This window comes from Zootoca vivipara, chromosome 6 (genome assembly GCF_965207765.1).
Source record: "Zootoca vivipara chromosome 6, rZooViv2.hap1.1, whole genome shotgun sequence".
Taxonomy (NCBI): Eukaryota; Metazoa; Chordata; class Lepidosauria; order Squamata; family Lacertidae; genus Zootoca; species Zootoca vivipara.
In genome coordinates, this window is record NC_142589.1 from 23,254,611 (window position 1) to 23,395,004 (window position 140,394).

Consider the following 140,394-nt stretch of genomic DNA (forward strand, 5'->3'; position numbering starts at 1 on the left):
AGTTGAAATTGAAGGTGATCCAATGGTATTCTTCTGCCACTAGCTTTTCAGATCTTCTAAAATCTACGTAGCCACTTAAGTAACTGCAGTCTGAACCATATATTTTTTATTTGTTTAGAGCAGCCGACAAACAATTACCTAGCAAAGGAAGCATAATATATCCAGAGAATACAGAATATCCTTTTACAAACACAGTTTCAAATATATTTTTTGAACAACGTTCAGTTTTAATGCACGGCCTACACTTAAGCTTTACAATGCGTCAACCCCAAAGAACAAGTGGTTTCTATATTATTTATTTAAAAAATTATATCCCACTTTTATTCCAAGGAGCTCAAGGTAGTGCACATGGTTCTTCCCCCTCATTTAATCCAGCAACAACCCTGTGAGGGAGGTAGGTTAGGCTGAGGGACAGTGCCTGGCCCAGGGTCACACCCAGTGAGCTTAATGGCCAACTGAGGATTTGAACCCTGGTCTCTCCCAGGTAGTTGTCTGGCGCACTAAACCACAGCACCAGGAGGAGAATGGACCAGGATGAGGGTAGGAAGGCAGCATACACAGTGCTGGCCAGATCTGCCAATTCCCCACCCCTGTGTTATGTTGTAGGTTGAGGGACAGGCTGGTGGAATAGTTTTTGTCCTCGTCTCTTACTTTGTCATGTATTCTTGTGGTTTTATATTGTAAACTGCCGTGTGATCTTTGGATAGAGTATAGAAATTTATTAAAAATTAAAACGACCCTGAAAGGAAATATTCTTTGGTCTTATCCCCAATGTACCAGTAGGTGGATAATGGAAGATGGAGCAAGATTGTTTTCTCCTGTTTTCTTCTGCTCTGAACAGTAGAATGGTCTCTCTTGGGAGGTGGTGGACTCTCCTTCCTTGGAGGATTTTAAGCAGAGGTTGCAGATGGTCATCTGTCATGAATTATCTAGTTGAGATTCCTGCATTGCAGGGGGTTGGACTAAATCAGGCACGTCCAACAGGTAGATGGTGATCACTTGATGTCTGTGGCTCCCCTAAAAGAAGTTCAAGTGTTGGTCTGCACCCCCCCCCCAAAACAGCGCTTTCCTTAAAAAAAAAAAGCTCAACAACTTTGACCTGAACCCCCCAAAAGGGGGTAGATCACTGCTAGTTTTCACCTCTATGAGGTAGACCACAGTGTCTTGGGAGTTGGCCACCCCTGGACTAAATGAATCCCTTCCAACTCTACAATTCGATGAGATTGTAACATCCCCCCCCCCTCCCGGGCCATGTTCTTCCATGTAGGCCACTCTTAATAATGCAGTAGGCTGGAAGTCGTTAGAGAACTCTTGGATGCCTCTTGGATGAACTCTTGGTTTCTATGGGCTGCCTCAGTGGGTGAGATGGGAATCAGAGCCCATACCACCATGCATGGCTGAAGGGCCAGCTCCATTGGGCTGCTTTTGTTCCTTAAACTGCTTGCATTCTACGCTGGTCTCCCTCTCTCCTTGTGTGTGTATGTGTGTATATGTACCCCACCCCCCAAGGCAGCAGATGACATTTTGAAGTGATACCACATCAGGAGCCCATATTGTATGGCCGTAAAGTCCCAAGTCTAAAATAGCCTAACTGCTCTGCTGATACCAAAATAAAAAAACTTAGTTGGTCTTTAAGGTACTGCTGGAAGGAATTTTTTTTATTTTGCTCGGCTGACTGCGAGTACGGCTATTTCCGCGTTTACCACTGGTTCCAGTGTTCTTTTTTTCCTCCCTCCCTCCTTGAACCTCTTTCCTTTCGTGCCACCTCTTATTTATTAATTAATCATTTCATAAGCATGCTCCTCAACTGTAAGAAAGCACCGCAAAGTAGTACTGCAGTTTACAAGGAGAAAAACAATAGCAATTATAAATTAAAAGAATTAAGCAGTTATTTAAAACATGTTAAAAATTGATTAAAGTCAAGTTAGGTTGTCCGTCCAGCAGTCAAAATCGGCTGCTATCTGAGCTGCTCTGGGAACCTTTTCGGCTTGAATAGCCCGTTAAATAGAAAAAGTGGGTCGGGAAGTACATCTACATGTACATCATCATCATCATTAAAGCGTTATCGAAACCAGAAACTCGCGTTGCGTGCGTTTCTCTTCACCTTTCTTATCTCTATGATCACCCGCCCTACAGAAGCGGGCACGCCCCCCCCGGGCCGCTTTCAATAAATCTCGCGAGGTCTCGCCCCCGTCCCATGCTAAGATGCCGGAGTCTACGCTCCGCCTCCGCGGAGTTGTCTCGCGAGAATTGGCGGGAGAGGCCTCGCGAGAGCGGGGCTTGGCTCCGGCCGCCGGTCCATCATGGCCGGCGCTGAGGGGAAGGCGGGCGTCGGCGGGCGAAGGGGACGCGAGGCACGGACCAGCCTGACGGCCTTCGTGCTAGGAAGCTCCGTGGCGGCTGTGCCGCTGCTGCTGTCGGCGCCTCCGCCGGCGCTGCTCTCCGGGCTGGGCTTCCAAGGCCGCGCTGCGCTGGCCCTTCATGTGGCCGGAGTCAACGCTGCCCTCCTGCTGGCCTGGGGTCGCGCCCCGGGGGGCATGTACCAGGTAAGGGCTGGGAGGAGGGCGTGTCCACGTGAGGCTCCTCCCTTCGGCGGAGGGATTATCCGAACTCGTGGGCGTGGTTAGTGCAGGGTGCGCCCACTTCTGGCCTTGGAAGGGCGTGGCCATACCCCCTCTCTGTTATAACATGGTTAGACACGCCCAGGGGTGTGGCTATCTCCCCTGGGCGTGTCTAACCAAGGGTAGTAAAAGAATTCTAAGCTCTCAAATATAGAATAAATATTCATTGTTGTTGTTGTTTAGTCGTTTAGTCGTGTCCGACTCTTCGTGACCCCATGGACCATAGCATGCCAGGCACTCCTGTCTTGCACTGCCTCCCGCAGTTTGGTCAAACTCATGTTCGTAGCTTCGAGAACACTGTCCAACCATCTCGTCCTCTGTCGTCCCCTTCTCCTAGTGCCCTCAATCTTTCCCAAATATTCATAGATGCATACATATCTAAATATATATAATCCATGTGTCTGAAATAGTGCAGGAGAGCAATCCTGAAGCCATGTTGACTCTCCCAATGACTTCAAATATTCCTCTGCATTAAGGGAAGCAAATGGGGAAAGCCTTCTTGTCTTAAAGGGGGCATATTTGTGTATGAATAGGGTGAACCTGTGACCTGGATTCAGGAGCTAAAGCAGACATCCCCAAGCTGCAGCCCTCCAGATGTTTTGGCCTACAACTCCCATGATCCCTAGCTAACAGGACCAGTGGTCAGGGATGATGGGAATTGTAGTCCAAAACATCTGGAGGGCCGAAGTTTGGGGATGCCTGAGCTAAAGTATTAACCATCACAAAAGAATGGCCAGGCGTGGCAGGTAATGCAATCAGTGACCATTATCAGGTATCCTGGGAGACAGGATTTCTGCTGTAGACTACCTCCTATGATGCATGTATGATGGTTTGGGGGGTGGTCCATTCTTCTCTGACCAATCATGGACTTAGGAGTCCCATGGGGAGTTGGACAACAAAAGCCAAACCCCAACTTTTTCATCAAAGGCCACTCCCTTCTCTGCTTAAGGAGGGGTGTGGCCATCTCCTTAATGAGTTTGCTTTTCTGCTCTTGACCCAGATATGTCAGCTCTGCTGAATGACTTTCTATCTTCTTCTGAAGCCGGTGCTTAGGGCTGAATCATGGGGCAAGTATGTCCCTGCGCAAGCACAGAGTGCTTTAGCCGCTGAACCAGTCCATGCCTGTGAGGAGTCTTGCAGCACTCTCATGACTGGGCTGGTTTACTTGTCTTAGGATGGCACTTGCTTCGTCAAGTACATAAAGCCAAAGCTGCTGAAATCATAATGTCGTTATGCAAATCTATGACGTGGTTCCATATGCAATACTGTGCACAGTTCTGATTGCCCCACCTCAGAAAGGAAATTTCTGGAAAAGGTTTAGAGAAGGGCAACCAGAGGAGAAGTGACTCGCCTATCAGAAAAAGTTGCAGCATTCGGAACTTAGGACCTTTTCATTTAGCAAAAAGGCAAGTAAGAGATAATATGCTAAAAGCCAATAGAATTATGCACAGAATGTAAAAAGTGGATATAGAAGAGCTTTTCTTACTCTCTCACAATAACTTGTGGGCATCCATGAAGCTGAATGTTGGAGTATTCAGGACAGATGAAAGAGAGGACTTCTTCACACAGCGCATAAGTAAACTATGAAACTCCCTCCCATGGTGGAGGCAGTGATGGCCACGAACTTGGATGGCTTTATAAGAGGATTGGGCAAAATCATGCAAGACAAGGCTGTCACTGGCTGCTAGCCAGAATCAGCCTCCATTATTTCTCAGTTGCTGCACACAGTGCTGTTTCACTCATCTTCTGCTTGCGGTTTCTCCACAGGCCTCTGGATGGCCACTGTGAGAACAGGATACTAGACTAGATGGGCCATTGGCTTCATTCTGCAAGGCGCTTACTTACCTGTTGTGGCGTCAGTTGTTTTCGCCTGGCACCTACTTTGTCAAGCCCACAGTCATTTTTGCTGCGGCTGGTCTCTTAAAAGTCTTCAGCGTTAGATCTTAATGTCTTGCCATAGGATAAGTAGGAAAAGTTTGAAGAGGAAAATCTCAAGCCCTTACCCCTATTTGAAATAAGGTTGTGCTAGAAGATTAGGATGCAAAGCCGTCCCCGATAGATCTCCTCATCTATCTTTTTCTCATAAATGATATTTTAGACAAATAAGCTGTAGAGAAGAAGGGGAACCTGCAGCCTTCCATATATTTTTTTGACTTGATCAGTGGTTCGGGAGGATGATGAGAGTTTGAAGCGGTGGTCAGGATAGGCATATATCCACCCAGGGCTTTCCTGCTGTCAATCCTTCCCATGATGTGCTGGATTTGGTTTCAGAACTGGTGACTTGTGGGGAAGGAGTATGTGGGGTTGCCCCCCCCCCCTCTGGCTGATGGGCAGGTGAGTTTCTGACTCTGCCTTTTCTTGCCTTGTAGATTGCCATCCGTGCCTGCTTCTTGGGCTTTGCATTCGGGTGTGGTTTATTGCTCAGCTTCGGACAATCTACGTGGAAGCATTTTGGATGGTAAGAGGGCAGCACTTTAGATTTCTGAAAAGAAAACTCTGGGCTCTTGGGGACAGCTCTTTTGTTCCTGGAGACTCCTGGGACCTGCACTCACCTCTGTTTGGCTGGCCTTGATCCTCTTAGGGACACTAGGAGAGCCTGCCATAGAAGACAAATATTACTTAATGCATTAATTCTGAATCCTTTTTTGGGGACCCCCCCTTTCTCCTCTGCCTTCTATACTTAGGAAATCCTAGCTTCTTGCCAGGGAACAAAAGCTGGAGGTGAATGTCTGAATAACTCAGGCATCCCCAAACTGCGGCCTCCAGATGTTTTGGCCTACAACTCCCATGATCCCTAGCTAACAGGACCAGTGGTCAGGGATGATGGGAATTGTAGTCCAAAACATCTGGAGGGCCGAAGTTTGGGGATGCCTGGAATAACTGATGGTTCTTAGTTTGAGGTGGTTAGCCTCCCCACTCCTAATTTTGAATGTGAGACCTAGGCATCTGTTCTGTAAATTATATATATAGATGTGTGGAAGTTCTTCTCAGTGTTTTAGGACACCTTCATTGAGTGACGTGAATGATGCTATATTTGAGTCTGCATGCTTTCTGGAAAAGGAACCATCCAAAAAATGAGCCCACCCCTGTAATATCCTTTTTAAAACAGCATTGGAGATAAGCAGCTGGTGTGTTGAGCAGCCCAGTTTGCAGCTCTTCAGAAGAGCAAACCTAGAGTTAAAACCCAGGAGGCTGAAACATGAGGGTTTTGCTAAGTCCCTAGTTGCTCTTTCAGGTATATGTGTTCGCTCTCCTTCTTCCATTATTCTGAATACTTGGTGACAGCCGTTAACAACCCTAGAAGTCTGTCCTTGGATTCCTTCTTGATCAACCACAGCTTTGAATACAACCTAGCTGCAATCTCATCCTGGGTTGAGTTCACCGTGGAAAAATTCATTTGCCCAGGTCAGTAACTATGCAGTTCTTATGCAACTGAAAGAGAAAAACTCGATCATTCTAATGGGGGACCCAGGAACATGGACTTGGAGGCAGGTCTGAAAATGAAGCTGTGTCTCTCCCCAACCTGAACTAATTGGGGTGATATTGACCCCTCACCTTAAGAATGGTCTCCCCTTTGAAGGTGTGTTTCACCACAACACTGATACTGTTTTAGTAACAGGTGAAGACACACCTCTTTGCCCAGGCTTTTGGGGAGGGATGAATTATGTATTGGGTACTTGAATCTCCATTGCTGCTAGTGGTTTGTAACTGAAGACTGTATTTTGCTGCATGCTGTTTTTATCTTCTTCTTTTTTAAACTTTTGGTGCTTGGGCCATATATTCTTTCTCTGGGACCTCTGGGTGGGAAGGCGGGTCATAAATATTTATTTAAATAAGAACTTGGTATGCTGAAACAAGGTGTAGGACTTGCCCTTTGAGTGTCAAGGGGCTTTGCATGCATTATCTCAGAAAGCTGCTATCCTACTATTGCAGGTACAGAGTAAGCAGCACTCCTTTTTGTGAAGGCCACCTACTCAGCTTATTACCACCTTGAATCAGAGACTTCACAACTTGCATTATTAGCTGTAACAACAGCCCTTTGGTGGTGGCTGAGAGTGCTCTATTCATTGCACCCTGCTTGCTGTCAGTTATTAATAAACGCCTGAAAATGCTGATAACGGGGTGGACTTTTTGCCCCTGAAGCTTATCCAGAGGCTGCATTGAAAGATGGCCACACACCACTTGTGTGTGGCTTTAGCTCTCTGTCATTAGTTGGACTATTTTCTGACCCTTCTAAAACGCTGACTGTTTTGACTTCATGCTCTGACATTAAGGTCCTTTTTTGTTTTAAATGACGCTGCGAAGGGGAGGAGATCACTGTTATCAACTAGGGTTTTTGGAAGTTTGGCTTTGATCTCTGCATTCTGCTTCTTGTGTACATCGAATTGTGAAGTTTGCAGATGGGTCTCCACAAAAGTTAACTAGCGCACAAACCTTTGTTGTTGCCCACCTGCTGGCACAGACTTCTGTCAGTCATTTTTGGTCCAAAAGAAAACCAAAACCCAGCTCCAGTGCAGCTGTCTGCCCTGGTCCCTTGTGAAGAATGTATTTTTGTGAAGTTAATCCACTTGTTACACGCGCCGAGTGCCTTCTTTCCCCTTCTGACCGGTGCAGCTGCCACTCTACCAGAGTGGCACCATTTTTCAACCTGCGCTTTCTCATTTGCAGAGATGAAGCAGATCACTTGGCTGAGTTCAGCAGGGCTGCTCATGGTGGTTTTCGGGGACTGTCTGAGGAAGGCCGCCATGCTCACAGCTGGCTCCAACTTCAACCACATTGTTCAGAATGAAAAATCGGAGACTCACACTCTCGTGACCAGAGGTGTTTATGGCTGGTTTCGTCACCCATCGTACGTGGGATGGTTTTACTGGAGTATCGGGACCCAGGTACTGTTGTACCGCTTAGTGCATCTTGCAGTATTTTGGGTATTAAGAGGAATGTGTCATAGCGTATAATTCATGCATCCAACCTTCCAGTTTTCAGGGTGGTTTAACAGTCAATCCCTTGTTGCAGGAAACTCTGGGAATTGTCGATCTGGGAGGGGAATAGGGGTCTCCTAACCACTCTTGGCACCTTTAACAAACTTCAGCTCCCAAAATCCTTTGGGGAGAAAAGCCAGGGTAATTTAAAGTGGTATCAGAACGCTTTAAACATATGGTGTGAATGCAACCTACGAGTCTCTTGAGCTTGCCAGTTCTGATTATCCTCGCAGCCATTCTCCTGCATTCCTTGTTTCAGGTATTGCTGTGCAATCCAGTCTGCATGGTGGGCTACACGCTGGCATCCTGGCGCTTCTTCCGGGAGCGGATAGAAGAGGAGGAGATGACGCTGATCCATTTCTTTGGGGAAGAGTACCTGGCCTACAAGAGGAGAGTCCCTACAGGCTTGCCGTTCATCAGAGGCGTGAAAGCAGAGCTATGAAGGCCCCGGGGCTGGCATTGAGCAGAATGTGGGAGCTCCCAGCTCCAGGGGCCGCCTGGCCTGGCCTGTGCAGAAGAACAACGGTGACATTCGTGCCGTGCCGGTACAGTAGCGGTCAGTTTTAATACCTAGTGAGTTTCCTGGAGGTTTGTGAAGGGCTGGGCGGAAGCTCCATACCTTAGGCAAAAATAGATGCCCTCCCTTGACGTAAGCGGGAGAAGGGACTGCCTGGATGATCAGAGCTGCACTGAATCCTCAAGGCCGACTTTGGAAGCAAAACAATTTTCGTCGCTCTGCCTCTTGCAGCTTTGATGGACCAAAGCGCACCAAAGCAGATTTCAATGACAAGCTCGCCCTTTGAGTAACCACTATTGCTCCCTGGAAGGGGTTTGGATAGAAACTCACCTCTCTAGTCGAAAGTTTTTTTTTCTTTTTTAAAGCAAAGGGACCCAGCCCTTCCAGTTCTTCCCCCTCCCCTCAAACGCCGCCCCACCAAAGGGCAAGCACAGCACAGCTTTAACCTGTGGGCCTGATCTCCTAAGCACTCTCCCAAGGCTGGGGTGGCAGGGGGTGGGGTCTGTTTGCAGCAGCCAGGCCCTCTGGTTCTATCTTAAAATGCATGACTGCTGTCAAGATTAACAATGCAGGCAAAGAGATCTCCCTTCCCTTTGCCCTTTTTCCAAACCAAGGCTTGCATTACACCTCACAAACGAATGAAAAAAGAGAAGTCTTTGCACCTAAATGTTATGGTCTCCTGTTTCTTTCACAGCCATCTTGACGGCCCTCTGCCCTGGTTGAGCGGTCCTGTCTCACTCCTGCCGCTCAGCCTCACAACCTTTGTCTTCATTCCACATTTTTTGATAATGACCACCTCTCCCCCAGCCAGAATCCTGCTTGTGAAGCAAAAGTTCTAATTCTGTTTCTACAAAGTGCAAGGGGATGGATGCTTTTGACTTTGCATACTGAACAAGTATTACTTTCGCAATATATATTAAGTAAGCAGGATGCACATGACTGACTGGGAGAGACTTCCCTCGCACCCTCCCCGGCTGCCTTTAAAAAATTTCTCACTGCACACTTTTCCATTTTAATATACCAAAGAGAAGTTTAATGTTTTTCTGTTCTACTGATCTATTTATAATGAAGATGGGAAATAAGATGCTTGAAAACTGTGGCCAAAACTGGCAAAATGGCATTTCTGTCATTTTGAGGGGCCAGTTGCCATCTAGTTATCATTCTGTGTGTACCCAGCAAGAATGATTCTTTAAGCTGTCATCTGTCTCCACTTTCCTTGATTTGTAAATGCAAAATGGCCAAAATCTCAAGCAAGCAGCTTTAATTTCTCTTTTACTCGGTGACATCCTTGCTTACAGAGGGGTGAGCAGCAGGCTTTTGTGCTTCTTTACTTGGGGCACTTTTTTGGGGAGGTGGGGAGGAGGAAGAAAATGAGGCAGGTGCACTTAAGAGAGAGAGAGAAAAAAACATATTGCAAAAATAGGTCCCAAACAATTCTATGCTTAGGAAAAGCTGGATTCTACACCTCTGTATAAATTAAGACAGTCTACATCAGGCACCCCCAAACTGTGGCCCTCCAGATGTTTTGGACTGCAATTCCCATCATCCCTGACCACTGGTCCTGTTAGCTAGGGATCATGGGAGTTGTAGGCCAAAACATCTGGAGGGCCGCAGTTTGGGGGTGCCTGGTCTACATAGTGTCCCCCATTTCCTATTGTACCTGTAGAGTCTGCTTTTAGCATTGGAAATTTCTGGTCAATATTTCCCCTGCTGTCCAGAGTTAGGTAGAAGCTCAGACATTGTTCTTCTAGACGGCATAGCCCAAGAGCTTCTGTTGACCTTAATTCTTTAATCTGGGAGCACGGCTGAGTTAATTTTAGGTGTGTGATGGAGAGACACAACTCATGACTTGGAGCTTCAGGGCGATTTGTTTCCTTGGTGGCTCGTTAAGAATCAAGCAGAATCTGAAAAATTCTGTTCTGTTGCTTGTGAACGGTCAGGTGGCGATTGATAGCCCCTTGGTTGGCTTTGTGCAAATGTCACAGTACAGCTTGGTGGGGGGACCTGTTGCACAGTTGACCTACTGCAACAGAAAGCTGTGAAGCTTCTTTCTTATGTTGAGTCAGTCCATTGACCCATGTTTCCCAATATTTGCTTGCTCGGATGGGGAAGAAGATCTGGGGTGTATATTCGCCATGAGATGGGGTATCGGTTGCAGAAATCAGTGTCCCCAAGAAAATCAGTTGTCGTAAATATAAAGGTTCCTAGTCCTTATGGCTGCAAAATGTGCTTTCATGGTGGAGGAAGGGTGTGTCTGGTTGAATTTCAAAATCTAGGAAGTTGCTAAGGTTTTCAAGGGTCAGATTCGGATCTGTCTTGCACAGAGTGGATCCACTGAAATGAATGGGTATGTCTAAGGTCCCTTCATTTCAATGGATCTGCACTTCGTTGGATGAGGTTTGAATTCCTTGCATAGCATGTGTGTGTTTTGCAAACCCTGCTTTGTACGGAAGGAGCTGCAGCTGAGGTAGTTCTGTTCTTTGCATGCAGGAGGCCCCATATTCAGTCCACGGTTGGAGACTGTCCCCTCCCTGAAACCTTGGATTGCTGCTGCCAGTCAGTGTAGACAGTACTGAGGTAGATGTACCCAAAGATCTGAAGCAGTATCAGGTTGCACCCTATGTTCCTACTTCAGACCTGTAGGCCCTCCCCGGTCAAAATACATGTCCATATCTGTAATATGCAGGGAATATCTGTAATATGCAGAAGCAAACTTGTTTTTTTAAGTATGCACATTTAATCAAATCAGTATAATTTGTATGGATTGTGGAATACAACTTTTATTAGAACAAATTTTTGGATGTATAATCCTAGCATCATTTTTATAGAAATCATGGTATACACACAGGTCTGCCTCCCCCTCTCCCCCACCCCCAGCTGCCCTGGTAACTAGCCAGTTTGTGTTACCAGGAGAATATCCTGAGATTCCCTATGAAAATTAATCATGCTGTTCTTTGCTTTGTTACCTCGGAAGCTGAGAGGCAGTTGTTTACTTTCCAGTCCCCTTTGGAGCAGTCGGCTGGCAACCAGCCAAACAGAGGATCAGTTCTGTTCTCTTGTATTTTTAAAAGAATAATAAAAAAATATTTTTAAGTCTCTATTCTTTGGCAGATGTTGGCAGCGCCCCTTTCTTAGATCATACTTATTTATTGCATCAACATCTCCACCTTTTGTCCAATAAGCTCAAGGTGGTGTATATAGCCCTTAATATGAGCCTCACAACAACCCTGTGAGGTAGGGTAGGTGAGAGCTGATGACTGGCCCAAGGTCACCAAGCGGGGGTTTGCACTCTAGTCTCCCCCTCATAATGCATGGCTGGGAATAACCCCATAATTCCTGGTGGGTAAAGAAGGGGCCCTCTTACTTTAAAACCACTTTGGCAGGTGTTGGGAACCTGCAACCCTCCAGATGTTGGACTCCCAATTCCCATCATGCCAAGAGGCACTGCATCAGGGCCATCTGTCTTTAAACAGAAAACAATAACGCAGGCAATACTTGGTAGAAGCTGGAGGAATTAAGATTTCCACTGCTGCACCCTCCATTGTTTCTTAACAAGCCCACACCTTGCTGAGCTCTGGAAATGCCAACAAGAAAGAAGCCCTGCAGAATAACACAAAATAAATCCTGCAGTTTTGCATGGTTTAGGCATTGCAGAATCGGGATTATCTTAGCGCAGAATATATATGGTTTTCTGAGCACACACCACACTGAAAAGCGGCTGCTATGCCGTACATGAACATTTTTGTACGGCATTTTTGCGAGTGCAGGTTCAGCACAGGAGAAGCTCTGTTTCCTGATCTGCCTCCTTGGTTGTCTTGCGAGGTCCCAGTGGCGGCGGGGGACTCTCGGGTCGGCCTTTCTGCTTGCTCCTGTAATATTCTTTTGTTTTCAGCAGGGGGTCCTCTGCGGCTGGGCTGAGAATCTGGCTTTCTGCTTTGGGCTCCGAGGCTCCTCGTTCCTCAAGGCCGCTGCACAAATCAGGCCTCAGATAGAAGAGAAAAAGAACAGTGGGTGGAAGGAATGCTCTCGGAAATCATAACAAGCCCTGGCTTTTCTATCACTAAATAAATGCCAAGCTGTTTTTAACCAAGTAAACTGCTGGAGGATGGGCCTATTGAAGGCCTAGTAGCTCTGACAGCTTAATGGAACCTCTTTGTTCTTGCACAGTCTACCAGTTTTGGGGAACCAGCTTGTAGAATTTGCAGAAGCATCTGGATGGATGTTACTGGGCATAAGATTCTGGACAAGGCAGCCTTTAGTCTGCCCTGCAAGGCTCTTAAGAACTTTAGAAGAGTTTGCTAGAGTCTAGACCAGGCTTCCTCAAACTCCAGGTGTTTTGAGACTACAATTCCCATCATCCCTGACCACTGGTCCTGCTAGCTAGGGATCATGGGAGTTGTAGGCCAAAAACATCTGGAGGGCTAGGTTTGAGACCAATGGCCCATCTAGTCCAACATTCTGTTCTCAGTCGCCAACCAGGTGCCCTAGTAGGAATCCTGCAAGCAGGATCCGAGTCTAAGAGCCCTCTCCCCTCCTGTGGCTTCTGGCAACTGGTATTCAGAAGCATTGCTGCCTCCAGCTGTGGAGGCAGAGCATGACCATCATGACTAGTAACCCTTGATAGCCCTCTCCTCCATGAATTTGTCTCTTTGACACTGAAGCATGAAACTGCTAGTGCTTCCCTTTTAAACCAGCCTCTTAGATCAAGTATTTTCCCTCCCAAGCAAACACTGATGGCTGACTGACCACGTCACTTAGTTAATCTGCATCCCCTGAGGAGTGGCCACTTGGAAAACAACAGATTCACCTTTTTGCTCCTACGGTATTGTGGCATCAACATAGAACCAAAATTCTATGCTACCTGAAATGGAGCAGATACCTGTGCTGGACGTCAGCAGCCTCTGGGCTCTCATCGTATATTTTCAGCAAGCTCTCTGGCTGGCCATTCCTCTCCTCCTTTGTGTCCTGTAACCTGAAGGGATATTTGGGCTGAGTTGGGGGGCTTTGGCATGGGGGAAGCTGACTCAAGAGATGTACCACAAATACCTACTGATTAAAGCCATACACCTTGATGCGGGGTTGGAGCAAAAGAGATTTCTGGAGGACAGAGGGTCTCTCCTCCCTCACAGAGTCACAATGCTTGATCATCCCTCTGCCAGACTACATATTCTTTCAGCTATGGGTGTTTTATGAAGCACAATGGGGATTTACAATGCAGGGGCCAAGTCATCTATTCCAACCACCCGCAATGCAGGTATCACAGCTCAAGCACCCTAGGCAGATGGCCAGCCAACCTCTGCTTTTAAAACTTCCAATGAAGGAGATTCCACCACCTGCCAAGGTTGTCTCTGTCACTGCTGAATGGCTTCCTAATGTTTAGTCAGAATCTCCTTGTCACTTGAATCTACTGGTTCTGATCCTCCCCTCTGGAGATAAGGCAGTGGAGGTTTTTGAAGGCAAACTTGTGCAGGATCTGGGAGCAGAGCAGTGGACCGGGCTCCCGGCTTCCTCACCTGGGCTCCAGCCGCTCCTTTACTTTGGCGATGGAGCGGACATAAGGGGCGATCTGCTTGGTGATGGTTGTCAGGTAGCTGTTTTCCTGCTTGAGCTGCAGCAGATCATGGAGCTGTGCTGCACGAGAAGGAAGTCTGGCGTTAAGTCAGTCAAGACCAAAGGATTGGCCCTTTCACACAATAAGCATAGGTGCACAGAATTGTAGAGTTGGAAGGAACTCCCAAGGGTGATGTAGCTCAGCCCCCTGCAGTGCAGGAATCTCAGCTAAAGAATCCCTGACAAGTGGCCATCCAACCTCCAATGAAGGAGAGTCCACCACCTTCTGGGGGAGTCCGTTCCATTGTCAAATGGCTCTTACTGTCAGAAAGCCCTTCCTGATGTCTATTGGCATCTCCTTTCTTTTCACTGGACTCCATTGGTTTGGGTCCTGTCCTCTGGGGCAGCAGAAAACAAGCTGGCTCCATCTTCCATGTGACAACCCTTCAGCTACCTGAAGATGGCTATCACATCTCCTCTCGCTCTCCTGGCTAAACATACCCAACTTTGTCAGCTGTTCCTCACAAGGTTTGGTTTCCAGACTTTTGATCGTCTTGGTTGCCCTCCTTTGCCCACCTTGCAGTTTGTCAATATGCTTCTTAAATTGTGAGGCCCAGAATTGGACACAGTATTCCAAGTGTGGGTTGACCAAGGCAGAATAGAGCAGTACTATGACTTCCCTTTATCTAGACCAGGCACCCCCAAACTTCAGCCCTCCAGGTGTTTTGGACTACAATTCCCATCTTCCCCGACCACTGGTCCTGTTAGCTAGGGATCATGGGAGTTGTAGGCCAAAACATCTGGAGGGCCGCAGTTTGGGGATGCCTGATCTAGACACTACTGTCAATGCGGCCTAGAATTGCATTAGCGCTTTTTTTTTTTTTTTTGCAGCTGCATCACACCATTGACTCAAGTTAAGCTAGTGGTTCTCAATACACAAATTCAAAACCTTATGCGACATGGCTACATTTCTAAATAAGAGGCATGGAGCCAATCTTTTCTGAAAAGCGTACTTGGCCTTCTTACATGGAAGTGATTTTCCTGTTCATAGATGTACAGAGAATAATCAATGGTTTGTATTTCAGAGAGGACCACTCTGCATGTGTACAATGGCACACCTTCCTATGTACAAGTCCTGCTGTGCTGAAACAGCAGGGTTAAATACTGCAGCCCTACCAAGTCAAAAAGTTTACCAGCTACCACTGATGGGGGTGGGTTGGGTGGCTTCAAAGAAGTTCATATTGTGCTCACCTTCATAAATCTCTTGCTCGTTTGCCACTCGCTGATAGGTTTCTTCCCAGGTCTGCAAAACACAAAGTCGGAGTTATCAGCACATGCTCCTCAAGCCGGGGGATTTTGTGCATGTGCGCGTACTGTGATTGCCTAGTTGCTGCAGGACTCTGCAGCCTGAAAAAGTCAGTGTACCTCTTCAAACACGCTCCGCATCATCTCCACAGAGGAATACTCTGATGCAATCTGCACGTCCATCTGCAGCGACTTCTGCAGGATCTCACTCATGATCTCCGTCTTGATGAGGGAATGGTGCTTGGTGAGGTCGCGGTGCAGCTCCTGCACCTGATCCTTCAAGTTCTGAATCTCTATTTGAAGGGCCTGCAGCAACACGGGGGGGGGGGGGGAGGAAGCAAGTTTGAAAGGGTCCAGTTGACGAGGCGGAAGGATTAGCAATAGAATGCTGAAAACTTCCTTTTTGCCAAACTAGGGGGGATTTATGACTTACTATTTATTGTTATTATTATTATTATTTGTAAAAAATATTTCTATACCACTATATCAGAAAAGGGATGCAGGTGGTGCTGTGGTCTAAACCACTGAGCCTCTTGGGCTTGCCGATCAGAAGGTCAGCGGTTCGAATCCCCACAACGGGGTGAGCTCCTGTTGTTCGGTCCCTGCTCCTGCCAACCTAGCAGTTCGAAATCACGTCAAAGTGCAAGTAGATAAATAGGTACCGCTACAGCGGGAAGGTAAACAGTGTATCCGTGCGCTGCTCTGGTTTCACCAGAAGTGGCTTAGTCATGCTGGCCACATGTCCCAGAAAAACTGTCTGTGGACAAACGTCGGCTCCCTTGGACAGTAAAGCGAGATGAGCACCTCAACCCCAGAGTTGTTCACAACTGGACTTAACTGTCGGGGGTCCTTTACCTTTTTTTTTATATCAGAAAAACATATATGAGTTGTTTGCAACAATACTGAATCTGAAAGCAAACATTAAAAGCATAGAAAGCTAAATACAAACCAGCAACTGATATTTGTTTTAAGCTTTTTATGCTTTAATGTTAATTTTCATTAATACCAGTGAAGAGCGGTATACAGATTTAATTAATAAGTGCCTGCATAGGCTTGGCAGAACAGAAACATTTTCAGCAGGCATTTAAAAGTTGGCACAGAAGGTTGGATTCTGAATCTAGTGGCAGAATGTTCCACAGGATGGGGTTGATGGCTCTAGAGGCTCAGTTCCTTGTTATGGTCAAAGGAGCCTCGCCAACTTGAGGAATAACCAACAATACTCCTGCAGATGATCTCCGTGATCAAGCTGGGGATAAAAGGGTTCAGGCATTCCCTGAAGCACCCTGGACCTAAGTTGTTCAGGGCTTTGTTAATTAACACAAGGACCTTGAACCTGGCTCAGTAGTAGATGGGCAGGCAAGGCTGGTGCCCAATGTTCTCAGCCAGAAGCTGTGGGATGTGAAACACAAGAGCAGTCAAGTACAACATCCCTAGAGTGGACATAAAAGGGGATGTCTGGACCAGCCAGTCAGAACTTCCTGTTTCTCCTAGGCTGGGATAGACTTCCTAGAGGTGGGCGTGACCTCACCTGCCCAGGTAACAAAAGAACAGGACCGGTCAGCCATCTCTCTCTCTGACCACATTCGTCGAAGAAGCAACATCTGCTTCCAGCCAAGAGAGGACAAAGGGGCTGTCTCCTTACGGGATAGTTTCCAGTTGTATATTACTTTTGTAACTTAAAGTCTGCTTTCTGAGATCCATTTGTGAACAGAATGTGAGTGAGTAAACTCTTTTTTTATACTTTTATAGAAGACTGTGTCGTGTCTATCTTTTTATGAGGGACTAAATGGGGAATTTCCAAAAGGAAAACGTATTTTAGAGGCTTTAGCGAGCGAGCCTCAGCAACCGCAATCGCTGTGCAAGTTTAAAAAGGGAAATGTTACTCTGTTAAATTGTAGAACTAGTTAGCACAAGTTGGAAAGGATAAAATCAAAGAATATATCCTCTCCTGTATCCCTGAACATTCCCACAGAAGCTCCTATTAGCAATCTGGCCGCTGCATTCTGCAGCAGCTGGGAGCTTCCTTAACCAGACCCAAAGGCAGCCCCACATAGAGCACATTGCAGTAATCCAGCCTCAAGGTCACCAAAGCATGACTACAGTGGCCAGGCTATAATGCTCCTGTCTTCTTAGTTTGCATTCATGCGTGCGTGTGTGCACAAACACACATTCATTGGCTGGGCCTGCTGGTTCATCTTGGCCTGCTCTGTTGCAAGGCTGAGCAGCATCCGCAGTAGCGGTGTCTGCTTGCTCCCATGGATGCCCAGGACCACCACCAGGGACAGAGCGAGAGCAGCCTCTCCCTTGCCCAGCCATCCTTACCCGATACATGTTCTCGTAGTTGCGGCAATGCTCGGTGAAGGGTGTCTCTCCGCCTTCAGCCAGGAGCACCTTGGTGCTTATGTACCGGTGCATGGTGGGCTTCCGGACCAGGGAGCCTGCCAGGGACATCTTTTCACAGGTAGAGGGGCAGCCAGACACGAGGAGGGTCTTGGAGCAGGGACCTCCGGACATCCTGGAGGAAGAAGAGGGAGCCAGATGAAGAGAGGAGGAGTCCCTAAGCGAGAGGCTCCAGAAGGTCGGCTTTGGAACTCCGCATCCATGATCAGGTGTGTTGCTTAAGGGGGAACAAAGTGTGTTTGGAGATGTGCCAAGGCTGCTTCTGCAGCAGGTGTGTGTTGTAAGGCCATACGAAGAGCCCTTTTGGACCAGGCCGATGGCCCATCTGGTCCAGCATCCTGTTCTCATAGCGGCCAACCAGCAAGAAACCAGCAAGCAGGACCCAAGCACAAGAGCACTTTCACATCTTGTGGCTTCCAGCAACAGGTATTCAGAAGCATCGCTGCCTCTGACCACGGAAGCAGAGCATAGCCATCATGGCTAGTAGCTATCGATAGCCCTCTGCTCCATGAATTTGTCTAATCCTCTCTTTACAGCCATCCAAGTTGGTGGCCATCACGGCCTCCTGTGGGAGGGAGTTCCACAGTTTAGCTCTGCACTGTGAATTAGGACTTCCTTTTATCTGTCCTGCATCTTCTAACATTCAGCTTCATTGGGGTGTCCACAAGTTCCTAGGGTTATAAGAGAGGGAGGAAAACTTTCCTCCATTCACTTCCTCCAGGCCACGCATTATTTTATAAGCTTTGATTATGTCGCCTCTTGTGGGATGGATGGTCTGCACACATGTCAGTTTTGGGCAGTAGCCACACGATGTCATCGTCAAAATCCCAGCCCAAATCCCACCACCAACACCAATTAATCCAGAGTTATTTTTTCCAAGGAAAATCTGATGGGAGTTAAAAACAAAAGGAAGCTCTTGCCGATGAGCAAGGCTGGTTCCAGGCCGGGGTTTCATATAGCAAACCAGCCAGGCAGATACCACAAGCGGGTCACTGGCAAACAGTAATTTTTCCAAGAAAATGTAAATCTGGGTTAAATGGGAAGAGTCAGTGAGCAATACAAACTGGCTTTTTGATGCCAACAGTGTTTGGACACTTGGGAAAGGGTGCATGCATCCCATAATAGAAGCAACACCCTTTGTGGTATCTCAGCAGCCCCTTTGCAATATCGCAGTATTGGATTTGAAATTGTTTCTATATATGTTACTGTGTTGACCTTTTTTTTCTTAAGACACGCAGTGATTTTAAAGCTGTTTTTAAATATGCAATGTATTTCGTGTACGTTTGTATCGGCTTTGATACAGAGCAATCTATAAATGAAATTAATCATCATCACACACACACACACACACACACACACCTGGAAGCATCACAAGTCAAAAACTGGTCCATCTACACCAGTAAAGGATTATTAATTGTGATGTAACAGACCCTCCACCCACGACCAAATTACAAAGACCCCGGCTGCAGCCTGACAGTCCTTCCCACTGACTCATCCTACAGCCAAGACAGATGCTCAGATCGCCACTTACGGCTCAGAAGGTTCATCCAGACCGGCAGATGGGGACTCCTTGCAGATTCCGCTCGGCCTTTTGCCTCAGCCGGGCACTTGGCACTCCCAGACCAATGCTCTCAGCCTCAGTTTCCCTTTGGAGGGAAAGGGGATCCTGAAGACCCCCGGCCCAACCCATCACTTTGCCCTCAGTGCTTTGGGAGAGGGCCGTCCCTGCCTGCACAGCAATCAGCTGCACCAGAACAGAGGGGCCTGTGATGTCAATGGTCCTAAATATATCCAGTGCCAGGGAAATGTGCTTTGCAGAGTTCTTTGAAATTCTGATAAAAATAGGGACAGGCAAACTGCTAGCCAGGCAGGCTGGGGTGTGTGTGCAAGGATCCACTGGGTTTGCCATCTGCTTCTCAAGTAGGTCAGGGCATGAAGGTGATCAGGCAGACAACGGCAACAGGCGCGCTAGCTGAGCACCAAAAGCAAGACGCATCGGGGTGTTGCTATTTTCTGGGGGTCTTGGCCATTCCACACCCAAGTACTGTAGTTGTAATAGGATGTTTTGATACCTGGGGGAGGCTCCTCAGCTGACCCCACTTACCCCATTCTGGAATCAGTGGTTGGGCACGTTGCAGATAAGAACTTAAAAAAGAGCAACTGCTGGATGAGGACCATGGCCCCATCTAGTCCAGCATCCTGTTCTCACAGTGGCCAATCAGATGCCTATGGGAAACCAGCAAGCAGGATCCGAACACAAGAGCAGCACTCTCCCCTCCTGGGGCTTCCTGCTACTTTTGTTCAGGGCAGAGCCAACCTGGCCATTTTGCCAAATCCTCTTGTAAAGGTACACAAGTTGGTGGCCATCACTGCCTCCAGCTGGGTTTTCCAAAGTTCTTATCACTCAGGTAGACTGTTCCTGCATGGAGGCTGCGGTATGGTGCAAACAAATGGCTGTGGCTGTCACACCAGTCTCCCATTTTCCCCCTTCTCAACTAGGTAAAGGTAAAGAGACCCCTGACCATTATGTCCAGTCGTGACCGACTCTGGGTTTGCACGCTCATCTCACATTATTGGCCGAGGGAGCCGGCATATAGCTTCCAGGTCATGTGGCCAGCATGACAAAGCTGCTTCTGGCGAACCAGAGCAGCACATGGAAACGCCGTTTACCTTCCCGCTGTAGCGGTTCCTATTTATCTACTAGCATTTTGACGTGCTTTCAAACTGCTAGGTTGGCAGGAGCTGGGACCAAGCAACGGGAGCTCACCCCGTCACAGGGATTCGAACCACCGACCTTCTGATCAGCAAGCCCTAGGCTCAGTGGTTTAACCACAGCGCTACCTGGGTCCCAACAAGCAGCCCTCAAATACTTGTTTGCACAGCAAGGATCAGGACTCCAGATGCATGAACACGCCAGGATGGAGGCCACTTATTTGTCTTCACTTATGTTAACTGACCAAAAAGTTTTCTTTCTTTTCTTAAGCTGACACAGGTGTAACTGTTTAAGTCTCTTGCAGCAGAAACAAGGCTGCAGTGAAGCTAACATGCTTATGGACTCTCTTCAGTGAAAGCCACAATAAATGTATTAGCTTATCCCCACCCACCCTCCGCCTAAGAATATTCTTACCAAAATGTTTGATTTTTCGGTGCAGCTGGTTGCAGAAAAGCTACTCCAACATTCAGCAACATTTGGAGATGCAATGTGTGTGTAAGGCAAGCAAAGGAAATCATTTGCCAGAACAGAAAGGATTATTTTCAAGCAAGTATTCACTAGATGGGCAAATACATCCGTTTCAGTTTCTCTTAGTTTTTCATCTTTCCAATCTTTTGGTTTTCTACATTTCCACATCAGTTTACTTAAAAAAAAAAAAGTCCTCAAAAAAAAATCAACAGCACTTTGGTGCAAATTTCTCCTTATATGCGCATGCTTCTCTGCAATGTTTGCAGAGCAGTTTCCCCTAATATAATGCATTTTCGCATGTTATTTTTACAAATATGTGCATTTTAATGCATACTTTTAATGCCTGCTGGAGAATGGCAAAATTCAAAGGAGGGCAAATTTTGAAGGTTGGCCTCTTTCATATATCATTTCACAAAGCGAAAAGTCAGTAGGTAAATTCGCATCTAAATGCAAACAGAATCAAATTTTTGCCCCATCCCTGGAGCCTCTTTGCTACAATTGCTCAGGCTAGCTTCCTTGCTCCACATCTCAAAGAAACAGAAACGGTGTTCTTCGTTTTCCTATGTTCGATCGGGTGCCAGCTGCACTGGGATTCTCTGACGCAACAACACCCCCCCCCAACCAGCCAGCTTGGCTTCCTGGAACTGGCACTGCCAGCCCATCTGGTCTGCTCGCTAATCAGGACAGCTGTTTTTGTCTCCAAGGGCATCTGGTGCCCAGCTCAAAGGCAGGCAAGAGAAGTTTGGGCTTCAAAATGTCTCCAACCAACCCACCTTTGTTTAAAAATACTTTACTGCGTTTCCCTCCTCACAGATCCCCCCCCTTCCCCAACGTGGTGTCCTCCAGGAGTTTTGGACTACAACTCCCATCAGCCATTGCCTGTGTTTGTTGGCAGTGGATGATGGGACTCGTAGTCCAAAACATCTGGGGGAAGGTTGCCACAGATGAAGCAGGACTCGGGAGCAGCTTACATGTTACTGTTGCTCATCCCAGGTCCGATGCCCGCTCCATTCACCACTACGGAGCGACGGGGCGCTAGAAGCAGCAAGGGCTCCAGGCAGTGGGCAAACTCAGCTCTGTATTCCGTGTTGATCTGGAAGGGAAACCAATTAAGACAAGTTGTCACTCTGAAAGCACCCAGAGTTGCAAGCCCTTCTCCTGCACGTGGGGATATACGAGGACTCTCTGGACAGGACTACGTCTCAAGGTAAACACGAGGCCACCATAGTCCATGCTCTGGCAACTTCCAGATTGGATTACTGCAATAGACTCTACTTGGGGCTGCCCTTGAAGGCGACTCGGAAACTTCAAGTGGTCCAAAATGACAGTGGTCGTATTACTGGCCGAGGTTCTGTTTGGATCTCAATATAACCCCCGTTTAAAAAAACAACTGCACCGCTTGGTGGTTGGTTGCCAGGCCCAATTCAAGGTGCTCACGTTGGTATTTAAAGCTAAATGACTCAGAAATATCTCTGATCTCAAATATCCTTCCTTGCAATCCTTCTACAGTCTGCATTTGGCAGAGGGGCCCTTTTGATAGTTATTTTGCCCTCAGAGGCTTGTGGAAAGGGGGTGCAATCCAGGAGAGGGTCTTGTCTGTGAAGACACACCTATGGTGTGTAGGCAGCCTCATCTTTATCTCCCGCAAAACTCTGGGACGCCTCAGGTACAGAACCTGGAGTTAAAGCAAACGGCCAAATTTGACTTTACAGGTGTGCCGCTAGACCTCATGGTGCAGACTAGGTCTGGCTTGCCGGGTGACCTTCTCATGAAGAACTGATAGATGAAACAGGCATGACCCCAGAGGGAAAAGTGGGTGAACATTTCTTCAAATGCTCTCTGGGTGCCTGGAGTTGCTAGGTTGGCTCAGCAGGGAAGAGCAGAAACTTGTACCTTGCTCGTCTGGGAGGGCCTCAGTCGATGGGGCAGCTTGACGATTTTTTGCAGCCTCTCCATCAGTTGCTGAAACCAGAATTGTGGATTATTTGGTCAGTTCTATGAAATGCTGCCCTTTGTTGTGAAAGCAGCCCTCACCCCGTGGCTGTTCCTGGTCAAGAACAAGAACCACCTGGCCATCTGTCAGGGATTCTTTAGCTGTGATTCTTGCATTGCAGGAGGTTGGACTAGATGACACTTGGGTACCCCTTCCAACTCTGCAATTCTATGATCTCCTTAATTATTTCGTTCTTTGCAACCCCTCTCGAATCACCAGAGTCCTTGGCATAACCCCTGAGCCCCCAAACTCTGCTGTTGCTATGTCTACATAGCTGAATTAAATGCACCTTATTCTCCCCCATAGCTGTCACATTCTCCCTTTTTTAAAAAGGGAAATTCCCTTATGCTGAACAGGCTTCCTCGCGAGAAAAGGGAAAACTTGACAGCTACTTTCTCCCCTGATCCCCAAGCTGCCATTTCCTTCCTTGTCTTCCCTGTGTCAAAGTTTAGTTTGAAAACTCCTTGGGGCAGGGCCCTATCCTCTTTTTCTTGATGGAAGTACAAAGATTCATAACCATCAGGTGCTTCTGAGCAGCTGCAGAGTGCTTTTCTTGCCCTGGAAACTCACAAGAAGGGCTTTGCGCCTCATCTGAGTACCCACAGAAGCAGCTGTGATAAGGGTGTGGTATTTGAATTTGGGGTGCTGACTTACATAGCCCAAATCAAGGAATTCAGCCTTGTTTGCAGAGCTGAGGAATGCAGAGCACGTCACCAGGTGGACCTGAAGAGGAGAGGAAAAAAAACATGACATCTGAGCAGATACCAAAACTATGAGTACTTGGAGCAGAGGCACTGAGGGGGCCTCTGAGCATGTGCCAAGGGCATTTCTCTCACCACTGAATAGGCTATATATGCCTCCTCCCCTCTGGGGTGGGGAGACAGGGCTCCCTCACCCTTAGACTGCTCGTCCTCCATAAAGACCTAAACCTCACTCAATTTCGGAGTCAGTCCAACAAAGACCACAACCTGCCATTCTACGTTTTATCTCGTGAGACTTCCAAGTACCCCCAAACTCTGGCAAAACTTGACTTACATAATTTTAGGAAACGAGGTTGAAGGTACCTTACCTGACCTTGAAGCTTAGGGTGCACTCTAAATTTAAACAATGCAATGCAAATATAGAAAGTGGGATTCTCGTCTTCTCCTCTGCCATTCAGATTGGGTGTATTTTTCTTTGTTTGCACCCTCCCCACCTCGAGCTCAAGGAAGCCCCCACCGTTTTATCCTCACAAGCACCCTGTGAGGTAAGCAGGGCTGAGATATGGTGACTGTGCCTGTTGTATTCTTGCCTGCCACATTACTGTTAAGGTGCAGAGAGCCTTCCTTATTTTTTGAGGGGGGGGGAGGAATGGCCACCCTCCCGACTCAGGTGATTTACCTGTAGGGTGGGCAGCAAAGATGCCAGGTGTGCCAGCTGTTCCTTGAAGGCTTTTTCCTTTTCTTCATACTGGCTGGAAATGACAAAATAATAATAATAATAATAATAATAATAATAATAATAATAATAATAATAATAATCCTATTATAAGGCTGCTTATGCACAAAATGAGAGTGCTCCACAGTTAGAGAGGTCGGAATGAACCTGAAATGTGCTAGCCGATGATATTTAAAATGCACCTGAGGCAGGCAGAGAAACTTCAATTCCTCTTAATACTTGCCCATAAAAACAAGGTTAGAGACTAGGGGGGTGGCAGCACTTTCCAGGAAATCTCTTCAGAAGAACGTAAGGTAAGCTTGCTGGATCAGGCCAATGGCCCATCTAATCCAGCATCCTCTTCTCGCAGTGGCCAATTATTGGAAGCCTGCAAGCAGGACCAGAGAACTCCAGTTGTTGCTCCTTATTATCTGGTATTCAGAGGTAGACTGTCCCTGGGCATGGAGGTTCTGCTGTGACAAAAGGTAAAGGTACCAGTCGTGGACAACTCTGGGGTTGCGGTGCTCATCTCGCTCTCTAGGCCGAGGGAGCCGGCGTTTGTCCGCAGACAGCTTCCGGGTCATGTGGCCAGCATGACTAAGCCGGTTCTGGCGAACCAGAGCAGCGCACGGAAACGCCGTTTACCTTCCCACTGTAGTGGTACCTATTTATCTACTTGCACTTTGATGTGCTTTCGAACTGCTAGGTGGGCATGAGACCAAACAACAGGAGCTCACCCCGTCGTGGGGATTTGAACCGCCGACCTTCTGATCAGCAAGCCACAGGTTCTGTGGTTTAGACCACAGTCAAGTCTAGCATCCTGTTCTCATATAGGTGAACCTCCTGTGGGAGGGAGTTCCAAAGTTTAGCTACGTGCTGCATGAAGAAGTCCTTTCTTTTTATCTGTCCTGAAGAAATCCTTCACAACACATGAGCAAGGTCTTCGTGGGTTGTCGTTACACTAAAGTTTTGTTTGGATAAGCCGCGAGACACGCCTGCTTCTTTTCTGCCAACGGGGAAAAAATCAGACAGGACGTGTAGCAAGGAGCATGGGGACACTTTTACCTCTGAACGACTTTCAGAAGCATCTTCTTCCGCTCTGCCAATTTCTCCTGCGGAAGAGAGAGAGAGAGAGAGAGAGAGAGAGAGAGAGAGAGAGAGAGAGAGAGAGAGAGAGAGAGAGAGAGAGAGAGAGAGAGAGAGAGAGATGGACTGTTCCTCCTAGGCAGCCTCCCTCCACTCCACCACAATTGGGCTTCCAGGGGATAGGTTGTTGCCTCAGAGAGCGCCCCCTGCAGGCAGACTCAAGCACCAAGGCTGCAAGCGACCCTTCCCTGCCGCAATTCACCTGCATGCTGCTGAAGAGCGAGTTGATAGAGGTCTCCTCCTCGTCCGCACTGTTGCGGACCTCCTCGATCATGGCTTTGAGGAGCACTATTGCCTCCCTGGTGGATGTCTGGAGCTCTTTCACAGCCTGAGTCGCAGGACAGAAAAGGCGAGTGTTGAAAACCACAGGCGTTATAAACAGGAGAGAGCAGACCCCATGGAAAGGGTAAGAATCATAGAATTTCAGCATTGGAAAAGACTTCAAGGATCATCTAGTCCAACCCCCTACAATGCAGGAATCACAGCTCAAGAATCCCTGACAATAGCCGCTCAACCTCTGCTTAAATATCTCTAGTGAAGGAGAGTCCACCACCTTCTGATGGTCAAATGGCTCTTCCTGTCAGAATGTCTTGTCATTTGAATCCATCGGTTTGGGTCGTACCAGCCGCCGTTGACCCAAGCTAGCACAGAGGGTGGGAGTTGTAGTCCAAAACATCTGGGGGCATCAGTTTGGCAAAGGCTGATTCTACCCCCCTTCCCCCCCCAAACAATTTATATCAAAGGTTCCTAGATGTACATTCTGTTATTCAGAGCTCCTTCACCCAAATCTCATCCTGGAGCCCATTCACAAAACAGATGCCTTAAGTGTCCTGGCCAGGAAAACCATTCACACAACTGTATCCGTTCCCAAAGCCACAGCCCAATGTAGTGCCTTCCAGAAGCGATGGACCACGATTCCCATCAGTCCCAGCCAGCACAGTGGGGTTGATGGGAGTTGTAATCTAAATCATCAGGTGAAGGTTGTCATCGCCAATTGGCTCAAAAATCAGGGAGGTTGGGCCTGCTCCAACATGATCTAGGAATAGCTGTGACCAGATGTTTCTGCCTAGGTTGTGTCAAGATAAAGTGTCTCCCGGCCACAGCCCTGCCCCCCCCAGTGAAACCTCCTGAATTTTTATACCCACCATCACAGCCTGGTCTAGCTTCTCACAGCCCTGCATATATGCAGTCTCAATATCAATGCAGTGCGCTCGACTCTCCCTGGAGGAGGAAAGACCAGAGGAGGAGGTATCAGAGTGGAAGCGCTATTAGTCAGCGGTGGAGTACAGTATCTTATTTTGCATGCAGAAGGCCCCGGGTTCAATCCCCAGCTCCAGGCAGGTCTGGATATGTCCCCAGTCTGTATTCTTGGACAGCTGCTACCAGTCAACCAGTCGACAACACTGAGCTAAATGGACCAAAATTCTGACTTGCTATATAAGGAAGCTTCCGATATTAAGGAATATTAAGTCTTTGTCATCCACAACATGACCGCTTTCTTTCTTTGAAAAAAAGGGTATCCTGTGGCAAGGAGTTCCACTGGCTCATTATGCACGTTATATACATGTAGCAATGCATCCTTTGCAGATGCGTGTGTCAAACCCATCAGGGTTCAGTGGGCAACTCTTAAGCTTCCATCTTTGGATTTTTTTAATAAAAAAATTCATAATATTCATTTATCAATTCCATTATCTGAGTTTGTTTTTTCTGAAATACTCCCCCCCTTTTTTTTTACTTTGCCCAACCCAACAACATTAAGCATGGTTGCAGATGACCTGTTAATTGTGCATTCATCCTGATACAGTATGTTTGCAGGGAGGTTCCATGATCTTGTGTCAAAGGAAGTTCTTATCCCACCCTTCCCATTTTCCTATCGCTTACCGAAAAAAAATCACAGTCTCTTGGGGAAGTGGGTTGGTTACACAAGACCCCTCCTCTTCAGAGAGGGGGGGATTTGCGGACGGGACCTGCTCTACGCAGCAGGCAGGGGGCGGGATCCGCCCCCTGCTCCACCTTTACCTGCCGCGCTCAGGGCTGGCCAATAGGGCTAGCTGAGGGGGCGGAGCTAACAGGTCTTTAAATTAGCGCGGCAGGCTCCAGATCGCCCCTCTTTGCCCCTGCAAAGGGTCCGGGTAGGAGTTTTTTCTCCAATTGGCTAATTGGCACCGGCCTCTTGGTTTTTTCGCCTACCTCGTAGCAATTCGTCACAACTTCTTCTTCGGTATTTGGCGGTAGGCATTGGAATATGGAGTTGTCTGGTGTGTTCGAGGACTGGTTGTGGCCATCATCCAACCCTCCTCATATAGGGGTATCCCCTTAAGGGATCCGGCGGTCGTGGATCCTGTCCGACGCCCTGCGGGTGGCTAGGGCCATGGCACGACCCCGGTGGCACCAGGGGGAGCTTTCAGTTGTATTTGCATCAACAGGCTCCTCCCTTGGGGTGTTAACCTGATATGACCCCCCGCCGAGCGGGGTGGAGTCACGCTTGCTAGGGAGTCCAATGCCTAAGCCAATACCTCTCACTTGCTTTAACCAATAAAGTTGTGGCCTTATTCTACCCATTAACCTTAATACCACGTGTCACTGTGTCTTTATTTCTTGCGGGGGGCGGGTCCTCGAACCGCAAGTGCTCTTAATCAACTGTACCTGAGCAGCCAGAATTTGCAAGTACAGTATGTGAATGAACCATACACCCCAGAAAGTAGCAACAAAAGTCTGGAGGCAGCCTTAAGAAGGTATTTCCTGGATTTCCCATGCTCTCAAGCTATTGCACTGTTTTGCATCCTCTGATGCTTGGAATGCCCTCCTAGATCCTGGATGTGGTGCCGTTTCCCTCTTTTCTCTTCTTCAACCCCCCCCCCCACCCCCGGTCCATGAGGTCTTCAACTTCTCCCCAGATGCACTGAAATTTAAATCTGCTTAAAGCATATTTTGTCATTTACTGTTTTGTCCTTTCTCTGTTCTCTCCCTGCTATCGGTCTTTAGACCAAACTTTGGCAGCCTGGCTTAGCCTGATGGGAATTGCAGTTCAAAATATCTGGAGAACCCCTCTAGATGCTAAGCTCCACCTCAGAGCAGGGACCTCTCTTCCATGCCCATTGATAGCTCGTGATGTAGATATGAAATAACAGCAACTCACACGGGCATGTCCCGAAAGCAGTTGATGCAGAGCATGGACTTTTTCTCTGTTGAGAACATGATGTAGAGTTCCTCGTGAAGTGCTGTAAGAGACACAGGTGTCACTTTTAAGCTTGAAATAAAAAAAAGAAAAGAAATTAGACAAAAAAGAAAAAAAACCTCCAATGAAGAAGAGTCCTCCACCTTCTGAGGGAGCCCATTCTACTATCAAACAGCTCTATAGAAAAGTTCTTAATGTTTATTCAGAATCTCCTTCCCTGTAATTTGAATCAATTTGTTCAGGTCCTTCCCCTCTGAAGAAGCAGCAGAAAACAAGCTTGCTCCATCTTCCAGTCCTCTTAGTCTTCTCTTCTCTTGGCTAAGCAAACCCAACTCCCTCAATCGTTTCTCCTAAGGTTTGGTTTCCAGAGAGTTAAGGAAGGCACTGTCGCCCATATGGGAAAGATACTTACAACATTTCTTGTGGATGTCTTTGATACGCTTCGTCAGTGAGACGATCTCATGGCGGGAGAACATTCTGGCTTTGTGGGTCTCCTCGCGGCACTTGGAGCAGAGAGGCTGGTGGCAGGTATTGCAAAAATACATGGCGTCCAAGTCCTGGAGGGAGGGGGGGGTTAGAGGGCAAAGCTCTGGTTGGCATGCCTGGACCCCCACCACACACTGGCAGAACATTTTATTCAGCGGCAACAGTGGGTGCCCCAGGATGAGCCCCACAGCATAGATTGCAACGCAGAAGCAATTTTTAAAACAGCAGTTGGACAGTTTTTGACTGCTTTTCGTGAAAGGGCTGGAGAAATTCCATTTGAGCCTAACTAACTTTTGGACCAAAACAAGAGATCTCCTTTGAAATTCCCACTTCTCTGAATTTCGCAATGCAGTTCTCCAGCCAAGAAGTGAGTACAGAAATACCTGGACTAGGGGAAAGTGCGCATTAAAACATACCCTCCAAGATGCCACAGAGGAAAATCAGGGTGTGTGTCTTTTGGGGCCACGCTCTCATGGAAGCCAAAATGGGGCATCCCAGGATCCAGTCAGAAGCCAGGATGGCTTCTGTAATTCCAGGGATGTCCTGCTTAGTAGGACAGTTGAGGAGTATGTTAAAAATGCATATATTAAGTGAGGTTAACAGGAAAAAAATGCATTATATTTGGGAGACTGGGTTTGCAAAAAATGTGTATAGTACTGTATGCAGAATTGCTTACAGGCAGGTGTAGCATTAGAAGAAATGCACACTAAAAAGCTGATGAATTTTCATTGCACACTGATAAACAAAGGACTAGACTGGACAAAACTAGAAATGGAAAGAAAATGAAACTGGCAGATTTGAACACTCCTAGTTCTGGCTGAATCCCACACACTGGTTTTGAACTTCAAAAAGCCTTCTTTGCTGCCCTCTGCTTACCTGCTTTGTACTCTGCATGTCACAATTTGCACACTGGACTTCTTCCTCACAATCCCCAGAGCTGTCCACCAGGAACTTCAGGAGTCGGTCTTCTGGAGGGAGGCCGTTCCCCTTGACAATGGACTGGTGGCTGCAGAAGGAAGACACAGGGAGAAAGAGGAAGCCCTGGGAAAGACGATGTCAAAGTAATATAGGAAGACTCATGCAAGGATGTTGAGATATGGTGCTTTATTGTACTGGGCACTTTCCACAGAATCACAGAACTGTATAGTTGGAAGGGATTCCAAGGAATACCAACTCACCGCAATGCAGGAATCACAGCTAAAAAGTTAATGACAGAATATTGCTGCATTTGTGGTGGATTTATTCTGCTCTGCGATGCTTCCCAGTGCTACCGCATTACTGCCACCCAAATAAGCAAAACCCCAGAATATTTGTTGTATTTAACATTATAGGGCTTTAGCAGGAAATTATTGGTTATGCACCGGTTGGAAATGAAGCAGTGTGACTGTCCCAAAGACGGTGCAGGTACTGATCATGTAGGACTGCTTCAAATGCATCCTGAGAGTAACTCGTCACAAATGCACAAGAAGAAGGGACCTTCGGATAAGACCTTCGGAGCTAGGTGGGTGGAAATAATCCCCATGGAACACAATGAAAGTTGCATCTCAGAAAACAGGTACAAGATCAATTTCCTTATGGACAGGAAAACCAGGTGTGTAAATGAATAAGCTTTAACTAATTAAAAAAAACATTTCAGGTAGCAGATTTTATTTATATTTATTTCATAACATGTATATATGGCTTGATTGTTTAAAAACCCCTCGGAGTGTTTTACAAAAAGATGATGGGTGGGTTGCATTTCTCTCCCCCACCTGTTGCTCGCCTTTGCCTGATTTGGCCAAGGCGCTCTCTCTCTCTCTCCTTCCTGCTGCCGAATTGCATTCCACTGGAGCTAAAAGGGGAGACATTCAGCTCAGCAGCTGTTCGCACCTGAAGCTCATTGTGTGGTGGGAGGCTTCATGTTTCAGAGGCGAGAGAGGTGCAGATTTGCACCCTGGTTTCCAGTGGGAGGGGGAAACAGACAAACTGACACTGCTCATCCCAAAGGTGGGGAAACGGGGCTCTTCCTAATGTTGAAGGGGACTCTAATAACCCCCTCCTATTTCCCAGTTTCTGTCCCTGGCGGGTTAATCACAAAGCCTCGGATTCCTTTGGCAGCTACGGTCAAATCTGATATGGGTGTCTTACAACTGGAGACAAAGGCCAGGCATTGGCGTGGTCACGGCTTCCCTTTTTAGGAAGTCGATGCCTCATTCCTCTTCCGCTAATTCCCAAACTCTATTCCTGGCTCACACTAGCGAGAGATTTACTAGGGCCCCTCCACAAGATACGTTTATTCAGCCCATGTTCTGGTTTGCTTGTGCAGAGTTGGCATGGAGGTTAGATGGCATTTATTGAACACCCGTTCTGATTTATTTGCCGGGAGATGACACGGGGAACATTTGTCCAGCATGCATTTGCTTGTGGAGTATTCGTACATTCCCCCACCCCCCAGTTCATCCCACACTTTTCAGTGCATCTCCTGTTGCTTTCCAAACCACAATGAAGTTTGATGCTTTTTTAAAAGGTGATTTGTTGCCCCAGGGTTACAAAACCCTAAAGTTCTAGCATAATAATGGCAGTTTGCATGTGTCGCGGTTTTGCCCTTGTAGAACTCAACAAAGAGGAGGATAGGGACAAAAGGTGCAATGAGCTGGCTCAACTTCTTCCTGTCTTTGGCTATTGCGCCACCTACTGTTGGACTCCTTGCATTCTGCCCTATCAGTCCCAGTGAGCATTCAGCATGACAGTACCAATGTCACTACATAACATAATACCTATGCAACATAAACACCCAGGGAATTGTAGAAATGCAATTGCAATAATAAGAAATGTGTAATAAAGCAGATTTTCACAACAGCATAAAACAAGAGAATTAGCAGCAGGTTTCTAAAATACAGACAACACAGAGCAGAGGTGCAACAGCTGGCTTGCTCACTAGGTCTCTCCTTGGCAAGCAAGGAGGAGGAGAGCAGCTGCTGATGAAAGGGGTGAGGAGGAGGCAGACACACAAATGGGGTGTGTGTGTGCTCCAGAGAGGTCTTCCCAGGGGCTTTACAAAACCTGCAGTCTGTGCCCATCTTGCATGTCTCTCCCAAAGATGCCCATATCCTGCTGCTTGGATGGATTTCTGTAGTATCCGGATGGAAACTGGTTGGAAGGAGGCAAGGCCAGAGCAAGGAATCATGCAGAGATGCAGTGGGCAGCCTCCCCTGTGGATAGAACCTTTGGGCTCACAGCACACCAACCTTTACTTATTTAATGCATTTCTTGCAGCACACAAAGGGCTCCAAACAGCCACCAGGCTAGTGCATAAGTACAATAACCCATCGGTTAAAAGGCCATCGCCCCAACAGCTCTGGATCGTAAGGGAGCAAGATGGTCCTTCCTTACCCACAAAGAGGACACGTCAGGCGGCTCTCGATGGCGCGGCCCCGCAGGCAGCTGGCGCAGAAGTTGTGGTAGCAGTCGAGGAGGCAGGGGTGTTCGTACTGCTCGTGGCAGAGGAAGCACACCAGCGGGTGGCAGTTGGCATTGTCCAGGTCGCAGAGGTTCTCCAAGGGGGAGAAAATCCCACCAGACATCTGGAAGGGTAGTGGCGAGAGAGGAGAAGGTTACTGGAGAGGCTAGAGGAGTAACTGGCCACAGAACAAGAAGCGGCCCTTTTGAATTGCACAGGCAAAAGTCTGTGTGAGCTCAAAGCCTACACATCCCTTTTGCGGATTAACCATTGGCCTGCCAAGGTTATTAAAGAATCTCCCGAACATCTGAATGAATACAGTCTAACCCCCTGCAATGCAGGAATCACAGCTAAAGAAACCTTGACAGATGGCCACACACCTCTGCTTTAAAATTTCCAGCGCAGGGGAGTCCGCCGCCTTCTGAAGTAGTCTGTCCCACGGTTAAACAGCTATTACCAGCAGAAAATCCTTCCTAATGTTTACTTGGGATCTCCTTTCTTGTAAGTTGAATCCATTGGTCCAGGTCTTACCCGCTGGAGCAATCGATAGCCAAAGTGAGTTTTATTTCTGAATGGGATGCCCATTCATAAACCCCTCTGCTTTTAGGGTGCATGAGTTTAACAATTGCATGCCCTCAGAGGAGCCCACCCTCAGTGATTGTGCCGGAATCATTGATTTGGGTATTCACCCAGGTTCAAAAGAAGCAATCCCAGAGCAGTGGCTCATGCAGAGATGCGGCAGGTAGCATCCTGTGCTGCTAGGGTGCTTTGGGCTCAGAGGTGCCTTTAACGATTTCATTTTTTCTCACAGCACATTGTGTGTTCTCTTGCAGCACACCACTGTCTATTGACACTGAACTATTAAAATATTGTATTCTCTAAGACCAGTAGGGACTGTGTGTATTTATAGCAAGTTACGCACAAATATATAAGGATCACAAGTGTGTGTAAAGGCTAAAATCAGTGACTTTCTATTGCTTGCTTCTGGCTAGAGGAAATGAGGTAGCAATTGAGACATATTTCCACTCTAGTAATCAAAGAGTGATTAAAAAAAAAACACTATTTGCGCACATTGCTATCCCGCACCAAACAGAATCCAAAGTCCTTCCAGCTTTCCTATTTTTGATCACCGAAAACTTTAAAAGGTTGAGGAACCAGAAATCATATTTTAATTTCTGAAGAAAATATACTGAAAGGTGTTTGGGGCTTTGGTATACAGTACAGTGGTACCTTGGTTTATGAACACAATTGGTTCTGGAAGTCTGTTCATAAACTGAAGCGTTCATAAATTGAAGTGAACTTTCCCATTGAAAGTAATGGAAAGTGGATTAATCCGTTCCAGACAGTCCGCGGAGTACTTAAACTGAAGCGTTCATAAATTGAAGTGAACTTTCCCATTGAAAGTAATGGAAAGTGGATTAATCCGTTCCAGACGGGGCCGTGGAGTACTTAAACTGAAATGTTCATAAACTGAAGCATGGGTGTAATTGGTTCCGGAAGTCTGTTCATAAACTGAAGCGTTCATAAACTGAAGCAAACTTTCCCATTGAAAGTAATGGAAAATGAATTAATCCGTTCCAGATGGGTCCGCGGCGTTCATAAACTGAAAATTCATAAACCGAGGTGTTCATAAACCGAGGTTCCACTGTACTTTGGAAAGTTCAGCTTTAGGTTGCAACTTGGCTCTACAGTGACCTCTGCTGGCAGAACCCAGAAATACAGTGGAATTGATACCAGCATGCCTGGTTGAAGATGTCATATTCACGCATCTCAAGATTTTCTCCTCCACAGGGACAGAGAACAAAAGTGTGCAAACAATGTTTGGCATTTTTGTTTCTGTCCAGTTGCAAGTACACATGTTTGGGGAGCCAGGGTGTGCTGTGGCTTCCGTGTATAAAGAGAGGCAGTATTGACACTTGTGTGCAGTTTTCACACATTACAGTACAGTACATACGTGTTCATCCCCCCCCCCCCCGCTACCACCCATGTAAGGAAAACACGACCATGATCTGCTTTGTCTTAAGCTTTGCAATTAATGGGCTGCGAAGACCAGTGAAGGACGAATGGACAGCGAAAGGGTAATATTTCAAGAGTGGATGCTAATCCCTTCGTTTCATTCTGAAGCAGCTGTTTTTTGGGAAAGTCTTGAGGGCTTTGTGAATAGTGATTCATCATGTTCTGGATGCATGCTATTAAGCAAATTGAAAATACCAGAGCGCTTCCTTTCCTACTAGGTCAGTTGTTCCCCAACTGCGTGGCAGAATAGCAACTTCACACTGAGGAATACATACAGTCATACCTCGGTTTACAACCGCCTCGGTTTACAACCACCGCGGACCCATCTGGAACGGATTAATTCACTTTCCATTACTTTCAATGGGAAAGTTTGCTTCAGGTTAAGTACGCTTCAGTTTAAGTACAGACTTCCAGAACCAATTACACTCATACTTCGGGTTAAGTACGCTTCAGGTTGAGTACTCCATGGACCCGTCTAGAACGGATTAATCCACTTTCCATTACTTTCAATGGGAAAGTTCGCTTCAGGTTAAGTACGCTTCAGGTTAAGTACAGACTTCCGGAACCAATTGTGGTTGTAAACCGAGGTACCACTGTAGATCTAAAGGAAACCCTATCAGCCATTGAGCCTGTATGAGTCCTTCCTACCTGGAATTTTTGTAAGTTTGGAGAATTCCATCCAGGAATTTAGCCATGCACCAAAATTAATGGACACAAGTTAGTCTGAGGAGCACTAACATTGGCGACGGCCCTATGAATTTAGGCCTGCATCAGTTGAGTGGGTGTCATAATTACAATTATAAATTATCTCACCTCTGCCATGCTGTTCTTTTGGGTGGAGGGCAGAAACGTCTTACCTTTTCCGGATTCCCTTCGGTCTTCTCCACTTTGCCCACTTCTGCAGTGATCGATTTGCTGCCTCCACCTCCCCACTTGCTTCAGTTCAAAATCGCTGTAGCTTTCAGCTGGCCAGTGTATAAGAAAAATTACCACCTGTTTAGAATTGTAGTAACGTCAGAAAAAAACGTGCCCTCCTGGACAAGAATTTCTGCTGAGACAATGGCAAAAAAGTCCTCCTTCTAAAAGACAGCAGGCAAATTTCAGGTGTGCACCCATGGCGTTAAAACAAATACAGACTTCATAAATTCTTCTGCAGAAGCTCAGTAAGTATGGCTACTTTGGAGTAGACGCCGTGTCCAGATCCGAAGAGGCAAAAAGTTCATTGGCTCTTGTATCCCACTTCCTGGGAAGTGCTAGAAAACCGTCTGCTCCCCCAGCTCCCTTGGGATTGTTGCTCTGGGAAGGCAGGATAACTGAGAGGCAAGTGCAAATGTCTATCGACTGACGGTCTGCTTCCCTTCTCCAGCACGTCAAAATCTTTTCTCTCTCATTTGCCGCTGCTGTCAAGGTTCATTCAAGGTCAGATCAAGTGCCCATGTGATGGAAACAAAGCAAACTCCCTCCGTGTTTCAGAGGCCACAAGGATTAGCAAGTTGAATGGCAATTTCAAAGGAGTAAGACAGGTAGACACTATTCACAGTCACTGGTTATGGGTAGATCAGCCTTCTCCAAGCAGGTGCCCTCCAGATGCTGAACTACAGCTCCCATCAGCGGCAACGTCTGGAAGGCACCATGTTGACAAAGGCTTACAATAGATGTTTCTTTTTTCCAGTCTTCAGTCCATGACATCTACACAATTTTTGTATCGATTGCTGCTGAATACGCACGTTTTTTATTGCAAAAAAATCCACCAATATAAGCGTTTTTAAATGCATGCTTACTACGATCCCCTAATATAAGCATCTTTGTACACATTTTGGGGAGCTGGAGAAGCACATTGCAAAATTTGGAAAAGTGTTAAATTCCAAGGAAAGATGCGTTTCAGTTCGTGGATTGTTTCAGGAAGTTAGGTAAATTCCAAGAAGCAAATCCCCCCCCCCAATTTCAAGTCACTGGATCTTGTTTTCTCCTAGTGAGTTCTGCCTAGACAACCATTTATTTATTTATTTATTTATTTATTTATTTATTTATTTATTTATTTATTTATTTCAGTAAACAGTTTAAATGTGGGAGGAATACCTTGGGAAGGATATATATCTGTTATTTTACAGAGAACATCAGTGCATATGCATGACCGGCTCTCATAAAGAAACAGAGAGGCAGCTCTGTTTATGTTATTTGGAGCATTTTTTATTTTTTCTATTACATTAACATTCAGAACATTCTTTTTTACTTGTTTGAAAACTTTATTTAATTAATAACGAGACTAATAAAGTTTATTTCATTTACTTATTTCTTTGAATTAGTGGAATAATTCGTTAGTCTCTTTATACATTTCATAGGGTATTCAAATTTTATGACTTCCCCCCCTCAACCTCGTCTCAATCCCCTCAGGCAGCTCCGAGCAGCGCCTGGAACTACAACTCCCATCAGCCTCCGGGAATAGAGGATGAGGAGAAGGATGGGAAGCGGGCTCAATCCCTCCCCATCATGCTTCTCTTTGCGCCACACCTCCCAGCATGCTCCGCGAACAGAGCCGTTAAGAGGACGGGACGCCGGAGGCGATTCCCCACAACCACCCGCTCGTCGCTGTCTTTTTTCCTTTTCCTCCTGCCCCTCCTATGGGGCGAGTGTGCCAGCGCACGCCGCCTGACGCTAGGGCGGAAGTGGGCGGGAGGACGGCGCCGAAGTAGGCGCATGCGCGCGGCCGCCTTCCTTTTCTCTCTTTCCCCCTCGTTGCTTTAGCCATGGCGCCTGCGGTGAGTCTCCGGCCGAGTCAGGCCTAGAAAGGGAGGCCCAGGGTGGCGGGGTGAGGATCGCGACGTATTAAGGAGGCGGAGGGGGGTTGTTGGCAGTTACGTCATAAGGAGCAGGGAGGGGAGGGAGTCTACCTGGCCGGGGGGTGGGGTTTCCCCTGCCCCTTCCTCCCTGCAAGGTAGGCCTCAGCGTCTCCTCCCACCCCATGAAGCGCATTTCTGACTTCCCTGGACTCCCACCCGTTTTACTTTCCGGGGTGGGCACCCCATGCCCCCCCCGAGCATGTGCAGAGAGCAGCTGAGCTGCAGCCCTCGAGATCTGGCTCCAGAAGGAGAGCGCAGGAAGCGAGGCCTACCCATAAGAGCTGTTGGATCAGGCCAAAGGATCCAGCCCAGCCTCCTGTTCTCACATTAGAACAGTGGCCAACTAGGTGCCCCAAAGGGAACCCCCCACAAGCAGCACGTGAGAGCAACAGCCTCCTCCCACTCCTACTCTCCAGCATTCTAAGGTAGAATGCACTCTCTATGCAGGTTCCATTGACAAATCTTGCGAAACTGGGAAGAGCCCTGCGGCCCCTGGAACGGGCCAAAAGGGACCCATCTAGTCCAGCCCCCTTCTCACAGTGCACATCCTCCTTCTCACAGCCCTGTGCCCTTTATATCAGAGGTCCCTTTTATATCTTCATTTATCTCAGAGGCTTCAAATGGGGTGTCTCAAGAGTTGCCTTTTGAACTCCCAACTCCCATTTCCCATGCTGGCTGTGGCTGATGGGAGCTGAAGGCTGAACATCACCTGAAGGACCGTAGGTTTACTACAAACCATAAATAGTTTACTGCAGGTGTAGCCAACATGAGGCCTTCAGGTGTGACCATAACTTTATTGTGGTCCATAGACCCAAAATACGCAGTACAGAGGCTGCTGAACAACTCTAGCTTTCATCGTCCCTGACCATTGACCATGCCAAGTGGAGCTGATGGGAGTTAAGAGTCCCAACAGTGTCTTTTTTTTGGGGGGGGTTTGGCCTTCCTTGCCATTAATTTACACATAAATATTGGGGGGGAGAGAGAATAGTCTTTCTCTAAAGGGTTGTGGCTTACCTCTTTGAGTACAGTCCACACCTCACCCAGTGTGATTGTCTGTGAAGCCAGGTCACATTATATATAGAACATGTGTTCACACACACATGTTGTGCAGCTCTGATTGTTGGCAGCCCGGGATTCACCAGTGTCCGCTTTCTTTGTGGCTGCGTTGGGTATGGAATTGAAAAATCTGCCTGTGAGATGAGGGCCAACACCAACTTGCAGTGTCCCCACTAACATAGGCCTATATCCAACACTCTGTAAAGTCACAGAATTCAGTGGGCTTAAGCTTGCCTCTGTTGGATTTAGACCAGACACCCCCAAACTCAGCCCTCCAGATGTTTTGAGACTACAACTCCTATCATCCCTGACCACTGGTCCTGTTAGCTAGGGATGATGGGTAGTCCCAAAACATCTGGAGGGCCAAGTTTGGGGATGCCTGATTTAGACCATTAATTCCCCCACCCCACCCCATATGACCAGGTGACACCTATTCACTCATAAAAGAAAAAATGTGTAGGGTAGGCAGAATGCTGAACCTGCTATATAATCCTAGCCACAATATTTAATCTATAGCTTTGTCCTTTCCAATTCTTGGTTGCAGTAAGAGCTATTTTAAACTCTGTCTCTCAGGTTGCTGTGATGATTATTACTATTATTTCTTCTGTACTATTTTTCTATCTGGACAGTCAAAGCAGTCAGTAAGAAAACAACAAAAAAATCACACCAAATCAAAATTTAAAGCTGAAACAGTAAGTCTAATGAAACAATATGAAAAGATAGCATACTTTAATATTTTCACATCAACTCCTTAGGAAATTGACTCACAGGGGGAGTCAGACTAAAGGTACACTATATTTTCGGCCACAAATTATTTATTTATTTCCTAAGGTTTAGACACTTTTCATTGTAGAAAATCTCAAAGTTGTTAATAAGAAGAATAAAACAATAACATTGGTAAAAACAATTAAAAACAATAATTTGAAACATTCAAACCAGCAATAAACTAAAAACAAACTAAAACACACATCAACATTCTAGATATCAGGGTAAGCTTGGCTAAACAAAAATATTTTTGGCAGACACTGAAAAGAGTACAGTGAAGGTGCCTGCCCAGTGTCAGTAGGCAGGGAGTTCCAAAGTGCAGGTGCTGCCAGAGAACAAAATTGATTTCTTACCAATGCAGAACAGGTAATGGGGTAGCTGTAACAGTGCCAGTTTTGCAGATTGAAGTGGTCAAGCATGCACATATGGAGTAAGGAGTTCTTGCAGGTAAACTGGTTCCAAAGTTGTCAAGGGCTTTTCAGTTGTACTTTGATTTCGAACAGCTTAGTTCTTGAGTGTTTTGGCTGCCGAACACCCCAAACCCGGAAGTGACTGTTCCAGTTTGCAAACTATTTTTGGAAGCTGAACGTCCAACGGATGTGCTCTGCTCCATGGGTTCACGAAGAGTTGGACACGACTAAACGACTAACAACAACAACAACGAGAATAGGGATGTCTCCTAATAACTCTCGGCAGCCTTAAGATCCCAGGATTCTTTGGGGGAAGCTATGGTTGTTTATACAGTGGATCTGCATTAGTAATATATCTTAGTTTCAGTGGGTCTGCTATGAGTAGGACTAGCATTGATTACAACCCCAGGTTCGTTTATCTTATTCAGTTATTAGTGGTCTGGTGCTGTGTTTGTGTTTTGACATTCTTTTCTAGCAAAATTTGAAAAAGGTGCCAGCTTTCTACAAAGCTTGATTGCCTGGAATAACTTCTGGCTCTCTGTAGACAACCAGATAAGGGGGCAGTTAGTATCATCTCCTTATGGTCCTGCTAGCTTGCAGCAGATAGTTGGGCCAGCATGGATTAAGGGGAAATAGCCACCCACTGGTGTTTGTCCCCAGTGCTTGATAGTCAACATGCCGCCTCTCACTTCCGTTCTTTGCTGTCATGGCTGAGGGCAAATGACAAACTTCTCCTCCTCCAGAATTTTTCAAGGTGGATTAGCCTGAGCTCCTCTAAGCCCAGTGAGCAACATCACTCCCCTTCTGGACTCTCCTCAGGAGGCTTCCAGTCAGCCAGAGTTAGGAAGAATTAAAACATGGGATAGCAGCAGATAGAGCAATGAAAAGAAACCTACTAGGAGTAAAGAAAAGTTGGCCCTGGGGCAGCTTGACATTCTTGGAGGAAAAGGGGGATTTTAGGAAGGACTTTTTAAAACGTGGTTTTAGGATTCAGAAGCAGAATCGTCATCACGAAGGGCATTGTAGGGGCAGAAGATTTGGGTTGGGGAGAGCAAGAAAGATTGGGAGAAATTTGAGAGGAGGTGCAGCTGGTTGTAGAGCCCTGCGTTTAAGAACGAGGGACTTCTAGATTGGCTGAGAGAAGTGACAAGGAGCCAGCACAAAGATTCAACATGCGTGAGACAAAATCAGAGTGTTGGGTGGGGGGAAAGGGCTTGGGTAAATATGTGATGTTGTGCAATTTCTTCTCTATGTGGGGCTCACCTGATGTTGAGAAGAGGACCTCTCCTTTTGCAGTGAGCATCAGGCACCAATAGGGAAAGAAAACATGTTTACGGTTATCGTCACCTCCTGTAAGGCATCTAAAGCTGTTAACTAGAGGGGTAACCGTGTTATTCTGTAGCTGCAAAAACAACGAAAGAGTCTTACTAAATTTATTAAGGGACAAACTTTTGTGGACAAGAATCTGCTGAAAGACCAATTCTTACCTCTTTACTGCATTCCTCTGTACTTTTAATTTCACCTTTTGGATGGCAGGGACCAGTGTATAGTCAATGTGATCTACCCTGAATTTTTTGGTTAAGTTTAGACTCCAGCCAAGATGAAAAATCTGGGTTTGGGGTGGGACAGCTGCCTGTTTCACTCCTCCTCCCCTCCTACATTTGGCAGGCTGGGAGACATTAGTTTTATTTATTTGTTACAGAAAGTTATATACTGCATTTCAAGTACTGTATAGGAAAATAGCTAAAGCGGTTTTCAGCATATTAAAATAATACAAGAGCCCTTAAAATTTCCTCTCTGGTGCGTGTGCCAGGATTTCTTGAGCAACAGTAACCTCTCTTTCTCTCTCTCCTGCAGAAGAAGCTAGTGACGAAGGGTGGCAAAAAAAAGAAGCAGGTTCTGAAGTTCACTCTAGACTGTACCCATCCAGTGGAAGATGGCATCATGGATGCTGCCAACTTTGTAAGTTCCCGGCCCTTGGAGGCATTGGCCACCTCTAGAATCCCATTAACTGCCTGCATGTGCTACCCTGAGAGGCCAGGCGGGTAACTGGACACATCTCCCACGCAGATTGCAAACAGAACTGGTTGCTTTGTTGCCATCTTTGGAAATGGGAGGCACTTCTATCTTCTTGTTCAGGGCTTCTGTTTCGGAGTGTGTTTTTTGACAGGCAGGATATGCCTCCTTGTGCTGTCAAAAGGCTGCTTGCAAATACACTGCTAACGAGCACCTGCTGTTTTCTCTGATCTCTCCAGCTAGCACGGAGGACAAGGCTATCGATGGCTGCTAGCCATGATGGCTATGCTCTGTAACGCTTGTGAAGTGCTCTTGTGGCTGGAAACCGGAGGAGGGGAGAGTGCTCTTCTGCTCTGCTCTTGCTTACTGTTTTCCCACTGGGGCATCTGATTGGCTGTGGCGAGAACAGGAGGCTGGACCAAATGGGCCACTGGCCTGGTCCAGCAAGCTCTTTTTATGTTCGTGCTGCATACATTTGGTTGCAACTGGTTTTGGATCCTGCAGGAGGTTATTGTTGGTTGGGGGTGGGGAACCTGGTACCCTCCAGAGAATGTTGGGATTCCAGCTCCCATTAGCCATAGTCAGTGTGGCCAGATTGGTCAGGGATGATGGGACTTGTAGTCCATTGGCCTCAGCAGGGCCGCCACTTCCTTATTCTTGCTTTGTGTCCTGTTTAGGAACAGCCTGGTTTGGAGTGGGCATACCTTGGAGCTCTGTGTATGTGTGTGTATCTGAGGTTTGTGTGGCAAACCTGATGCCTGTTTGCTTGTGGCACTGCTGTTTTGCTGCAGTGCATACATTCAGCCAGTAGTTTGGACACCCCAGTGGGCTGTTCCTTTTCCTTGTTGGTTGTGCATTCTTTCAAAGGCTTCTATGTATTATAAATCCTTTCTTGCTTCTTTCACTCACTCAAAAAAAGCACCGCCATTGTCTGTATTATACATGCAGATTTATTCAAATGTAAATTTATTTATCGCTCAAGGGGGGAAAGGAATCACCTTAGGCAGAGCTGAGGAGCCTGTGACCCTCCAGTTGTTGCTGAACAATGATTCCTATCATCCCTGACGATTCTGGCTGGGCCTGATGGACATTGAAGCCACAGCAGCCAGAGAGCTGCAGGCTCCTTTTCTATGGTCTGCACTGACTGGCAGCAATTCTCCACAGTCTGGGGTAGAGAGAAGAGTTTGCCAAGCCTGCTGCCTGAGAGATTTCCATGAGAGGTGCCCAGGATTGAACTCTGGACCTTCTGTGCTCTGGCGCTAAACTATGACCCCCCCAGAACAACAAGGATGTGGAACCTGTGTGGTGTTGGCCCATCATCCCTGACTGCTGGCTAGAAAAGATGAGAGATGGAGGACCATAGGTTCCCCATCCTTGATCTAGGCATCCTTTAATTGGCTGGTGGCCTCACATTGTTCACAGGTGAATATTATGCATCCTGGTTCTTCTCGACGTTTGTGAGAATTACGTTGAAGTCTCTCATTCATCTTCGTTGTGCTTTAGACCTTTAGAAATTGACAGTGGTGCCTCTTTTTTCAGGACATTTGCATGTCCAGTTTTGTTGCAGAACAGCCTTCCCAAGCTTGTGACCCCTAGATGTTTTGGACTGCAACTGGCTGATGGGATCCATAGTTCAAAGCCTCTGGAGGACACCAGCTTTGGGGAAGGCTAGTGTAGTGGTCGCAAGGGATGCGGGTGGCGCTGTGGTCTAAACCACTGAGCCTCTTGGGCTTGCCGATCAGAAGGTCAGTGGTTCAAATCCCCACGACGGGGTGAGCTCCTGTTTTTCTGTCCCAGCTCCTGCCAACCTAGCAGTTCGAAAGCACGCCAAAAAAGTGGAAGTAGATAAATAGGTCCTGCTCCGGCGGGAAGTTAAATGGCATTTCCATGCGCTGCTCTGGTTTCGGTGGTCTGATGCACCAGAAGCGGCTTAGTCATGCTGGCCACATGACCTGGAAAAACTGCCTACGGACAAATGCCAACTCCCTCGACCTCTAAAGCGAGATGAGCGCTGCAACCCCAGAGTTGTCTGCGACTGGACTTTACCTTTACTTGGTGTAGTGGTCAGGATTTTGGACTAAGATCAGGGAGACTTTGGTTTAAAGCCCTGCCTATACACCCATGATGCTCGCAGACTGATCTTTGGTCAGTTACTGTCTCTCAGACTGTCTTGCAGGGTTGTTGTAGGGATGAAATGGATTGGGGGGGGCAGTTGCACTGCCTTTATCTCCCTAAAGGGAGCAATGGCAACATGAACATGTTCTTGAAAATAAATAAAAGGTTAGGCATCGCCTCATAACAGTCACTCTTCAAGTGCTTGTTGTTTCTTTAGAGCATTTATTATCCACTTTTCAGACAGAAAGGCTCCCAGAGCGGCCTGCGTACAATCATTTAAAACAAGGCAGTCCCTTCCTGCAGGTTTACAACCTTAAAAAACACAGCACGCAAGGGAAAAGGGACAGGGAGGGTAGAGGAAAAAACAAATTAAATTGGGGTGCCAGTTCTTAAACAGGCATTTCTTTTTTCTTTCTTTTTTTGCAGGAGCAGTTCCTGCAGGAGCGGATCAAAGTGAATGGGAAAGCTGGGAATCTTGGCGGGGGTGTGGTGACCATCGAGAGAAGCAAAAGCAAAATCACAGTCACCTCAGAGGTCCCTTTTTCCAAGAGGTAAGGAGCCATGTGGGGTTAAAAGACTGGGGGTGGTTTTGACTTAAAGAGGCCTTACCTCTTGATGTACTTAAGCTGTGGTGTTGCCCCTGCCCCTCTGATTCCTTGCTGCCCTCCTGTTGTACAATTGGCTGCAGCTGCAGGATGAGAAAAGAGGACCACCCAATGAAGCTTATTTGCTGCTTCATACAATACATTTAACTCATTGCCACAGGGTGTGTTGTTGACCACTAGCTTTCGTGCCTTTAGAAGGGGATTATTGGAGGAGGGGGAGAAATCTATTCATGGCTGCTATTCATAAGGACTATTTAGAGCAGATACCCCCAAACTCGGCCCTCCAGATGTTTTGGGACTACAACTCCCATCATCCCTAGCCAACAGGACCAGTGGTCAGGGATGATGGGAAATGTAGTTCCAGAACATCTGGAGGGCCAAGTTTGGGGATACCTGATTTAGAACATCCATCTTCAGAGAAATCTTGCCTCTGAATTACTAGTTGGTGGGGTGCAACAGTGGAGGAGGGCTATTTATTGCTTTTTTTAATTGCTTCCCCACTCTTTACCATAAGTTCTCTGGGCGAGTCACAACATTAAAATAGAGTTATATTTCAATAGCCTTAAACCAAAAAAGTGTGAAAACAATATAAAACAGTTCTATATATAAAACATTTCCAATAGAAATGTTATCATGCAGCCCCCGTTTGAGGATTTGTAGTGTCGCAACACAATCCTGGATTTGTGTGAAGTCCAGGTGGGATAGAAGAACAAAAGTGGTTTTAAATTATGGTGGAGGTTTTGAGTAGAGCAGGGATGGAGTAACACTGAGAGGAATGAATGAATGAATGATTTATTTATTTGCACCAGCCACCAGCCATACCAATAAAACAAACAAAATGCGGTATACAAAGAATAAAGGTAAAAAGTCAATTATATAAAATACATTTTGAGGGTTTGGATCAATAGTCAAATAATGGATCTTATTCTAATTGCCCCAGCTAAAAACCTTGCAACCTGAACACTGAGAGGAAAACATGGAAGTTTGAGTAAAGTGAGCAGGTGGTGTCATGGAGGGCGGGATAGAGACAGTTTAAAACAAGATTTGAGTACAGTGAGAAGGAGGGTTGGAAAGGCTCTGTTGTGCTAGTTTGTGTGGGGACTGACAGGAGTTGAAAGTCCAAAAATATTTTTAGGGGAATGCAGGCCCTCCCATTCCATGTATAAATGAAGCCAAATTGCTCATTTAACAAACTTTAATAATTTTTTTTTCTTGGCTTGGGGTATTGAAGAATGCAAGCCCATGAAACCAGTTCTTACCCTCTGGGTGTCCTACGGAGTCCTTCCTCTAAGCCTTGGAGATTTCAGCCGGTGTCGTCAACTCATCTTCACACCCAGAAACAGGGAGTTGGAAACGTGATTTCTTAAAAGATAAAATGACAAGAAAGCTAAGGGTTTTTTGGGTTGCCCAAATTTCACCCACATTTGCAGAAATAATGCCTTTTGGGGATCTTTGGCTGCTGCATCCCCCATCAGGTGACTGAGATCCTGTTGCCGTTGGCTCAGCTTGAATTATTTAAGCCGCTCGAGAACCGGGCGTGCGACTGGCCCAACGGACTCCGGTGGCGTCATTTGGGGGCCGCAGTCAGTTTGCTTCCCTGCTTCTTTGTTCCTCCTGCAGATACCTGAAGTACCTCACCAAGAAATACCTGAAGAAGAACAACTTGCGTGACTGGCTCCGTGTGGTCGCCAACAGCAAGGAGAGCTATGAATTGCGATATTTCCAGATCAACCAGGATGAAGAGGAGGAGGAGGAGGAAGATTAAATGCAAAGGAATCTGGCAATATTTTGTACATTCACTTTTCCTTCAATAAAATGCGGAGAAAGTTGTTATAACATCTCTCCTTGTTGTGTGGTTCTGTCTGGATTGCAGTCTGCCATGTAAACATACCGTAGCCAGAATAGATGTCTGCACCAAAAGCTACCCCTGCCCTTCCCTCTATTTGCTGCCCTCTATGGAGAGATGGTGGTATGGGCTTAGGGGTAGAGATCCTTAACTTTTTCTTTTGCCCAAGCAGGGCCAGCCCACCTGTGGCATGGTGCAAAGTGGCCCATGTGGGCACCTCTGCCATTGCCAGAAAGGCCCCACAGAAATACAGTAGTAGAAAGGCAAGAACTCAGGCCACCGTAGTAATGTATCCCTGATAGTAGTTCAAATGATACAATAGTTTCAAATAGTCTCTTCCGTAGCTGGATTTATTTATAGAAGTTTATACGTCAGATGAAGTGTGTGTACCAGGACAGGGCCCTGTTTTGACCATTCTTCTTCAGCTGGAATAAGTATACATTCATTAGAAACCCTCTAAGAACATTGTATTATACAAGCATATCTATATCGCTGTCTTAAAGAATCTTTAACATGTCTAGGCAAATATAACAATGAGAATATATTCTTACCAAGTACTGTAGTCTTAGAGTCAACGTGTACATGTAGATCAAATTAGATAACCAAAGTGTGTTTGTAATATATAGGAAGGAAACTGGGTGTGTTCTAATAAAGACTCAAAGATTTAAGGATTTAAAGAGGCAGTGGTACAAAATCTGTTTTAAAGATACAGTGAGGAATAAGGCAGATTACAGAAAGGAAGTAAAGTCTTGATGGTTGTTTAGACCCAAGGGAGAGATAGTGTTAAACAGATGAATGAACTTAGTCTCTTGTTGTAACAAAAGTTTGTCAATATTCTTGCGATGGAAACAATCTGGGGATAACTTCCAAATAACAAAAAAAAAGAAGTCATCTGTGTGTTGTATTGCATGTAGTGTTCTACCAGCGGTGCTTCCACGATTTTGTTGCGTGTTCAAGTTTTACTTGCCTGGAGCATTTACCTATATACATCATTCTGCAAGGACATATCTATGCATAAATGCAGTTTTTTGTGTTGCAATTACTGAAATGTCTGATTTGATATTTAAACCCAGATTGTTCATTGGAAAATTCCTTGATTTGTAGAGAGTATTTGCAGAAAGGCAGCACTGGCAGCCAAAACCTCACAAAGTCTCTCCAGGGTAGTGGCGCTACAATCACGTGTTCCCATTTCTGATGTGCCCAAGAGCCCATTTAGAAATCTCAAACTCACAATCGCTGCAAAGGGCCCATTTTGTAGAAGAAAAAACGGGATGCTCGGAAACACCACCCCTCCCCATGGGAAAAAACAACTACCCACCCCACTCCAAAACAAATAAAACAGGAAAAAAGAAGACCACCCCCCAAAGGTTGGGCAAGCCCTCCACCCCCCCCCCAACCAAACTATCTTCTCCACAAGCTAAAGCACCTCAAGTTAAAATTGGGAGGGTGGTGGGTGCTGGTGTTTGAGAGGGTCATTGTGCTTGCGGGTGCCAGCCTAGGGGACTCCGGGCTGAGGGGAAGTTTCATCCCCTTGTATTGGGGTGGGATGAAAGGGCTGCTGCAATGCAGGTGCGGGGAACCTCTGGTTCTGAAGTACCAAGTCCCTTCTGCCCCAGGAAGCATGGTCAAGGTTGACGTTGGGAGTTGTAGTTCATCAATGTCTAGATTCCTAGACATTGGGACGTTGGGAGTTGTAGTTCATCAATGTCTAGATTCCTAAAGGCTCCCCACACTTGCTGTGATGGAAAAGGCTTCATAATTTGAGAGAGGGGTGCAGAGCATGTGTTTGCATAATATGGAAGAAGAGGCTGGTTTCAGAGGGAGGCGGGGATGTATGAAGCAGTGTAGAGTATTGAAGGCGGTTGGGTTTGGGGTTTTGACAGATGCACTAGTGGCCTGCCAGAGGGTCTGGAAACCAAGCATTAGGAGGAACAGCTGAGGAAATTGGGGGTGTTTAGCCTGGAGGAGAGAAGACTTGGGAGGTGATATGACTACCCCCTTCAAATAGCTAAAGGGCTGTCACGTGGAAAATCAGCAAGCTTATTTTCGGCTGCTCCAGAGGGGAAGAACCCAAACAAATGGATTCAAATGGCAAGAAATGAGATTCTGACTAAACTTTAGGAATAACTTTCTGACAGTAAAGAGCGGTTTGACAGTAGTGGATCGGGCTCCCTTGGACTTTTAAGCAGAGATTGGATGGCCATCTGTCAGGGATTCTTTAGCTGCGATTTCTGAATTGCAGGGGGTTGGTCTGGATGACCCTTGGAGATCCCTTCGAACTATACGCCCTGCTTTGTGGACCATGCTGGCACCACGGAACCTCTGCTACCCCAAGGCCATGCTTCTAGCTCCCTGGCTGCTACTTCCTACCTCTGTCCTTATTTCAAGTTTTGCTTAGATCTTCTTGCAGCTGGGTGGGATAAGATGAGTTGGAGAGCAAATGCAGTTTGCTGGCTGTGAAGGAAATTCCCACTTTGACTGTTGCAGCAACCTTGTGGAAGAGGGGGTTTCTTTTGCCAGGCAAACTAATCTTTTTGCTTCTGAGGAACAGAAGAGGTTGAGGAAAGCTCCCCCCCCCCCAAAAAAAATCTATTAAAAATCGACAAAATTAAGTTTGCCAAGCTGTGTAGGGTGAACATCCAAGTACTCTGGCTATTGTGTCAGCCAGTAGTTAAGGAAAGCAATGAGAGATATTCTTAATTTATAAAATGCTGCTAAGCTGGCATTTCACACCAGGTAATATTAAGGATGTTCAACAGTATTTCAGAAGTTGGTTGGAAGTGCCATGATGGCAAAGGTTGGAGGTGCCATGAGTGTCATTTAGCCCAACCCCCTGCAATGCAGGAAGCTTTTGCACAATGGGGGGCTCGAATCCACAACCCTGAGATTAAGAGTCTCAAATTCTACTGACTGAAGTATTCCAGAGTAACTTCATCAAAAGAATAATAGGAACCGTAGTTTGCTAAGGGTGCTCGGAATTGTAGGTCTATGAAGGTGAAAAAACTACGATTCCCAGGATTCTTTGGGGAGAAATCATGAGCTTTAAGCATGGGTATGATTTGCTTTCAATGTATGGTGTAATCTACCTGCAAACAAAACCGGGCTGAATGCTCAATTAACCGGTCATCTGGAAGAGAGCAGAATAATAAGCAAAGCCTACTGGTTACTAGTTGCCTTAGTTTTGGAGAGGTACATCCTAAAGGTGAGGGATCATTTAGGATCTGGCTGTGGAAGCCTCCATTCGACTCTTTGCTCTGTCACAAACCACCCCGGGGTGGCTGTGGGGCTTTCCCAGGGACCCAATTTGCTGCTCCCCTTGTGGGCTGCCAGCTTCTTCGCATTCAGAATATGCAAAGTGAGGAAGCCCTGAGATTGAATCCTCATTTGGGCACAGGTCACGCCAGTCTCCTCCCTGACCTCTTTCAGGTTAACCAGCGTCATCTCTAAATACCATCTGCTGGGGAATACAAATAGGGAGAGAGTGTGCCCGCCCAGTGTGTAGCGGCTGTGAAAAAGACAAATTCCATGCTAGCGATAATCAGGAAAGGAACTGAAACTTTCGACATCATATGGCGCATTTGCAGTACTGTTTGCAGTTCTTCTGGTCACCTCACCTCAAAAAAGGACATTGCAGAGTTGGAGAAGGTTTGATCAAGGAAAAGTTGCAGAGTTTGGGACTTTCGGTGAGTAAGAGGGGACATGATGGAACTGTAGAAAGTTCTCTCTCATAATGCTCAGGGGTGTCCAAGAATTCTGGAAGCTGCAGGACAGATAAGGGGAAGTCTTCCTTCTGGCAGCGTATGAACTATGGAACTCCCTTTCACAGGAGACAGTGATGGCCACCAACCCAGAGGATTGGGCAAATTCATGGAGGGGAGGGCTGCCAATGGCTACTAACTCTGATAGCTATGTTCTGCCTCCACTGTTGCAGGCAGCAGACCCCTGAATAACAGTTGCTGGGAATCGCGGCTGGGCAAAAGGTGCTCTTGTGCTTGGGTCCCCCTTGTGGGTTCCCCACAGGCATCTCCCACTGCAAGAACAGGAAGTTGGACTGCTATTTATGTGTTACATTGAGATCCCACCTTTCCTCCAAGGAGCTCAAGGTGGCATCCTCCCCACTTTGTCCTTACAACAACCCTGCGAGGTAGATTAGGCAGGGAGTGAATGGCTGGCCCCAAGGTCATGCTGTGAGCTTAGTGGCCAAGAGGAGATTTGAAGCCTGGACTCTAACCATGATGGCACCACTAGTTCTCTAGCCTTGATGGGCCTTTGACACGGCTTTTTGGAGAAAAAAACTTACATAAATGGTCCTTTAAAAACAAAAGCAAATGCCAAGCCAAATCAAAGTATCTCCCCTCAGAAATATTGTGGTCCTTTTCTCATATCGCATTGTCCCTGCAGGATCAACCCTCTCAACGCCAACCCATCTTCCTCCCCCGGCGCCTCTCACTTTCCTGTGCGTAAAAATCTCCACGAGGAGGATTCTTGGAGGATCGTTTGTGCGTGTTTGGGGGTGGGGTGGGGAGGGGGCTTGCTTTGCCTGTCTACCGAGAGAGATGCCGCCGCCGGTGTACCCAAAATGATGGGATGCGGTTGCCAAGGTAACCAGACTGGACGTCAGCGCGCGCGCCTGGGCATGTGTGCGCGGCCGCCGCTCCGGGCTGGCTTGTGCGAGGTGGGTCCAGCGCACTCCTCCTCCTCCTGCTGCGCGGCTGCGGATCGCGGCGGGGCAGGCAGCGGCGAGAAAGAGGAGGAGGAGGAGGAAGAAGAAGAGGGGCCGATCTCTGCCCCCCTCCCGCGCGCCGGGCTCTCGAGCACCCCCTCTCCATCCCTCCCCAGTCGCTGCAGCGGCCATCTTCGCTGCCTCGCCCTCCGCAGCGCAACGTGCGCACCGGGCGGAGGCGGCCGCCGATCGGCCCGCGGAGCGATGCGCGGCGCGGAGGAGCCGCAGATCGCGGAGGACATGTCAGGTAGGTGGAGAAAGCGTGGGGAGGAAGAAGGAAAAAAAAAACCAAAACCCGACCCGAGTGGGGGCTCATATGGGAAGGTGCACCTCTCTCCCCAAAACAGCCCAAAGAGGAGCCCCACTGGATCAGGTACCTTTCTCCAAGGTGGCCTGCAAGATCGCCCCCACGCTGGGAGGGGGGTCTCTCCCAAACAGGGCCCTGAGGTGGTGGCCCCTTTCTCTCTTTGATCATCTACTTCAGGTAGACTGTCCCTGCCCATGGAGGCTCCCTTTAGCTTATCCAAAGGCTTGTTGGGCGCCTCTCTCCATCTCCATCCGATCCTGGAGTCTGGATGCAGCAGGGCAAAGCCACTAGAATAATAAAATTGTAGATTTGGAGGGGACGCCCTGGGTCATCTAGTCCAACCCCTTAAAATGCAGGAGTCACAGCTGGAGAATCCCTGACTCTGAATCCAAGCTCTGTTTCAAAAAAACCTCCCCACCTTCTAAGGGAGTCCTTTCCACAGCTCAGAAAGTTGTTCCTAAGGTTTAGTAGTCGGTTCTGGTTCCACCCTCTGGAGCAGCAGAAAGATGGCTATAATATCAGCTCTCCATCTTCTCCACATCTCTTTGAGCCTCTGGAGTTTAGAAGTGTGCTACCTCACCCCCCCCTCTAGCTAATAGCTGTCCTCAGTAAGCCTATTCAGAGGGAGGGCGGTGATTTGCACACACCCTCCTGAAATCGATGGGGTTTCCTGCCAAGCCTGAGCACAGGTTGTAAGTAACGTTCGACAAGTAGCAGATGTTATTTGGAGGCCTTTGTGAGCCTGGTGGGACATCCTAGGAAAGTGTTCCCCTCTGGGCCAGGTGACCAGTGGTCCTTCTGATCTGGTATTCTGTCTCCAGAGAGACCTCAGGGAATTCCTAAAACTCATCCTCCGTTCAATTTCATTTAAGGACATAAGAATAACCCTGCTGGGTCAACCCCAATGGCTCATCTAGTCCAACCAGAAGCCTGTGGGAAGCCAGCAAGCCCATGACCAGCCTCTCCCCATCTGTAGCATTCAGAAGGATCACTGCCTCCTACCAAGAAGGCAATAGCCTTCTCTTCCAGATATTCTTTTTCTTCTAATCCTCCTTTAAGACCATTCAAGTTGGTGGCCACCCCTGCCTGCTGTGGGAGTGAGTTCCACAGTTCAACAATGCACTGCATGAAGAAGGACTTTATTTTATCGGTCCTGAATCTTCCAACATTCAGCTTCATTGGGCGACTTCTAGTGTTTCGAGAGAGGGATGAAAACTTATCTCTGGCCACTTTCTCTATGACATGCATAGTTTTATAAACTTCTATAAATTTTATAAACTCATTTTATAAACTATAAATTTTATAAATGTCTCGCGTTCAGTGTCCTGGGGTTTCCTTCTGAGAAATGGGGAGGGCCCCACTTGGCTCTAAAGTGATGCTGGATATATCCTCAGTCTATTTGTCTCTAGGCCTCTTCGGAAACTGCCAAAGATGCTCACTGCTGTTGCTACTTACTTACCTTATAGTGAACTCTGAAACTTAATTAGCAAAGTCCACTAGGTGGGCTCTCAGCTGTTCACTCCTGTCTTAGTGACCTGGAAGCTTGCCTTGCTAGTTTTAACAGGTTACCATATTGGTCTCCAAAGGATGCTCATAAATAACATGGTTGTCCTTTTGCTTGGTCTTTGGGTGCTTTGCCTAATAATGTCTCCTTTTCTGCTTCAAACTGCTTGAAGAAAAAAGTTCCTTAATGAACTAACACTTCAACAGTTGGCACAATTTGTCCTGTTTTATGGGGAGGCGGTTTTGAGTTACAGGGGAACCTCTGAAGTCCTGCACCCCCTGCACTAGAAATACTTCTGCAATGTTGCTGCAGGGACACACACACTTTCAAGCCTCTCATTTTGCGTGTTTCAAGTGCTTCTGCCAGTAATCTTGACGACAACCCTGTAAAGTAGGTCAGTCTTGTTGTCCCCATAATACAGATGATGGCTCTGTGCCTTAAGGACAGAGGCAGGGTTAGTCATGCAAGATGTTTGGGAGGGGGGTTGCACTCCCCCTCAAGAATGTGGGTTATAATTGCTGGATCTAAACGCTGATCCTGGATATCCAATAATAGTCACCCACTGTGACTATTACCTTGGCAAGATCCAGCTTAGATTACTATAAGGCACTCTTCATAGCGCTGCCCTTGAAGAATGTTTCGGGAAGGGACAAATGGCTATCTTCAAATATAATAGCCATTTCAAATATCTGCCACATGGAAGATGGAGCAAACTTGTTTTCTGCTGTTCCAGAGGGTACAACTCGAACCAGTGGACAAGCAAGGACATTCCAATTAAACACGAGGAAGAACTTTCTGACAGTTGCTGGAAACTGCAGGAGCGGAGAGTGATATTGTGCTCAGATCCTGCTTGTGGCTTGCCCATTGGGTCATTTGGCAGGTCACTGTGAGAAAAGGATGCTGGACTACTTTATCACAAGCTCACCTGAACCTGTGACTGAAGGCCACCTGCTGCACCAGAACTGTAACAGCACTCTGCACCTATTTATAACCTGCCTTCATTCAAAGCCGGCATACATGGGGTGGTCTCCTATGCAGGCACTGACAAAACTCAGATCACCTTAACTTCATCAAGGGCTGCACTAGGCACATTTTGGGCCTTGTTCAAAGCGTGTCTTAGCATTGGCCCCATGATTCCTGCAACAGCCCTGTGAGGTTGGCAATGTATTTGCAGGTTTTGAACTTTTTATTTCATACTTGCTGGCTGTATGTGTGTGAGAGAGTGCGTTGGAGCCGCAAACTCTAACGACAGTGAGTCAGAATGATGGAGCGTCAGAGGAGCACCCCTACCGCATCTCTGAATGAGTACCCTTTCTGGACCTGGCCCCCTCTGCTGCATTTGCACTGGCAAATTAGTGGGTGGGACAATCATTCCTGATGTAGACAAGCAGCAGAATGACCCCCTCACACTGAAGGCTGGTGCTAAGAAGTCAAGTCTCTAGTCATGAATCATGCAGAGACACAACGGGCAGAATCAATATTGTGCTGGAATATTGTGCCAAAGGCCTGGGGGAAAAGAAATGGTTTTGCCTAGCACCTCAAAGTATGTTATGATGATGCCAGGCAAGCCTCCATGGGAAGAGCATTCCACAAGCAGGGAGCCACCACTGAAAAGGCCTGTTCTCCTATTGTCACCCTCTGGACCTCTCACGGAGGAGGCACATGGAGAAGGGCTTCAGGTGATGATTGCAGGGTCCGGGTCGGTTTGTATGGGGAGAGGCAGCTGTTGAGGCCTGATTAAGTGTACGGCTAAAACAGCTGTTTCCTGGATCCCAGTTTCTTCACTGATCCCTTTCCTTCCTGGTCTAGAAGAAGAGGATGGAGTCCTGGAAGATCTGGAGGAGTTTTATCCCGAGGAGCAGGTGAACACCCAGAAGAAGAAGAAGAAGGCCAAGAAGCTGAAGGAGAACAAGGCATCTAAAGTCAAGAGGAAGAAGAAGGAGGTAGGTTTTCTTGGGCTTTCTGGGATGAGGAAAGCAGGAGTAAGAGGTCCACACTTGCATGATTGTCCAGTTTATCTTGAGATAGTGTATGTACCTTCAGAAATGCTGAATTGGCTTATGTCAGCGATGAGGACCCTTCAGGCCCCAAAGCCATACATCCCTCCAGCCCTCTGGGTCTCCTCCTGTGTACCAGCTGTTTAGCTGAGAGAAGGAAAGGGCTTGATGTTACGCAAAGTGCACAATAACAGCTCCTTTCCCTTGCAAGGAAATCTGCTACAAGAAGGTCAAAGCAATGGGAAAGGTTTCTCAGCAGAGAGGTAGACTTGTGCTCTTTGCAAATATGCAAAACAACAACAAAAACCCACCCCAAAGAATCCATGCATTTTGCAATTGCACACGTGCAGTTTTAAGGATGCAATCGCATTTTGAAATGTGAGGCTTTGGGTCAGGCATCCCCAAACTGCGGCCCTCCAGATGTTTTGGCCTACAACTCCCATGATCCCTAGCTAACAGGACCAGTGGTCAGGGATGATGGGAATTGTAGTCCAAAACATCTGGAGGGCTGAAGTTTGGGGATGCCTGCTTTGGGTCATTGTAAAGCAGTGCTTGCAGTTCAGCTGTTTGTGGACATTACAATTTAGGGAGGAGAACAGTATTTGTAGAGATCAAGAGGGAATTAAAGGAGTCATGAGGGATTCACAGTTCACAGTAAGCTGAGGTATGGGTGAGCCCCCAGTCTCAAGATTGCATGGCAGGCGCCTCAGCACCATAATGGGTTGTAGTCAACATTCGACCTAATCAGAGTAGACCCACTGAAATTGATGCCCACGGCAAATTTAGCTCATTGGGCTCTCCTTTATTGGAGGTTTATAAGCAGAGGCTGGACGGCCATCTGTCAAGAATTCCTGCATTGCAGAGGGCTGGATGGTGACCCTTGGGGTCCCTTCCAACTCTACGATTCTATGATTCGGTAAGTCCTGTGAATTCTAGTAACTCACACTCAGAAGCATTTCTGCAGGGCACAGCCATCATGGCTTGTAGCCATTGATAACTTTCTCTGCCATGATTTCATCTCATCCTCTTTTGAAGCCATCCAAGTTGGTAGCCATCACTTCTTCCTGTGAATCTTCCAACATCCAGCTTCCTTGGATGTCCACAAGCTCCAGAGTTATGTGAGAGGGAGATAAACTTTGTCCATTTTCTCCATGCCACGCATCATTTTTTTAAAGCTTCTGTGAAGTTGCCTCTTACTCACCTTGGCACTATAAAGTCCCAAACACTGCAATCTTTCCTTATGGGGTCATATATTTTTTTTTACATCTCTACCCCCTGGATCATTTTGGTTGCCCTTTCTTGGCCCCACTGCACAGAATAACCTCCCTCTGGCAGAAATCTGGATTTGCAAAGTATTGGCAGGTGCTGCTGATGTATGTATGTCCTGGACCTCTTGGCACGAGAATTAGCTTTTAAAAGGAAAGTTTGAGGAAAGGGCCAAGGTGTTCACACAATATGCATGCACTAATTCAGATCTGCGTGAAGGCAGGATCCTGATGTGGCTGTTTCTGCCCCATCCTCTCCACCTTACCGGAAGTGTTTTCTCCAGCATCTTGGGCCTTCTCCGTGTGATACTCCAGCTGCATTGCAGCACCTCATTTACAGTTTGTCCCTGGTGGCTGGCTGTAAATCTTGGCAGCTCACTGCTGCGTACCAACCATGCTCTGTCTGTGGATGGGGCATCCAAGGAAGGGGAAAGGACCTTGGGGGATGCTTTTTGGAGAGAGCGGGATGACAGGACGGACGGCTGCCCACACTCCACAGTTCCACAGGCAGGACCCAGCTTCCTGGGCATCACTGTTTTCCAACAGAGCAAGTTTCTAGCCTTGCGAAGAAGTGCTCGGAAGCGTGTGGACAATGCCTAGAGAAGAAATCCTGGAAGCTGGAAGGGAATAAGGCTCTCAAGAGTCAGAGGGCCTTTGATGCCTCCTTACCTTGAAACAGGGGGAAGACCGTAGCTCAGCAGGAGAGCAACTGCCTTGCATGCAGAAGGTCACAAATCCAATCCTTGGCTTCCCCAGTTAGCAATGAGAAAATACGCTTGCCTGAAATTTTTAATTTTATTATGTGTGCTCCACCCATCTGTCTGGGTTTCCCCAGCCACTCTTGGCAGCTTACAGCATATACAAAAACATAATAAAACATGAAACCCTGGAGAGGTGCTGCCGGTCAGTGTAGACAGTACTGAGCTGGATGGCCCAATGGTTTGTTTCCATATAAGGTAGCTTCCTATGTTTCTCTACAGACATTCTTTACAGGGAAATGAAAACAAATTATGCCCAGCAATGCAAATGCCCTTAATTTGCATCAAGGACACATGATTATGTTTGGAATTTGTGCAGAATAATGATAATAATGATAATGATAATAGTGTTATTATTTTAAAGGTTCAGTGTCCTGGCTGCAGAATGACATTATATAGCTTAGGAAAGAAGGGGCATGTTTCACCAAGCAAGGCCAGGGGTCTCTGCTCTTGATGCACATAGAGAGAAGCCCACATTCACCCTGGGAGTTTTATGGTCTTGCAAGACACATGGACGAAATTAAAAAGGATACACCCTCCCATGACAGAAATGAATGTATAGATTTCCTGCTCATGCTTCTGAAGCTGCTTGGGCATGTGGGCAACGCCTCCTTTGTTTGGGTGAGCGTTTGCGGTGTTGCTCTAATTAGCAAAAGTGTTGGCTTCTGCATCTGCCTGTCTCTCCTCTCTGGATTCTGGTAGCAATTTGCATCGGTTGACGGCACAGACGTGCGTGGGAGCGACACGAGGAAGAGATGGGTGGGGAAACAGTGGCAGTCTCCCTGGTGGTGACACAGAACACCATTCTCAAAACTGGTGTGTGTGTGAGCAGGGAAAGAGGTCCACACGTCAACCCTTGTTGAAACTGATTCTCAGCAGCAGCAGCTCTGAGTTTAGGTCCCCCCCCCCTTCCTGAACTTGGTTCCCTACAGATGTTTCTGGGCTGCAGTTCCTAACACCCCTGATCATTGGTCATGCTGGCTGGGGCTGATGGGAATCAGAAGTCCAGCAACTTCTGCTGGGCAAGAGGTTCAGGGAGGTGGGCTAACACTGACTGCCACTGGCTCTCCAGGGCTTCAGATGGGGGTCTTTCTCAACTCTCCCGGGGGATTTTCTGCATGCCAGGTGGGTGCTCCACCCCAGAGCTACAGTCCTCCCATGAGCCACCGAGTGGAATGTTTCCTAGTTCAAAGAAATGGGCAAAACTGACTAGCACACAGAACACCTTGCTAGTTTATCTGGTCCTATTGCCGTAGCACAATCTAGTGACTAATCTTGGCACGTGATCTTCCCAGAGGCTGAACACCTTCGGAGAACAGAACACTAGGCTGGGCGGCTCCTTATTTTGATCCAACAAGTTGCAAGGGGGAAGGGATGTTGGTCCTCTCAACGGTACTTCAGGCTGGATCCAAGTATCCATTTCTCTGTCTTTCAATTTAGCTCCTCTGTTTGTGGAGAAGAATGGAGAAGGTGCATGCAGTAGTCTATCCAATTCTTTACTAAGAATGGGGTGGGCAGCATGACCAGGGGTCAGATATTATGGGAATTTTGGTCCAAGAACATCTTGAGATCCTCAGGCTGGGGGGCAAAATCTTGAGCCAGACAGACCAATGGCTTGGTTTTGTATAAAGCTGGTTCATCAAATCATAGAATTGCAGAGTTGGAAGGGACCTCAGGGATCATCTAGTCCAACCCCCTGCAATGCTTCTTCATGCAAGTGGCGCCACCCATTTTTAGCGGGAGCTGATCTTACCCAGGACTTGTGCATACAGATAACAGCTGCCTTATACTGATCTGTCAGGCTCTGAACTGTCCATTCTGAAGCCTAGCTTGCCACTTTAAGCAGTATATGAATTAACAGTTAATTTAAAATAATAATTACGGTTGGCAGCAGGGCCCTGAGATCCTTTGAAGTGGAGGTGCTGGCGAGGGGCCCCTAGAAACTCCTGCATATGAGGTCTACTGTCTTCGGATGGGGAGCTTTTGGGTTTCCAAGCTTTTAGTGTGATGGGCTGTGCCCTGTGGAACTCCTTACCAGTTGAGTTTTGGTGGGAGCTGTTCCTGCTCAATATTAGATGATGTTTTAGACAGACCTTTCGTACTGGATTTTTTTTTTTGCCAACAAGCTCTTACTGAAGAATAAAGAATAAAAAATTTATAGTGTGGATTATGTACTATACCCTGCAGCCGCAAACCCTTCTTGATACATGTATCATTGCAGATGTGACCTGTTGTGTGTGTGTGTGTGTGTGTGTGTGTGTGTGAGAGAGAGAGAGAGAGAGAGAGAGAGAGAGAGAGAGAGAGAGAGAGAGAGAGAGAGAGAGAAGGGAAGCCGAGAGGAAGAGTGGGCGGCTGATAGAAAATATGCCAAGCAGATGTGTAAAACTGGGACCCACCTGATTCCTACCTTCACCTCAAAAGTAAAATGACCCCAGGAAGATAGATGGATGAATTGCCAGGAATGGAGATAAAATCCGCAGGCTCAACTCTGAGGAAACAAGGCGGAAGGGAAATTCCTTGAACCAGAGATGCAGTCTGAAAAGCAGAATGGAATGGCTGAATTGCCAATGGGTGTGTGAAGGCTGGAAGGAACAGAGCAGCCAAATACTGGAGCTTTGATGGGGGCGGGGACAGGAGTGGAGGTGCAGCTAAGACCTCCACCTCAAAAGTATGTACATAGGGTGGCATGACTGGGCAGTAAGATTGCAACAGGGGAGAGGCCCTAATCTAATGGGGAGCTCATTTCTCCTCTGCCTCCCCTTCATCTGTATATCTTTATCTGTGAAAGCCCCCTCCCCGCCCCCGAATCCTCATTCTAGATCTAGATTGCGAGATTTAGTTTGTCTCAATGCCTGCCATTTTGGCAGCCAAATGCATTTGTTGATTGTTCTCCACTGGCGCTCTCAACAGCATAACCTGAACAGGAGGGAGATGTATTGACATAAAATAACCAGGCTGTTGTTCGAGTCTGAACATATGTAGATGGAAGTCCTTGTTGGGAGGGAGGGAGGGAGAGAGAGAGAGAGAGAGATGGGATTTCAGTCAGTTCTGCAGAAATTACCATGGCAACCAATTATTCAGGCCTAAATTATAACTGTTCATATCGCCAGCGAAAAGCAACAGTAGATTTCTCTCTCTCCCCCTTCCCCCCCCTTATTAAATGGGAAACTTGAAGGACACAGAATTATTAGCAAGTGCTGTCTTTGTGTGTTTCTATACTCATGATTTAGATCCAGCTTTCCCAACCTGGTGCCCTCTTGATACTTTGGACTATAACTCCCATGGGCCCAGGCTAGTCCAAAACATCAGGAAGGACCTAGATTGAGATTTGGGGGCTTATATCAAGTGTGAACATCCATCTGGTCATGCTGTGCGCTGGTCCAGGGATGCTCAAATATTTGCAGGCTGGAGATGGTACCATTCACAATCTGAGGGAAAAGAAAGGGATGTTCTCAGGTCATGGGTGAATTTGCTCTGTACTTCTTGTGAAAGCCCCCCCCCCAGCATAGCTGCCAAGTTTTCCCTTTTCTCGCGAGGAAGCCTATTCAGCATAAGGGAAAATCCTTTTAAAAAAGGGATAACTTGGCAGCTATGCCCCCCAGGCCATTGAGAATGCAGCCCTTCTGGTCTGCATATCCACACCCCTTTCATCTGCATAGCCCTGCCCCAGGTTCTCTCACTCATGCTAAGCCAGGGGTAGGCAAGGTTTACGTCGCCTGGGCCGGTTCACTCCAGTGGAGATCCCTCCATGGGCCGGATTGTGTGTGTGAGTGTGAGCGTGCCTGCCCACGATTTCCAGCGCCTGCATCTGTGCAGAAGTGATTTCCGGCATCTGCACATGCGCAGACGTGATTTTTGGCGCCGCGGAAGCAAGTCCCTGCACCGTGCCAGTTTAGCGCAGCACATGGGGACTCGCCAAGCGGGTGGCTCAGTTCAGGGGCAGCTTGTAGGCCAGTTAAATGACCCTCATGGACCGCTTGTGGCCCATGGGCCTTAGGTTGCCGCCCCCTGTGCTAAGCTGTGATGGAAAGTTGGCATTCTGGGGGGGGGGAATCCATCATTTGTTGTTTCAACCAAGACACTCATGCGTGGAACACTGGATGGAGTGGAATCATGACTATAGAACCATAGAACTGTTGAGTTGCAAGGAACCCTAAGGGGCATCTAGACCAAGGCCCTTCAATGCACAAATCACGGCTAAAGCATCTCTGACAGGTGGCCATCCAACCCCTGTTCAAAAACCTCCCATGAAGGAGAGTCCACCACCTTCCGAGGGAGTTGGTTCCACTGTAGAACAGTTCTTATCATCAGAAACTTCTTCCTAATGTTTAGTCAAAATATCATTTCTTGTCATTTGATTCCATTGGTTCGGGTCCTACCCTCCAGAGTAGGAGAAAACAAGCTTACTCCATCTTCCATGTGGCAGCCCTTAAGATATTTGAAGATGGCTATGATGCCACCTCTCAGTCTTCTCTTCTCCAGGCTAAACATACCCAACTCCCTCGATTGTCTTACGTAGGCTTCTAGACTCTTTATCATCGGCCAGATGTTTGCACATCAGTTTTGGTGCTTGTGCAGCAGCTGTAAATACAAGCAGCACTAAAAGCTTCAGGATTTGCGGGGCAGCGGGGCAGTGGCAGTGACTTCCTATGCAGAGCATTCCAGTTGTGCCAGAGGATGCAGTTGGGCAGGCATCCCCAAACTGCGGCCCTCCAGATGTTTTGTCCCACAACCCCCATGATCCCTAGTTAATAGGACCAGTGGTCAGGGATGATGGGGATTGTAGTCCAAAACATCTGGAGGGCCGAAGTTTGGGGATGGCTGCAGTTGGGTCTGCCCCATTCTGGGCTTCTGTCCCTGTCCAAGGTGCTGAAATCTTCCTGGCTTTATCACTGCTAGCTCTTGGTGCAGCATGTGCTTGTGGCCTTTGTCAGATGGAAAGGGAGGCTGCAAAAATGTTGCTCTAAAGCAGTCCTGGTCTCTTTTGGATCCATGGCATAAGTCTGTGCATCTGGATAAGACAGTTTAATAATAATAATAATAATAATAATAATAATAATAATAATAATATAATAAAATTTTATTTATACCCCGCCCTCCCCAGTCAAAAACCGGGCTCAGGGCGGCTCACACCAACAAAACCACAATAAAATGTAAAAACAATTAATTAAAATGCAGATTAAAATACAGTATTAAAATTTAAAATTTAAAATGCAGCCTCATTTCAAGTAGTCCATAAATCCAGGCCATGAGGGAGTAAAACAGTTTTCACATTACATTTAAGGTATACGCTCAAGACAATATCAAGTGCTTGCATGACACAAATGTATCCCTGACCATTGATCATGCTGGCTGGAGGTGATGGGAATTGGGAGTCTAACAATGCCCAGAGGCCCCAGGAATCCCCATCCCTGTTTTTTTGGATCATATTTATAATCCTCGATCCACTGACTGCAACTTGGTCAGGTTTTTCTTTTGTAATCTAGTGGTTCCTTTCTTTTTACACAGACAAGCAAACTTTAACTGCACAAGTTTGACAGATTATTCTTGTGAATGGAATATGTTTTAACTGTTTTTTAATTCTGAATTTTAAAATGGCTGTCACCTGCCCATGGATCTGCTGTTGAAGGGCAGCTAATGACAATAATAACAACAAGAGAAAGTTGCCTCCCAGTCTTAACAATCAGAGACGTGCCTTTGAAGCTGCCCAGGAGGGGGTTGTGTGTGTGTTAAGCAGTCCCATTGCTGACAGGAGAGCTGACTGTTCTCTGCCTTCTGCCTCTTTTCCTAAGAACATAAGAATGTAAGAACAGCCTGCTGGATCAGGCCAGTGGCCCATCTAGTCCCGCATCCCGTTCTCAGAATGGCCACCCAGATGCCCCAGTAGGAAACTTGCAAGCAGGACCTGAATGCAAGAGCATTCTCCCAGAAACCGGAAACCATTAGCATTACCACTTCCAACAGTGGAGGCAGAGTAGCCATGGATAGCCTTCTCCTCCATGAATCTGCCTCATCCAATTTTATGACCCGTCTTCCTTTAACTCATGCACGCGTGTTTGTTTTTGTCAAAATGTAGGGGAACCACGAGGATGAAATCTCCGAAAACGAAGAGGAAGCTGGAGAGAATTCAGAGAGTGAAGGCAGCGACTATTCCCCCAACAAGAAGAAGAAGAAGAAGCTGAAAGAGAAGAAGGAGAAGAAGGCCAAGAGGAAAAAGAAGGAGGAGAACGAGGAGGAGAGCGAAGAAGGAGGCTTAAAAGTAACCCTCAACTCTAGATATCTTGGGATGTGGCAACCAGCAGCTTGGTGCTGTGATGGGGCTGGGTAAGGAGAGGGCATCACATTAGTACTACAGACTAAGGCTCTGTGTACACATGCACCTGTGTGTGCGTGGTACCCATATGGGAACATCCTTGACTTGGTGTATGTGAATTTGAGTTAGCCATGGGCACCCAAACCTATCTTAGGACTGTCTATGCGATGGTTTTCTTCTCAAGTGTGTTGGCATGACAAGAGCTGATCCCTGGCAGCTTATGTCTCAGGCTTGCCATCTCTTAGGGTGACCAGAAAGAACCACGGGCAGCAATTGTTATCATTATTTTGATTGCATTTACCTTTTCCTCCAAGAAGGTCAAGGTGGTCTTCCCACTCTTCCTTTAATCCCCACAACAACCCTGTGAGGTGGGTTAGACCGAGAGGCAGTGATGGGCCCCCAAGGTCACTCAGTGAACTTCATGGCCGAGTGGGGGAATTGAACTCTGGTCTCTCCGCTCCTATTCTCCTATTCAGGGGGTTGGACTGGATGGCCCTTGTGGTCTCTTCCAACTCTATGATTCTATTCTGCCACTCAAACCACTACACTACACTGGCTCCCTGTGCCCCTGTGGCTTGCAAATGGCCCTATGGGTGGGCTTTTGAACTGCTTGGTTTCCACCAAGGACCCTTGGGGAGTGTGCTTTTTTGGGGTCCAGGGAAGGGTCTGTGATGCCCCAGCATTGTTGAAGCTAATCAGGATCTGGCCTCATGAGACATGAAGCTCCAAGAAAGTCATACGGAGCTTCTTAATGGAGCATGGTATGCTTGCAAGGTATTTTTCTTCCCTCTGAAGAGGCACTAACCATGTCTCCCTCCCTTCTAAAACAGCAGCCACCAGAACGCCATGGGTACAAGGATGACTACAGCCAGGTGAGTGTGCCTGCTTCAACTCCGTGGGAAGGTGTGTGGGGGAATGTCTGTGAATGGCTTAGTGTGTCCGGCTGTTAACCAGAAGGTTGGTGGTACAAGCCCACCCAGGGATGGCTGTGGGCAGGATTCCAGCATGGTCCCTTCCAACTCTACAATTCTATGACTCCTCTGTGATGCTGTCTGCTAAGCATTTCACCCAGCTCTGCCTTGGAAGTTGCAGAAGTTTGTGGGGAAGCTTCACTGTAGCTCTTGGCTTTCCTGTAGGAGCCCAAGACCTCGGCTCAGCTCATGGAGGAGTGGGGTCTGGATGACGTGGACTATGCCTTTTCCGAAGAAGACTATCACATGCTGACAAACTACAAGGCCTTCAGCCAGTTTCTCAGGTAGGTAATGCCGTTCCCTGCCTGGCTTGATCTGGTCTGGTGTTGGTGTGTCTGTGGACTTTAACTGGTGTCCTGGATTTCTGTTAACTGTCCTTTCTGCTTCTTCTCCAGACCTTTGGTTGCCAAAAGGAACCCCAAAATCCCCATGTCCAAGATGATGACTGTTCTGGGTGCCAAGTGGAGGGAGTTCAGCGCCAACAACCCCTTCAAAGGCAGCTCTGCTGCTGCTGCTGCAGCTGCCATAGCGGCGGCTGTCGAAACCGTTGCCATAGCTCCGGCGCCACTGACCATCAGCCCCCAGCAACTGCTGCCACCACCACCCGCCATCAGGAAAGCCAAAACCAAGGAGGGAAAGGGTAAAATGGGGTGGAAGAATGCGAATGGATGTGCTAGCTGTGATTAATAGAACGATGAGGGCTGGGGGAGTGTTAAGGCCAACAAAAATTTGGAGAAAAGAGGGAGAGGGAGAGGGAGAGGGAGAGGGAGAGAGAAGCCCAGGAAAGTTTTGAGCTCTTGATAACTGCTGAATGCTCAAACGAGGAAAGTACTTGGGATTTTAGGGCTCAGGAGAGGTAATGAAATTCAGGTGGTCTCCATCGCAAATGCCTCTATGTTCCTGCAGGTCCCGGCGTGCGGAAAAAAATTAAGAACACCAAAGAGATCAAGAAGAAAGGGAAAGGGAAGAAAGTGGGGGCTCTGAAATTCCGCTTTGGGGGAATCGCCAACAAGAGGAAAAAGGGCTCCTCGGTAAGTAAGCTCCTGTCTGTACTAAAGCCCGGTGTTCCTGGGCATGTGCAGAATCACTCCTCACATGCCCACAACCTTTGCAATAATAGTGGCAGTCCCCTGACCTCCCCAGCTTCCTCGCATCCTCATGCCTGCTCCACAACTGCACTAAGTCACTACTTCTGAGACTGGATAGCTCTTGTTCAAAGAGAGGCGGGCAGTGGTGTAGTGGTCTAGGGGTGTGGAGGGTTGAAGTTCTGTTACTCTTTCTGAAGCTGGGTCACGGTCTCCAGGGTCCTGGGGCTGCCCAATCAACATGAGGGGGGGCTTTTTAGCCAACGAGAAGAGGTCTCCAGGGTCCTGGGGCTGGCCAATCAGCATGAAGGGGGAGCTTTTTAGCCAACGAGAAGAAGTCTTCTCACCCTCTGTGCTGATTGGAGCCAATCAGAGTGGAAGGAGGCAAGTCGGGTTCCTCTGGAGAAGACACACAGGAAAAAGACCTAGGAGGAATTGTTTTGTGTGCTCCAGGGCTAAGCATTTAGGTGCTTCAGTTTTAAGGGAACCCAAGTTCTGCTATGAACAGCATGGAAAACAAGTTGCTCCACAAAATCGTATTGGAGCACTCAAAATCTTTTCCCTATGTAGGTTCACGGAAAATAGTAGATCGAGCTGAAAGGCAGCACGAGGAGATACGCATTGATTGCTGTAATGCATCCCTTAATTATATTGTCTAATGTTAGAAGGTTTTGCCATCTCGAAGGGAGTGCGGCTGTGGTTGGGGGCGGATGGCATGGGCTGGTAGCCAGGAGGGTCCCCAGTGCTAACCACGTGGCTTCCCTTCCAGAGCGAGGAGGAGGAACGGGAGGAATCTGACAGCGCCAGCATCAATAGCTCCTCAGTGCGCTCCGAGTCCTCTGCTGTTCTGGGCAAGAGGGGAAAGAGGCGGAAGAAGAAGAAGAAAAGTAGGTCATCGCCAGGCACTTCTCTCAGGGGCACAGCATTGGCTGGTGCAGGGCTTCATCCTGACAGGGCAGCACACCAAGAGCTATGTACACACACTTTAGTGCTGGAGAGAGTGCTCTTGTGCTCAGGTCCTGCTTGCAGAATTCCTAAAGGGCGTCTGGGTGGCTCCTGTGAGAAGAGTATGCTGGACTGGCCTGATCCAGCAAGATCTTCTGATGTTCTTATGTTTTGATGTGTCTGGGAAGACCAGAAGCAGTGGGTAGTGGCTGGGGCAATGGCGCCTGTGGGCACAATCTTTTCCAGGCACTTCCAAAGCCATTGAGCTCCCCTGTCTTGCTCACTGCCCGTTTGGTGATGGGAGTTTACATAGAGCTGAAGAAGGAAGTTGGAAGAGTGACCCTCTTTCTCAATTCACCCTTCTGCTCTATGTGCTTTCCAAAACTCAGATTCATTCTACTGGATCAGGTTATTTACTTAGGTGGCAGGTGGAGAGAGAGAAATGACCAGAGGAGGTGGTGCCTATGACACTTGCTCAATAATCCGTATTTAAGCCCATGGGCCTAAAAAGGTTGGTGACCCCTGGGCTGGAGGGTATCTCCATCAATGACTATTTGCCATGTCATGTAACTGGCAACCTGAGTGGCAATGAATGCCACTCACTGTGGAACAATGGCAGGAGACGGCTATTGCTTCATGTCCTCCTTGTGAGCTTCACAGAGATAACAGCTTGACCATTTTGGGAATCTGTGCCCCCCTCCCAACCCAGATCCTTGGCCATGCCACCTGGCACTGATGGCAGTTGTAGTCTAACAACATCAAGGATGACCACCGGTTCTCCACTCCTGACATAAACCTTTGACATCAAGGCTCTTTCGGTTCTGAAACTAGTCCTGAAGCCAGACTGATAATCCTTTTCCCACAACCATGTCTGCAGCTGACCACCCACCCCAAATGGTTTTTATATGTATAGTTCTGTGTCAGTGTCTATAATTCATGTACAGGGAATGAGGTTTCCATCCATTGGCATGTTTGGAATCGGCGGTATTGTTGGGAAGGTACAGGGGAGTCCCATATGCCCAGAGTTTTTGTCCTTGTGCCCTGGGAGTGGTTGAGTCAACTGAACATATTCTTTTGGTCTGCCCATTTTACACAGATCTTAGACAAAAACTTATAGCTCCACTCCTATGCCAACTTAGCCCCCTAGCCAGAGAAAGACAGGTTTTGTTTTTGCTGAACAAGTTTACTGGAACAACAGCCTCCTTGGTGGCCAAATTTCTTTTTCTTGCCCTTAAGCATTGTAAGGTTAAAATTGACAGCTTTGACACGGGTCTAAATGTATAGCCTACTTCTTATTTTCTGTTTAATCAGGCATCCCCAAACTGTGGCCCTCCAGATGTTTAGGCCTACAACTCCCATGATCCCTAGCTAACAGGACCAATGGTCGGGGAAGATGGGAATTGTAGTCCAAAACATCTGGAGGGCCGAAGTTTGGGGGATGCCTGGTTTACGTTTTAAGTTCCTTTAGATGTTTAGATGTTTTAATTTTTGTATGGACAAATGTTTTTTTCTGACTGACAGTCGAATAAAGTCTGATTGATCCATTGCCGTGTTGAAAAACAATGCATTTGATAGCCAACAGCAAATCCATTTTTTGGTGCTCTGGAGTAAACATCCATGAGATTAGGAAGTATCCTGGCAAAAAGATGAAGGAGGAAATGATTAATAATATGACCCACAAAGGGGAGGACGGAAGTCCAGGAGATTCCTTGGAATCTTGTTTTTATGATTTAAGTTTGATATATCTCCATAAAAGTTTAATTTGAAAAACCAAATAAATAAATTAAAAATAAAAGGAAGTATCCTGGCAATACTATAAGCTAGGATGGCTATCTTGAATTATATTCATTGTTTTGACAGATTTGTTGTTGCTTGCTTTATATGCTATTGTGTTTGATAGCGTAGTGATTGCAACGTTTGTTGTTTCTTAATGCTGTTGTGATTATTGTGAGCCACTTTGAGCTCAACATTTGTTGTTGTAAAAGCGGGATGCAAATATTAAATCGACTCACCTCAACTAATTGAGGAATCCCTGATAAACAGTCCAGACAGAATGATGTTTCCTTCACCTGGCTTTTGCCTTCCAGTTGAGGAAGGAGACGGCTATGAGACAGACCACCAGGATTACTGCGAGGTGTGCCAGCAAGGAGGGGAGATCATTCTCTGTGACACCTGCCCTCGGGCCTACCACCTCGTCTGTTTGGACCCAGAGCTGGAGAAGGCGCCAGAAGGGAAGTGGAGTTGTCCACATTGTGTAAGGAGGTTTGGCACTTGAGGGTCAGCTACTGGCAAGAAAAGGGTGCAGAATGTGCTTTGAGGGAAATTTCTAACCTGTGTGGCAGACAATGCTCTGGGGCTAATTGCTGAGCTGAGGACATTCTGCAGCACTGTAATTCCCAGAGTGCTTAAACAGTCAACCCCAGGGAATTCAGGGAATTGAAGCTCTGAGAGGGGAATAAGGCACTCTCCTAGTACCTCTCAGAACCCTTAACAACTTACAACACCCAGAATTCTTTTGGGGGTGTGTGTTTAAAGTGGTATCATAGTGCTTTAAATGTATGGTGTGAACATTACTGCGGTGAGGGGGAAAGTATCTAGCTCCAGGCCATTGCAGAGGAGATAAACATGGCGGGCCCAGAGTTGGGATGTGAAACATTTCTGCTCTGCCTTCCCCTTGGGCCAGGAAAAAGAAGGAATCCAATGGGAGCCGAAGGAAGAGGATGAGGAGGAAGAGGAGGTCGGTGAGGAAGAGGACGACCACATGGAGTTCTGCCGCATCTGCAAGGACGGAGGGGAGCTCCTTTGCTGCGACACCTGCCCGTCCTCCTACCACCTGCACTGCCTCAACCCACCTTTGCCGGAGATACCAAATGGTGAATGGCTCTGCCCCCGTTGTACAGTGAGTGTTTTACCAGCCTTCCTCGTGCCATCTGCTCCCTTGTGCCCCCTGGCAGTGGGGCTGGGCTTGATCCCAACGCAAAGGCCCTGCCACCAGTCAATCCCCCTAGAGGTGCGTGTGGGGAATTTTGCCTGGCAGGGAGCAAGGGTCCCACCCTCTCTTTCCTGTCTTCGTTTTGTTAAAGGTCAAATCCACACCAAGTACAGTGGAACCTCGGCTCCCGAATGCCTTGGGAGCTGAACGTTCCAGCTCCCGAATGATCGAAAACCGGAAGTTATTGTTCCAGTTTTCTAACGTTCTTTGGAAGCCGAACATCCGGCTTCTACTGCTTCTGATTGGCTGCAGGAAGCTCCTGCAGCCAATCGGATGCTGCGGCTTGATTCTCAAACTGCTTTGGGAGTCGAACGGGCTCCTGGAACGGATTAAGTTTGGGAACCAAGGTTCCACTGTAAAATTTCAGAATGGAAAAGGCACCCCCCCAATTATTTTTGTTCCATTTTCTAAAAATATTTATAAGAAAGGTATAGTTTCATCTTTGCAGATCCTGCATCGAAAAGATGAGTCAAAACAACCAATCTTTAAGGGGTCTTCCTACTTTATAATTCAGTTGCACAGTTTCTGCCGTCCTGTCTGGGGGGCTAGGAATTGTCCTCTCTCTTCCCCCTGCTTTGCTTCTTCAGCAACTCCACTCTCTTTGCCAGCTGGTTGCCCTGGTCTCCCCCTCTCCCTTCCTTTAAGCTCCTCAGGGCAGAGACCCTTCTCCCTCCCACTGCACCCCCCAGGCTGGTTGTGTACTCTGCACCACAGGCAAGTGAGACGTGCTGTGCTCAGATCTTGGTCTGGCTCTTGCGGGCGAAGCCAATTGTAGATTGTGTGCGTCTCGCCCTCTTTTGTCCTCAGTGCCCGCCACTGAAAGGGAAAGTGCAGAGGATCCTCCACTGGATCTGGCAGGAGCCCCCAGCCCCGCTCGCGCCAGCCTTGCCTTCAGCGGATCTGGAGCTGGCTGCCCTGCCACCGAAGCCTCTGGAGGGGATCCCCGAGAGAGAGTTCTTCGTGAAGTGGGCAGGGCTGTCCTACTGGCACTGCTCCTGGGTTAAAGAGTTGCAGGTGAGTAGGCAGTCACAGCAGGCTTTGGGGGGGGGGGGGAATTCTGCATGCAAGGCATACGGTCTACCCACTGAGCTACAGCCCTTTCTCAGTGCTCTCCCTTTGCAGCTGGAGCTCTACCACACTGTGATGTTCCGCAACTACCAAAGGAAGAACGATATGGACGACCCTCCGGCTTTCGACTATGGCTCGGGCGACGAGGACACGAAGATAGAGAAGAGGAAGAGCAAAGACCCCGAGTATGCCAAGATGGAGGAGAAGTATTATCGCTATGGGATCAAGCCTGAATGGATGATGATTCATCGTATCCTCAACCACAGGTGAGGAGGCCCACGCCGCACCTGTGGATTTGTTGGCTCGGGAAGATGGTTTCGCAAACATCAAATGATTAGAGGTCAAAGGACAAATTTTCGGCAGGCTGGCCTTCGTTTATCAATCTTATATCTGGGGATCTGGTGGATTAGCTGCAACTGCATATAAAATGGTTTGGTCTTTGTAAAAGGGAAAGCAGCGTCAGATGAAGAAGATGTGGATCTAATTAACAAAGTTTCTTCTATATTATAGTAAAGGTAAAGGTAAAGGGACCCCTGACCATTAGGTCCAGTCGTGACCGACTCTGGGGTTGTGGCGCTCATCTTGCTTTACTGGCCGAGGGAGCCGGCGTACAGCTTCCAGGTCATTTGGCCAGCATGACTAAGCCGCTTCTGGCGAACCAGAGCAGCACACGGAAATGCCATTTACCTTCCTGCTGTAGCGGTACCTATTTATCTACTTGCACTTTGATGTGCTTTCGAACTGCTAGGTTGGCAGGAGCTGGGACCAAGCAACAGGAGCTCACCCCGTCACGGGGATTCAAACCGCCGACCTTCTGATTGGCAAGCCCTAGGCTCTGTGGTTTAACCCACAGCGCCATCCACACCCCATATTATCGTAGATAATAATAATAATAATAATAATAATAATAATAATAATAATAATACCAATTTTTGGCAGAAGACCACAGGTAGGTTTGCAACATACAACACAAATGTCATGAAATAATATCTGTACAACATGAAATATACTAAACAGAAGATTCTTAATCCCACTTCTAGAATATGTAATCTGAATCCTGAAATACTGTTCATTGGTGGACTGGGGCAGGTTTGTGGCTCTGCTTTGAAAAACCAGCTGTGTCTTCTGCTTCCCAGCTTTGACAGGAAAGGAGATGTCCACTATCTGATCAAGTGGAAGGACCTGCCGTATGATCAGTGCACCTGGGAGGTGGATGAAATCGACATTCCGTACTACGAGAACTTCAAGCAGCAATACTGGAATCACAGGTCAGGGGGTGAGGCATTGTCCAGCATATGTCGATGCGGGGAGGGCAGCCAGGGGCCTAATGCATTCAGATAATCAGAGAATAAAATCACAGAATTGTAGAGTTGGACCCCAAGGGCCTTCTAGTCCAACCCGCTGCAATGCAGGAATCGCAGCCAAAGAATCCCCGAGAGCTGGCCACAAAACCTCCGTTTAAAAAACTCCAGTGGAGGAGAGGCCGCCACCTTCCAAGGGAGTCTGTTCCAATGCCCAAAAGCTCTTACCACCAGAAAATTCTTCTTCATCTGCTTAAGGCATTTATAGCCCGCTCTTTAGCCAAAAAAAGTCCTTAAGAAGGCTTGCCAATTTTCCCTTAAAACAGCTCAAAAAAGGTGCCGATTTCCCCTTAAAATAGCTCAGAAATGGCAATTATTATTTATTTGTGAACAACTTTTTCGTCCCAGTTTTCACAGTTTGAAATGTGGCAATCCTACCTTAAGAGTGACTTAGAACAATCAGTGCTAAAATGGTCCCTGTCCTCAGAACCCACACGGTTTAAAGAGACATGACACAAGAGGAAAAAAGAATGGGAAGGAGGAGGGAAAAGCAAGCTCAAACACTTCTCAGTTGTTGTTGTTGTTGTTATTATTTATTAAATTTGTATACTGCCCTTCATCGGAAGATCTCAGGGCGATTCACAACGTAGAAATACAAGATAAAAACATAATGAAAACAAGAGCAGAGAATGGAGGATATATAGATTCTGTTTCTGTGTCAGTTCTACACCCACCAATCCTTGCACTAGCTCTCCCTCCTCTATCCTCCCCTAAATCAGCCCCTTTGCCCTTCCACCTTTCACCAGGAGAAGTTGGAGTGTTTATGGATGTTCCACGTCACCCCAGCAGCTTAGCCAGCCCTGTCTTATTTCAGTATATTCAGGGCCGTCTCAAGCATGTCAGGCGCCCTGGCGCCGTGGTGCAGAGATCGCTCTGGTGCCCCCGCCCTGGTGGGTGGCCGCAGCATGCAGCACGGCTTCCACACGGCTTCGCCACATGGCGCCCCCCTGCCGGCCCGGCGCCCTGGCGCCCGGCGCCACCCAGCCTACCCCTAGAGCCGGCCCTGAGTATATTGAAGCCAGGGCTCTTACAGCTAGGGGCTAGAGAGGTTCCCAATCCTGCCTTCTGCGTTTACAGTACGTCCATTTTGCCATTGGGTTCAAATTGGCAAAGATCCCTTGCAAACGTCCTTGAGTTTTAATCTGAGATGCCATCGTTGTTTCTGTGGTGTTGCAAGTGGCCGAAGAGATCAGCCATAGTTGGCTTTGCAAACAGTTATGTCATGTCTCTGGTGTCAGTTTTCATAGCTCAGTGCTTGTAATGCAGAAGGTCCCATATTTAATTCCTATCATTTCCAGGTAGGGCTGAGAAAAGACCCCTGCCTGAACTATGGAGAGCCTGGACAGATCAATGGTTTGACAAAAATAATAATCATAGAATTGTCGTGTTGGAAGGGACCCCAAGAGTCATCTAGTCCACCCCCTGCAGTGCAGGAATCACTTGCTTCCTGCACCATACTGACTTTTGTTTTTGGTCCCTTGCAGGGAGATGATGCTGGGAGAGGAGAGCAGCCAGACCGCCAAGAGGCTGAGCAAGAAAGGGAAGAAGTTCAATGATGAGAAACTAGAAAGGCCTCCAGAATCGCCTCTTGTGGATGTACGTTGGAAGGGGGATGTGGAAGGGGGGGGAGGAGGAAGAGCTTGTTTCCCCACTCGCCTCCTCGTACACATTTCTGTTTCCTACATGACATTTTGTCCCCCTTAAAAATGGTTATTGAAAGCTTCTTACACTTTCTTTCTCACCTTTTGGTCTGCTTCCGAGAGTTCAGCAGGCATTGGCTGTGCAACATCAAGAATGCTGTCGCAGTCATGAGGGCTGGCTGCTTGGTTTTAAACAAAAGGAAAGAAAACTTAGATCAGCCCTTAGCAGTTGCATTTTGAAGCAATGGAAGATTCAGTTGCATACCTGTCTTTTATTATTAGAAAAGCGATGAGTCAACTAGAAATGTCTTCCATTGCTTGACGGCTTTAATGGCATGCCTTGTTTTCTTCCTTCCCTTGCAGCCCACAGTAAAATTTGACAAGCAGCCGTGGTATATTGATACAACTGGTGGGACGTTGCACCCTTATCAGCTAGAGGGTCTCAACTGGCTGCGGTTCTCCTGGGCGCAGGGAATGGACACCATCCTCGCTGATGAGATGGGCCTCGGGAAGACCGTCCAGACCATTGTGTACCTTTACTCCCTTTACAAAGAGGTAGAGACCTCTGTTGTGCTAACCCTGACTTAGAACCACAGAATTCTAGAATTGTAGTGTTGGAAAGGACTCCCAAGGGTCATCTATTCCACCCCCGTGCAATGTAGGAATCGCAGCTCAAGAATCTCCAGCAGATGGCCACCCAACCTCTGCTTAGAGACCTCCAATGAAAGAGAGTCCATCGCCTTCCGAGGGAGTCTATTCCACCGTCAAACAGCTCTTACTGTCACAAAGTCCTTCTTGATGTTTAGTCGGAATCACCTTTCTTGCAATTTGAATCCATTGCTTCAGGTCCTCCCCTCTGGAGCAGCAGAAAATAAGCCTGCTCCATCTTCCATGTGGCAGCCCTTCAGATATTTAAAGATGGCCATCATATCCCCTCTTGGTCATCTCTCCTCCAGGCTAAACAGACCCACAACCATTCTTCCTTACCTGGCCTCCTTTGCAAGGAGGTTGTTTATGGGGAAATCCCTCCCCTTTGCACAAAGACACCCCTCTTTCTCTGAACAGGGCCACTCCAAGGGTCCGTACCTGGTCAGCGCCCCCCTTTCCACCATCATCAACTGGGAGCGGGAGTTTGAGATGTGGGCGCCCGAATTCTACGTAGTCACGTACACCGGGGACAAGGAGAGCCGGTCTGTGATTCGCGAGAATGAGTTCTCCTTTGAGGACAACGCCATCCGGAGTGGGAAGAAAGTTTTTCGGATGAAGGTGAGCACTGGTGGGCGGGGAGTGAGCAAGCATCACATGCTTATGAACATAGAAAGAACTACCTTATGTCACGATGGACCACTGCTCCATCAAGCTCACTATTGCTGACACTGGCCGGCAGCCAGCGTTTAAGGTGTGGATTGTTCTTCCCAGCCCTCACTGGAGATCCCAGACATAGGGGTTTGTATCCAAAGTAGTTCTACACAGAGGAGACCCATAGAAATGACTAGCCAACATAGGCCCCATTTGCACCAGAAAGCAGTATCATACCACTCTGAACAGTAATGATGTACCCCACACTGAATCCTGGGAACTATATTTTGTTAGAGCTGTTAAGAAATTTTAGGAGACCCCAGTTCCCATCAGAGAGCTGCAGTTTAACAAAGCTACAAACTCTCAGAGTGGTTTAGTAATCCTTCACGGGGAACTTTGAGAATTGTAGCTCTGTGTGGGGAATAGGAGATCTCCTAAAAACTCTCATCACCCTCAACAAGCTACAGTTGGGGAATTTTTTTAGAGTTGGAAGGGACCCCAAGGGCCATCTAGTCCTACCTCTTGCAAAGCAAGACTCACAGCTAAAGAATCTGTGACAGATGACCATCTAACCTCTATTATGCCAAACCATAGTTAAAACAAGCTGCCGGTTCATAGGTCTGCAACAAACGATAGTGTCACATCATGGTTTGTTTGTTTGTTTGTTTGTTTTTAATTTATTTTTATTAAAGGTTTTCTCAGTTTACAAAGACATGGGCAGTGTCTCTCATAGCATTTTTACAGATCAGTTTCAATTGTTGAGACATTGGGGAGGAAAAGGGGGAGAGCGGTAGATAAGGGAAGGGGGTGGGGGTAGTGTGACAATGTTTCTAGTTTACTTAAAGTGTGTTGGGGGGGGTTGTCAGCATTGGTTGTGCAGGTTCTTTGTTGTGCATTTGTTTTCCTTTGATGGTGAGAGTTGTTGGGGTTGGCCTAGGATATAGTTTTCTTTTGTGGTTGGCTGTGGTGGTCTGTTTTATGTGAGTAGGGTGGGCGGGTCAGGTTAGCCATATTGATTTGTATGCTGTTGGTGGATTTCTGTCGTTGTCGTGTTGCGCTGTGTATGTGATAAAGGGGAACCATACTGGGGTGAAGCCGTCTTCTTCTATTTGACCCCGTGTCAATTTCAACTTATTGGTTAATTTTTCTAATAGGGCTATTTCCCATACCGTCTGGTACCATTGGTCTATGTTTACTCCTGCCAGGTCTTTCCAGTGTCTGGTTATGGTGTTTCTGGTAGCTGAGAGTAAGTGGGTTATGAGTTCTTTGTGATGTAGGTGGGCATTATTGTCCTGGAAGATGTTTAGCAAGGCCAGTTCTGGGGTAAGTTCTAATGTTTGTTGGGTTATTTTACCTACTTCTCTTACGGTTGTTCTCCAGAATTGTTGGGCTTTGGGGCATTCCCACCACATGTGGAAATATGTGCCTGTTGATGTGCATCCTCTCCAGCATTTTGATGAGGTTCCTGGGCGTATTAGTGCTAGTTTTCGTGGTGTTAGGTACCACCTGTAGATGGTTTTCAGAGTGAGTTCTTTCCTTTTTGCTGATATGGATTTAAATGGGGGTTTAGACCACATTCTGGTCCATTGAGTGGGGTTGATTTCATAGCCTATATCTTCTTCCCATTGTTTTTTTATTGCGTCTGAGTTTGTGGAATTTTGGTGCAGTATTTTATATATTGCAGATACCATCCCTTTGCCGTGACCCTTTGTCGTTAGAAGGAGGTTTTCAAAAGGTGTCAGGGGTCTTGTTGCTGCTGATTTTATTACTGGCTTGTATAAGAGGGCATGTAATTGGTGTTGTGCTAACCAGGGTATTTGGGTGTCTTCTAGTTTATCCTGTATTTCTCGTGTTGTCAGAGGTATGTTATTTTTATAGAAGTCTGTTAGGCGATATAGGCCTTTGGTTTGCCAAGTTTTAGTTTGGATGTTTTGTGCTGCCTGGTGGAATAATGGATGGTAGACCAGGGGGAGTAGTGGGGATGTGGTTGGGGTTAGTTTGTCCGTTTCTGTTTTCCATGCTTTGAACATGGTTTGTGTGTACCTATTAAGTGTTGTGGGGATCCTTCTTAGTTTGTTTGGGAGGAATGGGTATGCTGTGGTGCTGATATTCTCAATTGTGTCTCTCTCTAAGTGTATCCATTGTTTTGTCTCATCTTCCAGTATATACGGGATTATATGTCATATTTGATTGGCCCTGTAATATGTTTCTATGTTAGGGATTCCCCATCCTCCTTGTGAGGTGGGGAGGTGCAGGTATTTGGTGCTTATTCTTGGTTTTTTATGTGAGAAGATGAAGGAGTGCAGTTTTCTCTGCCATCTGCGGAGTTGAATTGGGGGGATCCAGACTGGGAGGGTTTGGAATAAGTAGGTTAATTTTGGGAGGGTGATCATTTTGATCATTGCCATTTTATCTGAGAGGGTGAAATTCATGGTGTCCCATCTCTTCAGGTCTTTGTTTATTTGTCGCCACAAGGGTTTATAGTTGTGTAGGTATAATTTGTTGAGATTTTTGGTTATTTGTACCCCTAGGTATCTGAACTTGGTGTGGCAGAGTTTTATTTTGGTGATATTAGTGAGTTCTTTCTGGGTGTGGGGAGGAGTGTTGAAGCACATGGCTTCTGATTTTGCAAAGTTTACTCGCAGGCCTGACACCGTTGCGAATGTGTTGAGTTCTCTGGTTAGGGAGATTGCCGTGTTTAAGGGGTCTGATGTTGTGACCATTAGGTCATCTGCAAAGAGCCCTATTTTATATGTTCTGCCTTTTATTTCCACTCCTTTGATGTCTGTGGCTGCACGGATTCGGATTGCTAGCGGTTCTAGGGCCAGTATAAATAGGAAGGGGGATAGTGGGCATCCTTGTTTTGTGCCCCTTTGGATTTTTATGCTATTGGAGTCTATGTTGTTGATTCTGCATTTTGCTGAGGCTTGGGAGTATATTTGTTTGAGGACTTGTAGAAAGTTTGGGCCAAATTTCATGCTAGTTAATACTGCTAACAGGTATTTCCATTCTAGGCAATCAAAGGCCTTGAGGATGTCTAGAGACATGATTGTCAGTGAGGTTTTGGTTGCCTTGCTGTGTTCGATTAGGTTCAGCAGTTTCCTGATGGGGTCTGTGATATTGCGACCAGGGACGAAGCCAGTCTGATCTGGGGCTACTAAATTGCATAAGAAGTTTTTTAAGCGGTTGGCCAGGATTGATGTGAATATCTTGTAGTCTTGGTTTATTAATGAGATTGGGCGATATGATTCGACTTTGAGATTGTCCTTCAGTGGTTTTGGGATGGAGACTATTTTGGAGTGGGTCCAGGTTTGGGGGATGGGCCCCCCTTTCATGATGTCGTTAAATAGGCGAGTCATGTGTGGCATTAGGGGTTCTTTGAATTTCTTATAGAATTCTGCTGTGAAGCCGTCTGGGCCTGGGGCTTTGTGTGGTTTCAGGTTTTTTAGGACCGTGTCTATTTCCTCTGGGGTGATGGGCCTGTCCATGTATTCCTGTTCTTCATCTGTTAAGGTAGGCATGGTCAGCCCTGCTATGAATTCTTTTATTCCCTTCTCAGGTGGGTTGTGGGATGTGTATAGACTAGAGTAAAATTCTGCAAATTCTGAAGTTATTTCTTTGGGGGAGAATGTTGTGTTGCCGTCTTTTTTGGTGATACAGTGTATTCTTGTTTTGAGTGTTCTTTTCCTGCATCTATTCGCTAATAGTCTGGAGTTCTTCCCTCCATATTCGTAGAAGCGTTGTTTAGAATATAGAATGTTGATCATTGTTTTATTAATTTCTAGGGAATCTATTTCTCTTCTCTTTTGTTCTATAAGTTTAAGAAGTTTTTTGGATCCTGTTTGTTTGTAGCGTGATGAGAGGGTTGTAATTTCTTGTTCCAGTTTACTAATCTTTGTGGTGGTTTGTTTTTTAAGGAGTGTTTTCTCTTTTATGCAAGCTCCTCTGGTGACTGCTTTCATTGCGTCCCATAGGAGGGGGGTTGTTATGTTGTCTACATCATTTTCTTTGAAGTAATTTTGGAGGGTTTTTGTGAGACTTTCTCTAATTTGTTTGTTTGTGGTTAGGATGGGGTTAAAGGACCATGATGGGGTATTATGTGTTCTCTCTCCTATTTTAATAGTGACTTCTACTGGGGCATGATCTGTGATTTTAATGTTGCCTATGTTTGATGATTCTACCCAAGGGATTAGACTCTGTGTGAGCAGAATGCTGTCCAATCTGGACGTTGTGCCATGCCGTCCAGATTGGAATGTGTGGGTAGTGTCTCCCGGGTTTTGTTCACTCCAAATGTCGTAGAGACCCCTGTCTTTTAGCAGTTTTATTAACTTGTAAGAGTCCCTAGTTATTGGGGGTTTTCCACGAAGGAAAGTTGCCCATGGGGTTGTAGATTGGATGTTTTTTAGGGATATGCCTTTCATATTTAGGTTGAGGTCGCCTCCTAGGATTGCTTCCCCTTCCATGAAGGAGAGAAGTTTGTTCAGTGTCTTCTGGAAGAATTCTAGTTGTTTTGAATTTGGGGCATATATAGAGCCGATTGTCAGTTTAATTTTGCCATCTAGTGTTCCTTTGATGAAAATGAATCTGCCCTTTTTGTCCTTCAGGACTGTTGTGGCTTTGAAGTTTAGGTCTTTATTAAGTATTACAGCTACTCCGCGGGCCTTTCCTGAGCCTTGTGCCACCCATTGTTGACTGAAGCGGGGGTCGCTCAGAAGTTTGTTCCCTTTGGGGGGGTTGTGTACTTCTTGTAGGAAGGTGATGTGTGGTTTCATGGTGTTTATGTATGAGGTAATGCGTTTTCTTTTAATGGGGTTTCCCAACCCCCTCACATTTAGTGTAATCGCTTTTAAGCTAGCCATCACGTCTATCTGTTGTGTAAGGCGATTCCTTGCCAACCCGTCCAGGTTGTCCTGTGTCTCTCACTATGTGTTGTTTACTGAACCATTGGGGTTTCGCTGACCTAGGGTGTGGTGGGTAGGGGGCTAGTGGGGTTAGAGTTAGATTTGGGTTAGAGAGTAGGGAGTAAGTTGTATAGAGTTTCCTATGTGTAGTCTTATAGGTGTTCATCTGGGGTATTTTGGGCCGTCCGGCCCTTGGCCGGTTGGCCCTGGGTCTCAGCTGATGTGGAGAGCCGTGTTCAGAGACAGGCCTTCCCCCTTGTCGTTTACGATGGGGGGTGATCAGCGAGACAATGTAAAGCGTCTTTGCGACATGGATGTCGGGTATAAGGTTTGGGAACAATGTTGCCAGTATTAATAGCAACATCATTTTTGTGTTAGGGTGTAGGTGTGAGTGTTGGTGCGCTCTCTGGTGCCACCATTGTGCTGATTGGGTTTTATCTTTTAGCCTGATCATAGGTTGGGTAGTGTAGGTTGCATTTGTTATTTTTCCTTAGAATGGGTGGGGTGTGTGTGTTGAGGGTGTGTGTTGTGAGTTGTTGGGTGATGGGGGGTGTGGTTGAGGTTGTTTGGACTGGTGTTGGAGTGGCAGTTTCTGTGGGGGTGTGGGGCTGGGGGGAGAATGTTGTTGGTGTCAGTGTTGTTCATAGCCTAGGGGGGAGGGGGGGGAGGGGAGAGTCACCAGTCCTTCAGTTTGGGATGTCTTCCGGCTGCTTCATTTTGCTGCGGTTGTTGTTGCAGTAAGGTCGTTCCTCTGTGCTGTGTTGTCTTGGTCGGTCTTGGTCAGGCTCCTCGTGTCGTACGGCCGGCCGGAAGGTTTCGCGCCTGATGGTGTTGTTTGGCTGTATTGGCGCGCTTTGTGTTGCTCTCGATTCTTTGCCTTTTTCTTCTTGTTGTTTTGGACTTTTGTCCAGCCATTTGCTGTTGTTTCATTGTCTTGGTCTTGGCTGACGCTTGGTGGGTCCTCTTGGAGCCATTCCGGTGGGGTGCTGAGTCCGAGGTCCTTCAGTAGTTGCCTGGCTTCTGTTTTGTTGGTAGCTGTGTATTGTTCTGTGTTTTTTGTTGCAATGAGGCGGAAGGGGAAGCCCCAACGGTATTTGATCCCTGCTTCTTGGAGGCTTCGGGTGCATGGGCGTAAGGTTTTCCTCCGGTTTAGGGTATCTTGGGACAGGTCTTGTAAGGCCAGTATGTGATTGTTTTTGTATTGAAGGTTGGTCGAATTTCTAAGGTAGTTCCAGATTTCTTCCTTCTTTTTGTAGCGTGCGAAGCACACGATGATGTCCCTTGGGGGGTCGTTGGGTTTTGGCATGGGTCTTAGAGCTCTGTGCGCCCTTTCCAGGTCGTCTATCTCAATTTTCAGGTTTGGCACTGTGTCTTTTAGCCAGCTTACTATTAGGTTCGCTGGGCTTTTCTCTTCCGCTTTTTCCGGAAAGTTGCGAAAGCGGATGTTGCAGCGTCTATTCCGGTCTTCAAGGTCCACTTGTTTGATTTTCAGCTCTTCGTTTTCTGTTTCCAGTTCGTTCAGTTTCTTTTTTATATGTGTGTTTTCCTCCTGGTGTTGCTCTATTGCCCTTTTTTGTGTTTGGTTCTCATTCTCCAGAGCTACCAGTTTGGATGTTAGTTCATTGATTTGTGCCTGTAGGGGGGCCACTGTGTCCTCCAGTTGCTTTGTGAACTGTTTTGTTAATTCTTTCGTTATTCTCTCTATTAGTCTTGTTTCCAGGTCCCTCTGATCTTTTTTAGTCATTGGGTGGTCGTCTTCTTGGAGAGGCGTTGCGTTCTCAGCGCTGTTTGCCATTTTCCCGGTTGGTGTTGTCGTGGTTTCCCTGGGGTTTTCGGTTTGGGGTCTGCTTGGTGACTTCTTGGAGTGGGGTTTGTTGTGATTGGGAGTCGTGGTGTTAGGTTGTTGGATTGATCAGGCGTTGATTGGTGGCTATTCAGAGCGTTTGAATTAGGCGGTCATTTGTGTGTCGCCTGGGTTGTGTATTGCAGGCTTCTCTGGAGTTCTCGCGTTCTCCTCAGTGGTGCGCCCTCGTGTGTTCAGGGTGTGTGTGTTGGGGTCCAGTTGGGGGTGGAAGGTGGGGTTGTGGAGCCACAACAGGTAATTAAAGGGTTTGAGCTTGGCAGGGTCGTTTTCAGGTAGATTTAAGCAGAACTGTATAGTGTCAGAGGGTGGGAAAGAGGATGGAGAGGGGATTTAGGAGGAGGGAAAAAGAAGGGGGAGGGGGAGGAGACTGGAAGGTAAATGGGGGTTGGAGGGAAGTGGAGGAGTGGGGAGGAGGGAAGGGGTGAAAGGGCGGTAGAGAGAGAGGGAGGAAGGAAGGGAGGAAGGAGGGAAAGTAGTAGCAGTGGTGGTATATTGTATTGGTGCTTTTAGGTTTGGTGTGGGGTAAGGGTTTGCTGGGGGGTTGTTGATGAAAGTGGGTGGGGGTATAGGTATGTAGTTGTTGGGGATCAGGGGGGAGGGAGCGGGGAGCAGGCACACTTTAGGTGAGGTATAGGTTGGGGGCTGGGGCTGGGGTGGAGAACAGTGTATTTGAAAGTGTGAGGGATGGGGTATTAGCAATAAATCAAAGTAGGGATGACTGCAGTGGCAGAGGTCCCCTTTTAAACAGAGAGGTGCTGGGGTTAGGTATGGGGTGGATTTAAGAAATAAAATAAAGTGGTCGTGCAAGCATGTGGGGGGCGGGAAGCGGGGTGGCTGGGGTGGTGGGAGGGAGAGTTAAGGGAAATGCATAAAGGGGGGGATTGGGTATTAGTAACTAAGGGGGGGGGGTTCTGTATGTTAAGGGTGGGAGTGGGATGTTATAGGTGGTGTAAAGATGCTGGTGTGGGGGGGAGAAGAGTAAGGTGGGTTTAAAAGGTAAAATGGAGATAAAAATTATAGGTCACACACACACACACACACGCACGCACACACACACACAAGACAGAGCCAAAAAGGGGGTAAAAAAAGCAAAATTCTGTGGAGGAGGTGGCTGCAATGGCAGCGCCTCCCTTAAAAAGGGGGATACTAGAAAAAAAGGGGGGGAGAGGAAAAGGAGGGGGGAAATGGGGGGGCCTTTCCTGTTTTTATTTTGTTTTCCAAATTAGAAGGACTAGAGAGTGCTGGGGGGGGGGGGCTAATGTAACAATAGAGATTGCAAAATGGGAGTTATATAAAAATTGAAAAGCTAAAAAAGATAGTTGGTAAAAATGGGAGAAGCAATACAAAACAAAAACGAAGACAAAAAATAAGCAGAGATCTCCTTGGGTGATCTCAAGCAGTGTTCTTTCTCCCTTCGGGAGTCCTATCTCCCGCTGCCTCTCTCTGGGTCTCGCCCGTTGAGAGCAGCAATTAATATATGTATATATGTAAAACGACAGCAACGACAAAAATCAGGTTTTAAAGAGTGTTTTTTTTTTTAATAGAAAAAATAGGGGGAAATAATAGTAATAGTAGTAAAAAATTGGAGGAAAAATATTTATAAAGAAAAAAAAAGAGTGAAAAAATAAAATGAAAAATAAAAATAAAAATAAATTCAAGAAATTGCAAACGCAATGTCTTTTCCGACGGGCCTCGTTGGTGGGATGAGAGCTGGGCTGGGGCCTGGGTTTTTTGGCCTCGTGTTTCCCCCACGGCCTTTGTCCTCCTACCTCGCCTCTTCTCCCTTGTTAGTGGTGGGGGATCCCTCGGTAGGGCTGCTAGTCCAGAGCGCGATGGTGGGGACAGCAGGACGGGTCCTTTCTCCTTCTTCTCCCTCCGTCCCGGTGGGGGAGAGGGCGGCTGCAGCCGCAGCCGCGGCGGTGCACGTGGGGACTCTCCTTCCCCTCCGGTATGTTTTTTTCTCTCTCTCTCCTCCCTATGTCCCAGGGGGGAGAGAGTAGTGGCGGCGGCGGCAGCGCGCTCGGGGGTTTTTCCTTTTACACCGGAGCGTCGGCGCTCCGGGATGCAGGCTTCAGCGCTCTCCTTTTCGCCGGAGCGTCGGCACTCCGCGGTGTAGCTTTCCCTGAGCGCCACGGAGCTTTGCTCCGCCGGTGGCCGGGTGTCCTTGGGGCCGATCCGACGTGGTCGCTGGGGAGGGATGTCGGCTTTCCAGGTGGTCCACTGGGACCACTGGGTTCTTGTGCAGCAGCTGCTGCAGTCTTGGTGGCTTTTCGGTGTCCGGGGGCTGTTTTGGCGGCGCTGGCACGTTGGTCGTCTTTAGGAGCTCCGTGCCAGCGTGCCCGTCGCCATCTTGCCTCGCCGGAAGTCCCACATCATGGTTTGTTGGGCAGAAAACTAAGCATGGCTAGTCTGCTGGGCCGGGTCTGGATGTTGAAGCAAACCATAGTTAGGCTTGAACCAAAGCTGACTTAGTTTTGTGTGTGAACCCAGGGCCATCATGAAACCCAGGAAGCTGCCTCACACCAGGGCAGAATGTTTGCCCGCATAGCTCCATCTTACCTATTCTGATTGGTAGTGGCACTCCAGACACAGCAGAAGGAAGAGGTCTTCTATTCGCTCCTTGTAATGAGAGATGCCAGGGAGCAAACCTGGGACATTCTGCGTGAAAAGCCGGTGTGCTCCGAGCTCTCGGCCTTTCTCCAGATCACGCCTCTCTTGCTGCCGACATTGTCTTCTTGTTTCCTCTAGAAAGAAGCTCAGATCAAGTTCCATGTCCTGCTCACGTCCTATGAGCTCATCACTATTGACCAGGCCATTCTGGGATCCATTGAGTGGGCATGCCTGGTGGTGGATGAAGCCCACAGGCTGAAGAACAACCAGTCCAAAGTAGGTGCACCTTTTCAGGGCAGGTTGGCAGAGTTTGGTGCAGGGGTTGAATGACAGATGTGTTTCACGAACTGCTGATAGCCGAGGCATGCTCCTTCATGGACTCAAAATTGGAGGCACCACATTGACTTTGCGCGAGAACAAGCTGGTTTGGGGAATGTGTAAAGAGACAAGGGACGCAGGTGGTGCTGTGAGTTAAACCACAGAGCCTAGGGCTTGCCGATCAGAAGGTTGGCGGTTCGAATCCCTGCGACGGGGTGAGCTCCCGTTGCTCGGTCCCAGCTCCTGCCAACCTAGCAGTTCGAAAGCACGTCAAAGTGCAAGTAGATAAATAGGCACCACTACAGCGGGAAGGTAAATGGCATTTCCATGTGCTGCTCTGGTTCGCCAGAAGCGGCTTAGTCATGCTGGCCACATGACCCGGAAGCTGTACGCCGGTTCCCTCAGCCAATAACGTGAGATGAGCGCTGTAACCCCAGAGTCGGTCACGACTGGACCTAATGGTCAGGGGTCCCTTTACCTTTACCTAAAGAGACACAAGGTTACCTGTCCCAAGAGGAGCCAACAAGAACATCACTCTCCAAATGAGGTAGATCATTGCTCTGGGGGTGCTCCCTAGAAGCGTAGAATTGTAGATTTGGAAGGGACCCCAAGAGTCATCTGCAATTCAGGAGGTACAGCTAAAGAATCTTTCATGGATGGTGATCCAACCTCTGCTTTAAAGCCTCCAAGGAAGGAGAGTCCACTACCTCACCTTCCAAGGGGGAGAGGAGGGTGAACTAGATGGTGGGGCACCAGTTTCCAGAGCAGCCTCTTACTCCTGCATCACATCACATGGGTTAGGAGGGTCAGTAGTTAGTAGCTTCTCTTTGAATGGAAGATTATGTGATGGTTCTACTGCCCAGCTCCTTTGCCATAAGCTCTCTGTCAACCCCTCTCCTCTTCTCCAAAGTTCTTTAGGGTGCTCAACAGCTACAAAATCGACTATAAGTTGCTTCTGACCGGGACGCCTCTGCAGAACAACCTCGAAGAGCTCTTCCACTTGCTCAACTTCCTCACGCCAGAGAGGTTCAAGTGAGTATTTAAGGACATCAGAAGACCTCTGCTGGATCAGGCCAATGGCCCATCTAGTTGAGCATCCTGTTCTCACTGTTGCCAACCAGATGCCCCAATGGGAAACCAGCAAGCAGGACTCAAGCACAAGAGCAACTCTCCCCTCCTGTGGTTTCCAGCAACTGGTATTCACATGCATTGCTACCTCCAGCTGTGCCAGCAGAGCCTAGCCGTTGTGGCTACTAGCCATTGATAGCCTTTTCCTACACAAATTTGTCTAATCCTCTTTTAATTCCACCCAATATGGTGGCCGGCACTGCCTCATGTGGGAGGGAGTTCCATAGTCTTAACTATGCGTGAAGAAGCACTTTTTAGAATACGTCCAGAATCTTCCAACATTCAGCTTTGTTGGATGTCTATGAGTCGTTGTGTCATGAGAGGAGAAAAACCTTTCTCTGCCCACTTTCTCCATGCCATGCATAATTTTATGAACTTCCATCATGTCGCCTCTTCCTCACTTTTTCTCGAAACTAAAAAATCCCAAATGCTGAAAGTTATGCCCTTCCTCGCGTACCTTCCAAAACAGATTTCCTCAAATGTGTGCTCTCTAGCTGTTTTGGACTGCAACGCGATCATCCCTAAGCTAGGGCTGATGGAAAATGTGTTCCAAAACAGCTGAAGGGCACCATATTGGGGAAAGCTGCTCCATGGCAGACATTGAACAAACCATTGAACAAACCATAGCTTGAGGCTGAACAAGCCACACTTTATGCTTTGTTTGGGACTGTGGATGTGCCTGTGGTTGGTTGGTGGTCTGCATGAAGACTTTGGAGTGACTAGGCCTGGTGTAAATCCTAGTCTTACCCCTTTGCCTGGCCAACCTCGCAGGGCTGCCTTCCTGCTGTATTTAAGGCTCTGTTGACTAGATGCAGCCTGCAGCCAGTGGTGTAGTAATGGGGGGGGGCAGCAGGCTGAACAGGAGGCATACAACATGGCGCCACGGCAAACCCCGCGAGCAAGCTGTGGAGTGAGGCAGTCTCACTTGCATCGCCGCCATCGAGAAGCCCCAATGCAAGTGAGACTCCCTCACTCTGCGGCTTGCTCACGGGGTTTGCTGCGTCGCCGCATCGTATGCCTCCTGTGCGCACATGCGTCGTGATGTGTGATGCATGTGCGCGATGGATACTCCGCCCCCCAGCAGGGTGCCTTCAGGTTTGCCGCCCCGGGCGGCCAGGCGGCTAGCTACAACGCTGCCTGCAGCTCTTGTTTCGGTGGCTTGCCCACATGCTGAAGAGCACCCCTTCCCAACCTACGCTCAGGTAAGGCTGCCCAGAGCTCTAGCCTGGCCAGCTGGCAACAGGACCTTCTCCAGACATTGCCTTGAACCCACCCAATGACACTGTGCAAGACACATCCTGCAGGCAGAGCAGGTGGCATTTGCTGTGCTGGAGCGCCCTGGCTGCCTTCGCCAAGCCTTGGCTGCTCCACAATTCATCCTCTGATGTTCCACAGTAACCTTGAGGGCTTCCTGGAAGAGTTTGCGGACATCTCCAAGGAGGACCAGATCAAGAAACTGCATGACCTTTTGGGACCTCACATGCTCCGGAGGCTGAAGGCCGATGTGTTTAAGAACATGCCTGCCAAGACGGAGCTGATTGTCAGGGTGGAGCTCAGCCAGATGCAGAAGTGAGTTGTCCCCTTGCAAGGCATGCTGGGCCAGGCAATAGCACAGTGACTGAGCCCTATGGCCCACAGCTTGGAAACTGGGGGGCAGGTGGGGTGCTTTTATTTGCAGTGGTCCCGGTGGCCCAGAAGATGTTTCATCTGCATGTGGGCCCCCAACTTTACCGATCCATTACCATAGTTAGAGAAATGGTGGGTGTGTCTGTTATTATAATTGGCAATTTTATCATGCTCTTTAGTAGGAAAAAGCTCCCATATAAGTCCATAGTGGCTTCCATGACAATCCTTGTCCTCAGACTTGTCGTGGAAAGGGGAATGTGAGAACACCTGCAAGTCCGCACCCTCCACAAAAAACGCACACGTTGAAACACAGACAGAAAACTCATTCCACCCATCCATCATTTATTATACAGTCACAGGCCCATCAAAACAGAGTAGACTGTTGAAACACACATGTCTTTAAGAGGCAGCAGGACACAAGCATCAAGCAGGATGCACAAATTGCAATTAGAATAATAGTGTCATCTTGTGAGAACTCTGAGCAGAGAAGAAGTTTGGGAAAGCAAGCAGCACCTCCTTAAAAAGGAGGCGGTGCTCTCAGCTGATGACCCCCCCCGAAAATGTCCTTTTTTTAAAAAAAAAAGTGTAACGGGGGGGGGGGGCTTGGAAGGTGGTGGTGGTGGCGGTGATCCCACGAGCTACATTCACTAGCTTTTCATGAGGCCGATTGTGCCAGCCTTTTACACATGGCTGCTCCACTTCCCTCTTCCCCCATTGGAAGGCCATTCCAGAGACAGCCTGTTTGCCATCATTTTTCTTCCAGGAAGAGAGAGTGCTAGGGACTTGTGTCCTTGTTTACCTACAGGTTGAGCAGATGGGAAGCCCATGTGCTCCCTCAAAGGCCACTGCCCTCCTGCTCTGTGGGGCTGCTTCTTAACAGCTGCTACCCACAAAACTCTTATTTTCTTTTGTGTTTTAGCACCCCCCCTCCCTTTCACTCTTCCTGGCAGGAGAGTGTGGCTTTCGTTCCAAGCTCCAGAAACATAAGCAAAGCATCGCAACCAGTTGAGGAAGTCCTGGTAGCTTTGCAGATGTATACGATTGCCTAGGGAAATGCTCATATCCTCCCCACCCCCATTCACTGCAGGATAGTGTGCGTAGGATCTCAGACAGAATCATAGAATTGTAGACTTGGAAGGCACCCAAAGGGTCATCTAGTCCAACCCCCTGCATCTTTATTTTGCTTGTGGCTGGGTGGGGATCTAGCATGCCCATTCAGCACCCTTGCGAGTCATGGAAATGTTAGAGCTTCCAGGGGAAGCCCAGAAACCCCTTAACTAAGATGCCCTTTCCCTGCTTGTGTTCACAGGAAATACTACAAGTTAATCCTGACAAGGAACTTTGAGGCTCTGAATTCGAAAGGTGGAGGCAACCAGGTGTCCCTGCTCAATATCATGATGGATCTCAAGAAGTGTTGTAACCATCCGTATCTTTTCCCCGTGGCGGCCGTGGTAGGTCTGTTTCTATTTCATCCCCCCCCTTGCACTCAGATCAGTGCATTGGGTGGGCAGGCTTCCTAGGCAGTTGCCCATCATAGAATCATAGAGTTGGAAGGGACCCCAAGGGTCATCAAGTCCAACCCCCTGCAATGGAGGCATCTCAGCTAAAGCATCCATGACAGATGGCCACCCAACCTCTGCTGAAAAACCTCCAAGGAAGGAGAGTCACTAAGGGAGTCCAGGTGGACTTAATAAAAGTGCAGCAGTGGGTCCCCTCTGTATGAATCAGAGTTGGTGGTCACCAATGTGGACCTCTGTCTCTCTTCACTATCTCAGTTTGGGGAGGTTCTGAATCTCTGGGTGGAGTCAAGGGTGGTTTGGACATGGACAAAGAGTCTGACGCTTACTCCAGCCAAGGCAGAGTTGCTTTTGGTCAAGAGGCCCAACAACCCAGCGTTAAGGGGTCTGCTTGCTCTGGATGAGGTCACTCTCATCAGGTTCACCATTGGAGGTGGGGGAACTCCTTGACCCAACTCTGCTCTTTCATATGAGCATAAGAAGAGCCTGCTGGATCAGGCCAATGGCCCATCTAGTCCAGCATCCTGTCCTCACAGTGGCTACCCAGAGGCCACTCAGCAAGCAGGATCTGAGCACAAGAACCCTCTTCCCTCCTGTGGCTTCCAGCAACTGGTATCCGTTACTGCCTCCAACTGCAGAGGCAGAATATATCCCATAAACCTTTTATTTTCTTTATTCCATTTGCTTAAGAACTCTATGCATCCGTTACTCACAGTATCTTAACCAACAATATGGGTTGTCTCCTGCACTAAGTCCTACTCAGAGCAGACCTACTAAACTTAATTGGACCCAGGTTAACCATGCCCATTAAATTGCATGTGTCTACTCTGAGTAGGACTGCTGTTGGATGTAAACGGTGTTTGTTTGTTTGTTTAGTCAGCATTATAAAATATTGTCATTTGCAAAGTCGTTCCTGGGACATTTTGGTGGGTTCTAACCACTGTGGATTTTGGAATTTCTCGTGCGGACCTCTAAGTTATTAAGAACATAAGGACATAATAAGAAACTGCTGGATCAGGCCAGTAGCCCACCTAGTCCACTGTCCTGTTCTCATAGGGGACAAGCATTTACCCCAAAGAGAAGCTTGCAAGCAGGACCCAATCACAAGAGCCTTCTCTCCTCCTGTGGCTCCTAGAAACTGGTGTTCAGAAGCATGACCGACTTCAGCACAGAGAGTTGGTTTAGACCAGGCACCCCCAAACTTGGCCCTCCAGATGTTTTGGGACTACAATTCCCAATCATTCCTGACCACTGGCCCTGTTAGCTAGGGATGATGGGAGTTGTAGTCCCAAAACATCTGGAGGGCCAAGTTTGAGGGTGCCTGGCTTAGACTGAGCAAGACCACTGGTCCATCCAAGTCCGGATGTGGCTTTATCTCTCTGGAGACACTTCTTGCTCAATCAGCAGCCTCCTAGCAGAGGTCATGTGCTGTGCAGGAGCTGTTCCCTTGCAGGTCGGACTTAGCCATACCCCACTCACTTCCCTTTTCTCTTAGGAAGCCCCGGTATTGCCAAATGGATCCTACGATGGCAGCTCGCTGGTGAAGTCGTCTGGGAAGTTGATGCTGCTGCAGAAGATGCTCAAGAAGTTGAGGGACGGCGGCCACCGGGTGCTCATCTTCTCCCAGGTGTGAACAGGTCGAGTGGCAAAGGCTGCATCCACGCGGCCATTTATTCAATTTACCCGGAAAAAAAAACCTGTTAATTTCCGCATCACATTTGTTCTTCCGCATGATGTGAAAGCACTTCAGGAAAACTTTGGGAACATGGGGCTTGTTTAGTGCTCATTTTAGTGTTATTTGATTCTAGAAAGAAAAGGGGGAAAAACTCATTTGACCAGGAAAATTGTGGGAGTAAAGTGACAAATGTTTGGGAGCAGTATACCAGCATGCAGTTATCTTCCTGCTGTTTTCACGGGGGAATCATGGGGCTGCCATGGAGTGTCTTCTGTTTTCGAGTACTTTGGGCTTGAAGGGACCTTTAATTGTTTCTTTTTATTTCAGGTGGTGCACTCATGGTCTGATTATTTTATTTTAATTTTTTAAATAGATGACGAAGATGCTTGACTTGTTGGAAGATTTCTTGGAATACGAGGGTTATAAGTATGAGCGGATTGATGGTGGCATCACTGGAGGGTTGAGGCAGGAAGCCATCGACAGGTTTAACGGTACTTCAGTTTCGGCTTTTCCGTGTTCAAGATGCAGGCCACGCTCCAGCCCGCAGGTGCCGGCAGCAGGTGGCTGGTGGAGAGGCAGTGGTGGTGTAGTGGTTAGAGTGTTGGACGAGGACCTGGGTGACCAGGGTTCAAATCCCCACTCAGCCCACAGGGTTGTTGTGGGGATTAAATGTGAAGGGGGGGAACCATGTAAGCCACTTTAAGCCCCATGGAGGAAAAGGGGGGGGGGTTATAAAATGAATGAATGAATGTGGTGGTGGTGGTGGAGAACCAGCTGGAGCTCAGAGCCACTGAAAGTTTGCAGGATTTGATGTCTTTCCATGGATGAGCAGCTGATGCCTCTATAGGACGGTTGCAAGATATGTATGATGAAGTGGTTTCTTTTTTATCCAAATGGCCAAAAAGGGTTGGGGACTCGTGTTATTTAGCTTAATTCTCATGGACTAGCACAGTTTTCATTCCAGCTTTCCGTTGGTTAAAGAGCTACCTCTCCTGCTGCGTTGGTTGCCCGGGGGCTCCCCCTGGTTTGCACAGTTTGATTTACATAACATATATGCCCTTGGTCCCGCTGCAGTTCCTTCCTTTGGCTGCAGCTGGTTGCCAGATCAGAAGGAGGTGAGCTCAGAGCAGGGTCTCGTCTGCAGGCAGCCTCGTCTGCAGGCTTCTGGACCGCTAGAGCATTTTCTCGCTCCGTTTATCTGCTTCTCACAGCATGCTAGCCCTTCCTTCGTGGCCCACAGTTTGAAAATGATGGACTTAAGCAGACACAATATGAATTTGCTTCTACTGCTGATGGAGCAGTTTAGCCAGCTCTGGCAGGGCTCTAACAACACCCCAGAAAAGGGTGCTCAGGTTGTCTGTTTCTCTCCTGCCTGCTTGTGGATCACCCCTCTTTGTTTGCCACTAACTGATCTTGGCTTCTCCCCACCCTTGCAATCAGGGGCACCTGCTGTCGTGACTAACCCTGACACTGTCTCCCCATCTCTCTCGTCTCACCCCACAACCTTGTCGATTTTGTCATCCTCAGCACCCGGAGCTCAGCAATTCTGTTTCCTGCTCTCCACCAGAGCCGGAGGTTTGGGCATTAACCTTGCAACAGCCGACACAGTCATAATTTACGATTCTGATTGGAACCCCCACAATGACATTCAGGTTAATTCCGTCGGTTCTCCCTTGCTGCCTTTGTAACCCCCGGAGTAAAATGCACCCCCCCACACCTTCCATCTCCCAACCCCCCATCCTCCTCTTAGCATCCCTCGCCTCATTCCCCACCCCCTACCAATCTTGCTGGGGTCGCTCAAAAACTCCCCCCATCCCTGGCTCCAAAGCAAGTTGCTGGTGTTTCCTAGAAATGCATGCCTGTTTTTCTGACTTCGTTCCTCCTTCTCCTCTTGTATAAATCTTTCCTTCTCCCCCTCTCTGCCCACTGCCATTTTCACAAGGAAATGTTCTGCTGGCTGGTTTTTTTGTTTTTGCTGTTTTTCCTTTGCTTCAGCATTTGCTCCAGACGTTCCCCATTTTATTGATGGCTGAAAAATGAAGCTGCTGAAATAATTTATTCATTTGGGGTGTTCACATGACTAAGGCTGCATTCACACAGCAGTCTACTCCATTTCCCCGATATTTCCATAACTGTTAATTTCCATGTTATATTTGAGCTTTCAAGCACAAAGGCCCTCTCCCCTCCTTTGGCTCCCAGAAACTGGTGTTCAGAAGGATTTCTGCCTTCAACCATGGAGGTAGAACATTGCCATTGTGGCTAAGAGTCATTAATAGTTTCTCCTCCCGACATACTTTTAGCATTATCCTCCATTACCGACATACTATTCTCCTCCATGAAGGGTCCTCCATGTTATTCTGAAACATCTCATTGCTCATCCATCCAGGCCTTCAGCAGAGCCCACCGGATTGGGCAGAATAAGAAGGTGATGATCTACCGCTTTGTGACGAGGGCGTCTGTCGAGGAGCGCATCACCCAAGTGGCCAAGAGGAAGATGATGCTGACACATTTGGTGGTGCGCCCAGGCCTTGGCTCCAAGTCTGGCTCCATGACGAAACAAGAGCTGGATGACATCCTGAAGTTTGGCACAGAGGAACTGTTTAAGGACGACGTTGAGGGTGAGATGGCATGGCTGTGCTTGAGGATCCATGCATGAGTGGGGAAGAGTGGCAGCGATGGGGGAACCATGGATGGAATATGGAACATTCTGCATGCAAAGCAGGTGCTCTGCAACTAAGTCATAGTCCCATTCCAACATAAGTAGCTGCCATACCTAGCCAGACCATTGGTCCAGCTTGCTTAGTATTGTCTGCACTGGCTTACAGCAGCTGTCTAGTGTTGCAGATGGGAGTCTTTTGCAGCCCTACGTGATGTCCAGGATTGAGCCTGGGGCCATCTGTGAATTACTCTATCTCTGTATTTGAAGGGCCAAGGTTCTAGACACCTCACTTACTTGAAGGATCAAGTTTCTAGACACACGATGCAGTTGAAGATCCAGGTTCTAGATACCTCAACAGTCAACATGCTCAGGTTCTAAACACCTCAACCAGCTGATGGACAAGGATTCCAGATGCCACAGTCAGCTGAGTGATCCAGGTTCTAGATAGCTCAACCAGTCAAAGGGTTCTGGTTCTAGACACCTCAAACAGTTGAAGAACCAAGGTTCTAGACACCTCAGCCAATTGAGCTTTACTTGGACTTAGTGGGCCCAAGTTGCTGTGAGAATAGGTGGAGTGTTTGTTTGCTTGGCACAAACCTGTAACACTCACATTTTTTCCTTGCTCCCAGGGATGATATCTCAGGCCCAGAAAATTGGCATACCTGAGGCCATGACCCCTTTCATGGAGTCACCAGCCTCCAAAGGTGGGACGGTGACTCCTAGCATGAAGAAAAAACATGGCCCTGCTCCTCCAGGTACGTGAAGGACAGAAGGCACAAATGCCACCAACGCTGTTTTGCTCTGGAGTTTGTACGTGAGAAGCTAAGATGAGGTGTCAAATGGGGCCCTTCTTGTCCAGCCTCCTATTCTCACCATGGCCAACCAGACACCCCGAAGGGCAGCCAACCAACAGAACTTGAGTGCCTACAGCCTCTGAAAGTGGGGGCAGAGCACAGCCCTTGAGACTAGTAGCCGTGGATCACCTTATCCAACTTGAATTTATCTAACATTCTTTTGAAGCCTCCCAAGTTGGGGGCCATCACTTTTTCTTGTGGGAGTGAGTTCTGCAGTTTTAATTATGTGCTGTGTGAAGAAGCAGTATCTTTAGTATGTCCTGAACCTCTCAAAGTCCAGGGTGGCTCCATTAAGTTCTGATGTTAAGTGAGGGATATAAGAAGTTTTCTCCACCCACTTTCTCCTGCACATGATCTTATGCACCTTTTGTTCTCATGCCTTTCTTTTCTAAACTAAAAAGCCCCAGGCGTCATAACTTTTTCACACCATAGAGTTTGCCACAGTCCACTGATCGTGGGAACTCCTTCCCACAGGAGGCACTAATGGAGCCACCAACCTAGATGGCTTTAACAGACAAATTTATAGACGGGAAGGCTGTTAAAGGCTACTAGCTTCAACGGCTAAGCTCTGTCTCCATGGTTGAAGGCAGCAATACTTCTGACTACCAGTTGCTGGAAGCCACAGGAGGGGAGAGCACTGTTGTCCTCCTGTACAGCTTGTGGACTTCCTGCTGGGGCATCTGTTTGGCCACTGCGAGGACAGGATGCTGGAGACCAGATGGGTCATGGGCCTGATCCAGCAGGCTCTCCTCACACGCGTATGTTCTCCCTCCCAGGTGACAATAAAGACGTAGAGGACAGCAGCGTGATCCATTACGACGACGCAGCCATCTCAAAGCTCCTGGACCGCAACCAAGATGCCACTGACGACACGGAGCTGCAGAACATGAACGAGTATCTCAGCTCTTTTAAAGTGGCCCAGTATGTTGTGAGAGAAGAGGACGGTGTGGTAATGCGTTCAGAGTCATGGTTTACCTTCCTTTTCAATAAGTTTGCTTATTTCAGGGTGTTGCATTAAAAGAAAAAACACGCACACAAAGCAAAGTTGTGCATGGCACACTAAAATCTACATGCAGATACACACACCCACATACACACCTTTCTAATATGGTACAAATAAAACAAATCAAAGGCTGTCTCGTAACTTAAGTGTTGGAGCAGCTAATTCATTTATTGTTCACCCTTCGCCATAAGGTCCTAGTTACAGCATTAAAACACAATGTGAAAAACAATTAAGAACAACTTGCTGCCATGAAAAGAAGGTGGGTCCTAAAAACCAATGCCTCAAGTGTCAAAAGCCAGGGTAAAGAAGTGCGCAACTTCAGCATTGGCTGGAAGCTGTGCAACAAAGGTGCCAGACTCACCTCTGTGGGGGGGGGCACTTCCACAGCTCAGGGACCACCACGGAGGAGGCCCTCTTGTGGTCCACCCCCTCCTGAAGAGGAGCTACCAAGAGGGCCCCCTCTGCCAGTCACAGCACCCGTGAGGGTCTGTAGGGAAGGAGGTGGTCTTTCAGGTATTTGGGTCTTGAGTTATTTAGGGCTTTAAACATCAATGTGAGCACCTTGAATTGGGCTGGGAAATGAACTGGCAACCAGTGTGGCTGTTTTCAAGCAGGTTATATGTCATCTAAATGAAATAGTAATCTGGCTGCTGCATTTTGGAGCACCTTAAGTTTCCAAGTAGTCTTCAAGGGCAGCCCCACAAAGAGTGCATTGCAGTAATCCAGTTTGGAAGCTTCTTTCTTTCTTTCTTTCTTTCTTTCTTTCTTTCTTTCTTTCTTTCTTTCTTTCTTTCTTTCTTTCTTTCTTTCTTGGACTACAGCCCTGCCAACATACCCCATGCGAGTGTCTCCTTTTGGGAATCGTTACTGCCATCTCTCAAAGCTGTGGTTTGAGAGCTGTCCCCTCTTCCGCTTGCAGGAGGAAGTTGAGCGCGAGATCATCAAGCAGGAGGAGAACGTGGACCCTGACTACTGGGAGAAGCTCTTGAGGCACCACTACGAACAGCAGCAGGAGGATTTGGCCCGTAATCTTGGGAAAGGGAAGAGAGTCCGGAAGCAGGTCAACTACAACGATGCCTCGCAGGAGGACCAAGGTGAGGCTGTTGTGGTCCAGGGGTGGCAAACCTGCAGACCTCTGGCTGCTGTTGGACTCCATCTCCCATCAGCCCATGGCCAGTAGCTAGAAATGGACGATGGCAATTGTAGTCCAGGAACTTCTCTCAAACATATGCACTCATCCTATCCAGTAACTTGAAAACTAGTTATTCGTGGACAATCTTTCCAGGCGTGTCCACACGTTACACTTTACGTGGGTGCAAAATACCTGTAAATGGGTTCAGCTACTCGTGAGAAAGAGCCTACACATGTTTAAACTCAACATATGCAGCTGCCCCTGAAGGAAGCTCACACAGTGACTCTCTGTGCATTCTGTCCACGGGGCTGTGATCCTGACCGGTTTTCTTCTGTGTGGTTTAGCTGTGATTCCTTCATGGCAAGGATTGGATTAGATGTCTCTTTGGTGCCCTTCCAAATCTACAATCCTCTGATTCTGTTTCTAAGTGTGCATTCAGGGGAAAGGATGGGAGAAGCTTTCATCTGTCCTTTTGAGAGTTTCCTTGCTGCTCACATTTTTAATGTAAGGGTGACCAACCTGGTTGGTGCCCTCCAGATATTCTGACCACAACAACTCCCCTCAGCCGCAGTTGGCATGGCCAGTATCCAGGGAGGATGCAGGTTTTGAAGTCCAAAGCATTTGGAGGTCACTGTGTTGACTACCCCAATTTAATAAGTTCCAGATATTTTTTTAATGCTGCCAATCAACCCAATGTTCTCTGTGCTGCTGGGTACATTTTGAAAAGGGGGGAAAACTGCATAAAGTACAACTTGGATGTAACATCAGAACTAATTTAATAATAATAATAATAATAATAATAATAATAATAATAAATTTTTATTTATACCCCGCCCTCCCCAGTCAAAACCGGGCTCAGGGCGGCTAACACCAATAAAATTACAATAAAACATAAAAAGCAATTAATTAAAATACAGATTAAAATACAATATTAAAATTTAAAATGCAGCCTCATTTTAAGTAGTCCATAAATCCAAACCATGAGGGAGGAAAAACACAGGGGTCAGACTAAGTCCAGCCCAAAGGCCAGGCGGAACAGCTCTGTCTTGCAGGCCCTGCAGAAAGATGACAAATCCCGCAGGCCCCTGGTCTCCTGTGAAAGAGCGTTCCACCAAGTTGGGGCCAATACTGAAAAGGCCCAGGCCCTAGTAGAGGCCAATCTAGCCACCTTATGGCTCGGGATCTCCAGAATATTGTTGTTTGTGGACCTTAAGGTCCTCTGCGGGGCATACCAGGAGAGGCGGTCCTGTAGGTACAAGGTTCCCATGCCTCATAGGGCTTTAAAGGTCAAAATCAGCACCTTAAACCTGATCCTGTACTCCACCGGGAGCCAGTGCAGCTGGTAAATTTAAAAGAGAATCAGAATAAAAGCAAAGTTGAAATCAGCAGACAATGATGCTTTTGATCTACAAAGAGGGGTGCCTAAGCTGTGAGATTCCTCCAGCTTAGCGTTTCTCAACCACTGTTCCGCGGCACACTAGTGTGCCGCGAGACGCTGGCTGGTGTGCCGCGACGGGCGGCGACGAGAAGGGCGATTTGCATTGTCACGTGCCTGGCAGAAAGGAAAAGAAGCCGGAAAGGAAGCCGGCCGGGTCACGACGCGGGGCGAGCGCAGCTCTCAACAGCCACCACCACGGGAGGTTGGTTTTCGACAAACTTAAAGAAGCTGGCTGGATGAGCTCAACCTGAAACTTGCTGAGCAAAGGATTGTGCTGGCAGAGAAATCAGCGGCTTGTGAAGCCTTATTACAGGAGATTGCAACCAACACAGCAATTGGCAAGTGTTTCTTACAGTCATAATTATATAGTCAATATAGGGCGGCACAGAGTTAATTTTTTTAACTTTTTAAATGGTGGTGTGCCTCGTGATTTTTTTCATGGAACAAGTGTGCCTTGGCCCAAAAAAGGTTGAGAAACACTGCTCCAGCTGAAGCCCAGTGGCAAATCCCAACACAGTACAATTGCGTCTTGCACCAGGCTTACATTCTGGGATGTCACCATAGCTGCCAAGTTATCCCTTTTTTACAGGGATTTTCCCTTATGCTGAATAGGCTTCCTCGTGAGAAAAGGGAAAACTTGGCAGCTATGGATGTCACGTATACCCAAACTGGCCCCTTTGAAAAGCTCCTGAGTGACCATCGATTTATCCGGTACACCAAAAAACATATTAAATGTTAATACCTATGGAACATTTGCAGCCATCAGTCAAGAGAATTAGCTAACCCCTATTTATGGGTGTGTTTATTTATTTGCAAAAATGCTTTAATGTAATAAAAATCTCTAAAGCTATTTCTGTGAAAACAATTTAAAAAAACGCAACAGTATTCAACAACTTTTCCTAAAAGCAAGTGTAAAAATCAAAGAAGCAAATGCAGCTGCAAGCCATAAATAAAGCAGCTGGTGCGTGCAGAAAACAAATAAAACCAAGAACAAAAAGTCCAGGAAAGTAGAAGTCCATGGGTAAACATGTATGTTTTTCACGTGCCTAACAAATTACTTGAGTGGGGTGGGCATTCCCAAGGGTGTTTGCTGCCCCCTAGAACGGTCCACTGTCACATTGTCACCAAGTGACAATCTGCTGATCATTGCAGTGAAGAGCAGGGTCTACTTGGAAGTTCAGCTTGGACTGTGTTTGGGGAGGTAGCCTGTTCCCCCCCCCCAAAAAAAAATGTTTAAGTACCTTTTAAATGTCAACAACCGAATCTTGACCTTGGCGGGCTTAACCTTTGCCTCTTGTGTTGTTGTTGTTTAAATACCTGTTGCGAGGAGATTTTTATTATTATGTTTCAAACGTTCACAAATGTGAGTTCACGCTTGCGGCCCAACGTGGCAGAGTCCTCGCAACCCCTTGAGGAATCTGCCACTTTACCCTGCTGCCTGCTGCTGCTGCTGCACCCAGCCTTGAGCCTCCTAGCATTGGACCCCTTGCTTCTCCCTCTTGAGACCCCTCCCTCTCCTCTGCCGGCAGAGTGGCAGGACGAGCTGTCCGACAATCAGTCCGAGTACTCCATCGGCTCTGAAGATGAGGACGAAGACTTTGAGGAGCGGCCGGAAGGTCAGAGTGAGTCAGACCTTTGTTACTTCGACGGCAAACCCCCCCCCCCCACCTTTCCTTGTCTGTGCTGACATCAGCCAGGCATGTTCCAGCAACTGCTCTTGGTTCCCTTAGAGGCTGATCCTGACAGAAGTGGGAGCAAAGTAGATGGACAGCAGGCATTTGCTCAGGCATCTGCAGAGTCTGCTGTGGGTGTTGGAGCAAGGCAGAAAAAGGGGGTCCTAATTCCTTTGCGCAGTTGCCCCTGGTTGACCCTGCAGACCTGGAACTCATCTTTAAAGTCCAGCCTGCAATCTTCCTTGTCATGTTTCTTCCCCCGCGCCCCCCCCTGAATCTTTGCTCAGACCAGTGGCCTCCAAACTTTTTTGGGTCCTCCGCCCCCTTTGTTGCATAAACCCATCCCCATTGTAGCCTCCTATAAAAAGCATGATTCTGAACAGTCACAATTAATTGCATGTCTATTCAAAATCCAATTAAAAGTATTCAGTTGAATTAATCGGACAAGGTTTATGCTTGCTGTTGTCTCTGGTAATTTCTGTCGCTTACAACATGGATGCTGGGTGGATGTTCTGTATTATTTCATTAATAGTATTGCTACAAAATTGCTGAACTTGATCTAGCGACAGCATTCTGATAGTCACTTGCACCTCCAGCACCTCCCTGCCACCCCCTTGCCTCTTTGTGACCCCCAGGGAATCCCCCCCCTGCAGGTGGTACCACCCACTTTAGGAACCACTGGTTTAGACCACCCTTCCCTAAGCTGATGGCCTCCAGATGTTTTGGACTACAACTCTCATCATCCCCAGCTATCACGGCCATTTTGGACCACAGCTCCCATCAGCTTCAGCCAGCAAGGTCATTTCAGACTACAACTCCCATCAGTCCCAGAAGGAGCAGCTGTTCTGCCTGGGGCTGATGGGATTTGTGGTCCATAAGATCTGGAGGCACCAGCTTTGGGGAAAGGCTGACCTGGTCCGACCCTGTGGAAAGGAGGAGAAAGTTCCTTCCATTTTGGCAGTTCTGTACAAGATAGGCTTCACTGATGTTGTCTCTCCTAGATCGTTTTTGAAGGATCTCTGCCTATCTTGCACACACTTTCTCTGTTTAAAGTCCCTTTCTCTCTCATCTTCATAAAGAAGACACCATCCTAAAAAAACAAAGAAAGTGAGCTTCATTCTTGGCTGAGTGGGAATTTCAACCCTGGCCTCTCCAAGATTTTAGTCCTCATTTAACCCCCACAACAACCCTGTGAGGTGGTTCAACCCAAGATCACCTGGCAAGCTTCATCATGGCCAAATGCTCTCCCAGGTCCAGTCCAACATCCTACCCAATAAAACATCACAGTAGCCTCTCAGCCCTCCCGGCTCACAGCTGAAGATGCTCTGAGGGTCAGCGAACAAAGCCTAACCCGGAAGCCCTGCCCTATATTTTGGGTCAAGTCCTTGCAGCGATGACTTCGGAATGCAGGGATGCTCTGGTGTGGTGTGTGCAGAATTCAAGTCTTCATTTTTGGTCCTCGGTGGATCCCAGTCCACGTTGCTTAGCTCAGCACAGAACCATGCATTATTATTTTTTAAGCGCCCTAGAATGTCTAGAGCACCGTCTCCCTCCACAGGGCATTTTCAAGGCTGCAGCTTCCTCCTAAGATCTCAGCTTATTGACACAGGATCTCTCTGATGCTCTCTAGGTGGCCGGCGGCAGTCCCGAAGGCAGCTGAAGAGTGACAGGGACAAGCCCCTCCCACCGTTATTGGCGAGAGTCGGTGGCAACATTGAGGTATGTCTTGGCCCCCCCTGTTGGCTAGTGGAGCGGACTCTCTAGAGAGGTGAAGGACCCTCCTTCAGACTTTGGATGTCCATCTGCCAGGGATTCTGTAGCTGTGATTCCTGCATTTCGGGGTGTGTGTGCTAGATGACCCCTGGGGTTCCTTTTCCAGCCCTACAATCCCATGCTGCTTTGCCTCTTTATCTTAGGCATCTGAGAAGGCCACCTTTCCCCACAGCCTCCTTCCTCTCCACCCTTCCCTGCCTCTCTTTGCAGGTTTTGGGCTTCAACGCCCGCCAGCGGAAAGCGTTCTTGAATGCCATCATGCGCTGGGGGATGCCCCCTCAGGATGCCTTCAATTCCCACTGGCTGGTGCGGGACCTCCGGGGGAAAAGCGAGAAGGAGTTCAGGTACTGGGTGTCAGGGAATGGTCTAAAGACAAGGATTAGGGAGTGCATTCTACGGCAGACCAGCTTTTCTCTGATGGAGAGCTGGCGGGGGAAGAATCGCAGAGAAGAAGCAGAGAGAGAGAGAGAGGCAGAAGCTGAACAGCTTAGTGGGGAGTTACCCAGTTATGAGATAATGACGACAGAACCAGAAGGGAGGGAGCAGCTAGTTGACATGTCACTTGAGAGCGTGGAGGATCCCCCTTCCCCTCAGACTCAGAGGTCTGAATGTATCAGAGACCAAAGGAGTCAGAGGGAGGGAGGAACTTCCCGTTGGTGCCGAAAAGGCTGTGGAAGCCGGAAGGATGATTGGACTAGGGGCAACTGCCCTCCTTGCAGAGAGCTGTGTATTTGTGCTTGAAACATGATGCTGTAATAAAAGGACTATAAATCTACCAACTGCTCATTAATTCTTATCTGCGAAGTTGCCAAAGGGAGGGGAGGACTCTCTCTCCACACGTGGCACTGGGGGTGCCCCGCAACCCTTCTCTCTTCCTGCCCTCGGGACCTATTTTGGAGTAGTCGCAGCAGAGAATGGATGGACTTCCGTGGAGTGGATTTCCCAAGCGCTTTGCTTGATTTCAGCCTTTTCTAGACCAAAGCAGACTTGCGGGATCTGCTTTGTCCTTTTGTTAGGATTCCAGGATCCACCACCTGCAACTCTGGGTTAAAGACACGGGGTGTTGGTTTGGTTCCTGGATCTAAGCTGAGTCTTTCCGCACAGAGATCTATCCCTGCTTAGCTCATGCTGTCTAATTTAAGGGTTGAGGCAATTGCATCGATTTTGACTTAATGGAAGCCATTTGCCCTGGCGTCTCCCTCCCTCCTGTTTGTTTCCTCCCCAGGGCCTACGTCTCCCTGTTCATGAGGCACTTGTGCGAACCCGGGGCAGACGGGGCGGAGACCTTCGCTGACGGCGTCCCCCGCGAGGGGTTGTCCCGGCAGCATGTGCTGACCCGAATTGGTGTGATGTCGCTAGTAAGGAAGAAGGTGGGTCAACTCTTTCCTTGAATTATTTCCTGCTGGCTTGCTCACAACAGCTCAGTGAGTTGATGGAAAAGTCATTGCAAGACTGTTTATATGGTTTTTGTTGGGTCCGAGTTGACTTCTACTGATGTTACCCAATGTTGCTTTCATAGCTGATGGGAATTGTGGCCCCAAATGTCTGGAGGGCACCAGGTAGCAGAAGGCGAGATTAATTTAACTGATATAGCACTGCAGGCCTGGTTTTTACCTGCTGTTTAATCAAGGTGTTTCGCTCTTTCCTGTTTTAGGGGTTGTTTTTTTATGTGGTGGCGGGAGTTAGTGTGAAATGACATTTATTTTTGTGTTTGAGTTCTGAGTCATCATTGCTTGCATGATGACATCATTAACCTGAATATCATTGCCTGGATGATGACATCATCAACCTAAATTAGGGCTGCCATTCATTGGGATATGTCAACAACTTTGCCCCCCCCCCAAAGTTCATCAACTTCTGTGTGCAGATTTTCATGTTTTGAAATATGGCAACCTTAACCTAAATATCATTAGTTACAGGTAGGTAGCCGTGTTGGTCTGAGTCGAAGCAAAATTAAAAAATTCCTTCAGTAGCACCTTAAAGACCAACTAAGTTTTTATTTTGGTATGAGCTTTTGTGTGCATGCTAAATATCATTGTCTGGGTGATTACGAAAGCTAAATATCATTGTCTGGGTGATTACGTCATTAACTTGAATATCATTTCATTTTATAAAAAAATTCCTTCGGTAGCACCTTAAAGACCAACTAAGTTTTTATTTTGGTATGAGCTTTCGTGTGCATGCACACTTCATCAGATATCTGCATGCACACGAAAGCTCATACCAAAATAAAAACTTAGTTGGTCTTTAAGGTGCTACCGAAGGAATTTTTTTATTTTGTTTCGACTCAGACCTACCTGCAACTATTTCATTTTATTTTATTCATAACTTTTTGTTTCTGAAGCTGCTTTTTGTACTCTGTAAGAAATGGTGTTCTTTAAACTTTAAGAAATAAATGGATTGTCTCTCTCTGTGTGTGGGGGTCTAACCCCATGTTCCTTGCACCTTCCCTCCCCCCCCACCCTGCCCATTCCTTCATCCAGGTTCAAGAGTTCGAACCTGTCAATGGGAAATACAGCACTCCTGACCTCATCCCGGAAGGCCTGGAGAGCAAAAAGGGCGGGGAGGTTCTTTCTTCGGACCCAAACACGCCTGTCCCGGCCAGCCCAGCTCATGGGCAGGTGGGGCCCACGTTGCAAACAGGTATGGCTGAAACATCCCCACCTGAAACCCTGGACAGCCACTGTCAGACAATGTGTAGAAAAGGCTCTAGACTCAATAGCAGGCAGCTTCTTTTGTTCATAAAGTGCTGGATTGATATAATGCATATCGGGTGGTGGGGAAATTTTGATCCAGAGGTATCATTGAAACTGTTCTCTGTAATTCTATTACTGCCTGGTATGGCACAGCCTCCAAGATGGACAAGAAAAGGCTCCAAAGAGCAGTAAGAATTGCAGAAAGGGTAACTGGTGCTAGTTTGCCTTTAATAGAGACACTTTATGCTATCCGAGTTAGGAGGAGAGCAGAGGGAATTGTCGCAGAACCTTTGCATCCCAGTCATCATCTGTTTGATTTACTTCCATCTGGACATCGCTACAGGACTCTATACACAAAAACGCCTAGGCACAGGAACAGTTTCCCCCCTTGTGCCATCAAATTGTTAAATTTGTAGTTGTATAGCGGAAGAGGAGGCCAGTTATGGGTGGGGTTCCTTTGCCGTGCTATTGTATTGTGAGTAGAATAGTGTTTGTATAAGGTACGTTTACACTGCAATGTAGTCGAAGCAAAATTCCAAGTATGTTGGTACTTGGCCAATAAATTATTCCTATCCTCTCCTCCAAATGCTACTGGACTACAATTAGGGTTGTAAAAACCAGTACAACCCAAAAGTTGTTGAACTTTCCCCCCAGCTTTTCTTTTAGACAAACCCCAAAGTTGTTGAGTGATTTTTCGATTGACTTGCCTAAGAATCCCAGTAATGCCTTGGAAAATCCAGACGTATGGCAGCCCTACTACAATGTCTATCGCCCTTGGCCATGCTTGCAGGGGCTGATGGGAGATGAAGTCCTGGAGGACCACTCTTGACACGATGGCTAATAGCTGTAGAAACAGAACCGCCAGCCTTAAAAATGTAAAAGCCTAGAAAAAAATGTAAAAGCCTAGAAAATGTAAAAAAATATATGTAAAAGCCTAGAAAATGGATTTGTGTGCAGGATTTTGCCAAGCTGCCTGCATTTCATTTGCGGACCTTGTCTCTTGTTTCAGACAAAGCGGACCCGCAGCCAGGGATCCCCCAAGAAAAAGATCCATTGGAGCAGAGGGCAAAAAAGCCACGGGAGAGCCAGGTAAGGGCACATCCCTTGAGCTAGGAGGGGCATCCTTGGTGCACGGATAGGGACTTAGTGTTGCAAGTGAGACATAATAATAATAATAATAATAATAATAATAATAATAATAATAAATTTATTATTTATACCCCGCCCATCTGGCTGGGTTTCCCCCACCAATCTGGGCGGCTTCCAGCAAATACCAAAATACATTAAAATATCACAGATTAAAAAATTCCCTAAACAGGGCTGCCTTTAGGTGTTTTCTAAATGTCAGGTAGTTGTTTATCTTCTTGACTTCCGATGGGAGGGCGTTCCATAGGGCGGGCGCTACTACCGAAAAGGCCCTCTGCCTGGTTTCCTGTAACTTTGCTTCTCACAGTGAGGGAACCGCCAGAAGGCCCTCGGCGCTGGACCTCAGTGTCCGGGCTAAACGATGGGGGTGGAGGCGCTCCTTCAGGTATACAGGACCGAGGCCGTTTAGGGCTTTAAAGGTCAGCACCAACACTTTGAATTGTGCTCGGAAACGTACTGGGAGCCAATGTAGGTCTCTTAGGACCGGTGTTATGTGGTCTCGCCGGCCACTCCCAGTCACCAGTCTAGCTGCCGCATTCTGGATTAATTGCAGTTTCCGGGTCACCTTCAAAGGTAGCCCCACGTAGAGTGCATTGCAGTAGTCCAAGAAGGAGATAACTAGAGCATGCACCACTCTGGTGAGACAGTCTGCGGGCAGGTAGGGTCTCAGCCTGCGTACCAGATGGAGCTGATAGATAGCCACCCTGGACACAGAATTGACCTGTGGCTCCATGGACCCAATAATAATGAGTTTCACCCAGAAAGGGATAACCCAGAGTAAACTGGGAAAATATATGGGTTGGCATCAAGAAAATACTACTAATAATAACAAAGAAGAAAAAAGAGGGGTAGAAAGTGGGCTGACATTTGATGGCCATGAGAAAGAGCAGTGGGGCTGACCCACTAGGGCGAATAGGGCACTGACCCACAGACTACAGTCTACCTTCTAACAGCCCCCATCAGGATCAGACAAATTCATATTAGAAAGAGCCTGGGGTGATGGAAACTCTGCTTTATGTTAAGGTGCCGGTGAACAGAGAGAAAACGGAGAAGGACGAGAAGGAGGAAATTGTGGTGGGACAAGCAAAACCGGGCGAAGAGAGCATTGAAGAGGGCGAGAGGGTGGAGCCTGTCCCGGAGCAGCCAGCAAAAGGTGTGGGGCTGATGAGCTGCCGTGGGGAGGTGACAATGCAAGAGCAATGGGGTTTTTTTTGGGGGGGGGTCAACCGGTACCTCAGAACAACCCATCAAACTGGACCCTGATCTAGTTCGCTTGATGTCATTTTGCACCTGGAATAGTGAGCCAGTGTGAGGAACATGGGTTCAAAGCAAATCTTTATTGTCAATGACAAGCACTAAGAAAAAAAGAAAGCACATAGAATTATCTAAATGTGCACAATAGGCTGCAGTAAAAAATAGTGTAAATAAAGCTGCCTCGCATCATAGTGTGCACATCCATAGGATGAGGGGCTATATTATATGACCACACAGCACATAGCTAAACTATGGAACTCACTCCCACTGGAGGCAGTGATGGCCAACAACTTGCATGGTTTTAAAAGCGGAAGGTGAGGCTATTATTATATTTGGGACCAGACAGTAAGGCCCCAAAGAGGGCCATATTATCCCCATTGCCCCAGGTGCCAATTTCTGATGCAAAGATGCCTGAGGGAAAGCTGTGTTCATCTCCTTGTTGGCTGATGCGAGGCTTTGCTTCCTTCCCCTCCTCCCTGCCTACCCCCCACCCTGCCCAGCTCCTGCAGATGAGACCTCCCAGGAGAATGAAAAGCCAGCCGCAAAACCGGAATCAAACGCCAGCCCCTGTAAAGGAAGCAGTAAAGAATCCAAGTCAGGTGAGAAGCCCCCTCTTCAGCTTTTACCCAGCTCAGCATGCATAGTCATATATAACTTTCCCTTGGTTTCTCACATCAAGGGTCAAAAGAAGCTCCTCCCCACCAGCTTCTTGAGGGCCAGAAACTTGCTCAATTTCCTCCAAAATCAACACCTTGATTTCTCAGGATCGATTTGCTTTCTGTCCATCAAAGCATTCCTGACAGATGGCTGTCAAGCCTCCGCTTAAAGACCTCCAAAGAAGGAGACTCCACCACACTCCTTGGTAGCAAATTCCACTGGCGAACAGCTCTTACTGTCAGGAAGTTCTTCCTAATGTTTAGGTGGAATCTTCTTTCTTGTAGCTTGAATCCATTGCTCCGTGTCCGCTTCTCTGGAGCAGCAAAAAACAACCTTTCTCCCTCCTCTATATGACATCCTTTTATATATTTGAACATGGCTATCATATCACCCCTTAACCTTCTCTTCTCCAGGCTAAACATGCCCAGCTCCCTAAGCCGTTCCTCATAAGGCATCGTTTCCAGGCCTTTGACCATTTTGGTTGCCCTCTTCTGGACACGTTCCAGCTTGTCAGTATCCTTCTTGAACTGTAGTGCCCAGAACTGGACACAGTACTCCAGGTGAGGTCTGACCAGAGTGTAATACAGTGGTACTATTACTTCCCTAGATCTAGATGCTATACTCCTATTGATGCAGCCCAGAATTGCATTGGCTTTTTTAGCTGCTGCATCACACTGCTGACTCATGTCAAGTTTGTGGTCTACCAAGACTCCTAGATCCTTTTCACATGTACTGCTCTCAAGCCAGGTGTCTCCCATCCTGTATTTGTGCCTTTCGTTTCATTTGTGCGCAAGTGTTTTGAAAGGTTTCTTAAATATCCCATTGTTACAACTGCAACATGAGCAGGCAGAGGTCCCTGTTGTACTTGGGGCCCCTCGATGAGGTTTGCCAGGATAAAAGTCCAGGGCATCTTCTTCCAGCTGGGTATGGCTTGAATGCCAAGCTCACTCTGGAGCATAGGAGTCAACTCCTAGGGGCCGTGAGGGCTTCAGTCCCCACTATAAAATATTTGAGGTAGACAGGCTCCCACAAAGTTGTTGGGCATACCCATTCAAATGGTGTGTGTGTGTGCACTGTGTCATGTGATCGATTATGCCAGGCAGGACTCACATGGGCCCCTACAACATTTTATTCAACTTGGCACCCCTGCTCTGGAGAACCTGCTCCATTGTACACTTGAAGGCTGCTAGCTTGGATGGCTTTAGAAGAGGGCTGGTCAAATTCATCGGGGAGAATAAGGCAATCAATGGGAACCAGCCATGATGGCTATGCTCTGCCTCCACTGTCAGAGGCAGCCATGTTTCTGAATCCCACTTGCTGGAAACCACGGTGTGGGGAAGGAGGGGGCTCTTGTGCTCAGCTCCTGCCAGTGGTTTCCATTCATGGGCATCTGGTTGGCTACTGTTCTCCGCCCCCAGCAATTAATGAGTCACTTTTGATTAGCCATGAGGGATTACCCTGCATGGAGCCAGTGTTAGGACAGGCAGACTTGATGGATTCCATCCACTTTACTCGGGATATTATTAATTTAGCAGCAACCAGCCATCATTATATAGAACCCCTGCAAGGCTCTGGTTTCCCTAAGGATTTCGTTTGGTCTGCATTGTTAAGCAATCCCCCTCCGATTCACCCTCTTTTTATGCTTTTCTTTATTGAAAAATAAAACATACATAATGACAAGTGTGCAGAGTAAGGCAGGGAGAAGAAGAAGAAGAAGAAGAAGAAGAAGAAGAAGAAGAAGAAGAAGAAGAAGAAGAAGAAGAAGAAGAAGAAGAAGAAGAAGAAGAGGAGGAGGAGGAGGAGGAGGAGGAGGAGGAGGAGGAGGAGGAGGAGGAGGAGGAGGAGGAGGAGGAGGAGGAGGAGGAGGAGTACCCATGTAGAAAACAGAACAAAAAAATGTTACTGTAATTAACCAAACCTTAACCTAATACAGTCATACCTCGGTTTAAGTACGCTTCGGTTTGAGTACTTTCAGTTTAAGTACTCTGCGGACCCAGAAGTGTTTACTTCCGGGTTCCGCAGCGTGCGCATGCACAGAAGCGATCTGCGCACTTCACGCATGCACAGAAGCAATCTGCATGCTTCGTGCATGCACAGAAGTGCTCTATCGGCGCTTTGCACACGCGCGCTATCGCCACTTGGATTAAGTACTTTTCGGGGTGCGAATGGCATCCTGGAACCAATTAAGTACTTAACCCGAGGTACCACTGTAATTTTATTTTTTATCATCTACAGTACTATCTTATTTATTTTATAGTACAATACATTGATTATTGCCCTCATTTTATGGATCAATGGTCTCATTAGACAGTAAAATTCATGTTAAATTGCTGTTTTAGGGGGTGTTTGTCATTGTCTGGAACAGATTAATCCACTTTCCATTACTTTCAATGGGAAAGTTCGCTTCAGTTTAAGTACGCTTCAGTAACCAATTAAGTACTTAACCGGAGGTACCACTGTACGGCATTTATAAAAATGAATTCCCCCTGGTTGTCCACTGTGAGAATGGGGCGCTGGACAGGACGGGCCATTGGCATGACCCATCATGCCCTTAGTATGTTCTTATGTTTGTGTTCTTGTGATGTGGTGCCTCTGTGTTTTGCTAAGCAGATGATGCCAAGGCAGAAGAAAAGGAGGTGTCAGAGGCTCAGCAGAATGGAGAAAAGGAGGAGGAGGAGGATGGGAAGAAGGACGACAAGAGTGGGATCCGATTCATGTTCAACATCGCTGACGGGGGCTTCACAGGTACACGCGAGCAGGCCCCGACCTCCTGGAAAGCCAGCCTCCCCCTGTGAGATCCTGGTGGCTCAAGCTCTGTTCCTTCTTTGGTTGAGATTGGAGGCAGGCTTCATTGTTACCATCTCAGCCCCATATTTTGGGTTGGAAGTTGGGAAGCTCAGAGCAGTGACTTATACAGAGACACGGCGAGCAGCAGTCTCCTCAGAAGGAGGGACAATTCTGATCCAGTCGCATATGACGCATTACCTGCCCCAAGCAGAGGCTGAGAGGAAGGATGCAAAGCTAGGGCAGCAAGCTGGGCAGAGACACAGCAGGCAACCTCCTCTGAGGGCAGGTAATTCTGCCATGCCCTGCACAGGGAGTGACTGAGATGCAGAGACATGGCAAAATTGCTTACCCTTTAACTGGGAGGAGGAGAATTTCTTATTTCAATTGCATACGGAGCCGTGTGCATTGATGGTGCTATATAAATAACTGTTCAATGCTGTATTATTATTAATAATGGTAATAATAATAGTAATGACGATGATGAATTCACACAGAGGCATAACACAGGATCAGAGGTAAGGCAGAGCCCTGGCAACCCACATAGAAATGTAGGGAAGGGACCCTTAAGGCCCATCTAGCTCAACCCCCATGCAATGCAGGAAATGCAAGAATTTCTTGGCTTGGTTGCCTGGACTCCTGGGCAGCCTGTTGTCCCTCGGCTCCCTGTGGAGCTAATAACAGCGACCTCCCTTCGAGAGTTTTTTGCAAGGCTTCCTACCCACAAGGGCTGTGGAAATGTCAAGCGTTATTAAGCCTCCTCTTGACATTCCAGTCCGCAGCTGGTGTGGCGCCTGAAACGCAGCATTTCTCCGCTCTCGCTTTACAGAACTGCACACGCTGTGGCAGAACGAGGAGAGGGCGGCTGTCTCCCCGGGGAAGATTTACGACATCTGGCACCGGAGGCACGATTACTGGCTCCTGGCAGGAATCGTCACGTATCCTTGGCGTGGTTACGGGAAGTCGGGGAGGATGCGGCAGTGGTTTCCTTCAGCCGCCTCCTGCTGAGTCAGACCATTGCTCCATCTTGCTCAGTATTGCCTACACTGACTGGCAGCAGTGGCTCTCCAGGGTTTCAGGCAGAGGTCACTCCTAGCCCTACCTGGAGGCGCTATCGGAAATTGAACCTGGGAGCTTCTGCATGCGAGGCAGATGCTCTACCCCACTGAACTACGGCCCATGTCGTATTTTGCACATATAAGTTGGTCCTACCCTGTTTCTGCATTAATGTGGGCTTATTATGATGTTTTGTTTTAAAAATGCATGCAGATTCATATTCAGATCTCTATTTTATCTTGTGTGCACATTTCCAAAGGTACTTAATCCTGAAATGAGCGTTTTGGTATGTTTCTTGAGCTGAGGACTCAAAACAGGAGAAGTGTGAAATCCAAGGGGCAGTTCACACGCTTATTCGGCCAAGCTGCACACACAGAGATATAAGAACCTAGGCAGCTGCCCAATCTGAGTCAGACCATTGGTCCATCTAGCTCAGTGTTGTCTACTCTGATGGGAAAGGTCCTACCGAGAGATGGCACTGGGGACTGAGCCAGATGGGCAGCATACAAATTCTTATTATTACTGGATTTTGTGATGAAAACAAATGCAAACAAAAAAAGCATATAACAGGGGTAAGTTCACGCAGAACTTTTTCTCAGCAGATCTCGCCCTGTTACAGGTGCCACGTAATACCCATTCCATATTTGTAAAAACTTGATCCTTTAGTGTGGTGGCACCTACACTTTGGAACTCCCTGCCCATTGAGATCAGGCAGACGCCTTCACTCTATTCTTTTCAGTGCCTGCTAAAATCATTTTTGTTTTAGGCGTGTCTGCCTTGAAGTTTAGAAAGGTGATGCAAGTTTTAATCTGTTTTCATTAGTCTATTGTTATTTTAACTTTTCAAAAAAAAAAGAATAGAAGAAGAAGCCAATTATTGTTGTTAATTTTTTTCAGTGGTCATTTTATTGCTCTCTTTTTTTGGTAAACTGCCCCGAGGTGTTTTTTTTTGGTGTGTGTTTTTTTTACAGTCAATTTATTTGAAAGAAATAAAATGAAATATCAGTGAACATGCAAAAATGCATTCCATTAGGAGGAATGTGCATGAAGATTCTCTGAGATAATCTTCTATAAAAATTGCCCAAGCTGAAGTGGAAATGGGGCAAACCAAATTTAAGACTGGGAAAAGTAGAAATTGAGAGCTCCCTTCTACATCTTTCTTTTCGTTGGCTTTTCCCAGACCCTGAAACTCCCTTCCTAAAGAAGCCTGACGGGCTCACACTTTGCTATCCTTCTGTTGACAGGTGAAGACTTTCTTTTTCCAACAGGCTTTTGGGAACTGACTAAGGAAATGGGTGGCAGGAATGAATGAATGAATGAATGAATGAATGAATGAATGGAGATGTTTCAGATGCCAGATGGTTCTGTTGTTCCCTTAACGCCTCTCCCCTCTGCTGCCTAAGTCACGGCTACGCCCGCTGGCAAGACATCCAGAACGACCCGCATTATGTAATCCTGAACGAGCCCTTCAAGTCAGAGATCCACAAGGGTAACTACTTGGAGATGAAGAACAAGTTCCTGGCACGGCGGTTCAAGGTGGGTTTCCAGAAATACCCGTTCGAGAGTGGCCACATTTGCAGAGGATAAAACCTATCGCCAGGTCTCAGCCGCTGTAGCAAAGACGAGCTTCCACGGACAGAGGCAGTGTACCTTTCAGGATTGACTGATGTAAATCAGGAGTGGGGAGCTTTTGCAGCCCTGCAAATGTTGCTGGACTCCCAGCTCCCTGGCCAGAATGATTCAATTGAAGGACTCCCAGATGTCCTCCCTCCTGGTGCAAACAGGGACAATTTAAATGGGTGTTTTAAATCTCTGCAGCCTGTCTTGATGTGTCCCCCCCCCCACATCCGCATCCCCCTGTGTAATGGGATATTGAAAGGATAAGGCTATCAATGGCAACTAGGCATGATGGCTATGATCTGTCTCCACAGTAGCAGCAATGCTCCTCAATGCCAGTTACAGTAAACAAGAGCACTCTTGGGGCCCCTGCTTATGGGTTTTCCATTAGGGAACCTGCTTAGCCACTGTGAGAACAGGATGCTGGACTAGATGGGCCATTGGCCTGACCCAGCAGGCTCTGCTAATGTTCTCCTGGTCAAAGTTTCGCCCATTCTGCTGCTCCTCGGCTGCTGCTATCTGTGTCAGAGGCCACCTCTGCACCTTGGAGGATTTGGCAAGGTTAACGGCACCTGCTCCCCGTATCCTCTTTGCAGTTGCTGGAGCAGGCGCTGGTGATTGAGGAGCAGCTCCGCCGGGCAGCGTACCTCAACATGACCCAGGACGCCAATCACCCGGCCATGGCCTTGAACGCCCGCTTGGCTGAAGTGGAGTGCCTTGCTGAGAGCCACCAGCACCTCTCCAAAGAGTCCCTCGCGGGGAACAAGCCCGCCAACGCCGTCCTTCATAAAGGTGGGTCTTTCCTGAAAAGGGACCGCCCTCCCCGCTCCACCCAGTCTTGCTTCTCCCATGCCAGTTGGGTGGCTAAGAGAGGAAAGAGATTTTTCAGGTTCGAAGGGAAGCTGAACTCAAACTAACAGCTGTGTTATGGGCAGGAGCGGAGGAAGCTGGGTGCGGTGGAGGCAGGCCGCCCTGGGTGTCATCACTGAGGGAGGTGACAAAATGCTGGGCGGCACTCACCGCGGGGCCTGCAGTGTGTCCAAGCCATGCATCTCTCCTGGGAGTGACGCAGTGGCTTGGGTGCCGCAGGCTCTGCACTGCCCCAGACGGTCCTCCCACTGCCTCCCCCTCAGCTGTAGGGCATCTGAGTGGGAGGAGGCAGGCAGACTCCTCAGAGGCCCCGCGGAGTGTCCTGCCCCGGCTGGCCCCACCCCCGCGGTGGCTGGCCCCGGCCCTGGGCGCACATGCACTGCCCCAGGCGCCTGATTGGCTTGCTCCGCCACTGGTTATGGGAGCGCTGGCAAAATGAACTACTTGGAAGAAGAAGAAGAAGAAGAAGAAGAAGAAGAAGAAGAAGAAGAAGAAGAAGAAGAAGAAGAAGAAGAAGAAGAAGAAGAAGAAGAAGAATTTAAATGTCTGCAATCAGTAAATATAACTCTGTGCGTGTTGTGGGTGGGGGAAGGAGGGGAGAGTTTCAAAGCTTCAAAATTTATTAAACGGTCATAGACCAAATCAACTCATACGGTTATTCAACAAAGGATAACACAGAAATAAACAGAGGACAATTTCAATACAAATTAGGCCATAACAACACTTTAAAATTAAAGGACATAGATAAAATTAGATATTCGCATTCGCCTGCGTATTGACATTGGAAAGCTCTTGTTTCCTGCGTCTGATAGCAGAGACACAGAATTTGGCAACATTGATCGTAATTTCAGGGACCTTGTCTTCGAGGGGAGAGTTTGCACAGTCTGCAGAGAGCGCGGCCAAGGTGGAAACCAGGCCTCACGGGGATTGGTTGAGGGAGTTGGGGATGTTTAGCCTAGAAAAGGGGATATGAATCCATCTTCAAATATCTGAAGGGCTGTCCCACGGAAGATGGGGCAAGCTTCTTTCCTCCTGCTCCAGAGCGCAGGACCCGAACCAATGGACTCAAATTGCAAGAAAGGAGATTCTGATTAGACATTAGAAAGAACATTCTGACGGCAATAGCTGCTCGACAGTGGAATGCAGCTCCTCAGAAGGTGGTGAACCCTCCTTCATTGGAGGTTTTTCAACAGAGGTTGGATGGCCATCTTTCAGGGATTCTTGAGCTATGATTCCTGCATTGCAGGGGGTTGAACTAGACTGCGGGGTACCTTCCAACTTTACAATTCTGTGCCATAGACTTGCATTTCATAGCTTTGGGGGTTCCCATTGGTTACAATTCTCTCTCAGAATCTGATCCCATAATCGGCCCGCCAGGCTCACTTTTCTGTCTATATCAGGAAAACAATCAACGATTTAATTTATTTTAATTTTTATAAATGCTTTTGCATTAAAAATCACTAACAATTTTATCATGGGATAGGTTTTCATGGGCTCTGTCAGATGCACCCACAGCTAATGGATTTCCTATGATGACATGTACTGAAATAAAATATAAGAAATGGTAGCCTAAGTTACACAGAAGTGTGGTGTTGCCAGATGGGTTGGGTTCAGGTTTCTGGGGCTCATAGGTGCCCAACTGTCTTGCAGTCCTAAACCAGCTGGAAGAGCTGTTGAGTGACATGAAAGCCGATGTGACTCGGTTGCCCTCCATGCTTTCCCGCATCCCACCTGTGGCCGCTCGCCTCCAGATGTCTGAGAGAAGCATCCTGAGCCGGCTGACAAACCGGGGGAACGACCCCAGCATCCAGCAGGTTAGAGGCAGTGTTAAAAGGCATCGGTGCATCAACACACCCAGAATGCGCTCCTGTTTTCTCTGGAAAGCCTTTCCCCACTAATCCAGGGTGGGGGTGGGGGTGGCGGCTTGTGGTTTCTGTGTGTGGCCAGATGCTCTGTGTGCATTGGTAAAGAAAAGAGACAAACCATTTATCCGTTTGGGATGCAATTGCATTTCAAACCATATATCTGTTGGGGATGCAATTGCAATCCAGCTGACCCTGTAGCAGTTCAAATTCAAGCCTATTTCTCCTCTTCCCTTGTGTCCACTCCCTCAATTTGAAATTGTGATTATAAATTCTGTGCGGCAGAGGGTTGTTCTTTTGCTAAAGTTATTTTGTACACAGCATCAATCGCTAGCAGTTAAAAAAATAATCATTGTAATATTGATGGTTTCTTTGCTTCTAAAGTGTATCCACCCAGAGCCATTGGGGATGGGGTTGGTTTGTGATTTCAAATAAATGATCTTCCCCATCTCCACCCTCTCCAGGCCTCTTTTGGCTCCTCCCAGATCTACAGCAACAACTTTGGCCCAAACTTCCGTGGTCCAGGACCAGGTGGGATTGTCAACTACAGTCAGATGCCCCTGGGACCTTACGTGACGGGTGAGTTAAGGTTCCTTGCAGCTGCCCCCCCTCTCTTCTCTTAAGAATATAAATTTTAAAGTGGGGGCCATGAGTCAAAAAAACAAAAGGGCATTGGGCAAGCCAGCTGTTTTCTCTCTTATCAATAGATATTTAGCCGTTTGCGAGAGTTTCCTCTGCAGTTCTCATTGCTACGAGAGGTAAGGCAATGCTTATTACTCTCTGATAAACTGTGTTCTGTCTTTTTGGGCAGGGTGGGGGTGGCTGGCACTGCTGTGACCAGCTTAGTCTTCCCGCAGGTGGCAAACGTGCAACCTTTGGGGTTTGCGTTGTCACCTGATGGACAAAACCTTCATTGGTTTGATCCCCTGAGCTTTACGCTGCAATTCTAAGGGTGCTTTCTATGGCGTAATCACCAGACAGTAAGTCTTTGGAGTAAACATACTGTCTTCCCTGCTTTTAAAAATGGCATTGGTCAGGCCACGTATTTAATTCACAAATTGGCCCTGGCTCATGATGGAAGTACCTGATAGAATCATAGAATTGGAAGGGACCCTGAGGATCATCTCAGCCCAACCCCCTGCAATGCCCAAATATGCACCTGCCCCATGTTGTTATTGTTTAGTCGTTTAGTTGTGTCCGACTCTTCGTGATCTGTCCCATACAAGGATCAAACCTGTTATGAGGACCACACTCTAACCAACTGAGCCATCCAGGCTGAACTCAGTCCAAGGAACATAATCCCTCCATTTTTGTCTTTTCAGCAACACCCAATGGACCGCCCTTGAGCCACCCGGATAAAAAGGTCCCCAAGCCCCTGAAAGATGGTGCAACCTTAGACTTCAAGGGACAGCATTGCGATGTCATCTGCATCAAAGATTGAAGTCCAGTCTTGGTGGCTCTGGGCTTGCTGTGTTCACATCTCAAAGTGTTCTTCAAAACAAGGACAGCCCCCCTCATCCCTTGGGCCATTTCACAAACTTCCTTGAGACAGCAAGATTTTCACTTCCTTGTATCTTGGGTTTTTCTTTCGCACTTTCTTATTGAGGACTTGAAAGGTTTGTTGGCTGGATTGCAAATGGATTCTTCAGTTTTTAGCCTGGATGCTGTTCCCCTTTCATACGCAGTTGAATGAGAAACTGGGAGCAGGTGCCAATGTGCTACTCCTCCCCCCCCCCCCGACCTGGATATCTGTGGCAGTCATGACTCAAGTGGAGAACCTTGCTAATGTCTGTTTGGCCTGTGCTTGGAGAAGGTACAAGCTCACTCTCTGAGCTCAGACGTTGAACAGGCTAGGTTGGGTAGACTGAATGCAGCTGCTGCTGTGTGTGTGTGTGTTGAGGAGGCTCTGAACTGTGGTTGTGCTCAATCGAGATACGTGTTCAAGACTGAGGATGCAACCCGCATTGGAACGAAAAAGCCAACTGAGGTTCAAAAAGGAAATATGGACACCAAGGTCTCTGCCCAGCCAAAGACTCCCATCACTTTCTGCAGGAGTTAATCGTTCAGTTAACTCTCTGTCCCATTGAAATCAGTGGGACTTCAAAGTGTTTAATGTTGTTTGGCTAATGGTCACGGTGTAAGAGATTGAAGGCTTTGCAAGGGTCAAGCAATGTGGTTTTTAATTGGCCCCAGTAATGAGGGATATGAAAGCACCAAGCATGTCATCTTCAAGGCCCATCTCACATGTGTGCATCTGTTGCTTGATTTCCCTCTGCTCAGTGACTGGCAGGTAAATTTGACTGCACCAAAAAGAGCTGTGGTGATACAAAAGTTCCGTCTTTGGGGTTTGTGAATGCTCATTCCCAAGCAATGCAACGAAGGCATCATGGTCTGGTCTGCTATCAAGTGATGAATGTGCATGTGTGAACCAGGCTTGGGGTGTACCTTGATCAAACTTAAAAGGAGATGCATTAATGTGCATTGGGATGTGAACCACCACACAGTAGAAAGTCCTCAGTGCCCCTGAGCAAAAACCAGGGCGAGGAGACAAGGGGGTTGCATCCCAAAGTGAATCTACAAGTGCCCAGACATGAAAACATCAATCCAGAATTGTTGATTTGATTTTGTAGGTCCACCCCTTGCCATGACCACTCTGGTCTTTCCCATAAAATGAAGACAGCTGTATATAACTCTTCCAGAGTATAATCTGGGCTTGGTCCCTTTCCACCTGTATATGCTTGAGCAATCTGTTCAAAGGGCCTGGATGCCTTCCTTTTTACCTCTGCCTCTACTAGCTCATACAGAATGTGCCAGTGTCCCCATGCCCCTGTTGTCTAAATCCTGAAAATGTGCCCTGATCTACGGAGAATGCCCTCTGCCCTGGACAGGTGATGGCCGAAGTGAAGAAGGGATCAGTTGCCCCAGGGTTCCAGGCAAACAGGAAGGCAAGGCAAGTTCAGCACCATGGAGAGTGGTCAACCTGTGTGTTTGAAGTCCATGGTCAGCAATCCTGCAGCTGACATAGGCCATAGAAGTTGTCTTAGCAATGTCTTGGAGCAAACTTTATAACCAGGGCTTAGTATTCCTTTAAGTCAGGGGTAGGCAAACTAAGGCCCGAGGGCCGGATGTGGCCCAATTGCCTTCTCAATCCGGCCCGCGGACGGTCCGGGAATCAGCATGTTTTTACATGAGTAGAATGTGTCCTTTTATTTAAAATACACCTCTGGTTTATTTGTGGGGCATAGGAATTCATTCACCCCCCAAAAAAAATATAGTCCGGCCCCCCACAAGGTCTGAGGGACAGTGGACCAGCCCCCTGCTGAAAAGGTTTGCTGACCCCTGCTTTATATAAAGGCCCCCCATGCCCCTTGAAAGCTGCATTTGGCCATTTAAAGGGGCAGTGCCTTTCTTTGCATCTGCTGGCTTCTTCTAAGGCCCCAGGGTTTCAAGCTGTGGAGATACCTCCTCAGGACAATCCTGACCTTTTGAGGAGTCTGCGGACCAAGGTGTTAGGGGTTATTGTGCCTGTGACTCCATATGGTGAGGACCAGGGAATGGTTCCATCTGCTTCTTGGGGCTGCCATTGAAGGAGGACTCTGCCTTTGAGGAGTCCTGATCTGTGCCCATGACAAAAACCAGTATTTTCCCAACAAGTAGCACCTTCGTATGCATTTTTGTTGGGTTACGTGAGCATTGCAGGCACCCAGTGGATGATCCTGGGATGTGTGCCTCAAGTCTCTGCTATTTTGAATGCCTGCCCACCCCCCTTTTCAGATGCTTTCCTGCTATTTATTTCCCCACTGTGCTTTTCAGAGAAGGTTGCACGCTCATCCTTTTCAGCGCATGAGCACAACACTCAGCTATTGGGCAATTGTTTTCACAGTTGAACCAAAGCTATTCCCTGACAACAAAGCTTTTCCAGCTCCCTTTGATTAAGTGAGGGTGGGAGTTTAGTTCCTCATGGTACACACAAGTGCAATGCCAGGAGAGAAAGGCAGAATGTGGAGAAGCCCAGAATGGTTTCCTGTGAGCAGTTCAGGACGCCTTATTAGACTCCTAGATCTTTCTGAACTCTGACACCTGGAAGCCCCGTGTCAGCCTTAGCAAACCATGCACAGGTGAGGGGTTGGCCATCGCTGGACTCCTGGTATGCCACACCACTGACTAGTGCTTGCTGGCTGCTGGAAGTTGGGAGTCCTACAAGATCTGGAGACCCTCTGATGTTGGGGTTGGCCAGAATGGAAAGCACCCTATTTTCCCTCTTCCTGGTCATAGTATTTACTAGTTTTAGCATTGACTCTGCCTGCTTGCCAAACAGTGGCTAGAAGTGTGGTTTTTGCTCTGTACCATTAACTAACTTGGGTCTTAGAAATACAGGCAAATGGATAAAGAGAGGCCTGCCTCTAGGTTGCTCATGTTGAGGATTGACAACAAGCCAGCATTTCATTGCTCTGAGCAGGATATCCATATAGTAAGATGACCGGTTTTGCAGTCCGAAAACCAGTGAGCTTTAGAGTCTGCTGGGATCTGCCCCTGAGTTTCTTTTGCTGGCTCCACCCACCCCAAGTCCCCACCACCTGCCTGCCATGACCATTTCCCTCTGGCTTTGTTTAAGGACCCCCCCTTTCCCCCTCCTCCCCTATCTGAGTAGAAAGTCTGGCTCTTAAGCTGGGAGCATAAATGCAGGTGAGACCAGTTAGATTTCCTAACATGGGTTGTGGGGTAATGAGAAAAGTGTTCCAAGCTACTTTGTCATATTGCTCCTGTGTTTTTATTTCTGTGATACCAGCAAGTGGGACATCAAAGCAGTGCTCTCCCCACCCTTGGGTGGCCTTTCTGGCAAGTTTATAATGCCACAAACTGTGTCCCCCCCTCCCTTTGAATTCTGTGAGTGTCTCAAAGGGTCCCCCCCCCCGCTTTTGTTTTTTGTTTTATTTTTGTGTTTTAATAAATCATTTAAAAAAAGAAACCTGAGGGAATGGCTGGCTGGTTCTTCTCCTGGGTCCCACCATCCTTCTGCTGTTTGGAAGATGGGAAGAGGCACGTTTACAGAAACACTTTTGACATGACGTTTGTCATTGTAAGGAATGAGGAGTCTAGAGTCAATCTGAACCTGCACTAACCACTGCCTGCTACTACCCCATGATTTAAGGCCCAAGGAGAAAACCTGTGGGTTCATCAGAACCTTAGGTCACCCCAGGAAACAAGTGCCAATTTATCAATCTGCCTCGTGAAGCTGCCAGTAAAACAAAAGACAGACACAGAGAGGTTAATTGTGATTCAAGTAACCCCGATGGGGCTGGTTTTGGCTCAGGACAGGATTCTAAACAATCCACGCAAAAGTACAGCATATAGATTTATTCCAAATAAAATAGCAATATAAGGACCCTGTTACTCAATAAGGGGAAAAATATGCTTTCTTGATGATGATGATGATGATTTTTAAAGGTCACTTTAAGATTTGGGGAATACTTGGTACAAAATGCATACACCCCAAACTGCAAAGCTTCTTAGCCTAAGCTACAACATTCTTTGCCACCATAAGAAGAGCCCTTTTGGATCAGGCCAATGGCCCATCTCACCCAGCATCCTGTTCTCATAGTGGCCAACCACGTGCCTGTGGGAAACCTGCAAGCAGGACTTGACCCCAAGCAAGTTCAGGCTTGCATAGGTGGAATGTTTCTCCTGTGAATCCTTGCATATAGAAAACTACCAGCAAGCACAGTTTAGTGGAGCACCCCCCCCCCACACGTTGTAGTTTTCAGTGTCTAAGCCTGCCCTCACAATCCCAGGCACTCTCTATCTCCCAAACCTTGTTCTATGCACCCCACTTACTGATGGAGGGGGAGGCTGGGATTCCAAGTCCCAGCCAAAGAAGAATTCAGGTCCCATAATGCTAACCTTGTACCTGGATGTGAGTATTCTGTGCCCCGGCACCCTTATTTTCAAGCCTTGGAACATGGAGTTGTGGCTACAACTCTGTTATTCTGTTTTCTGTTGCTGAAAGAGCATTTGAGCCCGCTACCAGGTGGCTCTCCAGCCTAAACAGTATTCTCATTCACAAATGATGCCAGTATAAAATCAGTGAGCATTGCAAGGAAGAATCCAACACACACACACACTGTTCATATGACCTTGTCTCACTTGCCATTCTTTCCTCACAAGGAGCCAGTGGTGGTGTTGTGGTTTGAGTGTTGGACTGGGACCTGGGAGACGAGGGTTAAAATCCCCATTCATCCAGGAAGCATGCTGTGTGACCCTGGGACCAGTCACAGCCTTATCAAGCTTGCCTACCTCACAGGGTTGTTGTGGGGGTTCAGTGAGGGGGGAGGACCATGTACTTCACCTTGAGCAACTTGGAGGAAAATACAATCAATCCATCCATCCATCCATCCATCCATCCATCCATCCATCTTGGGAGCTAGAGGTTCGGCCAGGAAAAATATCAACGTGTCTCCCCTTCCTTCTGCTCCTGCCATGTGGTCCAGAGCAGAAATGAGAGAGTAACAATCATATAGTGTCAGAGCTAAGAATTAAGTAAGGAAAATTGATGTGAAACTCTCCCTCATGGTCCCCTTCTTCTTCTTCTTCTTCTTCTTCTTCTTCTTCTTCTTCTTCTTCTTCTTCTTCGATCACTCGTAGCCGAGTAAGATTGTCTTCCATAAACACGATTTTAACAATGGGTCCGTAAGTGCCTGTGGAGGCCAATTCTGGATCCACACGTCCTTCCACAGTGGGGGCATTGATTTCCAGGTGGGAGTTGATCACGGTGTGGATTTGCCAAGCGTGCCGTCCTCTTAGCATGTTTCTCCCTTGCGTCCTGAGATGGAGTTTCTTCAAAGCCCATGACACCTTTGGTAAAGGCTGTTCTGTGGCAGGGCTGCTTCCTAGCCCAGGCAGTGCTTGTTGTGGGAGGACTGTCTGTCAAATTGCACCCTTCTGGTCTTGGTTTCTGCACTGCCAAATTCGTCTTTCTTTTTCAAATGTTGTCCTCTAGCTATAGGGAGAGGCAGGGAGTCCTCAGCTGCCTGGGAATCTTAAGTGACAGCAAGCAGCCGGTTTCCCAGCGAGTTTGGAAGGAGATGTCTGATTGGAAGAGACAAATCCATGTCTGAAGGCTTTAAAGGAAGCAAAAGGTCAGGAGCTGGACCTTTCCCCATAACGCTGGAGATCTGGATCTCGTTAGCTCGAGAGGGGTCCTCTTGACTTCCCTGCCTCCTCCATGCAGCTGATTTCGGGAGATCACGTGGCCTAGAAAAGGTTGTTTCCAGCCTGGGGCTCTGGGGTGCTGCTGGCCACCACAAAAGCAGAAATGGGAAACCTCAATTGGCTTCAAGTCACCCTGTGTTGGTTGCACTGAGAATTTCCCTTGGAATAGGTCTGTCAGTCACTGGCAGGGGTGCCACAGGTGAGCCACAGCATTTGTAGAATCACGAGGGTCACCTAGTCCGACCCCCTCTCCTAATGCAGGAATCTTTTGCCCGACATGGGGCTCACACCCGCGACCCTGAAATTAAGAGTCTCAAGCTCTTATCGACTGAGGTATCTCTTTCTCAAAGGTGCCCTTTTAGTCCCAGAACAAAACTTGAATCAATTGAATGATGAGCTCAGAGTGCAACACACTCATTCTTCCCAGCCTGCCTCCTCCGAACCCTCTTGGAATAAGCTGTTTTTGTTGTGCAACCACATCTAGTCTGACCAGATTAATCGCTCCCGGCACAGAGAAGCAGCGAAATTAGCCACCCTCTGATGAGGCTGCCCATGGCCTCACTGCACGAGTCCCTGTTGGGAGTTATGCTTCAATTTTGCTTCTTCCTTAGTATTTTTATTTAGCATTATGGTTTATATCACACTTTTCCTCCAAGAAGCTCAAGGTGGTGTACATGGTTCTCTTCCGCTATTTTTTAATCCTTGCAAAACAACCCGGTGAGGTAGGTTGGACCGAGAGGCAATGACTGGCTCCATGAGACTCAGAGCTGAGCAGGAATTCGAACCCAAGTCTCCCACAATTAAGAGCATAAGAAGAGCCTGTTGGATCAGGCTGGTGGTCCACCTTCCTGTTCTTACAGTGGCTGACCAGATGCCTCTTTTGAGAAATCCACAAGCAGGACCTAAGCCGAAGAGCCCTCTCTCCTCTTGCAGTTCTCAGAAACTGGCATTCAGACGCATTATTGCCTCCATCTGTAGAAACAGAGGATAGCCAGCAAGAGCCCTCTACATCAACCAGCCTTCTACATCAAAGCATTATTCTGAAAATGCAATAAAATTCTGATGTACTGGGCATAGAAGGACCAAAGACAGAGACTTTTTTTAGAGGCCCAAGCCATCAGTGCAAAGCAAGCAAATAGGATCAGGTGAGAGCAGGTCGATATGTGGCTTGGCATTGGCCAACCTTGATCTACCTATCTGCTGCTCCAGAGGGTAGGACCCAAACCAATGGATTCAAATGGCAAGAAAGGAGATTCTAACTATTAGGAAGAACATTCTGACAGTAAGAGCAGCTGGACAGTGGAATGGAGTTCCCCAGAAGGTGATGGACTCGAGGATTTTCAACAGAGGTTGGGTGGCCATCTGCCAGGAATTTTTGAGCTGGTTCCTGCATTGCAGGGGAGTTGGACTAGATGACCCTTGGGGAGTCCTATCCATCTCTACAATCCTATGATTCCATGATCTCCGTCCTCTTGCCCATTTCCTGAATTCTGCTGCATGCCATGTTTTTGGCTCCTGCTACGTTGATCCATTCTGACCCCCTGCTTCAGGATTTTCACTGACTTGCTCCGACACGACCCATTAAAGTTGACATGCTTTCCTTTGCATTTGAGTCAGCACTCTGCGATGTTTAGTGAGCTGGTTAAAAATGGATACTTGGGAGTCTGTTGACCCAACCACCCGACAGGCTGACCTTAGGCAGGGCGGTTGAGAGAGAAGTTGCAGATCCGCATCGTACAACATTGCGAATGGGCAAAGGACACCATGCCCTTTGCTGGGCCAAACACAGAAGGCTGGAGAGAAACTGCCCATCCAAGAGGGATGGTGCCAAAGCTCGGGGCAGAATTAGGCCTTTTCTCTCTGGCCTGTCCTTTGCTTTGGAGTTGGCTTGCGGGATTTAAGGGGCAGTTTGCAGCACTCTTGTTCGACTGGCATTTTGAGACAGGCAAAGGCATGCAAATATTACAGCCTTGAATATGACTCGTATTTTCATGTTTCACCCATCAAAATAACACGGTTGGAAGGGTTATCTGGGGCAGGTATCATGATGAGCAAGCCAATCCTTAGGGTTGCTTTTTTTTTTGGTACATTTAAATAAATTAATGGGTGTATTCCCAGGAAGTCTTCTAATTAGTGCACATGTTTGTTGATGTTGCTCTGATAAATACGGCTGAAAGTGAGCTTGCAAGCTGCCATAAGGAGAGCCCTAGTGAATCAGGCTAATGGCCTAGGTAGTCCAGCATGAAGTTCTCACTGTGGACAACCAGATGCCTCTATTGGGGAACCCTTAAGCAGGACCCGAGCACAAGAGCACTCTCCCCTCCTGCAGTCTCCAGAAACTGAAATTTGGAAGCAGGGATGCGAGCTCCTTTGGTGTTAGGATTCAGTCCTGTAAGAGTGAGTTCAGGAAGCCCGAAAGTGCCACTTAGCCCTTACAAGCCTGGCTTCTGGGCCAGGCTTTCTCTGCTGGCTCTCAGCTGTCCTTCAGCTGTGAGCCAGGACTGAGAGCCTGTGGTGGGGTAATGGTTAGAGCATCAGAGGGGGACCTGGGAGAGACGAGGGTTCGAATCCCCATTAAGCCATGAAGCTCACTGGGGTAACCTTGGGCCAGTCACTGCCTCTCACCCTGACCTATCTCACAGGGTTGTTGTGAGGATTAAATGCGCAGAACCGTGTACCTCACTTTGAGCAACTCATAGAAAAATGGTAGGGTAGAAATGCAGACGATAAAAGGAATAACACATAAATAATAATCTACCAAAGGCGCAGAGGAAGAAGAGTTAAAGAGAGAGCTCTGGCGACAACAGATAAAATAAGGCTTGGTGTTTATTTATTCATTTATTCATTCCATAAATACAGAAGCTTGTCTTTAATCAGTCCAAATCTTTGTCAGGAAGCATGATTGATGGGGGCTAGCAGCCTTTTGCCTAGACGCGGTTAGCTCGGGACTCACAATCGTCATATATGTCATTTCTAGAGAACGGTCACTTTTGTTTTGACATATATAAAAAGGCAAAAAAAGAAAAGAAAGAAAAAGAGAGAGTAATTTCTGTTTTATTTACATACATGGAATTAAAATAATAATAAAAAGACACTGGAAGGTTAACGGGAGGCAGGGGAAATTTTCAGATCCCCTGCTCCCCCCTGGCTACAGTGGCATTTCTATGGCTCCCTGAAAGAAGTTGATTAGCACAGCAAACACGGCTGATAGGGAAGGTTTTTGGGGAAAGGTGGAAGCCTTCGGTGAGGGGCTTAGATATTGTGAAACGTCTCAAAGTGGGGCAGACACGGAGGAGAAAATGCACAGTCCTCTGGCATGCAGAGGGAAAAGGGCCCAATCCCAGAGGGTGCAAAGAGGTCAGAATGGTTCTGAATTCCTATTTCATTTGGTGGGGTGTGCATGATCCTACAGTTGGATCCAGACGTAACTGAGCTTGGTTCTCACTGAAATCAATGGGAGCTAAGTCATGCCTTAACTTGTCCCGTTGATTGCAAGTGAGAACTAAGGGCAACGATGCTAAGTTCTAAGATGCTGGAATCCATCCCCCCATTCTTTGTCTATGTATTTGCAGAACAGCTGCTGATGGCTTTAAATGTAGGGGGTTGGGGGAACCTCTTGAGGCTGAAGTAAAGCATCCCCCATCAGCACCCCCACCGTAAGAGTTGAGGCCGTTTGAAAGGGGGCCCGAGGCTCCTCTCCTTCTGGACATGTGTCTCTGTCTTCTGCCCTTGCTCAAATAGGTTTTTATATTCCTCCCACAAAAGGGCAGCACATTGAAGCCCCATTGGGGTGTTAGTTGAGTCTGTGCTTAAATCTGCTGGAGGTCACAAAGCTCTAAGTGGCTCAACTTTGCTTGGAGGGGGCAAGCTTCCTGGACAGGGGACCTGCCAAGAAAAATAAAATAAAGCAAATATAAAGAAAAAAAATCAATAATAAAAATTGGTGATCCAGTGATGGAGGCCACAACTGTGTTTCGGCAGCTCAACTTTGCCGCTTGCTGCCTCCTGAAACAGCAATTCAGCCTCTGATGCGACCAGTGCTGAAAAGGATTTTGCAACTAGCCCAACTAATTTGGCTGAAGCCCATCCTGTCCACGCAAGGCTTCAGGGTGGAAAGCGCTCCCTCAGACTGGAGAGGGCAGAAATCATAATTCTGAATCCTCCCTGCATGTAGAAAACTTGTCACACGAGCTACTTTTCTCATTGCAGGGACTTCATTTAAAAATGTGATTCTCCCACTGGCAGTCCCATTCTTTCTTCCTGACTCCAGGTTCTACTCTACCACATCATTCTGTTACGTTTGCAGCAGAGGGCCGGATTGTTGCATTTCAATGCAAATTAGGTAATTCTGGATTATAATGTAAACTGGACTCGACTTCCTCTCCATCCTTACAGACGACAGCAAGTCCATTTAAAGAACTAAATGTTGCTTTCCGGGAGTAGGGGAAGTTTATAACAAGAGAGGATAAGAAATGCATTTGATGAAGGCTTCCCACTGGATATGATTTGGTAAGCGAGGGGGGCGGACAGACATACAAAAATACTTCTTATCCACGGGCACAGACGTTAGTAAAAAAATAACACAAGCCTTTCGCGGCTCAGTCTTAAAACGCATCATATTTACACTACCCACCGACTAGCCAAAAAAAAAAAGAAAGAAAGAAAGAAAGAAAGAAAAAAGGAACCCGCTTTCGTACTTAGATCTGGTCTGGAACGTTGCAGCACTTCTGAACCAGGAGCCCCCAGTTCCTGAGTCAGGCTGCTCAGTTCTGGATCCCTCTTGTGTAGGAAGCTGAATGCTGCACTGCAGTTGTCCTCCATGAGTTAAAACAAAATACTAGGAGGGTGTGTGTGAGATAAGAACCCTTTTGCAGGCCCACCCCTGGTGTATGGTCCCCTGGTGTGCCATTGCAAAAAGCAGCCATGAGCAGGTCGCTGCATGATATAGGAGGCAGCAGGGGACGGCTTGATGAATCAGGGAAAAGGACAGAAAAGAAGGTAGTACAACATTAGGAAGAACTTTCTGATAGTGAGACCCGTTCAGCTGTGGAACGGACTCCCTCGGAAGGTGGTGGACTCTCCTTCATTGGCCGTTTCAGCTGTGATTCCTGCATTGCAGGGAGTTGGGCTAGCTAGATGAACCTTGGGGGGTCTCTTTCCAATTCTATGATCCTAGGACTCCAGGAGCAGGCTGCTGCCTGCCTTTTTTTTGCATTAATCTCTGAAACTGCTTGACAAGACATTCCCATCTAGCTTAGGGGGTTGCATCCAACTAAAGCTGCATTTGTACACAGCAACTTTATTCCGTTTTACCGACGTTTCCCGAACTGTGAATTACCTTTGAGCTCGCACACAATACAAAAACCACTTCCGGAAATGCATAGTGAGGAATGGTGCAAGCTTTATTGCTCGTTTTCATGTTCTTTGCAAACTGATTCCCTTGCCCCCCCCCCCCCCGAGCAAATACAGCAACACAGAAATTAAACTTGCGCTATATCCCGCTCTGTATCTGGAAGTGGCTTGTATGTTGTGTGGCAGCTCTAATTGTTTGTGTTTGTCTGCCTTGAGAGCCAATGGTGTGCGCCTCCAGGGATGAAGCGAAGTCAAACCATTGCATTAGCAGCTCCGGAGTGAGCTCCCTGAATATCCTAAGGAGATTCACAGTTAGGGAAATGTTGGGAAAGCAGAAGGAAGCACGGGTGTGAATGCAGCCTAAGCCTCATTCAGAGTCGGCCCATTGAAATTAATGGACCTGAGTTCGTCATCGCCATTAATCCCAATGGATCTGCTCTGCGTAGGGCTAGCACTGGGTGCAATCCAGGAAGTTTCTCCATTGGGTGGGTGGGGGGAAGGGCCCCCAAACTGTGGAACACAAATTCATTGTGCTTCTGAAGTTGATTGCAAATGCAGCAATAGCAAGGGGGACGCAGTTGCATTCATGGCTGCTGCCCGACAGCCAGAGGAGACTGAATCGTGAAGTCGCGTGTCCACATAAAAGCAAACAAAACAACAGCAACAAAGCAAATCAGGGCATGAATGCAATTTCATTCTTTTTGCCAGGAAGAGAGTCATAAATGCATAGCTGCTTTTGTCACCAGGACAGTCTGGCATGCATATTGGTGAAAAGCCTTATTGCAAAGCTGTTGTTCAATGAACTTGGCTGCTTTCCCGGCAAAACTCTGGGCATCCATCCATTTTTGCTCCTTTGCAGGCCATTGGACTAAATGGCCCTTCAGGTCCCTCCCAAGTCTACAATTCTATGGTTCTGTTATTTGGGTTTCCGGTTTTATTTCCCCACTGCTGTTTGCTACATTACCAGCTGAGAATAAGTTTCATGGCTCCCTCCTCTGAAAATAGGAAGAGTCTGGATGCAGGCAATAGTTTTTAAAAAGCTAAAAGCAGTTGGAGAAACATACCATTTCCTATGGTGTCTCTGTATACTCTCAGGTGCACAGACCACCCACTTTTCTTCCTTTTCAACACACATGCACTCATTTCGTCCTACTGTTACCTCTGGCCAAAGAGGTCTGGCAGGTTGCTAACATGGCAAAAGCCTACCAAACCTGTTCAACCACAGGCAAAACTGGAGGAACAATGGTGCCTTCATTTCTTGGGGGTGGGGTGGGGTGGGGGAGGAAAAACCCTTGGCTGCAGTTTTGTAAAGAAAGGCTCTAAGAATTCTCTAGCCACCTCACATTAATTTTTAGGCATTATTTTAAAAATAAACAAATCTTTGCTTCAAAAACATAGGCCAGGAAAGAAACCCGCTGAAATGCTGAAATGCTGGAAACGCTCAGGAGGCCAAACCAGTTTTTGTGCAAAATTGCCTGACGCCATATATGCCCACTTGACTGCTTTGATCTTTGGAACAGTCACAGGCATCACATAATGCCTGTTCCACAATGGTAAGAAACTGGTATCTTTTAGTGTTTAGCACCTGCACTGTGGAACTCCCTGCCTATTGACACCCGCCAGGCACCGTCACTGAACTCTTTTTCAGATCCTGCTAAAAACACTGCTGTTTTAGACAAGCTTGCCCAGATTTACTGGTGTTTGTTTATAATCTGGTTCTCAGCTTATCGTTGATTTTAATTATTATTTTTGAACGTTTAAAATAGCTGACTGTAATTGTGCTTGCTGATAATATTATGGTTTTATTCTTTTTTGCAAACCGCTTAGAGGTCGTCTTCTTTTCTTTTCTTTTTTACAATCAAGTATATACGCTTTAGGGGGAAAAAATTAAAATGAAGGATGCCCGACTGCATCCTTCCTCAAGTCACTGGGGCCTGCCAAATATTTCACAACCACTAACAGCTGTCTGGGCAGGGGCTGATGAGAATCTGGAGTCCAAAAAGACCTGGAAGGCATTGGCTCTGCTCCATTCACCGCCCTGTTACACCTGCTGTAGGGCTGCAGTATCAATTGATAAACAAGTAGCCTTCAACTTATTACATTTGGGGTTGGTACAAATCCACACAAAAAGGGGAGGGGGAAGGGAGATAGAGACAATGAACATACGGCATCAGATGCAACACTCTGGAATTCAGGAGCTGATTTTGTGTGTGGCCATCCCAGAATGCAAGCTCATCTCATAGCCAACTAAGGCACAATCTTTGCATTGGCCGCAACGGGACAGGAAAAATTCTCCCCTGTGAGGGCTCTGGGCTCTTTTGGACGGCGTGGCCACAGAGATGGCGGGGGTTAGGGGCGTGGTGGCCCCTTCGTGGGGGGACCCTCTGCCCACCTGGCTCCTCACTTCGAAGGGACTATTCTGCTGTGGGAATCAATGGATGGGAGCCTAAGCTTATCCTACAATGTAGGAGGGTGGGGGGAAAGTGCCCTGGAGGGGGGGGAGTGCAGGCTCTCGATTCCACTGGGAACCCCCCCCCCTCTGCCTGCCCAGAGCCCGGAGCAACAAGGCTGTGAAGGACATCAAGGCAGCATCTCAAGCTGTAGAAAGCGAGGGACATTTTTTGGTGTGAGGGCGGCGAGTATCTGAGGGAAGACATGGGAGGTTCAGCTGGTGCTAAGCTGACACATTGGGGTTGGAAGAGGGCCTGAGTAAGATAATAGGACATCTTCCCAACCAGTAGGCTCTGGATTTCTAGTCTAGGCCTTCCATTTCTCCATGGCCAAGCCTTTCTTCTTGACTCCACCTGGGGAAGAGATGGGTCAGTTTCAGCCTGTGAAGGTCCCGTTCCCTGATCCCTCCTCTCTGCCCCCCCCACCTGTCCACCCCCAGCTCTGAGGCCAAGTGATAGAAAGAATGAACCACTTTTTGCAAAACGGGGCCTGTGGGACCTTGCAGAACTGGGGAAAGGGACATTGTGCTCAGCCAATTCCCCTCATTTCCCCCAAAGTCAAAACTGAGAAAGATGGAATGGTTGGCAGCAGGGAGGGGGCCTGCAGTGGCCCCCCAAAAGCAGTTTCTGACACTTCCAGGAGGCTGGCCAAGGCACATTCCTCAAAGCTCCTCTAGTTGGGCTTACATAGAGTATGGATGGTGGATTGAAGCATAACCTTGACTCTGCCCATTTAAAAGAAGAAGAAGTTCCCACCTCAAACCAAGATGAGCTAAGCGCTGTGATATTCTCTCTGTGCGTAGATATGGTTGTTGGAAGAAAGAGAGAGAGAGAAAACGACTGCAAGGGAGAGAGAGAGGAGGAGGAAAGAGAAGAAAGCTCAAAAGTTGTTTACTCCTTCGAAAAGGGAAGCATGGACGTGAAACCAACCTCACTTGCCCCTTTCCCAAACCTGCAGCGTTTTCTTGCATTCAAAATGAAAATTAAAGTTTAAGAAGCCTATGCAGTCTGGCGACGTTTGAATACGGTTTTCTCTAGGACGCCTTCGGTTCAGACACTGCGCTGTTGTCTTGGGTTGCAAACCGTTATTTCTTGACTTGGCTTCGATATAGCTTTAAGCAAGCGAACGGGAGAGGCAGAGGAATTCAAGGAGTAGAAAGTCCCAGGCAGGAACAGGATTCCCGATTAGGACCGGTAGTCCTTTTTGCTGTAGGGTTTATTGCCCAAGATGCTGTCGATCTCATGGATAAGAGAAGAGGAGAGTTTTGAAAGAACCTGCCGGGTGGAAACGACAAGTAAGAGGGAGAGGTCATAAGTTAGATTTTGGTTATGGCGCTATCAAGCATGTGCTTATTTTCTTTCTTTATTTGGAGCATTTGTACCCAGCTCTTCAGCCAAAAAGGCTCCTGGGGCTGCTTACGTACAATCAAAATGAGGCAGTCCTTACCTGCAGGCTTACAATAAATAACAACAACAACAATACACAACACACAAGGGAAATGGGACTGGGAGGGAAGAGGAAAAAGCAAAACTCAGGAGCCAATTTCTTAACAGTTCCTAAAATGACCAGCTGGCACAATTAAGGAGCAGGAGCTGCCTGATGGAGCTGGCATACCTCACACCAGAGTCAATGGAGTGATCTGTGTTGCCTCCAGAGAAATAGTGGTGCTATGTGCCGATCCTCCTGCACCCACATTGTATCATCACAACAACGCTGAGAAGTAGGTTTGGCTAAGAAGACAAATGCATGATCTGATATACTGAATGGCGCAATACCCTAAAGCAAGGGTTGCGTTCCATTTGGTGGGTGAACTTCTAGGTGTCACATGTCAGGGGTGAGTTAAGAAGCACCCCTAAAAAAATAATAATCAATCTTTTGCTACAGTAGCCTCCTCCTGAGGATGATTCTGATTCTGACCTGGAGGGGTCTCAAGAGAGACCCAATTCAAGGCAGCCAGCCTGGCATGTTCTAAGAAAGCCGAGTTGCAGAAGCACCTGCTCAATTCACTGTCTCCTTCCTCCTCAATCCCCTCTCTCCCACGCCTAACAATCAGTAATCAAATAGTTTTCAAGAGCCTTCAGGCTCTTGCCTAAGGTTGGTTGGTCATCTGCCAGGGATCCTTCAGCGGCAACTCCAGTATTGCAGTGGGTTAGACTAGAGGCCTTTTCCAACCCTGCGGTTCTATGTCCAGAGCATTCCATGCAAGAAAAAAACACACCAAAGATCAGTTTGCCAGGGCCTGAAGGTGGGTGATGCGCGGGGTGCTCACCTGTATTGCTCCAATATTCTCCATTAACTGGTCTGCATTGGAAGCCCCTAGCAAGACGGAGCTGACCCCTTCGTTTCGCAAACACCATGCTGGGTGGGGTGGGGGAGAAGAAGAGCGTTAGGGGAACAGAATGGGGACACTGCCAAGGCCACCTGGGGGATTGTTTGGGGGGTCAGAGTCTTTTTGGGGGAGAGTCAAGTGCTTAGTTCAAGAAACCCTCAACAGTGTCAAAAAATCACTTTCGCTCTCAAGCTCTGGGCAGATGAGAGCACATATATTTCTTCACACGATGCATCTAGCCTGTGAAATTTCCTGCCTTCAGTTAAGGTGAAGGCTACTAGCTTAAGAAATCTTTGGAAAAAAGAATAATATAAAGCTGCAGAAGCTGTGGAAACTAAACGGAGCTTCTGAGTACCAGTTTCTCTCAGTCTCTGTGTAGAGAAAACAATGGAGGGGGCTCATTGCCCTCATGTGGGTTTCTGCCTGTCCCCTGTTGGAAACAGAAGGCTGGGTCTAGATCAGGGGTCCCCAACCTGCGGCCAATGGGCTGGTAGCAGCCCATGGAGGCTGTTTAACTGTCCCCCGAGCCGCCGCCGAACCGAGCTGCCCACTTGGTGAGCCCCCGCGTGTTGCGCTAAACCAGTGCAGCACAGCACGGGGACTCTCTTCCGTGGCTCCGGAAATGGCTTCTGCGCATGCGCAGATGCCAGAAATTGTGTCTGTGCATGTCCGTGGTGCTGGAAATCACTTCTGCGCATGCCCAGATGCCGGAAATCTCTTCTGCGCAGGTGCGATTTTCGGTGTCTGGGCATGTGCAGAAGCGATTTCCGATGCCGGGGACATCCGCAGACGTGATTTCCGGTGTTGCGCTGCGACAGTCTGGCCCACAGAAGATCTCCATGGGAGTGATCCAACTCATGCCCATTAAGCCTTGCCGACCCCTGGTCTAGATGGACCCGCTACCCAGCACGGCTGCTCTCCCATTCTGCAGAGGCAGCCACTGCCTCCAGGAAAGGGTCGGGATGGAGGCAAGCGTTTCCTACTTACCAATGGCAAGTTGGGGCAGAGTGCAGCCCAGCCGCTCGGCGATGGCCTGCAGTTCCTTCAGCTTGGCTTGCTGCCGCCTCCCTTCCTCACTCAAGATCTTGTCTTTCAGCCACTGGTAGCCCTGGGGTTGGGGAGAGGAAAGAGACCAGTGGCAGGTGGAAGCAAAGAGAAACAAAGGTATGTGAGGTATAGAATCTAGTGGGACTAAGCTGTTAAACCAGCAGATCAGTTCATTTGTTAAGGCAATGGCTTCGGCCGGCCAGTTATGCACTGCCATTTTTAAGAACACAAGGAGAGCCTGCTGGATCAGGCCAATGGCCCATCTAGTCCACTATCCTGTTCTCACAGTGGCCAACCAGATGCCTGTGGGAAGCCTGCAAGCAGGATTCAAGCACAACAGCCCTCTTCCCTCCTGTGGCTTCCAGCAACTGGGATTCAGAAGCATTGCTGCCTCCAGTTGTGGAGGCAGAACATAGTCACCGTGGCTAGTAGCCATTTACATTAGAAGAAGGTTGCGGAGGTTGCCCTGTTGCCATTGAGGCAAATCGGGGTAACCTCCCTCACCTAGCTGGAAAAGACACCACCTTGCTAAGCGGAAGGACAATGACCAAAGTTCTGCCTGTGAGTTTTAGCTGATGTTGGAAGCTGGAGACGCAGAGGCATGCCTTGCTCTGTGCTGGGCTCAAGAGCTGTGGTTCGGGGAAGCTGGATTTGTTGGGCTGTTAATGCTCCGAGCCCCTCCATCCGTTGCTCAGGACATATCAATATATGTGTATGTGCCAATAAAACCATATATCCTAGAGATACCCCAGGCCTCATTGACCTTCATTCCCTTGGAATGAAACCCCTGGCAAGTCCTGGGCCTCCCCGGAGTCTCCTGTCACTCAGAGACAGGGGCATTTGCGACAGTATTTCCCTTCTGCCGGTCACAGCCATCAAATGCCACTGCTCACTTTTAGCGATGCTCGTGAGTAGGGAGGGATCCCCCCGTCGTATTTCCCCGAAACGATTCCACACGCTAAAGGGGACCACGTCATGGCGCCCACACCTAAGGGGAGAAAAAGGAAAATGCAAGTTGGAGGGTGGAGAGCAATTGCTTAACAGCAATGTTTAGCCTGGAGAAGGGAAGACGGAGAGGTGAGGTTATTGTTATTCATGGAATTCATTAGTCCCAGGGCAACCCAAAGAGACTTACCAGTACAACCAACCAGACAGACAAACCCCTTCCCTACTTACATTGAAACCAAGAGGTAAAAGAAGGTATTTATTTATTTATTTATTATAAATTATAAGTGTGTCCTTGTTTCTCCTTTTACGTGGTTTTGGTAACCACAACCTTTTACTCTTTATGTGGTATTTTATGCATTCTGTGGTATTTTATGTATTTTATGCATTCTTGCCATAAACTTTTATTGATTAGTAATTGATTTAGTAATTATTGTAACTGGTAATTATTATTAATAATTGTAATTGGTGTGATTGGTAATTATTATTTAAAGCTATGTTACAGCTAGGGACCCAGGTGGCGCTGTGGGTTAAACCACAGAGTCTAGGGCTTGCTGATCAGAAGGTCGGCGGGGAAGGTAAACGGCGTTTCCGTGCGCTGCTCTGGTTCGCCAGATGCAGCTTTGTCATGCTGGCCACATGACCCGGAAGCTGTCTGTGGACAAACGCTGGCTCCCTCGGCCTATAGAGCGAGATGAGCGCCGCAACCCCAGAGTCGGACACGACTGGACCTGATGGTCAGGGGCCCCTTTACCTTTACCTTTTATGTTACAGCTATGGTTTTCCCAGTAGTGATGTAAGGAAGTGAGAGCTGGACCATAAAGAAGGCTGATCGCCGAAGAATTGATGCTTTTGAATTATGGTGCTGGAGGAGACTCTTGAGCAGGCATCCCCAAACTTCGGCCCTCCAGATGTTTTGGACTACAATTCCCATCTTCCCTGACCACTGGTCCTGTTAGCTAGGGATCATGGGAGTTGTAGGCCAAAACATCTGGAGGGCTGCAGTTTGGGGATGCCTGCTCTTCAGAGTCCCATGGACTGCAAGAAGATCAAACCTATCCACTCTGAAGGAGATCAGCCCTGAGTGCTCACTGGAAGGACAGATCGTGAAGCTGAGGCTCCAATACTTTGGCCACCTCATGAGAAGAGAAGACTCCCTGGAAAAGACCCAAAAGGCACAAGGAGAAGGGGACGAAAGAGGACAAGATGGTTGGACAGTGTTCTCGAAGCCACCAACATGAGTCTGACCAAACTGCGGGAGGCAGTGGAAGACAGGAATGCCTGGCGTGCTCTGGTCCATGCGGTCACGAAGAGTCGGACACGACGAAACGACTAAACAATAACAATTATTATTTGCCGATATTTAGCTTTACTGTTTACTATTATATTCTAATGGATTGCTGAATACTGCTGTATTTGATATAAGTTGTTTATTTTAACATTACCGTGGTTGCTTTGTATTGGATGAAATTGTTATTATATCAGTGACCTTTGCTGTGTATTTTGTTTCTTCAGCTTATAAACCACCTTGAGTATAGCAATAGAGAAAGGCGGTATACAAATGAAATAAATGAAATAAAATGGAAAAAAAATCTATTAAAAACATGCCATTCGCTTCTAAAAGGCCCCAGATAATTAAAAGCCAAATGCCTGGTTATAGAGGAAAGATTTTGCCTGGTGTCTAAAGATGTATAATGTAGGTGCCAGACAAACCTCCCTGGGGAAGAGCAGTCCACAACCAGGGAGCCACTGCAGAAAAGGCCTGTTATTGTGTTGCCACTCTCTGGACCTCATGCAGTAGTAGTAGTAGTAATAATAACAATAATGATAATTTATTATTTATACCCCGCCCATCTGGCTGGGTCTCCCCAGCCACTCTGGGCGGCTTCCAACAGAAAAATAGAACACAGTAATCTATTAAACATTAAACGCCTCCCTGAACAGGGCTGCCTTCAGATGTCTTCTAAAAGTCTGGTAGTTGTTTTCCTTTTTGACATCTGTTGGGAGGGCGTTCCACAGGGCAGGTGCCACCACTGAGAAGGCCCTCTGCTTAGTTCCCTGCAACTTGGCTTCTCGCAACAAGGGAACCGCCAGAAGGCCCTCGGTGCTGGACCTCAGTGTCCGGGCAGAATGATGGAGGTGGAGACTCTCCTTCAGGTATACTGGGCCGAGGCCATTTAGGGCTTTGAAGGTCAGCACCAACACTTTGAATTGTGCTCGGAAACGTACTGGGAGCCATTGTAGATCTTTCAAGACTGGTGTTATGTGGTCTCGGCGGCCGCTCCCAGTCACCAGTCTAGCTGCTGCATTCTGGATTAGTTGTAGTTTCCGAGTCACCTTCAAAGGTAGCCCCACGTAGAGCGCATTGCAGTAGTCCAAGCGGGAGATAACTAGAGCATGCACCACTCTGGCTAGACAGTCTGCAGGCAGGTAGGGTCTCAGCCTGCGTACATGAAGTAGCACATGAAGAAGGCCCTCAGAGGATGATCTCAGGGTCCAGGTCGGTTCATATGGGGAGAGTCAGCCCTTGAAGTATTGCAGTCCTGAACCGTTTAAGGAGGTAAAACATCAGCTCCCTTTAATAGCCAGGACAACCCAGTCAGATGGGTGGCATCATCCTCCTTGAAACTGACTAATCCCCTAGGACCAGTGGTGTGTGTGTGTGTGTGTGTGTGTGTGTGTGTGTGTGACTGTGTGGCTTAATTCCATCTTTTCCGCCTTTGTGTCTTTAAAACACATTTTATGTTATTACATTCCTATCTCACCTTCCTCCCGTGATGGGAATACAAGGGGATCTGTACAGCCAGGCACTGATCAGCCCTTTTTTTACCATCAGTAAAAGGGCAGCCCAGGGACCTCCAGCCCCCGCAGAGCCAATTCAGAGAGGCTAGGATGGCAAGGTCAAAGCTGGCTCATTGGGACAGGATTAAACATTCAGAGGAAAGGCAGCTGCTCCTGGCCCCTCTCTGACATTTTTATTAATGATAATTAATATGCTGAAAGCCTCTTAATCCCAAGCTGCAGTTTTGAGCCAGCAGGGCTGAAATATACTCGGAGTCAAGAGTGAATTTCATGCTCTTTATTCAGCTCATAGTCATCAAGGAGGAGAAGAGAAGACGAATGGCTCTTTTCCCAAAACCATCTGCTTATATACATTATTTACACAATGGGCCTTGCGTGATTGGCTACTTCAGGGCTACACCTGTGGGCCAATTATATTATGGATTGACTTCTGCCTGCAGCCTGATTGGCTGCTCCTACAGGCCAATCAGGTAGCAGATTCACTTCTGCCAGCCGCCTGATTGGCTGCTCCAGCAGGCCAATCAGGTTGCGGATTCACTTCCACCTGGAGTTGGATTGGGTAGCTCCCGCTGATTCTGAATCCTATTGTTCTAGGATTCAGCTCAGTACATAACAAGGGCAAAAAAGGTTAAGCAAAACAGATTCCCCAAATAACTGCTTTTTGGGGTCCTGTGGGAAGCAGATCGCGGGGGAGGCGCCAGGATGCTGGGATTTCTGTCCTGTTGCTTCCCTGAGCCTTGGGCAGGGTGGGATTTAAGGACCAAACCGGATGGGAGATGTGCAGGAGATCTCCAGTGAAATGGCCTGGATGTTTTGGATAAACTTTAAAGCCCCCAGGGAGTGTGTGCTGAATCAGGCCCTGGGCTACAGGTACTGGGGCGGGGAAGGATGCTAAACTGTTCCATCCTCACCCCTTGCTCAAGTTCTGTTATTTATTGATTGCATCCCACCTTTATCCTCCATGGAGCTGAAGGTGGCTTACGTGGTTTTCTCCCTTCTCCTCAATTAATCCCACAACAACAACCCTGCGAGGTAGGCTAGGCTGAGAGATAGTCACTCTGAGCCCCCATTCTGGACTGCTGGGCCCTGGGAATCTGTACTTGCTGACCCCTTCTGCCTCTTGTCAGCCTTACCAAAACAAGCAGCCTCACTGAAGCTAAGAGCATGGCACCCCTTTCTCTCAGCAGGGCAGCATCACCTCTGCCACGTTTATTCAGCCTTGCTGGCATCCCAGATGCGGCTTCCGCACACACTTACCGATCTTGTGGAATAGCTCTGGAAGCTGCACTTCCACTTTCTCTCTCTGGAACATGTGGTACTCTGCTTGCTCACAGATGGGCGGGATGAGGTTGAACTGGCGAGCCACTGAATACGCTTCCTATTGGGGTGGGGGGAGCAAAAAACGCCCCGAAGCAGTCAGGAAGGGGGATGAGGGCGAAGGCAAGTAGGCCCTGCCTGCTCCTTTGCGCCATGGTGTGTAGCATACTGGACAACTGGACCTCCTCCCCAGGTCCACGGCTTGGCAGGGAAATCAAAGAAAGCCATTCCAGGTATTGAGGAAAGCCAGGGTTCTGGTCCCAGCGCATGCAAAAGAAAAAGGCTAGAGGACCCCTGAGGATGCACAGAGCGCTTTCCCCTTCACCACTGAGTAAGCACAGAGAGCTCCTACCCATCTTGGCTCCTAGCCTTGTTTGGGTATTTGACCTCCCTCCCCATTAGATTAGGGCCTCTCCCCTGTTGCAATCTCACTGCCCAGTCATGCCACCCTATGTACATACTTTTGAGGTGGAGGTCTTAGCTGCACCTCCACTCCTGTCCCCGCCCCCATCCAAGCTCCAGTATTTGGCAGCTCTGTTCCTTCCAGCCTTCACACACCCATTGGCAATTTAGCCATTCCATTCTGCTTTTCAGACTGCATCTCTGGTTCAAGGAATTTCCCTTCCACCTTGTTTCCTCAGAGTTGAGCCTGCGGATTTTATCTCCATTCCTGGCAATTCATCCATCTATCTTCCTGGGGTCATTTTACTTTTGAGGTGAAGGTAGGAATCAGGTGGGTCCCAGTTTTACACATCTGCTTGGCATATTTTCTATCAGCCGCCCACTCTTCCTCTTGGCTTCCCCTTCTCTCTCTCTCTCTCTCTCTCTCTCTCTCTCTCTCTCTCTCTCTCTCTCTCTCTCTCTCTCTCTCTCTCTCTTTCTGCCACCCTTTTACCCCCCACCCTCTTTCTTCATCCACAATACCATAATCTCCATGGAGCTCCACCGCGACGTCCCCCAGTACATGGCCATCCCCTGGTTGATGACGTGGGTCATGGCTCGCACCGTCTCTGGAAAAACGAGAAAGGAAGAAAGAGAGAAGGAACGAGAGAGGCGTTAAACCCAAGGCGATGAGCCGGCCCGCCCTGTCGAATTAAGGCCACGACACAAAAAAAAAGGAGAAAAGAAAAGGAGGGACCAGGGTGGGGAGGCTTTGACTACTCAGACATCTTGCAAGCAGCGTAAATTATTGGCCTCAAAAATGGGGGTTGGGAGGATGGGGAGAGGGAGGGAGGAGCTGAGAACAGCAACTCCCTATGGAAAACCAGACCGTATCTCCAGGGAAATGCCTCACACTGATGGTGCGCCGGGAGATCCCATCCAAAAACCGGCGGAAAGGCAACGAGTTCGCGAAATGAAATGGAAACACAAAAGGTGGGAGGGTGAAGCCGTCGTGACCGGATGGGTGGGGTAGGGTGGGGTATGAGGGGACAGCACAGAAGGGCAGCTTATGGAAGAGAGCCTTCCAGAGTGGGCATCGAAGGGTCAACCCAAAGGGCTGTTCCAAAGGATGCACTGTGGCCTAGAGAAGTCGCTAAGCCAGGCATCCCCAAACTTCGGCCCTCCAGATGTTTTGGACTACAATTCCCATCATCCATGACCACTGGTCCTGTTAGCTAGGGATCATGGGAGTTGTAGGTCAAAACATCTGGAGGGCCGCAGTTTGGGGATGCCTGCGCTAAGCACAGGGTGATCAGCTGGGATATTTCCGACTCTCCTCCCGAACCAGAACCAGGAACTCACAGAGGTCCTCCTGACTCTCAGGAGCCACCCAAGCCATTTTGCTGCCTGAGGCGAAGGTTAAGATGGCGCGTCCCCCATTCTATGCACAAAACCTGACTAGACTGGTAGCTGGGTCTTACTTCAGAACTGGTGGCGGGACAGAGTCCTCCTCCACAGCCTAGGGCAGCAGGCTAGCTTAGGAGCTGCAGGGCCCTAGTCACTTTCTGTCTCTCAGAATTTGCCATCTGAGGCAGGCTGCCTCATTCTGCCTTGTGAAAGGGCTGGGACTGCTGACACTGAACAGGGAGGCTCCTGCCTTTGAGATCTTGTGCCATTAGATTTGCCAAAGTCCATGTAGCCCAGCACTGTGTTGCTAAGAACAGCCAGGAACAAGAAAGGGGACACCTTTTGGAGGCTTCTGGCTGGCGTGTGCATTAGATGGGGACAACGATTTCATCCAGCCAGCAGGGCTGTGATTAAGGATGCAGGGAGAAGTTCAATCCAGGTCACACTTACTGGAACAATATGTGAACCAAAAGGCAGACAAGCTTCCTGCAGCACCATTGGAGGTTTGCCATCTGCTTACTCGAATAGGAACCTCCCAGGCTGTGCATCAAGGTGGCCTCTAAGATTATTATTTCATGTGATCAGGATTTTATAAGCCAATGGGGAGCACCTGGCACACACCCCATACTTCTATCTGTGCCCCCAGCCTAAGCTAACAGCCCCGCCCCTCTCCTGTCACGACAAAGAAAAACTCATCCCCTTAGATCTTTTCTCTTCCTTTGAATATTTCCACAAGGCCTGTCCACTCATCTGGAAGGAAAGCATTGCTTCTTCTGGATGCCTAGGTATCAAAGAGGTAATTCATAAAACTAGGAGCTGGTTCATTCATAAAACTAGGAGCTATTGTGGGACGGAGGAGAGAAGGCGGCTTAGGACAAGGGTGTTTCTATTTAAAAGCTAGGCTGAATGAAGGGTTGCCCTCCTCAAATACAGA

General features: G+C 47.7%; 5 protein-coding genes across 15 annotated transcripts in view; 3 read left to right on the forward strand and 2 right to left on the reverse strand.

The window, feature by feature from the left end:
• The first annotated feature begins 2,267 nt into the window (after positions 1 to 2,267).
• Positions 2,268 to 11,215, forward strand: ICMT (isoprenylcysteine carboxyl methyltransferase). Its single transcript, XM_035119780.3, has 5 exons — positions 2,268 to 2,546; positions 4,991 to 5,079; positions 5,857 to 6,026; positions 7,290 to 7,507; positions 7,860 to 11,215. Exons 1-5 carry the CDS (start codon positions 2,304 to 2,306, stop codon positions 8,040 to 8,042), a joined length of 903 nt encoding a protein of 300 aa, XP_034975671.1. The 5' UTR covers positions 2,268 to 2,303; the 3' UTR covers positions 8,043 to 11,215.
• RNF207 (ring finger protein 207) lies at positions 10,846 to 35,591 on the reverse strand. Its single transcript, XM_088671783.1, has 18 exons — positions 35,085 to 35,591; positions 32,145 to 32,335; positions 29,649 to 29,778; positions 28,699 to 28,843; positions 28,248 to 28,329; positions 26,254 to 26,329; positions 25,311 to 25,436; positions 25,028 to 25,074; positions 23,927 to 23,999; positions 23,201 to 23,269; positions 22,447 to 22,515; positions 21,525 to 21,646; positions 17,295 to 17,487; positions 15,093 to 15,278; positions 14,919 to 14,970; positions 13,631 to 13,748; positions 12,997 to 13,089; positions 10,846 to 12,100 (listed from the first exon to the last, which is right to left on the reverse strand). The coding sequence occupies exons 2-18, from the start codon at positions 32,333 to 32,335 to the stop codon at positions 11,887 to 11,889; spliced, it is 1,986 nt and encodes a 661-aa protein (XP_088527909.1). The 5' UTR covers positions 35,085 to 35,591; the 3' UTR covers positions 10,846 to 11,886.
• Positions 35,592 to 36,949: 1,358 nt separating this feature from the next.
• RPL22 (ribosomal protein L22) lies at positions 36,950 to 45,872 on the forward strand. The gene is made up of 4 exons (XM_035120410.3): positions 36,950 to 36,986; positions 41,156 to 41,260; positions 43,856 to 43,980; positions 45,655 to 45,872. Exons 1-4 carry the CDS (start codon positions 36,975 to 36,977, stop codon positions 45,797 to 45,799), a joined length of 387 nt encoding a protein of 128 aa, XP_034976301.1. The 5' UTR covers positions 36,950 to 36,974; the 3' UTR covers positions 45,800 to 45,872.
• Positions 45,873 to 50,807: 4,935 nt separating this feature from the next.
• CHD5 (chromodomain helicase DNA binding protein 5) lies at positions 50,808 to 119,172 on the forward strand. Its single transcript, XM_088671079.1, has 42 exons — positions 50,808 to 50,850; positions 54,173 to 54,357; positions 62,511 to 62,693; positions 63,578 to 63,619; positions 63,884 to 64,002; positions 64,114 to 64,358; positions 64,625 to 64,749; positions 65,573 to 65,690; positions 67,836 to 68,002; positions 68,432 to 68,647; positions 69,548 to 69,754; positions 69,863 to 70,074; positions 70,945 to 71,076; positions 72,654 to 72,765; positions 73,173 to 73,364; positions 73,875 to 74,075; positions 83,622 to 83,759; positions 84,712 to 84,833; positions 86,325 to 86,498; positions 87,865 to 88,006; positions 89,568 to 89,699; positions 90,121 to 90,238; positions 91,275 to 91,399; positions 92,134 to 92,365; positions 93,036 to 93,161; positions 94,037 to 94,209; positions 95,183 to 95,357; positions 98,363 to 98,455; positions 100,137 to 100,225; positions 100,490 to 100,623; positions 101,505 to 101,649; positions 102,763 to 102,922; positions 103,985 to 104,064; positions 105,145 to 105,274; positions 105,876 to 105,974; positions 108,643 to 108,777; positions 109,646 to 109,754; positions 111,275 to 111,407; positions 112,085 to 112,280; positions 114,009 to 114,172; positions 114,685 to 114,799; positions 115,543 to 119,172. The coding sequence occupies exons 1-42, from the start codon at positions 50,808 to 50,810 to the stop codon at positions 115,659 to 115,661; spliced, it is 6,057 nt and encodes a 2,018-aa protein (XP_088527205.1). The 3' UTR covers positions 115,662 to 119,172.
• Positions 119,173 to 128,563: 9,391 nt separating this feature from the next.
• Positions 128,564 to 140,394, reverse strand: part of KCNAB2 (potassium voltage-gated channel subfamily A regulatory beta subunit 2) — a 104,244-nt gene continuing 92,413 nt past the window's right edge. For all 11 annotated transcript variants that reach the window (XM_088671788.1, XM_088671786.1, XM_060276123.2 and 8 more), the window contains 6 exons: positions 138,597 to 138,682; positions 137,613 to 137,733; positions 133,502 to 133,596; positions 132,549 to 132,669; positions 131,502 to 131,590; positions 128,564 to 130,506 (listed from right to left, as the gene is read on the reverse strand). In XM_088671788.1, the coding sequence (XP_088527914.1) occupies positions 130,417 to 130,506; positions 131,502 to 131,590; positions 132,549 to 132,669; positions 133,502 to 133,596; positions 137,613 to 137,733; positions 138,597 to 138,682 (602 nt within the window). In that variant the 3' untranslated portion in view covers positions 128,564 to 130,416. The remainder of the gene's footprint in view (positions 130,507 to 131,501; positions 131,591 to 132,548; positions 132,670 to 133,501; positions 133,597 to 137,612; positions 137,734 to 138,596; positions 138,683 to 140,394) is intronic.

Bases quoted from the DNA above. Each gene is read 5' to 3' on its own strand.
- ICMT (XM_035119780.3), top strand. From the start codon at position 2,304: ATGGCCGGCGCTGAGGGGAAGGCGGGCGTCGGCGGGCGAAGGGGACGC. The intron at 5,080-5,856 runs GTAAGAGGGCAG...TTGCTCTTTCAG, and splicing joins ACGTGGAAGCATTTTGGATG to GTATATGTGTTCGCTCTCCT. The intron at 6,027-7,289 runs GTCAGTAACTAT...TCTCATTTGCAG, and splicing joins GGAAAAATTCATTTGCCCAG to AGATGAAGCAGATCACTTGG.
- RNF207 (XM_088671783.1), bottom strand. From the start codon at position 32,335: ATGTCTGGTGGGATTTTCTCCCCCTTGGAGAACCTCTGCGACCTGGAC. The intron at 24,000-25,027 runs GTAAAAGTGTCC...TGTCATTTCCAG, and splicing joins CTTCTGAAAGTCGTTCAGAG to CCAGTATGAAGAAAAGGAAA. The intron at 15,279-17,294 runs GTAAGGATGGCT...GTGTTGCTGCAG, and splicing joins ACTACGAGAACATGTATCGG to GCCCTTCAAATAGAGATTCA.
- RPL22 (XM_035120410.3), top strand. The intron at 41,261-43,855 runs GTAAGTTCCCGG...CTTTTTTTGCAG, and splicing joins TCATGGATGCTGCCAACTTT to GAGCAGTTCCTGCAGGAGCG. The intron at 43,981-45,654 runs GTAAGGAGCCAT...TTCCTCCTGCAG, and splicing joins GAGGTCCCTTTTTCCAAGAG to ATACCTGAAGTACCTCACCA.
- CHD5 (XM_088671079.1), top strand. From the start codon at position 50,808: ATGCGCGGCGCGGAGGAGCCGCAGATCGCGGAGGACATGTCAG. The intron at 64,003-64,113 runs GTAGGTAATGCC...CTTCTTCTCCAG, and splicing joins GCCTTCAGCCAGTTTCTCAG to ACCTTTGGTTGCCAAAAGGA. The intron at 92,366-93,035 runs GTGAGATGGCAT...CCTTGCTCCCAG, and splicing joins GTTTAAGGACGACGTTGAGG to GGATGATATCTCAGGCCCAG.